This window comes from Phalacrocorax aristotelis, chromosome 6 (genome assembly GCF_949628215.1).
Source record: "Phalacrocorax aristotelis chromosome 6, bGulAri2.1, whole genome shotgun sequence".
Lineage (NCBI taxonomy): Eukaryota > Metazoa > Chordata > Aves > Suliformes > Phalacrocoracidae > Phalacrocorax > Phalacrocorax aristotelis.
Window position 1 is genome coordinate 24,697,552 of NC_134281.1, and position 144,179 is coordinate 24,841,730.

Here is a 144,179-nt window from a genome sequence, read left to right on the forward strand (position 1 = left end):
GAGCATGGTTTAAACCATGTGCGGTAAATAAGGTTGCAGGCACCATACTTGGTTAATGAGGAGAAAACAAAATAGCTAAGTATCATCTTTTCTGTGCCCTTGAGTAGAGCAGGGGTTCCTCTGAAAGGTCCCTGTCTATATACCAGCACTGTTTACACAGGTAATTAAAGATTACAAAATCTTTTATGTGCAATAAGAGGTGTATTAAGTTTGTCCAAGTAGTATTATTCTGGTATTTTCTAACTTTTCAGTGGTTTGGGGTTTTTTTTATAATTTTTAGCATATTTTTATCTGAACTTGTCTGTACATTTTGTAACAGCCTGTCTTCTAGCAAGCTATTATTGGTTTATTTGAATATTTGCATGAATAACAGTGGCAATTGGTGAAAAAGAAGACAAACTACTTTTTTTTCCCTTAACGGATTACCCTCCTTATAAAACCCAATATTGCTCTCTTCACAGTGCAAAACTAACCCAGATTGGAAGCCACCTTACATATAAGCCCAGCTGAATAGCTACAGTACATTTTATTCATTTAAACTGTCCAGACAACTAAACTTTTGGGGAGGCACCTTCTTCATACTGTCAAATGTGTTCAAGCTGAAGGCCAGAGTCATGAGATCAGTCATCACAAATTACTTCTATTCCACTGTAAACGCTCCATTCATTTCATATGATGCCAGCATCCTACTGAGAAGACCACAAAACCTCACAGCATATTTGGACTTGAGGTGAGCTGACAGATATGTCAAGTTACAGATAATTACAAACAAATTACCCAGTAAATACATAGCTCCAGAAGCATAATATTGTGAGTTACTCGGGCTGGGTTTGAAATAAGCTACACATAATATTTACACAGATGGATGCTGTCTCCTGTCAGTGCAATAGGCTTTGGGTTTCACTATGCTTCATCTTCCCCTCTTCCTGGAGTACTTGTACAGAGCTGATTGACTAGCAGTGATGTAGTCAAGGATAGGTACTGTTTATCCCTTTCTAATTTTGGCAGCATTTGGCCTCTCTAGAGACTGTTCCTCCTTCCTGGTGTCTGCCTTGGAATGCTGAGCAGTTTAGCCACTTTGTTAATTATTAGACAAACACATTTTTCTGCTCTTTCTATAAACCAGGATGCAATGGATATCTGGGAGAAAGGAAAGAAGGAAAAGGCGTGAAGGACAGTTCCATGTAAACACAAAACTTTGGGTACCTTCTGTATTTTAGTATCAGATACATAAGCTGTTCGTTCATGAATAAAAAATAAATCCTTACACTTTACAGAAAGCTAAATTTCAGCAGTTTGCAAAGTATATCTGTTTATTTCAACTGTATTACTAAGCGAAGTATGTAATACCCATTTGTAATACCATAGTTGAAATGAAATTAACCTTATTCATTCATTATCAATGTAAGCTAGTGCACTGGGGATTTGCTCTGTTATCAGGCAAAAAGGCAACACAGATGAAAAGTAAATTATGAACTGCAGCAAAATGCAAACACATATGTAAGTACATAACTGGCTATAATCAAGAGTCAGCTATAAATTCAGATCATCTGCCTGAAATAGAATTCCTGGCTTGCAGGGCAGATAAGCACTGTTTTGGGAATGATGTGTTGGCTCCGATTGTCTGTAATGTGTTAAAAGACAGACTTTTAAAAATTTTTCTTCTAAGTAGAGTGTTGCTGCACGCTTCTATGGGAGAACTTATCCTGGGCCGCATATCTCCGGGACACAGGGCTCTACCCACCCTGGGGACAGTGATGCACAGACATCAATATGATGGATACAAAATGTCCGTTTATTTAACTGCGTCACACGCTTATATAGCTCTTGCGCTTCCTGTTCCTGCCACTCCTATGGGGAGGAGTCTATCTTTCCGTCACATCCTGTGATCTTCCGGTCGCCGATCCCTGTCTATTCCCCTACAGTAGAGAAAACATTTTAAAACATCTATTTTCTGCTTGCCAATTCATTACAATCTCCTCTGAAAGAAAAGTAGTTTTAACGGGTTCCGAAGATATCTAGCTTGGCCTTCTAAGGCATCAAAGTTTTTCTTTAACTTTGGTCTCTACCCACACCAACCTAGTGCCAGTGGAAAGGAACCTAGAGTCTATAGCAGGATCCAGGATAACATTTCCAAAATGCCAACATTTTGGTGTTGCAAAATGCATGCAAATGTGAACTCCAGGCAATATATCCACTTCAGGTACACTCATCTTACAAATCTAGGTCAATTTATAGTGAAAGATGCAATTTAAATATAGTAATTCAGAGGGCATGCAGTGTACAAGGATAAGTATATGCATAAATCTGCTGAGGGGCCGAGCACCTGTAATTATAATGATGCATTTTTAAAAATAATTTGGAAAGTCAGTAAAATAATTTGATCCTTTACAGATAGTTTTTGCACTGAAGGAGTATCTTGTGTTCTACTGATTTTTTAAAATTAAATTATGTCTTTTACAAGAAGATCTAGGATTAAAAAAAGAGCACAGTTAAGTGACTGAGATATTGCTTAATATTTGAATTGTCAAGCAAATGGTTTTTGCAAATATAGTACTTGCGCACGCGCATAGAACTGCAATATAACTCATCTGTTTAGTTCCTTGCAAACATGAAAATCAGGCATAAGTTGAAAGGAAAAAAGTCTTTATGGAGCTTTCAGCATTTTTTTTTTTTGTGGAATAGAATTACAGTCCCTAAGGGTAAGCAGATGCAGGATTGGATCTGAAACAAAACTCCATGAAGGTCAAACAGAATGTGTTCGGAACTCACAAAGTACATCTTATTACACAGCTATAGAATAGATAGCATACAGTATTTTTAATTTTAAAATTGGGGATCAAATTTAAAAATTAGGGCTATTCATTATTTATACAGAAAAATCTCATTTGTCTTCTGCTTTTCACCAAGTGCTTTTCATTTTCAAAGGGTCATTTGATTGTAATTAAGCCAAATGTTAGTGAATAATTCACTACCTTTTTCCTTCATCCTGTCCTATTAATGAGTTAGAGCCAAAAGGCTCAAACTTTCAAATAATAACAAATCTTTATTCAAATAATTGGTAATAATCAAAGACTCAAAGCTTTTACAGCAGTCAGTTATGAACAAAGAAGATTCTGTTTGTGAAATGAGAACTAATAAGTGAAAAATTAATTTTTCATCAACTTAAATATTTACAGAAATGTAGGCCTTCATACAACAGGCTACTGGAAATCTCTGTGTAATTTCATTTGATAAACACAGAGCTAAAATTGGCATCCTTGTAATTAATTTACGCTATTGCATAAAAATATGGGGAGAATAATTCACAAAGGGAACTGACATGCTGCAGAATTGCCTTAAATCCCTTTTTTCTTTTTTCCTCCTCCCATGAATTATGTCAGATACCTAGTTATATAAAACAGCATGGCACCTTTGGGGCTCTTATAACCTGAAACGCTTAAAGAATTTTACAAATTTCAAGTAGAACTCTGTGATTGTAAAAGAAGCCAATATTGGGCTATATGGAGATTTTTATAATTTTATTCACGTGTTTCACACAGTTTGTGAGAAAAGCAAGAAAAAATGTTGGTTCGCTGTTAGTAAAGTGAGCAAAATTTTTAAAATTGCATCAAAACCTGTTGACAAATACCTGTCTGTGGCTTCAGTTCTGGGTTACCACCGTAACTACAAAGGACTGTTTGGCAATTCTACTGGAGAAAAAGTTAAAGATTGACATTTCATGCTGGAGCAGAGTTCATCTAACAAAAGTCTTTAGCCTTGTAGGATTACTGTTGCTTAGAGTGTAACTAACCTTGGTTCTAACCTCAGTATGTGTAATGTTAATTACCTGATAAGTTGATCCTCCTGTCTCTTTATCGCCCAATTAGTATGCTTGTTGCTTAACCCCAGCTGGCAACCAAGCCCCACACAGCCACTCGCTCATTCCTCTCAGTGGGACAGGGGAGAGAATCAGAGGAGTAAAAGTCAGAAAACTCATGGGTTAAGACAAAGACAGTTTAGTAGGTAAAGCAAAAGCCACGCACGCAAGCAAAGCAAAACAAAACAAGGAATTCATTTACTCCTTCCCATCGGCAGGCAGGTGTTCAGCCATCTCCAGGAAAGCAGGGCTCCATCACACATAACCATTACTTGGGAAGACAAATGCCATTGCTCTGAACGTCCCCCCCCCCTTCCTTCTTCCCCCAGCTTTATATGTTGAGCATGACGTCATATGGTACGGGACATCCCTTGGGTCAGTTGGGGTCAGCTGTCCTGGCTGTGTCCCCTCCCAATGCCTTGTGCCCCGAGCCTGCTTGCTGGTGGGGTGGGGTGAGGAGCAGAAAAGGCCTTGGCTCTGTGTCAGCACTGCTCAGCAATAATGAAAACATCCCTGTATTATCAATGCTGTTTTAGCACAAATCCAAAACCTAGCTCCATAGTAGTGACTGTGAAAATAATTAACTCTGTCCCACTCAAAACCAGCACACTTGTTATGCAGAGAACTGATCTGAGATATTGAGAACTTACTTGAAAAGAAGCAAAACCAATAAGAAAGCAAATGGGGAAAAAAAGAATGCAAATGTGTCTCCAGGATCCCAAGAGGAAACATTTATGAAGAACACAAAAAAGTGGTGTCATCAAAGATGCCAGCTAGTTAGGAGAAATAAAATGGAAGATTGGTGTTGATTTGCTCAGGGTGATCATAAACAAATAAAAGTACATTGATGATATCTTGTAGAGGGCAGATCTTCTCTTGATAAATTGACAAGTGCATTCAAGAGAATATTACCAAATGGCACTGAGCTTGATTATGAAAAGCAAAGGGAGGCAAGCTGCCTTCACAGACTCCTGCACAACCCAGCATGTATTATAACAATGGGTTTACAGCTTGTGTCAGAAACAAAATAGCCCTAAAGATGGATTTAGGAATTATTAGAGACATGGCCCTGTCTTATCGTATCTCATGTGAGATGGAATGACCCTGCCTTATTTTAAGGTTTAAAACTGGAACTAATATTTCTCCACTGTATTGTGGGTCTTTTCTACACTTTTTTTTTTAATTACAACACCTTATTTAGATTTTGACTGCTGCTGGACATTGAGAAGTTTTTAAGTGTGCTGGGTACTCTCTTGCCCTTAGCAGTAAGTGATAAGTTAGAACAGGAGTGTGCATACAAGCAGTTCAGACTTTTCATTCTAAAGTGCCCTACTCTGCATTTGCCAACGTCTGAATTTCATCAACCATTATGCTGCCAATTTGTCTAGTCCTGTTCCCATGAAGTTCATCACAGCCTTCTCTTACAAAGACACTAAATAATCTTGTCATCTGCAAATCCTGCTGACCTCATTTTTTTGTTCTACTACTCATTTCTGCCTTTCTGGATAATTAATGCATGTATTAAATACTAACTACAGTACAGATCCTTGGGACATACTAAAACTAACACTAACCTCCTACTGAATTGAAAACTGACAGCCTAATAGATTAAATTCTCTCCATAAGAACAACAGTGTTGACAGTGAAAATCAGGATGACTTGTGAAAGGAAAAAAGAAAACACCCCAAACTCCGCAAGTACAAGCACCTGCGGTTTCCACTGACTTTTATGGGACTGGCGAAAAACCAGGCTGCTTAAGGGAAAACCAAAACCAATTAAAAAAAACAGAGGAAATATCACCTCTATATAATCATTTCACTTGCTGTTTACAGAATCATTGAGCCACCAAACAGTACCCCATGAAATTGTTAAAAGTGCCTTGGCTAGAACATCCTTAGAACATCAAAACTTGTGTAGGTATTTGATCCAGAGAGGACAAGGTACAGAATTTATAGCTAATCAAGCCTGAAGTAAAAGGTGAACAAAATCAACTAAACTCATGACTACTGTATCTATAATCACGTTGGCAGTACATGCCTCCTTGTCAAAGTAATTTAGCTTTTTCTAGGTATCAGAAGATTTCTCACATTTCTCTGTCACTTTGATACAGTATCTGTAGCAGACATTTCTGTAAGCAAAAAATATATTTGGAACAAACATCATGAAGCCACACAAAGAAGGGCAGTTTCTTAGTGTTCTGCCACTGTTATAAAAACTAATGTATTAAAACTTAGATGTGTTATAAACATCAGCAGAATGTCTGAAACTATTATACTTCAACATATAAAAAAGTATGTAATTTATACAGCAGCTTTATAATACTCTAATTAGTGTGTTCCAAGTACAAATCCTGTTGTTTGAAGTTTGTACCAAAGAGCTAGACGAATAATACAAAAAATACTAATAAATATTCGCATGCTCTTGAAATGAACCTCCATTCATGAACATTTTGAGATCAAATTTTATTAACACAAATGTTCACAAAAAGCATACAGGTGCAATATGCAGTTACATTATCAACATTTTAATAACCCATATTACTGAGCTAATGGGCCTTTTCATAGGGAGCCATATAGTTCTTTGGGAAATGTGCCTTGTCTTACTAAAGTTTTCAATATGGGTTCTAGCAGATTTCTTTACTTAGAATGCAGGCAGATACAGGTTCCTTATGTGTGATACTGAGAAAATTCTGCTAAAGTTGAAAAAAAATGCCTTTTAAGTCCTATTGGATGCTATCTGCATCATTAGGTACACACTCACATTTAATCATCTAGATAGCTGACTTTAGAAACCAAGACCCAATCTCAAAGATAAATCAGGGGCCTAAACCTAAGTGAACGTCATATACTTCCAGCAGTCATGCCAAATTAGGGCAGCGTTCAGTGTATCCTAATTCTTTCTCCATATATCCACCATGGCAATTTAGATGTTTGTTGTTCAGTGGGACATTGGGCCAGATGGTACAGACAGATTTACTGTACTTAGATTTGTACAGGAGATTTTAGCATGCGCTGTGGCTTTGTGCAGTATTTTCAGGGGCCCAGCAAATGCTAATGCTACTGTCCTGCCTGAACAAAGTCCTAGTCAACCTCCAAATTTTACCCAAATCACATTTCCAGACATGATATAGGCCACCTGCGAACCCCAAACATAGAGTAAACTGGGAAGGTGCTTGGTATGTTAGGCAGGGATATTGCCTGTTAAGAATGGAATTTCTAGCATAATCTGACTTCTTTCATGGGTTTTAGTTGCATGTCTGCAAAATAGGAATAATGGGCAGCTGTGAAAACACATTAATTAAATACCTGTGAAGCACACTGTACCAGTGGTAAAGTGGCAGTGGAAGATGCAGGAAAGAAAGGGCAAAAGTGAAAACGAGGCTTGCATGTAACTAGCATGAGTCTGAGTCAACAGAGAAACAAAAATCAAAAAAGGAGAAATATGTACGCATGTAGACATGGCCACAAGCAGCCAAATTCAGACCTCAGTTTCAAGGCCATGGGGTTTAGCTTGCTATGCCATACTTTACTTGCCTGGGCACAATTTTACTCACGCAAGCTGTGCCTGTGTTGCTGGGACTAGACCTCGATTTGCCAATATTCTGAAAGTATTTTTTAAAAACAAGAGACCTTTAAAATCTCTGTCCAGTGCCTCACTATCTGCAGTGAATTTGTCTCAGTGACACTGTATTTAACTTTGTTACAAATCTGCAGTTGCAAATTCATATTGAAGGTAACTCTTTTGCTTTACAAATGATATCTGTATTCAATGTTGAATATTCCATTCCCCACGGTAACTTGATCAGTAGGTGCCCATCTGGAAAAGTGACCTTGAAAGGAATTAAGGAGACAAAACAGAAATCAGTTCACTTTAGTGCAATGTGTACATGCACTTTAGTATTTTCATACTAAATCCAAAATGCAGCACTATACCAGCTATAGTGAAGAAAATTAACTCTATCCCAGCTAAAATCATGGCAACATATGTTATATCCTTTGGAAGGTCTCATTGTACATGTAATAGAATTTGTATTACGTTTCTTTAAGGTCAGCAAGAGGTGCTGAATTTGTTGTACCTGTATATATATTAGAATAGAAAAAATAGGATTTTTTGAAGAAAATTTGTGATTTTACAGTTGAAATGCACACTATATACTGCCAGTATACATGGAGAAACACAGAAGCCTGACAGTCTTGCTGTGTAGGTACAGAAGTCCTCTAGATCATTGCCAGTGCTGAGATAAGTGAGGTCAGAAGACTACTGCAGGAAGAGAATGGGAAAAATAGAAAAGATCAAATTTTATAAATTGTCCCATGTTGGTGTTTAAAGCATAGAAAATAACAAACCAATTCAGAACAGCGTTAACGTTTAAAAAGACTCAGAATTATTGTACTTGATTGCCCACTTAAAATTTCTGAGGTGTATATACCATAATTTGAAACCCAGTAACCTTGAAAAGATAATTCACTTTCCTTAAACTAAGTCATTAAACATATTCACGTGACTATTTATAAGTTGCAGTAATTATTTTCAAGATTTAGGACTACTGTGTTTTCCTAAATTTCCCTGATGTATTTAAAACAGAAACAAAGCTTGGGATTTTTGTTTGTTTGTCACTTGTCTCTTTCTTGCAGAATCTCATCACTCATGCATCATTCAGTTGTTTGATGAATAGCTCACTAATACGATTTCTATCTGTGTGTAAGGGCATGTGGCAAAAGCACTACTATGTAACAGTTTGAAAAGACAGCTATAAATAATTTAATAACCACAAATTTACATTAGAAAGGTAGATAAACTCTGAAATTAAAACCGCTTATTTTTATCTGATATTACTGTTTCATAATCTCAGTGTAATCAGACTCATCCTGAATAATTTAGTAAGGTCTTGGGGTCCTACACCATCTGGGAAACTCTTGCATACCAAATGGATTTATATGATAGGAACTGAGACTTTTAAAAAAGCTACATTTCTCTTTTGGGACTACATCTTAATTACCTGGTACACATTCAAAAACTCCCAGCGACATCCCTGGCAGATTAGAATATGCAAAGAATGGCAGGTTTGGCCCTTATTTTACTGATTTTCTAAACACAAGTGCTCCTTTCTGAATTATTTAAAGGAAATCAACCTTGATGGAATTTTGAATTTTCCTTCTTTATTACCATTAATTGGCTGCCTTAATTTTAAAATCTAGTAAATTTATGCCTTCTTTTCGCTAAACATCTTCTCTTGGAAGGAAAATACTGGCACGCGTAATCAAAGTGATCAGTTGTATAGATGCTATCAATTCATCATTATCTCTGTAGAAAACTTTTGTAAGGCTGAGAGAATGTTCTCAACAAGTGTATGAAAATACAGAAAGTCTAATACAGTAAATGGAACATAACTATAATAGTAGAGAAAGTGATAAAGAAATACTTGAAAAAGTAACGTTGTTTTATGTGCTCTGTAAGTCTACAATAACTATTTTAAAGTAATGAAGTGTAATGCCCCCTCTTACAATTTGATTTCTATAGGTAGACTGGAGCAGCTGAACAGAGGCATAATGCAGAGGAAGGAACCTACCCCATGTGCTTCTGGCTGCAGGATCAGTGCCTAATTAATGAGTTTTGCCAGTCAAGCTTAACAGCTGTGTACATTTGTGTGCATGTAAGATCTTCCTTTTGATTTTTAAATAACAGATGGTTACAACCACATGCTCAAATACAATGATCTGTGAACTACTAATTCCCATGAGCCTTCTGCTAGTGCGGAGGGACACCAGTCATAATCTTGTTCCACTGTTGACTGGTTTTTAAGTATGTTTTCATATATTGGACTACTTTAAATACTACTTTGACTGATGTGTCTTTGGTGGAGATATTTGGCAAGGCTCCGCATCTCTGAGGACGGAACCAGACAGCAGCCTAAGCAGGAAAAAAGCAGAGCAATGAAAGCCACATAAAACACTTATACATGTAAAGCACTGTACTTTGAGATCCACAATGGGTAAGACAGACACAAAGAGGACAGCTGAAGTATTGTAAGATGAAGCCTGACAAGGAGGAAAGAAACTGACCATCTTTCCCAGGGATTTTTGCCAGATACTGTTTTATTCTTCAGCTTAAACACAGTCAGCATCAGACAAAAAAACGCCCATCGCTGTTACTCTCATCTTAAGTTACTATTCCAGACCACTTTCTTTCTCCAAGTCTAATAACCTGCCCTTTTCATCTCCTACTCAACATGGAGTATGCAGCTCCCCACCTCTTCTGAACCAGAGCTTCATCCCTAGAGGGACAGTCTTTTTATTAGATGTGTTACTATTATTTGTCAGTCACTCTTTAGCCTTCAATCAAATATTATTTGAGAGATTCACGAGTGTGATAGAGCAGAATATTCTTCATTGTTCTACCACGTGAGTCCAGATTCTTCCAGTTTAATGAAACTGTTTTTACAATTAAATTGCACACAATGCATTGAGCTGCTGATGCTACAGAGGTGGCCGTACGCTGTTAACATAAGTACAGACATACCTGCAAGGGTTATGGTTGGAACTGTTTCCAATTAGCTTGACCCAGTACACTTTAAAATAATCTTCTGCATCTCACTGCCATATCATTTTGCTGGAATTTCACCTTCTGAGTTGCAATTACTCAGAGTTGGGTTTTTTGGGGGGGTTGGTTTGTTTGGGGTTTTTTGTTTGTCTTTTTTTCTTTAAAGGAACGTTTTTAAAAATTTTAAATTTTTCAGACATTTTAAAATACGAAATGCCTGGAAAGAAAGTAATGTGTTCCTTGGCCAGATGTTTTTTTAGTAACCTTTTTCTTCCTGAATGAACTCCAGAACATGAGGAGTTCAAAATTTGTCAGAGACTCAGGCCTCAATCCAGGAAAGTACGTATGTATAACACGAATATCAGAGACATGCTTAGTACTCTTATCAAGTTGGTTTAGCCTTCCTGAACATGATGAGTCCTGCAAGTCCTTTTACTTCCAAAAGACAGGAGACACACATCTTGTACACTCCTGAGATCTCAGGGCTGGGGAAGCGTTGAGGCGATTCAAAGGAAGACAGGCAAACTGGCATCATCATCACTGCGCCATTCAAATACTTTATTTTTTTTGAACAAGGGTTTAAAATTATTTCACTGCAAACAGAAGATCACCTCATGATATACTGATATAGATTTTTCCCTAGCTTTATAAAAAATGTTTCAACCAGAAATTGATTTATTTAAAAGATTTAATCCAAGTATGTCTCCTTCCTTCCTTGGGAGTATTCTCAGACCTTCAGATCAACCAAGTGAGTTTGTAACATCTTTCAGTAATTCTTCCCCTTTTATTTTCATATTTAAGTAGAAACATTATCAGCACCTGGTGTTTTGTTATTTACTGTGTGTATTTTGATTGCCTCTTAAATCTCTTTAAAACATAATTCTTCCACAAATGGCTCAGCAGCTTGGAGAATAACCATTTATTTTTTGCCTTTATCCCTCTCACAGTTAAGCAGCCGATTAAAGCACTCCCTCTATCGTTCTATAATTGCATTCTTTGTGACTAAGAAATTTCAATTTTTGTTCTGTATCGGACTTATTCAGATGTACACTGATACGCACGTAAAATTGTCTCATGTTCCTAATACATCTATCCTGCTCCAGTTCTCCACCATGCCAGCTAACCACCCCACTGACTGGAGGTATTTTTATGTTCTTTGCACTGTCATTTTAGTCTGAGAAGGATGTGCTGACTCTATACTCATCTCATCACTGCAGTGTGGAAAAAGAAAGTAGAGCACTGCAGCATCTATGCTAAGCCAAACCATGATTTTAGTAACTTCTCACAGAGCATGCAGCTATACTGCCTGCCTCTAGCCTACTCTTCTCTATCCAAAATAGTCCCTAATGCTAACACAGTGCTGCAATGCATGACTTTCAATTTAAGGAAGCAGAAAATTCACTTCTTAATTTTACTGTGTAACGGAAACTGCTGAGTTGCCCATCAACATCTGCTGCCTTATTCTACTCTTAAAATTTCCTAGCATGCTTTTGAGTTTGGAATGAAAGATGTCGGACATATAATCGCTGTACTTCACTGTCACGTTTCATCAAAAAAGCTTTAAGGTCTTAAGTGCACTTTTCTGTTCCTTATGAAAATCACTCAAGTCTAAGTAGTATTTGAGAACAATAGTAATTTTCCAGTTACATGCTGAATACTCACCCCGATACACTGCTGATGAAAGAAGTAAAGACCTACTGAGACTGCAAAACTTACTTTAAAAGCTAGGAAGTACTGGGATACAGACATTTTCTCACCTCATCAACAGCACAGAACACAAGGTACTCACTGTCTACTTATCTACTCAGTTGTAATTATACTAACTGTAAACACATTGCATTGATTTAATCATGGGCTATTTTATCATATCCCTCCCTAATATCTGAGTCTTTACTGAACTTATCTTCACAGCATGCCTATGAAGGAAGGTTACGGATTGACTGACAGAGAAAGTAAAGAAAAAAAAAACCTTTGTATTTTTGGGAGCAGTTTAAGGTGTAGTGGCTTGATTTGCCAGAGATTTTAATACCATATATCTTTCTGGACCCAGCTACCAGTGACTTAAGTTGCAGCTGTAAAGCTCAGCTCTTCTCTAAATCAGACCACATAACTTCAAGATGTGCATTCAGAAAACGAGTAATATACAAAGATAAGCTGCAGTGAGAAGTGAACTGTCCAGCGGCACGCAGTTCTCTGGGAGAGAAAATGGAATAACCCTGCTGAGGTACTGATAAATAAAACATTAGGTGAGTAAATACTGAAAGAAAACACTCCTAGGTAAATAAAAAGTCCTGTATAAGTTTACTTGCTTAGAATAGATAAAAGTTGGTTAACTTCTGTACTACCTAAATTAGAACTGATTAAACTCTCAGGTGGTGTCCCTGGACAGCATTTGGTCTTCCTGGGCAGCATTCAAATAGCTTAATTCAAAGATGATTATCCCTTTCTTAAAATCCATTGTCTCACTGAATAGGTACCATCCCTTTGTCATAGGTAATGACAGACAGATCCTCCACACAATAACATCATTCACTAAACAGCTTTGATTAATCCCAGGAGCATGACCTTTCCCATGTACCATAAATAGAGAAGGGATCCTACCACTAAACATATGTTGAAATAATTATACATATGAATGCATACTGACAGAAAGGACAAATTAAGATTGCAATACCAGCCTGGCTTTTGACTTACAATATATAACTGTCTTTCAGAGTACTTTAAAGTCTGTTCAAAGTTTCTAAAAAAGCAAATTATTAAATACACAGAAGTTCCATCATACAGAATCATGTTCAACCCTACATAAATCACCAGGTAATTCAAGTCTTCAGCAAAAACATTTGTAACAAAGCAAACTAATCGACTACGAAGTCTAATCACCACCAGGATGTAAAATATGCATTTTGCAATACATTCACAAAATATACGGTTAAAAAAAAAAATAGAATTGAGACTTGTGACTCCTGAATTCCACTTCAGGCTCTGAACACAGTTAAATTATTACAGATCTGTCAGGGCTGGTTAAAACTTCCCTCCTTTGTCTTCTTCTTCCTACATTGTCCTACTTCCCACGCTCTTCCACCATGCTTTTAAGCAATATGCAGGAAAAGGTCAAGCTTGCTGACTAAATCTAGCAACTTACTGTGCTCTTTGGAGGAGCTCCAAGCAGCTCAGACCAAGGCTGCTTGTGGTATTCACCTGGATTGCAGAGTTCAAGTACCACCAAGTTCCTTGTCCCAGCTTCTTCACCTTTTTCTGCACTTTGCCTACAATTTTTGTTCTCTAGGACAAAATGAGTACAGGAAAGTAAGTCTTCTTACTTGAAGGATATAAGGATGCCGAAAATTGGTATTTTTTATAACAAAAGAACTGGTGCTTGGCTTAGCTGTTAGCATCACTGTAAGTACTCTGACATACACACTGAAAGAGTATAGTATGAAATGTAACGCCCATATCCTCGATGAATATTTTTTTAGGGTTTTCTCATCCATAGGATTTAATCCATTTAAGTATGGGCTTTTTTTAATCCACAGGTCCTATTTTTATAAAACAACACCTCACCTCACTCTGCCTTCAAGCAGGGCTTGTGGAAGGTGCTGTCCAGGACAAGGTGAAGGCAGTCTTACACGCCACGGTCTTCACTCCACGTCCTCAGTGGGGTGGAAACGGCACATGCTCCACTCGCGAACGACTCGAGGCCAGCTGCTGAGGCGGCTCCGGTCGGCAACAAGCACCATCTAGGCCACAACCATCAGGTTTACCCCTTCGGCTGGCGCCTGCCGCGACAACTGAAGAAAACCCACCTCCCTCCCCAGCCACTCGAGCTGTCTCCAATACTATGTACCCCGATAGAGGTCTGTTTAGCCGGCAAATTCTGCGGTAGTTTGACTTGGCAGATGTCCCTCGCCCCGACCACTGCGGTCGCTCCCCGCTGTTGGCGCCACTATACACTACCTCCGGGAAGGCGGTGCCGTGGCACTGCGGCCCCGGGGGGCGGAGGGGGCGAGGAGAGGGGCCGGGCCCGCCCGTTTGGGGAAGGCCCGGCCCCTCTCCTCGCCCCCTCCGCCCCCCGGGGCGCCCTGCCCCGCCATTGCCGTCCCTCCGCCTGCGGCGCACTGCCGCCCTTTCCTGCCCCCACCGGCGGCGGTTGCCCGTTAGCGGAGCATGGCTCCCCCCGCGCCTCAGGCGCTGTCTCTCCTCCTCCTCCTTTCCCTCCACCTCATCGCCTCCTCCAAACTTAACATCCCCAAGGTGCTGCTACCCTTCACCCGCGGCACCCGTGTCAACTTCACGCTGGAGGCCAACGACGGTTGCTACCGATGGTGAGTGGAGGTGCCGCCGCCCTTTGTCCGCCGCTTCTCTCCCCCCGCGCCGCCGCCGCCCGGATGCACCTGCGGCCTTTCCTCAGCCCTCGGCGGGAAAACGCGATCCAGCGGGGCCTGATAGCTACCCCCGGAGCCATTCTGAGGGAGCCAGGAGCACCAGGCCTCCCCTTGCTGGTTTTACATTACTCTTCGGGCGTTTTTTTGGGGTGGCCCAGAAGTGTGGGAGCAGAAATTGAGATAATTCCTGAGGTGAAAGGCTGGGCTTTCCAAATTATCACTGTTTTTTTTTTTTTCCTGCAGTGGGTGTTAAACCCGCTGGAGAGGGACTCAGTCTGGAAGCCAGGGTTGAGAAGGCTCTGAGGGGAAGGTTCCTGCTGTGGGGGGACCTTCCCGCCATGGCTGGGCGCCCCGCATGCGCCTTGCACTCCACGCGCCCACGCATGCCCACCCTGCCTGTCCACTCACTCCACGCATGCCCACCATGCCTCCAGACATGCCTTGTGTGCTTGCCCTGCTGCTTTACACAGGCACAGTGCTACCCCACGTGCTTGCCCCGCAGCCCCAGGTGTCTGTTTATAACTCATGCTTATGCTGCTGTTGTAGAAATACCCCTTCCCACCCTGTGGTCAGTAATGAAGGTCTGACAGCTTTGAGTTTGGGGTATGGACATAAAGGAGTCATAGCACATAGCTAAGTTGAGAGCCTCTCAGTGCTGCTGTAAGCATAGGGAACACCCTACGCCCATCGCCTGGGGACAATGAAGTCAAGGTTTAAAAGATTAAAGCTTTTCTAGTTTTCTTTTGGAGGCCTTGGTGCTGAACATGTGGGATATACTCAATAGACTTCTGACTGGGAGTCCCCGTCCCACAAGGGACAAGGGGGGGTGCCTGCAAGCCGAGTTCTGTCGAGCACCAGGGGCTCAATGCAAACACCATGGTGTGTGCAGATTTAGAAACCGTGTCCCAGTTCATTAGTGTTACCAACTGCTTTTTCTTCCTTTAATATACCAGAATTATAATTTGGATCAGTGATGAGCAGGAGGTACCCACCTGAAAAAAAAGTGGCAGTTAAGGTACATTTAGGATGATACTTCCATATGTGCCAGACAGTTGCATGTAGCAGTTTTCTGTTGTTATTTTGTGGCTTACAGTTACTGAAATACATCTTGTGGGGCTACGTTTTCACTCTATAACAATTTATTTGCCTGGTGATTCTACGCTTCTCATCCCTGGGCTGGTTACAAGCCTTTATCTGTGACAACTTACACATTTGAGGGGGTTTACACACAAGAGCAGTAATCAGAGTTTCTCCAAAAGTTGACTGAATGGAAGTTACTAGATGAGGTGCTTGTGGTTGTGTAATTTAATTTTTATATGGACCATTTTAGTGAAAATCTTGCAAGTATGGGCTTTTTCCTTACCCTAATCTTTAAAGGCAACTGAGTCTTTAAAAGGGTTTAGTTTATGTGGTAAAGTACGTAGTACAAAGCCAAAAAACAAACTCATCAAAGCGCTAGTAAAATCTAGGAGATGTCGGTTGTCTTTCCTATTTTGCCAGTGAACTGCTAGGAGGTGCTGGGCTGGCTACATGCTGCATGTTCCAGGCGACACTCAATTGTCAGAAGTATGTAGATCTTTGCAAATCTCACTCCAATCTACAGATGAGAAGAGATAAGATTGTACTCTAGGGAAATACCAAAGTTGGTCCACAAATGTATTTCTAATGAGGGTGATTTGTAGGCACTTCAGAGCATGTTGTATTGGTGCCAGTTGCCAGCAATGGGTTGTATACCTCAGGCATGTAGGCTTCAACATGCTTTTCCATCTTCTCCCTCTGCCCTTCAGGGATCAATTTTGGTTGAGAATTAAGGAAACTATACCAACCTCATACACAGTGTTCATAATTCTCTGTACCGGGGTTGTAAATGTGTACTTATTCACTTCTGCTTTGCAGAAACTGGCAGGATGTGGGTGGCAGAACTCAACTGTGCTTACAAAACCGTCAAAAGGAAGCAGTAGCTGTGTGTGACTGAGCAGAAGCAGTAATGCTCGTTGCAGTGCTCAGAGCTTGTTTGGTAGATTGCATCTGCGTCTCTTTTTCCCTCTACATCCTTGCCCCCTTGAACTGTAGGGAATTAGAAAAATATATACTTTGGAAGGGCAGGTAATGCCACAGTTACTTGCTGACAAGCTTCCTGTACTTTACTGCTAAAGCCATCAGTAATAGCTATTACTGGAAGGAGGCTGTTAAACTGAAGAAGTTAGGAGGTACCAAATGTAGTGACTTCAGAAGTAGTGACTGTTCCTCACCCAGGATTTGTAAAATGATGGGTGAGTTTGCATGCGCAAAAGCAGGGATTTGGAATGGAAATGATAAGATTCAGGTCCTTTGTGTCTGGAGCAGGGACTGAGGTTGTGTAATACGGGTGAGTGCAAGTTTGGAGGTAGTGTATGAAAGCTGTTCTTGTCTTACAGCAGCATCTGCCTTCAAAGGACATCCTTTTAGTATTTGAAGGACTGCATTACTCATCTCAAACATTCAGAATTTATACTTGAGTGTTCAATTTCACAAAAAACCAGTCTATGGCATGTTGTGACCTTATTTCTTTCCAGATTCCCTTTGGGGTTTCAAGCTTACTTCTGAAAGCAGGAGATTTTCAAAGTGGTTGTAGTGGTGTCTGAGAATTCCAGTGATTCAAAGGGAAAAGGTCAAACTTTATTATCATCCCAGCGGATTGGGAGCAACGATAAAGCTACAAGCGTGGCTTTAAAGTATTTTCTGATCTTCAAGATGCACTTGCCTTCTGGAGCCTGGGTTACCTTTAGGTTAAAATTATTTTTTGGTAAAAGCTTTGTTTTTAAAGCATACAGTGTTCCCATCTGTAAATATTGTGTAAGGGATAAAACAGAGTCTGTGCAGATATATTTAGCATTTAAATTACATCTGTATTCATCTTTTAATTACCGTAATCCAGAAATTACACCTGGAAGAACGAAAGCATTCAGAAGCAGAATTCTCTCCTTGAAATCTGCCTTATCGTAATAACATTGCAGGGGGCGGGGGGAACACATAAAACAAACAAAAAATTTTCCCCCAGGGTATACAACACAGTGCAGGGTATTTATATCAGAAATTATCTGTAGCATACAAATATGCCTACATGTCTAATGTTATTTCATATCTTGCAGAATTGAGATACATGGTGAGAAGTAGTGGAAGGTTTAATCTTCAGGAGTTACCTTTGAGAAATAAACTGATTGAATTTGAATCGTTGACCACTGAAGTCAGAAGTTTTGCTATGGAAAGGTTACAGCTATAGGAACCTGTTCAAAGGTGATAATGGCCCTGTACAGTGTTGTTTTTTGCAAATCTAATGAAGGAGAGTTTATTGCCACTTTAAATAAAAGGGTTTATGTGTGCTACTGAAGCTGTCCCTGAGGAGGTTACAGAAAGCTAATTGCCATTGCAAAAGGAGCAGGTGGCAGTGCTGGAGTGAGAGATCTAGTGGTTCCATGGTGCTTCTGCTGCGTAATGCACAGGTACTTCCAGAGAACCTGAAACAGAGCTGCTGTTGCAGTAGTTGGCTGGCAAGGCTCATTTTCCAGCTCCTTATCTTGTCATGTTTCTGATACTGAGTTCTAAACTGGTTGTATTCCTCTATGGGATATATGTGGTGGCTTACTTGTTTTAAAAATGTATATTAAATAGAGTGTTGCTGATCAAGGTATGTTACTTTGCTATAAGACTGACAGTCTCATCTCTGATGACCTGAGGGGTTTGTTGTTGCTGTTTCGTGGATTACCTGTTTTACCAGGGGTCTAAAAACTCCTGTCTTTGACTCTCACTGAAAAATGTTTTGTGTGAGATACTGACTGTTAATTTCCATATTATGAAATGACAAAGGATGGTTGTTATCCCCGGCTACCCTTTACCCCTTTGGTTCTCATCTGCTTTGCATTTCCTACTTATAAGGCTGTTACAGCAGGCAGCAAAATGTAATCCCTCTCTCTGGGAGGTGCCTGCACTGCTGACTGCTGGGTAGACTGGCTGAACTGCAGCGTGTGCTTTCCCAGTGTGGCTTCAAGCCTTGTAGATACCAAAATGAGCTCAAAATTGCATTGAGATATATATCCTTGTGGTAAAGTGAGACAGGCTGTGCCGCTGTTGCTCAGGTCTGCATTACCTGAACCTGTTGGCTCAAAACCAGAGTGGCTAGTGTGAGTCTGCAGCATAGATATTCTGCCAGAGTTGAAGAGGCAGAAGAAATAATGGTGTTTTTTCTCTTAGCTGATGTGTCAACCTGCAGTGCAGGTTTGCTGTTGAAAAGACTTTTTCTGAATCTGAGCATAACCTGCCTGGGAAGGAGGAGAGAAAGAGTAGGGACTGTTGCTAATTTTTGGTAGCTTTTATTGCTGAACACCCATGACATGTTTTATGACTTCTGCTGTCCTTGGGTGTGGGTCTCACCTTAGTAACCGAAGCTTTAAGGGTCTTCACATGTGAGAAGGTGGATAATTTGAAACAATGCAAAATGTAACACTTGTGTTTTGGAAATAAACTGCCATTTTTTAGTTTTATTTTCTAATTTGAAATCAGGCTAAACTAATTTCAGAACAGTTTGTGTAGACCAACCTTTATGGCATTCTCTTAGTTGGAAGTTGAAGGTCACTAGTGTGGCACACCATTTTCCTCCATGCAGCTAGGAAAGGTGCAAAGATAAGCACTTTTGGTAAAATGCTTTTGGCCACCAGTTGATTTGACAAAATATCCAAGTTACAATAGGGCGTCTGGGTTGGATTTTGAGAACAATCATCACTGGTGTAACTCTGCATGCTTTGAAGTTCTTGGGCATGTCATCTGATAACTATTGGAAAAACGCAGGAGCAAAAGCTTCATCCTTGGCTCCTTCTGTGGTGTGTGATGTTTCCATTTGTTTTTAAAGCAGAACTGGATGGAAGATTTTCTTCCTGCTTTTTGTTTTCCCAGTACAATAAGAATAATCCTAGAGAGGAATGACTGAACAATAGAGAGATAATCTGCCACTGTGTCATTAAAAATCCTTAAGAGTTCAGGGAACTCTGCCAGGCTCCCTCTGTGTTTTCTCTGGAATGGATTCAGTTCCCATATCCTTGGTTGTCTGGGAATCTATTTTTTATCACACAACTACAATTGCCTGGATGCTATTCTGGCTCTTGTGTCTCTCTTAATTTTTGTATGTCAACAGTGTTAGACCCAAGAGTAACTAGAAATAAGGTACCTGATGTTCTGGTTAATCCAATCTTACCAAACTCTTGAAAATCTTCACCATCTGGTTTCCCTCTGGCTATCTATCTGCCCATATGCCTGATACAAATTCTAAAAGATTAAATCAGCTGATAGTCATGGTGCATCTCCACAAAGGTGGATTTTTGCTAATTTAGTCAGTTGAGTTTAGTATGAAGAGCTGACAAAATAATATAAAATGTTGAAGCAATAAAAAAAGTATTGCTAGAGTGAGGGAAAGAGTAATATTTGCCTGATATTTAAACAAGCTGATAAATAAGTTGAAGTATTCACATGTGGTATTACAGAACAGTTAATTAAAAAAAATGCAGGCATAGGTTTGGGTGGATCTGTAGATACAATCTTGGCACACGGTTCTGTGTCCAGGAACGGGGGTGAAAGTCATGAATGAAATGGAGATTAGCAAGAGGGCTGGAGGTCTTTATTGTAAGCGTCATTAATTCCTCACCAAGTGGGATTTTATTCTGAGGGAAATAAATATTGGGACTTTTGTTGGCTTCCACCCCTACACACCCCCGTACTTGTCTTTCTAGTGCTTCCTCCCCTGCCTTGTTCTTTCTTATAGATGCTTATGGGATCAAGAGCTAGTGCCAGAAATGCTTCCCATTGCTTCTCAGGATCTAATTTTGACATCTGACAAGCCTAGCTCTCAATATCACACATTGACGTGCTGCCAAAGATCAGCTGTAATTGGAAGATGATATAAATTGCAGTCTTTGGTGTTGTTTTAAAGCAAAAGTTTCTTTTTCTTGACCATTTGGGGCACAGTAGTGATCCCTATGTATATTACAGTAGAGCAGTGCCGCTGTAGTATACAGCCTATTTAATTAGTGCCTTATCCTTTTTGTACTTGACTCTGAATTGGGTGTAGCTGTGAACAGAACGTGCTTTTGATATTGCCGAATGATATTGAAGGGTCATCAAATATTTCATATGTTAGAGTGTAAAAAAACAATAGTCATATAGATTGTTTTTTAATATAAATCAGTAGTAAACCAAGCCTCAGAAACGCCCTACTTCACCTACCAGATATCCTATTGGTAATAAAACTAAAAATGTATTTGTATTTAAAAAAGTAAGAAACTCAGCTGGTATTCTACCTCCTATTTTTGACTACTGTTAGAGGCCAAATAGTATCTAATCTCAGGTTTCCTACTCCAGTGACAATAAAGAGCTAACCAGCATTCAGCTGTAAAAGCTTGAAAGTTCCTTAATGATTGCGGAGCGTATATGAGCTTACAGCTAAAATTTAATGCAGACATTTAGTCTATCTTTGTTCCTTCCTTTTCCTAGTCTGAAAAACATCCTCTAATTAGATTTCGTTTTACAATACCGCTGTTAGTGCAAACTGCAGTGGTTATGTATTACTATACGTATATTATATACATATATGTATATACATATATACATATATTAAAAGAACAAACACAAAACACAGTGAAAACCCTGTTGTGTTGTAAACACAATGAATTTCAGACTCTGAGAATGCAAAAACCTCAAATTAATTAAAAAATATATAATGGCAGAGAATATTAAACAATGTGAAGAACTAGATAATAAAAGTAAAAGTCAATTCCCTACCTATAATGCTTATTTAAAAATGCCTGCATGCATATTAAGTCAGATCTGCATGCTCAGCTTAAAAAGCCTACCAGCCAAGTACAGAAAGCGCCTTACTGGTTGTGAATGCTAACATTGTTTAAAGAAACTTGCTAAATGTTGGGAAACTGTTTCATGGTTGCCTAAGAAGCTACAGAATAACAGGAAAATAACTAATTGTTCACTCTTAAGTTAATCGCTGAATAGCCAAGTTAAATGTACTACTAATAAAGAAATCATGTTATTTTAGAAACAGTATAAACCTTAATATAAAAAAAGCTCATATTTGTGAACATTGCTTCAGTATCTAGAATGTAACAAAGAATTTTCACCTTCTTTTTAGAATAAACTTCTAATTGGTGTTTAAATTGTCCATTGCATACTGCTGTGGGCTGCTTTTTCCTTCATCAGATAAAATACTTTGAAATTTCTGGGTTAGCAGTTGCTACTGTTGTTTCAAAATTCTTTAAAACTCATCTTTGTGTAAGCCAGATATTCTTGGGAGGACACCAATATAAATAATATATTGAATTAATGAATTTCACCCAAGACAAAAATATAATCCTGCTCTGCAGTGTCTAATGAACCTGTACACTGCCCTTAGTACACACAATTAAAGATGTTCTGACCAGGGTTTTGTGCCCTCAGATTGCAAGCTTTTGGGGCCTCATGGTTTGGACAGTATAGTATGATCAAATCCAGACCTGTATGTAGGGAAGCAGAGAGCTGACACAAATGTATTTTTGTTTCCTGTGAAGTTTCTGTGAGAAATACAGTGTTTGCTGTCTTACAGCTGCTTCAAAGCAAAGGGATCTTGGTGTCTTGCACGATTGGATATGTCTTCAGAATTGTGCTTTTCATTGCTTCAGCTTGAAAACAGGATTTGCAATTTTATTCCAGTGACTACAACCAGATTGGTCCATGTTCACCTGGACTGCAACTGTTAACTCTAAGATAACTGAACATATTGTGATTTTTTTTTTTTTTTTTTAATGGATACAATTTTAGTTAACAAGATTTGACTTTCACTGTTCTGGATCGGTTGGTTCTGACAGTAATAGAAGTAGGCAAAAACCTACATATGGGGAGAAGGGGATGTATGATATTGCTGTTTCTTTGAAACTCCTCTCCAGTGCCTTGCTCAGTTAGAAGATTTTTCCCATATATCACAGGTAGGCATTTTTGAACATCTTCCAGAAGAAAAGTCTAAATCAATCCAGCTTCATCGTCTTTACCAGGTTGGGATCTAGTGCCCGGTTTAGATTGCATTTACCAGATAATCACAGAATCTTAGGTTGGAAGGGACCTCGGGGATCATCTAGTCCAACCTTTCTGGGAAGAGCACAGTCTAGACAACATGACCCAGCACCCTGTCCAGACGACTCTTGAAGGTGTCCAATGTGGCTGAGTCAACCACTTCCCTGGGGAGATTATTCCAATGGTTGACTGTCCTCCCTGTGAAAAATTTCCCTCTGATGTCCAATCGGAATCTCCCCAGGAGCAACTTGTGTCCATTCCCCCTTGTCCTCTCCATGTGACTCCTTGTAAAAAGGGAGTCTCCATCTTCTTTGTAGCTACCCCTTAAGTACTGGTACATGGGGACGAGATCCCCTCGAAGCCTCCTTTTCTCAAGGCTGAACAAACCTAGTTCTCCCAGCCTGTCCTCATATGGCAGGCTTCCCAGTCCTCTGATCATCTTGGTGGTCCTTCTCTGGACCCCTTCCAGCCTGTCTACATCCTTTTGTATAGCGGGGACCAGAACTGTACACAGTACTCCAGGTGTGGCCTGACAAGCGCTGAGTAGAGTGGGATAATGACTTCTTTATCTCTGCTGGCAATGCCCTTTTTGATGCAACCCAGCATCCTGTTGGCCTTCTTGGCTGCAGCAGCACACTGTTTGCTCATGTTGAGCCTTCTGTCCACCAGGACCCCCAGGTCCCTTTCCACAGAGCTGCTCTGCAGCCAGGTGGATCCCAGTCTGTACTGCACTCCCGGATTATGTTTTCCCAGGTGCATGACCTTACACTTCTCCTTGTTGAACTTCATAAGGTTCTTGTTGGTCCACTCTTCCAGCCTATCCAGATCTTCCTGCAGAGCAGCTCTCCCTTCTGGAGTGTCTACTTCCCCACTCAACTTGGTGTCATCTGCAAGCTTCATCAGGCTACACTTGATGCCGTTATCCAGATCACTTTTATAAAGATATTGAATAACATTGGGCCCAATATCGATCCCTGGGGGACTCCACTTGTGACAGGTTGTCAGTTTGAGAAAGAGCTATTTATCACCACCCTTTGGGTGCAGCCTGTCAGCCAGTTCCCCACCCAGTGCACAGACCACTTGTCTAGGCCATAACGCATTAATTTCTCCAGGAGGACACTGTGGGTGACCGTATCAAAGGCCTTGGAGAAGTCCAGGTAGACAATGTCCACTGCCCACCCCATGTCAACCAGGCAAGTCACTTTGTCATAGAAGGCCACCAGGTTTGTCAAGCACGATCTGCCTTTAGTGAAGCCATGTTGGCTTTTCCCAGTCACGTGCTTCATTTGGCTTGTGATGGCCCCCAGGAGGATTTATTGCATAACTTTCCCAGGGACTGAAGTAAGGCTGATGGGCCTATAGTTACCCAGGTCCTCCCTCGAGCCTTTCTTGTAGATAGGGGTAACATTTGCCTTCCTCCAGTCCTCTGGGACATCCCCTGTTCTCAATGGCTTCTCGAAGATTATGGAGAGTGGCCTTGCGATGATGTCAGCAAGCTCTCTGAACACCCTCAGGTGGATGGTGTCAGGGCCCATTGATCTGTAGGGATCAAGCTCCTGTAGTAGTTCATATACTAACTCTTCCTTCACTGATGGTGGGTCGGTGTTTGGTTCAATCGGCAATTTTGTTCCCAAAACCTGGGACCCTACAGTGCTGGTAAAGAGAGAGGTGAAGAAGGTGTTGAGGGCCTCTGCCTTTTCTGCATCACTGGTGATTGAGTCTCCTTTTCCGTTTAACAGTGGGCCTATGTTTTCCTTCTTTTTCTGCTTATGGTTGACATGTCTGTAGAACCCTTTCTTGTTATTTTTTATGTCTACAGCCAGTTTCAATTTAAATTGGGCTTTTGCTTTTCTGACTGCGATTCTGCACTCTCTGGCTATGCCCTTGTAGTTCTCAGCGGGTAATCCTCCACTTTTCCATTTCTGGTGTGCTTCCCTTTTGGATTTGAGTAGACCTAGGAGGTCATGGTTGAGCTATGGGGGCCTCTTGCTCCGCTTACTTCCCTTTCCTTTGTAGGGGATAAATTGGCTTTGTGCTTCCGATAGAGAGTTCTTGAAGAATTCCCAGCACTCATTAGCTCCTTTGTATTCCATGAAAGCTTCCCATCGAATCCCTCCCAAATGAGTCCTGAGTGCACTGAAGTTTGCTCTTCTAAAAACCAGAACCCTTGTCTTAGAGCTGACCTTCAGCACACTCAGCAGGATCCCCAACTCCACAATATTGTGATCACTGCAGCCGAGGCTATCACTAACCGAGATACCACAAAGCAGGCTTTCTCAGTTTGTGAATAGCAAGTCCAGCAGCGCCTCCTTCCTGGTTGGCATGTCTTGCATTTGTATTAGGAAACTGTCCTCTATACATTCCAGAAACTTTGTGGATGACATGTGAGCTGCCGTATTGTTCTTCCAGGACATGTCTGGGTAGTTGAAGTCACCCATCAGGACCAGGTTCTGTTGGCCAGAAGCTTGCTCTAGTGCCCCAAGTATCACTTCATCGGCATTGTCATTGTGGTTAGGAGGTCGATAGCAGATGCCCACTGTGAGGTCCTGCTTGGAGATGACCCCTTTTACTTTAACCCAGAGGCTTTTGATAGAGCAGTCGTAATCACCATAGTTAACTTTGATGCATTTGAGGTTTTCCTTAACGTAGAGTGTGACTCCTCCACCTCTTCTACGTTGCCTGTCTTTACGAAAGAGCTTGAAACTGTCCATTGCAATCCCCCAGTCATTTGAGTTGTCCCACCATGTTTCAGTTACTCTCCTATGATGTCATACCCTTCTGAGTGGGCACGGAGCTCTAGTTCCTCCTGTTTGTTACCTAGACTGCGTGCATTCGTGTACATACACTTGAGGTGTTTACTCTTTTGTTTCACATCTTGAGAGACAGCTAAGGAAGCCTTATCACCACGCTGCTTGGCCTGACTTACTCCCCTGTTGGATGTGCTGGTGTGAGCATTTTCTCCACGGATCCCACCCACCAAGTCCTTCAGTTTAAAGCCTGCCTCACCAAATTAGCCAGCCTACTGCTAAAGATTCCCTTACCCCTTTTAGACAGATGGATTCCATCCCTCCCTAGCATGTTGTCGTCATTGAAGAACATCCCATTGTCATAAAAGACAAACCCCTCACGATGGCACCAACCACGTAGCCAGGAGTTGATATACACTATGTGCCTGTTTCTGGCTGCTCCCTTCCCTTGAACTGGCAAAATGGAAGAGGAGATAACTTGGGCGCCAATGTTTTTCAGTTGTTCCCCCAGGGCTTGAAAGTCTTCCTTGATTTTACCCAGGTTGTGGCTCTCAGTGTCGTTCAGGCCTACATGAAATAGTAATAGTGGATAGTAGTCTGTTTTCCTGATGAGTTGTGGCACCCTCTCAGCAACGTCTCAGACCTTGGCTCCTGGGAGGCAGCATACCTATCGTGACTCCCTGTCAGGTCGGCAGATCGGTGCCTCAGTACCCTTCAACAGAGAGTCACCCGCCACGAGCACTCGTCGTTTCTTTTTACGATGTCCACTGTGTGTTGCTGCTACAGTTTCCCCTTGCAGGGGACTTTGCAGACCTTGCTCATGGGTGTCCTTAGTTGTTAAGGCTTCAAATCTGTTTCTGATTGTGATGGTGGAGGGTGCAGGCTGATGTGGAATCCTGCTCCTGTGAGTCACCAGGGTCCACGGTCCCTCATTCTCGGTGGTGTCTGCCACAGGAACATGATTCTGAAACCATCTGTCTATCTCTGCCTCAGCTCCTCTAATACTGTGCAGCCTCTTAACTGTTTCCTGCAGTTTGGCCACCTGACGTAACAGGTCATCAACCTGTGCACACCCCATGCAGGTACTTACCTTTTCGTCAGTAGAGGGGTTGGGGCAGTTGCCGCAACCCACTGCCTGTACTGGTGTGCCCTTTCTTACCAGACTCATCTGGGTGGATGCGTCTGACATCTCAGGGGCTTTCGCTGAACGAACAGTGGTTTTAGCTCTGAGGTGAGTGCCCACCATTTCACCCAAGGCCAAAGCGCTTGCTTGAGCTGTAGACCTACAAGTGGGCTCCGGCATCCCTCCTGCTTGCCCTGCCTGCGTGAACTGACGCGCCACGCCCTTCTGACGCGCCACGCCCTTCTGACGCGCCACGCCCTTCTGACGCGCCACGCCCTTCTGACGCGCCACATCCCTCGTCGCTCACGCTCCCTAGGGGCCGTTTAAATCTCCCACCGTTGCTTCTGGCAACGCCCCACACCGCGTCAGCTGCACGTCAGCCTTGCTTGAGAGAGCTGCCGGCTCCTGACGGGTCCCTCTGCTCACCGTCGGGCTTCTCGGGTACAAGGAACCACTTTGCCTGCCCCGATCTAGCGCTGAGCCATGGGACTTGCCCTTGCTGCCGCTGTGCTCCTCGCTGACTGATGTAGTGTTTTCATCAGAACTGCTGTCATCATCTGGGAGAAGCAATTCCTGCACAGCTTTGTCATCAGTGCTTTCTTTCATTGTTTTAATCCTTCAAAGGACCCTTGTGAAGGAACTTTGACTCAGGGTCTTTGAGCAAACAGTGATGACGCTTAATTCATTAGTGGCTTAAGCAGGGTGCTGGGCTCTGAGCTGGAGTCCAAACAGGCTGCCTTTCTGCTTACTCTGCAGTAAGTCCTGCAGGTTTAGTGTGAGCAAGGAGTTTAGAGCAGCTGTGGCCAAGTTCTCCAAAACGGTTAGTCAGCTGCTCATCCCAGTTTGGAGGGGTGATGTTCTTTAATTGTTTGCAAGAGGTATGGCCTGCTGAAATATTTTCATTGCTTTGAGCACTCTACATCAGGCTTCAGATATATATTATTACTATCTTACCTAATTTCAATAACTTTGAAACTTTTTTTTTTCCTCACCTTGACATTTTTGGCACACAGGAGTGAGAACTGGGCTCGATGGCAATGGTGAGCTTCCCACAAGCTCATTCCTGGAGCAGTTGTCTTAAGAAAAGCCGTACAAGTCAGAGCAGGAAGTAACAGATGCATCAATTTTAGGTCAAAATTCCATGTAGGCTTACATTTCACCAAAGGCTGTTATACAACTTTGCATGTTTTACGCAGTGTTACATACTTCAACTAAACAGACTAAATCCATTCTTTTTTAAAATTTCTTGATTAAAAAATGTTGTGTCTTCCTTGTTCAGAGCCTCTGCCATAGCAAACATACATAATTGTGATGTTCTGTCATCAGGGAATAGTTCCAGTTTTTCCAGAATTTTGTTTCAAACTTGCTTTGAAAATGCTGTTACAAGTGGTGTATGCAGCATTAGCTAAAATTATTTTACCTTTTACTTCAGTATTTCTGTATGTGTTTTCCCTTGTTCCACACCTCTAAGCTAATATATAGTCAGGCCAAAGGCTTTGTAACTTTGTTAAGTAGCTGGGTATAGCTCCGAACTGACTGAATTGCATTCAGCAGTGAACATGCCACAGTCGAGAGAATACTGGTTGTCTGCTTGGGCTCTGGTGGGCCTTTGGTTTGTGCTTTCCCCCTTCCTTGGCCCGCACTTGCTTATGCTGAAGTCCTGGAAGGGCTCTTACAATCTAGCTCTTAAGAAAGTTGGGTCCTGACCATGTAGCATGTCTCATGTAAATTATTTTCGTGGCTTTTAAACCAGACCTTTGATTTCTGTCTAGCAGTAACTTAAACACTGCTAAAAAAAAAAAAAATAACCCTGTAGGTCCTCCACCAGGCCGGAGGTTGCGAGCATAGAGCTGACAGATCAGGATGAGCGCCAGTGTTCACAGAAAGCTGTTGTCCAGGCACGGTCCTCACAGCCCACACGTCTGACAAGTATCATCTTTGCTGAAGATATAAGTAAGTTTTAACTTTTGTAAACACACCACTACTTGTTTATGGCCATCCTGGCATCCTCTAGAATCATAGAATGATTTGGGTTGTAAGGGACCTTTAAAGGCCATTTAGCCCAACCTCCCTGCAATGAGCAGGGCCATCTGCAACTACATCAGGTTGCTCAGAGCCCCGTCCAACCTGACCGTCAATGTTTCCAGGGATGGGACAGCTACCACCTCCCAGGGCAACCTGTGCCGGTGTTTCACCACCCTCAGCATAAAAAAATGTCTTCCTTATATCTACTCTGAATCTACCCTCTTTTAGTTTAAAACCACTACCCCTTGCCCAGTTGCAACAGGCCTTCCTATAGAAACTCTCTCCCCGTCTTTCTTACAAGCCCTCTTTAAGTATCGAGAGGCTGCAAGGAGGTCTCCCCGCAGCCTTCTCTTCTCCAGGATGAAAAACCCCAACTCCCACAAAGAAGAAACAAAGTAGAGATTTAAAAGTGCACAAAACAAGAAATTTCCATTTGTATTCATAGTCATTTGTCATTTTAGAATTTCCACAGGCATGGTTTTTAAGTTCTCTTGGTTAAAGGCCTCAAATAAGTGTTAATGTTATTAATGATACATCTAGGAAAATGTGTAATTTATTTTTTTGTAAATGGGGGGGAGTGGCTTAAAATAATTTTCAGTACATACTTTTTATATAATGCAAATTCAGATGTTTTGCATTTAGAAAGCTGAAAATTGCCTTTGTGTCTGTCATATAATATACCTGTTTAGTATTTATAATGACAGGCAAAAACAGATGGTCAATTAAATCTCTTGCAGTCACTAAATGAAGATGTATATAAGGGTTTATCACCTGTGGGTAAAAGTCATTAAGTTCTATAGGGCATGAAGCATGTCTGACATTTGCACTGTAGAAACTCTTAATATGTACTTGGAGAAAACGTCTGTAACTGTTAGTGTAGATGGAAATAACTTTTTTTTTTTAAAGCTTTATTTAAAGTTCACTGAGGAAGGGAAGTGCTTTTCTTGCTTGCTTAGCCACAATCACCATTTGACCAAGAATTTCTTAGTCAAGGTCATGACCTGGTTTCAGTTCCTTCAGTGTCAGTGTCTTGTGTCATTGACTAAATTTGAGGTGCATTTTGTCTTGTTGCTCTTCATGAGCATGTCCAGTGTTGCTGTTTTCATGTGCTCTTTCTGATGTCTCTTCAAGTGACTGGACAAGTGCTTCGTTGTGATGCTATAGTTGATATAATTCACGACATCCAAATTGTGTCCACAACAAGAGAACTCTATCTTGAAGACTCACCACTGGAGCTAAAAATTCAGGCTTTGGATTCTGAAGGTAAGAGATTTAGTAGTAGGAGAGAAAATATATATTGAAACTCTTAATTGTCTGATATGTGCACTGGTTTTGTCTGCAACACAGTTGAATGTTAGAAGCCCAGCTGAGTAATTTAAAGGGAGTTTGCTGGACAGTACATTTAGTAACCTGTTGTTTTTGTTTAAGTGTAAAGTTGGCATACCAGCTGAATAGGAAAATCAAACACTGCTTGATTTCCAACAACTTTTGCTTGCTTTGTTTCCTTATTTTCCCAGGAAACTTAACTCTAGTGCTAAGGGTATTTTTAAAAGTAAGAATTTAAAATAATTAAAATAAAGGTGTCAGCTCTTAGCAATTCTACCTCCAGATTGGGAGTAAGAATGTAATGCAAAAAGTCCCAACACTTGTCCAGTTGAAATGGCCTATCAGAATTTAACTAAGCTGAGCAAGGCTGCACAGCAATGAGTAGTAGTCTCTTCTTTTTCTATTTATTTTTTCCTCTTTTGAGCTGAAGCTGAGATAGATAAAATGTCCTTTTGCAAAATTCTTTAGACTGAGTCCAGTCAGGCATCCAACAGGATGTTCAGAGATGATGTTGAAGACCAACCACCTATTGCTTGGATTGATATCCCTTAATTATTATAGAAGCACTCACTTTTGGGAGATACCATTCAGGCTCATAAAAGTCAGTGCATTTGGACTGAATGCATAATTATTTAAAAGGAGCAGAAAACTTATGCTTTTCATACTGTCTGTAGCATCAGAAAAAGAACCATGATGCTGGTAAGAATTTCATGCTTTGGTTTCAATAACTGATTTTTGTGCACGTATCAACACTCATACAAACCAAGTAATTTGTAGGACAGCTACTGGGCTGAAAGGAAGTGATATGTTAAGCAGCTATAAAAGGTTGAATTGTTTGTTTTGGGTAGTTAATGAGCCCATACTACAGTTGTTTGTAAACCATGAATGCCAGGTTATATATGGCAATATGTTAATAATGAAAAGTAGTTTTGTTTTCTTACACTATGTGTAATACCAGGCTCTTGGCTTGGCATTTCTACAAACTCTCAAGCATGCTCCGTAGACAAATTTGCCTTGGAAGCCACCCAAGTTAGAGTCTGAACAAGAGAAGTGGTTCAAAACCCAAAAAGAATGTGTAATCTGCATGACTGAAACAAGGTGTTTGTTAGAAGCTGTAGGACTAAACTTCCCAATCTAAGTTTAGGGGATCAGGATACACTCAAAAGCTTTGAAAAACAGTTCCTTTGACCCAAATAACCTTGGGATCCATTCTGGCGAGACCTTTGGACATACTGGACTCTCAGTGGTCTTTCCTGGCACACTTTTAAAAAAAAAAAAAGAAAAAGAAAAATTCAAGAGCAGCAGCAAGTTTACTGAAGGGCGTAATGGCTCAGGAAAAGTCAGATAATCGAATAAAGGACTTCTGAATGCTTTTTTTTACTATTCAGAAGGTGAAAAAAAAAACCAAAATAATTATCCAATTCACTTAATATTGGGAAAAATCTGCTTAGGTTTGCTGAAAACTTGCACAAAGAACGTGTGTGTCAGGCCTGTTATTGCAGCCTGTGCGAGAGAGAGAGAGAGTAGGTGCTTTGTACCAGCCATTGTATTTATACAATATTGCAGTAACATAGCTTTTTGCCTGTCACAACATAAAGTTGTTGAGTAGGCCCTAGGGATGCACCACATGTGATTTGTTCTGGGCTGATGGCGATTAGTGCATCTTACATTGCCAGATTATTGCCTCTGGTATTGGTCAGACCATTCATTAATATTGATTATTCTACTCCTGTGAGTATCGATATATCTTCAGGAATAGTTTCTTTCCTTACTCTTTTCCATATATATATATATTATTTATAAATAATGCAGGTTTTTTACATAAGCTGTATTTTGTAATCAGTTATTAATGCAGATTTCTTTTTGTACATATTTTTAATAAGCCACTCCAAATATAAACTCAATCCCCTAATATTACTTTTCAAAGATTACTAATGCAAGAGAGGAAGATCATCATGGAGATCTTTGCTAAATTAAGTATAGAATGTAGAGGGGGGGGAAAAAAGTAATACTATATATTGTTTTATCTGTTGAACTTTGCTGAAGTTACTTTATTATGATTTAACTAGAGGTGAGTTAAATAAGAGGAAGACTTAAGATGGGAGTTTGCATTTCTTTGGCTATGAGTGTGCAAGGAACACTGGCTTTTTGCCCCAGCCATGGAGCAGAGCATGTCAAGACAGCTCTCCTTGTATTCTGGGGTTTGCTCCAGCCTTGCCAGTGAGAGCTGCTTTTCTGCTGAAGCATCACAGAGGAGCAGCTCAGGGCTGGGTTACAGTGGTGGAGCAGGAGCACAAGTCACAGCCTACATTGACATCAGAGGAGCCAGGGAGTGTAATGTTACAGCTGGCAGGGCAGCTGGTCTGCAGCTCCTGTCACAGCTGTGTGATCCTGCAGGGAAGGACAAAGACATAATACAGTTCATGACAAGCACTGTATTACCTGTCTGCCTCCCTGAGTGCTGCCTCTGATAGGTGTAGCCTGGAGACAGCTGCTGCCCTCCATGCTGTGGAGATAGCTGGTCCTGTCATGAATGAGAGAGACCCTGCATCATCTGGGGAATGCCCATGATAGTTTGTCTTTGATAACCTGACCTTGCCCTCATAGTGAGAGACCCCAGCAGGACCCAGGACATCCAGGTGTGGTGGTGGTTCAGAGGCTGTAAGGATGGTTTCATGCTTTTGTAACCTGTCTGCTGTGGCACTGGCTGCCTCCAGGCATAGGCTTTCCACAGTGCAACAATGTGTGTTTCTTTACTGGCCCTGGTACTTTCCATTGGAGCAAAGCAAAAGAGTGTAATACAGCTTTGCAAAGCTAGAGCATGCATCATTAAAGAAAGTTAGACTGTATGCATGTTAAATAACCAAGTCTCGATCAATTTTGATTAAATTGCCTTGTGTTTTAGAGTTTTGTGCTTAAAATCCTATTTATTTGGGATTTGGAACTAACTGCAGTAAGGTGTATAGAAATGGGAGAAACAACATAGGCTGTGAGTTGCATTATCTTGTCTTAAAATATTTTTATTGCTTAAAAATGTCATAAACCTTTAAGGATAAGAATTTGAGAATAAATTTGCTTTGATTCTTACTTTATTAGTATAGGCATGATGTCAAAGGGAAGAACACAAATTAAACCTTATTTTAAAATATAGTAAATACTGCGCTTTCGGTTCCGTATTTATTTGTCTCAGTGGACACTGCCATTCGCAGCAAGACTCATCTTGAAGATTGTAAAATGTTTCAGATTAGCAGACCATTACACTTAAATGTAATAACAATCTTTGCTTTCAGTCTGTTTATTTAAAAATCCCTCTTTTAGGGATATAATTGATGCCGTAAAAAGCCGAAATCAGGACTCAGTAGTCTGTATGACTGTTAAGCAGGTATTCTTTATTGCAGCGCTGGACGCACAGGGGATCACTCTTCCTAGTCTGTGTGCCTGCACAGGGTTAGTTGCATAACTTATGTAAGCTCTACATACATATTAGTTTCCCAGAGAAAAGATATACATATTCATTACTTTTCTGAGAACTCATTATCATATGCAGATGTCCTTTGTGCATGCCTGTTCGTTTCTCTGGGTGGTCGTCAGGGGTCTCTGGATGAAGGATCTACTCTTCCTCACTGTGTCCACTAGTTAACCTTTGCTTTCATGCAGGCTCAGTTCTGAGATCATGTATATGCTGTCGTTGAGGGGTAGTCTGTTCTAGTTCAGTGTTAGCTCTGCAGTTCCTTATCTTTATGGTTCTGTACATCTGCTTTTCTAAGGTCAAATGTTGTCATTGTAAATTTTTGTTTAGGCACTTCTTGTCCTGAAGCCTTTCTGACTCCCCCAAAGCAACAAATTTTAGTCATAACAGTTCTAGCTCTATAAAGCTCTAGCTCTATAAAGAAATTTCCTACAGGAAAAAGTCATATTTGTGTTCCAGGAAGACTCTATGCTTGTTATTTGTTCTTGTTTTAATCTAATTGTTTGATTTATAGGAAATACTTTCAGCACACTGGCAGGGTTAGTCTTTGACTGGACAATAGTAAAAGACACAGAGGGTGATGGCTTCTCAGATTCCCACAATGCATTACGGTAAGTTCACTTACTTTGTTCTCAGAAGCCTTGTGTACATTAAATTTGACACGTATAAGTATTTCCCCACATCTAGGCAGTTTACTGAACTGATGCCTAAAATAATGCTTATGAATCAATTGTTTCAGTTTTTTTTTTTAAAGTGCTTACTCAACAGCCTGGGTACTGTCATCCCTGTTTAACAACTGGCAGTATTAATGAGCGTCCCAGGTAGTTCTAATCCAGCAACCAGAAATAGATAGATGGAATTGTTGATCTTCTTGAAACACCTGTGCAAAGGAAAGATTTATCAGTAAGACCATTATTTGGGGATTTCAGCAGAGATTTTTTTTTTTTTTAAATTTTATTTTTTCCTCCTATATTTGTCACCAGACCATCTTTGGCCTTTGTTTTGGAGGTGGTTTTTGTGGTTTTTTTGATTGTTTTGGAGTTTTTTGTTTGGGTTTTTTGTTTTTTTAATTTTATTAAGCATGTGCATTATGTAGTTTTACAGTGTTGACTTCATTGTTCTGTTCTTCAGTGGCTTCAAACAGAAATTTGAATTTCCATCCTTATTAAACTAACCCAAATTGAAGGCTATTTAGCAGTACCTTGTATGGGATATTTTTCAAGTTGGGCTCCAAGAGTTTTATCTTTGCACTGACACCAACTGGTGTCAACACACCAGGATCCTGTTACCTAGCAGTATTATGCTAGTATTCATCATATTCGTGATGTTGCTGAACACGAACACTGGCAGAAAAAATGCCTCCCTGATATATGTGAGTTTGACTAGACTGCAAATACATGAAGCATGGGTTTTTCTCATATAACAGTTTACAGACACTGCTCAAGTGTAGCTTTTGTCAAAACTTCCCAAACATATAGTAAGCTTGTAAGATGAAATATTCAAACTCATGCTTCAGTTACTTCAGAAAACAGGTTCCAGCAAAACATAGGTGGATTGTGGGACATAAAATAATGTAGGAAAATATATCTTTGTTTTAAAAACCTGGCTTTATTCATATGATGAATCTATGACTAGAATGTGGAGAAACAAGTTTTTTTTAAATAGCAGAATGGTTAGCAGTTAACTTCCATCCTAAAACCTATATTCCATATACACTGGAAATGGGCTGGGAGCAGAAAACAAGACTCTCTGCTACCAGGTAAACACAAACTCCAATTTTGTAGCCTTAGAGAAACAAACACTCAGCATTACCTGAGGAAAGCCTGTTAAGCCCATAATACACTTGAAGCTGCAGTTGTGAGTGCATGACCCCTAACTACAGTGAGAGCCAGACAGTGTGCTCATTGTTCTGTGGGACTCGTGGTCCAAGTCCTAGTCCATACGGAGCTTTTTGTTTCAGTATAAGTATTTGTTAGGTGATTTTAACCAGAGTAATATTGATATATCCTCTGCTGTTAGCACAGCTATGATAACATAAAAATGTCCTAGTAGTGTTACAGCTTTGCAAAATAAATTATAAACTGTCATAAATATGTTAATAACTGTTTTCAATATGGCTGTATTGATTTTACTGTGAAAGTGCACATGAAGCCAAACAGGTCATGTGCATACAGAAGCTGGCAACCTTTAAAACATGGTCCTCCTTCAATTTCTGTCCTGTTGTTTACCCATTCATGGCAAATTCCTTTCCTTGCTGTTGTCACATCTCATTGAAGTTTCTACCAGTTACTACAAGTATTCTGCTCATAGATTTTTTTTTTCATAGTCATTTATTATATGCATGCTAGCTTCTTCATATAGGTCGAAGTTCTGTTCTGGTTTGTTAAGCAGTTGCTTTTATTAACATAAGCTTAGGGTCTTTCACATCAGTTGTTCCACAATAATCTAAAGAGTTTTTGCAGTCTACACCTAATGTAAAAACCAGAGGGATCATTACAGACAATGTGTGCAGTCTTCTGATATCTCTTTAGAGCCCACAAACAAGCTTCAAACAAATTTATATCAGCCACAGAAATTAGCTGCAAATATCTTCAAGAATGAGTAAAATTTGGATATCTTGTCCCAGGCAGATAGCTTAAATTTGCTTAAAACATAGAAATAGCTGGGAATAGATGGTGGCGGTCTTTTTCTGTGGATTTACAAAAATTGGTTAACAATTTTCTGTTCACTTGTCGGTTCACCTTTCAGTATACTCAAATTCTTAGAATCCACTTATATTCCACCTTCCTATATATCGGAGATGGAAAAAGTTGCCAAGCAAGGAGATACCATTTTGGTGTCTGGAATGAAAACAGGCAGTTCTAAATTAAAAGCAAGAATACAGGAGAGCGTCTATAAGGTAAGAATCTTATAGTATTTTTTTTTACTATTATTATTATTTAGTCTTATAGTCCAATGTGATAGGAGTACTATAAGTTTGCACTGCAGTATTTTTCCTGTTGTGGATAGCAGTCCTGCATCTCTGTCTTTCTGGTTGGACTCTGTAGCCTGTATCATAAAAGATGACAGTGCTACTTTTGGTCACTTTGAAAGGGCTGGAGTTGGATGCAGTTACCTTGGTGCAGTTACCTAACCTGGGACAGTGCACATGCCAGAGGTTGTTTCTAAGCTTAACTGACAAAAGGCTCTGTGGCAGAGGAATACATTTCAAATACTTCCGTTCGATTTTATTATTCCTGATATTCATATTATATATGTAACTAGAATCATGCTGGGTAAGGCATTGGCCCTTTAGCTCTTTTTAAAAATAACCAGCTAGAACACTTTAGGTATCTTTTTTTCTCCAATAAATAAATAGCTAGGAAATTATTGCCATATTGGATACACCTTTATTTCCTGTTGTGCTTGAAATGAGTGTCATATGAATACTCTGGTATTATTTAATTCTACCTCATCAGGTTCTGGTCTCCAAGGAAGGGGCTTTGGGATCAGAATGTCAATGCTACAAGGGTATTAAACTACAGTACTGGCGGTCTTCCCAGCTGTTAGGTAGATCCATGCTGTTTCTTTCTTTGTAAATTGTGGTGGCAGTGTTCTTCGTTTAACTCTGGCAACAGAGTTGTTTTCTCGCTTAACAGAATTTACAAGCACGTGAGAGAGTTTTTAATGGGTTATTGCTTACAGGAACACTTGGCGTTGTGCTGGTATCAACTTAATAGTGCATCTTAAAAAAAATCCTTGTATAAAATGATTGGTTTTTTTCTGAAGTTCATCTCATATCTGTAGCCTGGTTTTGCAGATTTGCATTACTACATGTTGTACTTAATGTTTTTGCTTAAAGCAGAATTGCCTTGAACTATCTAACCCATACCTGTAAAAAGTGTTCTAGAGAAATATTATCTAAGTGTATGTAATACTAGTAACATGGCACAAATAATAGTGCACGTCAAGAATTCTATTTTTTTACAGTTCCATGTTTGATTGTGCTCAATATAGTTACTCTACATTATAGCAGTCTGACTTTTTATTTTTCTTGAATGCTTGTAGCTTTTTTAATTTTCTGGTTTAATATTTATTTTTCTAATTAGTTTTGAGATGATACTATAAGTGAAGTAGAAATAATATTGTTCTGTTTGCAATTTTTCATGGCTTTTTGGTTAGTAGTTCCTTTAAATCTTTCACTGCTGCCAGACTGCACATTTTCAGTGAACATCCCTCAAACAACTGTAATAGAACTTATGCAATTATCTGTTGTATTCGTAATTTAATAGACCTATGAGTTTGATACAGATTCCTCAGTAAAGTTATAAAGGAAGTGTTGTCTGGAGGTACCATGTTTTACAGTAGGGGAAATAAATTTCTAGGTGTTTGAATAGTCACTGTGTATCTGTCTCAAGTTTTTCTGTATTCTCCAGAAAATTGAATGAAAATTATGTCCATACAGACTTGATTTTTTTTTCTTCAGCCTTACACAGTAAGAACAGAGCAGATCTCTCTCTGATTCATTGTCCTTTGCATTTTTCTGTTGTGACAAAATTTGAGGTGATAATAAAGAGCAAATTAAAGCAAATAATATTTTTCACTTATAAGTTATCGCTGCATGGTCTGTTTCAAACAAATGAACTGCTTTAACTGTGGTTGCTTTTTCTTTTTTTTCCCCTCAATCAATAGCATGTACCTCCTGCAGAAGTCAGATTGCTTATTTTGGAAAATATCCTTTTAAATCCAGCATATGACATTTATCTTCTGGTAGGAACATCAATTCAGTACAGAGTTCAGAAAATAAGGCAAGGGAAGATTACAGGTTTGTCCTGAATTGTTTTGGTTTTTGGTTTGGCTTTCTAACTGCTGAGAAGTTTTAAATTGTTTTTAAGCTGTGTTGTTAATGTTTAGTACTATTTTCCTAAACTACACGATGTTTAGTTTTTTCTCTCAAAAAAAATTGTGTCTATAAAGGATATACTCTTGTGATATAATCTTTGAGATTTGATGAAGGTAAGGGTAACTTAGAATGGGAGCTAACACTATCATTTTGGATATACTCATTTATTTCACATTGACTAAGAAACCATGTCTGACTTTCATAGTTAAATCAAATTTAGATTAGCAATTTTTCAAACAGAAAATGCTTTCTTGACAAATTGATTTGCTCCACTTCTACAAGTGTGTGTTAGCTGAGTTTACGTCCATTTAAAGGTGTGGAAGTTTGTAACTGCATCTGTTGCTTGCAAGGAGCCTATAAACTAGATAAATGTTTTACTTGTCTAGTAAACTAGTCTCACTACATCAGCTAGTAGTGCAGAATGGAGCGGCAGAAACTGTCAGTAACTCTTAGAAAGTAATTTGACCACTTTTGAAGCTGGGAAAGGATTAGATGTTAGGTCTAAACAGTGGGATGATATTAGTTGGAAATTGCAGCTTCAAAGAAATGAAAGTTAGGCAAGAAGCTCATATTGTGCGTGTGTTGATAAAATCATACGTACGCTATTTCTACAAGACATTAAAAATACTGATTTAATGTGTGTACTAGGCATCTGTAAAAAATAATCAGCAATAATCAGCAGCATCCAAACACTGACACATTTGCTTTCATTGTTTCATATGTTGTCTTGTTTTCTGTACAGAATTAAGGATGCCATCTGATCAGTATGAACTGCAGCTACAGAACAACGTACTAGGTCCTGACGGAGATCTGTCTTGGCCAGTTGCCAAGTTGGACCAGGCAACATCAGTTGTAACAGCACTGCAGCAGGGACAGACTAACCTCATACTTGGGCACAAGAGTATCCTTCTTAGGTGATGCTTCTCCATCTGGATCTTCGTGGCAGGAGACAAACTTTCCACGCTTTGCAACACAAAAAGATAAAATTACCCATATTTGAATCAGTAGTCTTGAAAATCAGGAGTATTTGATGGAGCCGTAGGAAGTAGCATTGCTGTGAATTCAGTCTCAACAGAGCTCCCTGATGCCTTGAAACGTTCTAAGAAATTAGGTTGTCAAAAGATCAATTAAATCATGTCTGTACCCTCACTCAATGTGGAAATGTGACGGAGCTTTATTTAATTTCAGTATTTAGAGCATTATATTCCCTAGTGGAATTTCTCTAAAGTGCTTGCTGTCTTTCAGGATAGTGAGGATGACGTTTATTTTCAGTGTGCAATTAGCTTTAAATACTCAAAGAGGCACAAGGAGCCCCAAGAACAAGCTGATCTTTACTTGACTTCTGTTAAAACTTTTCTGTTCCTTTACTGAGACTTCAGGTATTCGCATGCAAGGGGTTTCCAGACTACCAAACAGCACTATCTATGTTGTAAATCCTGGGTACTTAGGTTGGTACTGGCTGCAGTTTTCCTGATCACTTAATATAATTTTTGTCTTGTTTTTGTGTTGGTGTTTTTCTGTGTGTATATGCACGCTTCCATTTCTCATGTTACTTTTCATAGAAAAGTAATTTTGTTCATTAAAGTAGCTCAATGTGAAATAGGTTTAGGGGTAAATATTTATTTTCTTTCATCTCTCTATTCAGCAACAATGAAGGTGCATCTTCAGTGTGGGCACCAGAAGCAAAATGCTTATATCCATTATATAAAGAGGCCGTTGATTTGTGCTGTTCAATATTTCCTGTTTTGTAGGGTTTACAGTTCATCCAGGTGACAGATGGGTCCTAGAAACAGGCAGACTTTATGAAATTACAATTGAAGTGTATGATAAATCAAGCAATAAGGTGTATTTATCTGATGTAAGTGGAATGTTGATATACTTCTGAGTGTCTGTCTCCTAAATCCTGCCTTTCTTTGAAATTAGTTGAGCGGTTTCATATTTACACTGAGTTAGGACATTTCATTTTTTCGCTTTATTTTGTTGTTTTGTTTATTTTTTAAATAAAGCACTCTGGGTGAGTGCTCTCTGCCCATTGGAGTATAAGTGCTGCAGTAAAAAAACTGGAAGAAGTTGGACAACGCACTTCAAATATGTAGCATACGCATTGCACTGGAAATTGCAAACCAGTGTAACTCCTGGAGAGCAATACTAATACTGTACTTTATCTCATCAATTCCCCCAAAATATAATATTGCTTTTCAGAATATTGAGTTTCTGTGAGTGTTACTTTATTTGCACTTACTTGCTTCCTGAGATATAGATCTGAGTTTCAGCTAGATCTCAGAAGAAATGTGCTATTGGGGCAGTATATTTGTATGTTCTTCCCCTTTTGTGTTTAAGAATGACAAAATCAAGAAATTACTGTAAAATATGAATTATGTAGTAGTAGTAGTATAAATATTGGTACTTTTCGTGTTAAATTACATGTTGCTGATAATTTTAAAAACTAAATATTTTCTGTGGAGTTAATGCTGTATCTAAAAGATATATGATCTTGTTGAAAGACTGAAAATTTTGTAGGGAAAAGTTCTTACTCAGTTGCAGCTAATTTTCTTTGAACTGTTATTAAACAATTGTTTTCTCATTGATTTCTTGCTAATATGTTTATGTCTGTCTGTACAGTATTAATGTCAGCTACCTGTGGCAATATCTATTTAATGTTTTGATTTTAGAATATCAGAATTAATACAAAGCTCTCCAAAGAATATTTTGAGGTGCTGAAGTCATCTCTGAATGGATCATATCATTATGTGAAAGCAATAAAGAAGGGTCAGACCATTATTGATGCTGCACTGACATCAATAGTAGATCAGGTATGTTTTTGTAATAATTATTCTGCTTTATTGCTAGGCCTAAAAATTATCTGCTTGTGCAATAGTGACTTAATAGTGACATAGTAAAAGGAAACCTAAGAATTATGTGTGTCTAAGCCATCTTTGCTTAAACAGATTAAGAACCAAATTCTAAAATCCTTCAGGAAGACTGTCAATTAAGTAAACAGAGGATTTGCTTAAAATAAAGACTGTGGGACTTTGCTACTGAGTGTGTGGCAAACACCTGTTAAACTAGTGGTGCACAGCACTGATTTTTTTTTTCATGGCAGATACTTATGTGAGCACATATCGTATCCTTGTGCTGGTGCAAAGGTCTTCTCACATTCTCTGAGTGAATTTTACAATTTATTATGGTAGGATCGTCAGTGTCATACCCTGGCCTTGTTCTGCATTCAGTTACATTTGGAAAGTTTTCTGTCATTTGGTAAGTGATGTTAAATGCTGGAATGAAAATCTGCCAAATATATCAGCCTGCAAATTTCTTCAAATTAATATTCATTAACTTTCTGCTAGTTGGGCAGGCTGCTGAATGTATGGCTAACTAGGGCACGTGGTGTGAAAGTGATTTGCTTTTGCTTGAAACTTGGAAAATTTCAACACTTCAACCCATTTGCTGTGAAATTGGTTTAGTGTTTCCTTGAGTAGGATTTAGTAGATCCTTGTATATGGTAAGCCATGTTCATTCTTTGTGTCAGAGAGGTACTCTTCAATGAAATGGCAACTGAGAGCTGTTAAAGTTTTCCTTCAGAACTCCAGTAAGAAGCAGGATATTGTGCCAGAAGGTTATGGCATTACAATTACAGCAAAGTTGTAAAGGCCAGTATTTTGGGATGGATCATGGAATGGGTCTTTTAGGCTGAGTTTCGTCTTCACCTGCTACAGAGTAGAATGAGCAAAGAGTAAATGCAGGTGTGGAGTTACCAAATTAGTTCTCTAGATGGGGTTTCAAAAACTACAAGTTTTTGAAGGTGCGTATTTCGTATTGCTGTTTGCCTTTTAAATTAATGTGGGCACCTGTATCTCCATAGTAATATTACTTATTTAATACAATAGCACACCTTGCTGTGATGAGCTGACTATTTGCTCACAAGTAACACTATTTATAAGTGACCCTAAATAGTTGCTTTCCTTTCTCTCTGAGATATTTTCAACAACTTGTCTATACATAAGGACAAAACATTATTCCTAGGAAGTACTATGGTGTCGTTTATAATACTGTGCTGTTGCTTTTTGTAGGATGGAGGTGTTCATACGTTACCAGTTCCAGTGCGAAACCAGCAAGATGTTGAAATATATGTTCCCATAGTTCTTTCACCCAGCATTTTGACTTTTCCTTGGCAGCCAAAAGTAGGGGTCTACCAGTACACCTTACAGGTACGCCAATGAAGTATCTAAATACAGGAACTATTGCTCAAGTGGGCACAGTAAGGCCTGTAACAACTTATATAGAATTGACTTTGGATACTTTGGGCACAGTGATAACCAAAACTTTATTTGGAGGAATCTTGTTGGATGTTAGTTGCAGGACTTAATGTGTAGTTAGTTTAAAAAAGCACAAAAAACCTCAACAAACATAAAAACCCTACTGACTTTTACATCTTGGCTTTCACTCACTTCCTCTTTCCTTCATGTATACGCTGCACACGTACACACAGAGTGGTTTGAAATTACATAAAACATCCTAGGTACAAAGCTTAATAGTAATAATTTGCTGCTGCAATTTACTGTAAAGAGGTGGAAGTATGGGAGTATGAATCGGCCTGCGAGGTGACTGCAAAAAGGGTGTGACAAGATCAATGAGCAGCACCCTATCAACCTTTGGTATCAGTATCCTTCACTCCCCACGCATCTCATGTGTAAAAAATGATAGGGAGAGAAAGGCCACAGTTTAATTTACAGTATGCCCTTCTAGAGGGACTTTTTTCCTACATTTCTTATGTGTGTCTTCACTCCCATGCTGCTTGCATACACTTCATGAATCAAATGGCTTGTCTTCCAGTATCCGGAGTATAGTCAAACTGGAGAAAAGAACATTGTGCATCCCCAGCCTAGACTCTCACCCCAGTACAACAATATCCAGAATCTGCACTCAAGTGTTTCATGCACAGTTCCTACCTCTGCCTTTTAACACGAAGTAGTGCTAAGTTTTGGGTATGTCTTTGGGTAAACAGTGTACAAAAAGACGCAGCAGGACACATGTCTGAAGTAAACAAATCAATCTCATAGTGACAAAATTGTATTTTCTAGTGTAAGTCTGAATTTAATGCCACTGAGTTTAGTGCTGTCATCTGTACTTTTAATTTCTGCGGGATTAGAGTTTGGTTTAGTTCACGCTATACCCAACCACATCAGCAGAGTGTAGTAAAAATTCTTAGTACAAATACACATTGTCAGTACTTCATCATATCTTCTGCTAGAGTTTTCCCATTAAGGGAAAGTAAATGTGGTTTTCTGTTTCACACCTCTTTCACAGTTCTATACTTGTCTCACCTTATCTTGCATATATCATCAAATATCTCACTAGAGGACATTCTTTTATGTTACTCCAATAATCTGCATCAGTATTTGTACTTTACTGTGATTTATTTTTCATTAAAAACATAAAAACTTGTTTTCTCCCAACATGTACATCAGTTTGCATTTGTTGTAACAGAACATTTTCCCAATCTGCCCATTCAACAATGCTAGTTGTTTACAGTAGCACACAGCTTGACTGTTGTTCCTGCCTGTAGATTAGTGTTTGCCTCCTACTCAGTAGTTTTTGAGTCAGGCTGTTTTAGATTGGTGAATACGCTTCTTATGAAAATAAATTGAAAGGGAATTTTGGATCTAGCCAAGTTCTATTTATAGCTCAACTCTTTCCAGCTGGTATTGGAATGACTTTTAAGTTTTACTTTGTCAGTTGTCTGGTTTTGTGTTGGATGCTTTGTTCATATTTGTGCTAATAAAATGGTCTCTGTTGCAAGTAAAAAAAGAAAAAAAAAAAACAAAGGGATGTTTTCTTCCTTCCAAGCATTAGAGAAGTGAAGTGCTATCTTCATGAAGTTAAGTACGTGGAGGTTATTTTGCGTAGTGAGGGCATCACTGTCACTAGTAACAGTTTGTGGAGGTCAGCTAACAGTCTATGGATAATGATTAGACTGAAATAGAAGCTGTTTCACCCTTTCTCTCCTCAGTGCAGACTGATTGTTAGAGAGAAAAATGTAGTAATGCATCTGGTTTGTATGGCAACAAGATGTGACTCCACAGAATTATTAAGAATTGGATATTTTTATTTTATGTTTTTCTACTCATTTCTCTGATTTAATTGAAAATATCTTTACAGAACATTCTGAACTTTTACATTCTTTAAATGTTTCTTGCAACATCCCATGCATCTCCTTCTGTCACACACTGTTACCTATTTAACCATTTGTTTTTGTCCGGAGCCCTTTCTGTAATCGGATTGTGCACATGTCCGTGGGAAGGGAAAAGGGAAATGACTGTTCTTTTGATTATTCCCTCCACAACCCCCCTGGTAAAATTTATTAGCTAAGCTCCTGCATAATTTAGATTTGTTTATTTTCCACACTGTCCTTCTAGACAGGATTTATCATCTTGGTTCATTTTTCCTTTAATTATGAAACCTATTAGAGGAAATGCTGAGGAAGTTAAAGAAATTAAAATACACATAAACAAAAAAATTGCTCCAGTGTTCACACTTGTTTTACTCTGGAACTCTGAAATTTATTTTGGAGTGTAAACGTCTTTTTTTTTTGTTTGGTGTTTTTTTTTACTTGTTTTAGTAATGCATTACTCTCAGTGTACCTTTCTGCACAGTATTTGTCTCAACAGACACTTCTTACAGCTCACAATAAACGTGTTTAAAACCTATACATTTTACAGCATTGTAATGATTATTTTTCTTCAGTAACCAGTATTACACAGCTAGGAGGACAGTACTCCGCTTGTGTTGGCAAAATATTTTTTGGCGCTTCACTCTATAAAGTAAGAACCTGCAGCAGTTACTACCCTGCCCTGACTGCCAGGTGCTCATACAGTGGGTATAATAATTTGTCTCTATTGATGTGGATAGTAGTATCAAGTAACTAGTTCTTACCCTTCTGTAGAATAATTCCACACACTTTTGTGAAACAGTCCTTAAAGAGCTCGAACTCTAGGAAGAGGGTGGGGGGTTTTTTGTTTGTTTGTTTGGTGTTTTTGTTTTGTTTTGTTTTTTTAATGGGAATCTGCATCATAAACCTTGAGCTTATAAGTTTGGCAGTTACTGACTCCTTCTTTAAAAGCCATTGTGGGAGTGTAGCCTGTACATTCCACAGACCCTCATAGTGCTTGTGGCAAGAGTGGGCAGTTTCCATAGGTGCCTATCGCTTATTCCATGACTGAGCTGTTGCTGGAGCAGCATGTTTGCTCAATGGCTGCAGGTAGATATGCTGATTTTCAGCATAAAAATAAAGAAGTAATGCCAAGAAGAGATTGACTATTTTTTTCTTTTTTTTTCCCCTCTTGCCTCATTCCCTCCCTGCCTCCCATCTTCTTTTCTCTTCCCTTTAGATCCCTTAAAAATTCCCATTGAAAGAAGCTAGTAGGTACAGTGTCAGGTTAGCAGCCCTGAGACCCAAAATTAGCGGTTTGGCTGTCAACAGCAGAGAAACAGTGGGAGTTTTCAGAAGTATGATAATCCCCTGTGCCAGGCCTCTGGTGTGATGATTTGTAAAATGCTCTGCTGACTCTACACACTATCAATCACTGGGAGTTGTGAGCATCAGACATCTGCAGCTGTGAGAGAGATACTTGGATTAGCAGCACTGGTGAGCACATAGAATATGTGCAGGAAGAAAGCTGAAATTAAAATGAATGCAGGGTAGTAATCGTCTCATCCCTTACTTCACCTTGCTTATTTGAAAGTTCTGAAGTGTTATTTTATTTTTGTATTTCCTCAATAACAGCATTGTCATTGCTCAGTGTGTCCGTGGTTTTCATGCATGATATTCAAAGGCTTGACAGTTAAGAAACATGAAAGCTATATGCTTTATAAAGTATTTGAAAGATTTTTCTCTCTGTATTCTAGGCACACGGTGGAAGCGGAAATTTCAGCTGGTCCTATTCTAACCAGGCAGTTGCTACAGTGACAGTCAAAGGAGTAATGACAACTGGAAGTGATATTGGCGTCAGTGTTATTCAGGCAATTGATGTTCAGAATCCATTGCATTATGGAGAAATGAAGGTAAAACTCTTTATTTTACCCTGGTCGCTCTTGAATACAGCTTTTGGAAACAACGAAGAAGCTGAGAATGCCACAGGCATTTCCCTTTCCAAGATGTTCCCAAGAGAGGTTTCCCTGCCTGCCCTGTGGCAGGTTAAGTGATCTGTTTCAGAATTTGTGCTTCTGGAGATTCAAGCTCTCTTCACCGCATTAACTTGACTCCCATTTTTACCCCTTCCTGATTTCCTTGGCAAGTCTTTTTCCTTTTTGAAAGTTTTGAGAAGAAGGAAGTAGTAATCTACTACTGGCCTAGCCACCTAAGCAGACAAGCCAAGCTAAAAATGCATTCTGCAGGGTAAGAGGTGGGTATTTTCCCTCAATATAAAAGGATGACATATATGATCAAGATGCACGAGGAAATTCCTGTCTGGAGAAGGGGCTGAAATAAGTGCAGTGCCACATAATGAATCCAGATACCAAAAAAAAATCTTTTAGGAAAGTTAGGAGAAAATGGCAATGAAAAATGTACTTCCCAAGAGGGATTTTGCCGTCTTTGTGCAAATGATACCCTGTTCTTAAGTACCTTGGTCAGGAAGATCAGTGTGTAGTATTGAGTCAAGAAAATACAGAAACAGTATACGTAATGGCCCCACAGGAAAGAGTGTGCAAAGACAAGTGAAGAAGTTGCTCTGGTTAACACTGTAAATCTACAATCCTAAATATTTTTTCTAGAATGTTATTGATTTGGAAATATGTCCTTGTGTTCTCTGGACACAAATAATTTTCCTTAATGAAACTGTGTCAGTGCTTACTCTCTCTGTCAAGCTGTTAACTTCCAGACCTGTAACATGGTAGAATAGAAGCTAAAAGTAAGTAGTACTGTGGTGTATATTCTCTACTGTGAAGTAGTACTACTCTGCTACCTTCACAAATTCAAGCATTTTAATCTATGCTTTAACTCTGTGCCTTTTGAAAAGAACTAAGCATTGGAATGGAAACCTGACAGAGAAGAGGAAACTTGCTCCTGATCTCAGAAAAACTAAGAGATGGTGTGCTGAGCACGTGTGACTAAGCTGGAATCCAGAGGCTGTGTTTATCTAACTGTATGGTCATAAATGAAATAGGTTTGTTTATGCCAAGCAGATGCTATTGAGGCTGACAGACAACCTCCATCTGGCTAAGGCTTTATAAAGGTGATGGTCTTTTTTTCTGAGGGAGCACAGAAGTTGATTTAGGAAGCACGTCTTACAAGCCCTGGGGCAGTGCACCTTCCTTCCAGGGTACATGCCAGTAATTTAGCAGCTGGTGGGGAACAAGCTGATTGCATCAAATATGCCTATATTAGCTATACCATAAGTTTTAAGTATTCCCGTGTACAGCACTGCCGTAATTGTTCTACTGTACTTCTGTTGCACCAAAGTCCCTTTTGACAAAAGTGTTAAAAATGTGTTTGGTCAAGACTGCCAAGTCTGTCCCATAATGAAGAGAGAGCAGATATTTTTTTTTTCCCTCCAAAATACCTGTGTTTTGGGAAAGATTTCTAACGAAATTTTACTTGAACAGCTGCATCTACTAATGCTGGGTTTTTTTGAGGGGCAAATTAGCTTGGGTATTTTGCTCAAATTATTTATGTCAATTCTACAAAATGGATTTAAGAAGTATTAAACTTTATGCTTAAAATAATGACTTAAATCCTTAAAATAATGACACAAATTAAGATTTGTGCAGAATTTAGTTTACAGACTTGCTCTGAAATTATTCTCTGGACAATCCAGGATGCTGCTTTTTAGCAGTACAAGAGTTACCAGCAAGGGGTACAGGAATGAAGAGTTTTCAGTTAAAACTTCTTATCCTCAAACACAAGTCAAGGCCTGAAGACAGAAAAAATACTTCTGTCCATGTGAGCTTTCAGAGCAGTGTATTGCACAATCTGAATAGGTTATTTTTGAATGCGTTTGTTCTTGTGTTAGGAATTGCATTCGTCATAAAATAACTCTGAAGTCTTCTATTTACTGACCTCACTTAGCAGGTTTTAGGAATAGTTAACGATGTTCCACAAGGATTACAGTTTTAACTCTGTACCACATGGTTCAATATTCTATCCTGAAGCCATTTGCAGACGCTTAGGAAGTTAAGATATTGCAAATGAAAAGCTTTGATCATAGGGATTGTTATGAAATATGTAGTCAGTCAGTGGTGGATTCTTTCACATTAATGGAAAAAGTAGCAAATCAGAATAACAACACAGTTAAAGCCTGTTCATCAACATATGAGCTGTAATAGCATGCAAGATATATTTCTGCCAGTCTTATTTCTGAAAGTAATCCTTTTGATTTGAAAAGTATCCCTCACAGAAAGATTACTTGTTGAAGCAGGAGGTTGTTAGATTAGGCAGTAGATATTTGTTTGCTTATTTTAAATTTCTGACATATTAGTGTGGGGAAATGTTGAGCCCTGGACACTTTTAAAGATGTTTTGCCAACAGAAATGCAAGAAAGAAAGAAAGGGGGGGAAAAGCCATTGAGGAAACGTTTCAGTTATTAGTTTCCTCACCTTCTGCACACCTGCTGCTGTGAGTGATGGAGGCTGGGGAGCATTGCTAACTATATCAGGTCTAGCTCAAATATTTATGCTGTGAAAATCAAGGTTGGATACTAAATCTGTCCCAGTTGGTGACAGTACCTCCTGGAGATATTGGGCAACCTAATTCACACTTTAAAATCAACACAACCAGAGAGAGAAGTAGCAGTAAAAGGATCACCAAGCTAATGTGAACTTGGATTGTTATAGGAAAAGAGCACTAAAATAGTAGCAAGCTTTTCCTGGCCCTTTCTGATACCTTTCTGCTGCAGGGAAACACAAAAGCAATGTAGAATCTGAGAAGAATTGTTTCCAGCCATCAGAGGGAAGTCAGCAGCTGGGAGAATATACAGCAGGGCTAATTAAAATAAGGAGAGCTTATTGAAGCCTATTTTTCTTTTCTTTTATCTTCTTTTTTTTCCTGGTACCTTTTTGTGGGGTGTGTTCATACACCTCTGTCCTGTGTTTCTTTCCTCCTTCAGGTGTACGTAACTGAACCTAGTGGGATGGAGTTCACACCATGTCAAGTTGAAGCACGTGTTGGCCAAATATTGGAGCTGCCCTTGAGGATTAATGGCCTAACAAATGTTGAAACAGGCGAGACAGTCCCACTGAGTGACTGCTCACACTTTGATCTAGTTGTGGAAGTAGAAAACCGTGGTGTGTTCAGGCCACTTCAAGGTGATTTGACCCCCTCCCTGTTTTGAAAATTAAATTAAGATGTTAGTAAGTCACACATCTTTAAATGACTGTATCACTTGCTGCGTACAGTATTCCCACAGAGGTGCTTAACTTCAGAGGTGAGGATCAGAGTAGTTTTATTTTGAGGATGTATTTACTTTTTTGTGCAGAACTTCCTTTTGGTATTTTTGATGTTTTGGGGGACTCTGAAAGCATTTTGGCAAGTATTTTCGTGGATAATGTATAGTCTCCCATATGTCTTTCTAGTGATTTGGTATTTTTAATATGCTTCTGTAACAAAGCTGATGGGTTTTCTCATAAGAGGGGTCTACATGTACTGTGTTTTGAGGTAGCATTGGAAGACTTGGAAGAACACTAAGATTAATAACTGCTTTGCCCGAATTGTCCGGCAGTACTTTCAGTTCTATAAAGACACTGTTCATTGTTTGTTCACAAGGGGCTAATAGGATCAGCTGCTTAAATTTTGCCAAAGCTCTGTCACTGTTAAGCTCGTTGCTTTAAGAAATGCTTCGTATCAGGTTTATTAAGAGTATGGAGTATGCATGTCATTTTTAAAGATTGCCATTGACGTTGCTGGGCTAAGTGGATGCTGAGCAACGTGCTTGTTTCTGTCTCTAATGAATTCAGTACGTTACTTAAATGTACCATGAATTTTTTTTCAAGTATCTCTTGTATGGAGCCTCTTTCCTTTGCTATTAAGCCAGTAAACCCAGTCTGCATTGTACCATCTGTTTGCCTGAGAGGCAGCTATTTTAAATGTCACTATGTAGCATGCTGCTGTACTGTTTGGGAGGGGTCTGTTTTTTCTTTTTTTGAAACAAACTCCAAAATGTCATCTAAGTAAGCAGAGAAATTTCATGAAAATACCTTTCCTTTAGCTAGAGGAATGATGTATTGCCTACAGTTCAGGTTGGTCTGTGCAGGGAAGCTTCTCATTTGTGCTTAATTACAAGCCAGTTTCATTTTAGAACAGCAAGATTAAATATTCAATAAGAGTTAGAAGTTATATTGGTATGTACCAGAGTAAAGACTCATATCCTATTTAGGACAGTATGAGAATAAAGAAGTTTGTGAGACATGGATACTTTGGTAAGTGTTGGGTTTGAGATGAAAGACAGTAGTGAACATTTTTACCCGTTTGTTTGGAGAACACATCTCTATCTACTTCTGATGGAAATGCTTTTGTCAGGAAAAGCTGTGTTGAACTTGCATTAAAATGCCTGGGCATTTCTCTCCAAATATTTATTTATATATTTTTAATTTGTGTGACAGGAAGGCTTAAGCCAACTGCTGATTTTTGTAGTGGAGTGAGAGTGAAAGCTGAAACTCAAGGATACACAGCACTTGTTGTTAGTTACACCCATGGTCATGTCCACCTCAGTGCTAGCATCACCATTGCTGCTTATCTACCGTTAAAAGTAAGTCTGTTTTCACTGTTCCTGAAGCAATCCATCACTTAAAATGTCTTCAAATAATAAATACCAATTTGATATTATGTAATGAGTATGTTTAAAAAAAATTGGGTGGGTGGTTAATTCACAGGAAAAAATTTATGGGCTCTTTTGGGGAATTGTGCTTTAACCCTTTCTCTGTGGAGCATATATATAGTACAGTTTGCCTACATGGACATTGCAAGCCAATTGTAGAGGAGTGAGTAGTGCACTAGTGAACTAATAGACTGTTGCAGCTTCTAAAGTGGGAAGTGAATTTGCCCATTTTTTAGGCTTTTGGCAAAAGAATCACAGCTGCTGTCATCTGAAGAAATACACAGGACAGTAATACGAGTCAACCCTCATCTGAGTGAGGATGTCTGTCTTGCTTTGCACAGCACCCTTGAATAACTAGTAAATTACTTTTCAGCAGACTCTAGATGGGTGGGAAATTGTGAGAGTCAAATTTTTGTTTCTTGGCTGTCCATTATAACTCAGTAACAGTTAGCTTAATAAGGGGGCTGTCACAATTCTGTGACAATAATGGCAGATGGGAGTAGACCTAGCTTATAATTTCTGCTTTCACAGTATTTAAACTGATTTTTGCAAGCAGGCAAAGCTGGCTTGCCTGTATGGCAGTGAAAATATGCTCTTTTTCCCTACAAATGGGAGAAACATATTCCACTGTTGAACAGTTTGCTAAAGAAAGCAGGAAGAGCAAACCTGAGTGTAGGGTCTATACATGGAAATACGAAGCAGTATGCTTATGTTACCCTCATCTTCAGAGACCTGGTACTGAATCTGAAAAGCTGACCATAGCTTTTCCCCTCCATATATGGAACAAAAGTTTGTGCAAATCTTACAAATTCGTGACTGTAATGATGATTCTACTTTTTAAATATGACTTTCTGTCAAATATCTTAAATAGCTAAGTATAATTATTTGAAGATGCTGGGACATCCTAAGCAGACTGTAAGCTTTCTATTATTGGCAGCAATGTAAGAGAGAGGCGTAGTCCCTTTAATTAAGAATTTTTCCTATGTATGGTATCATTCACATTTATATTGGCAAAGCCCCTTGAGGTGTTGTAATACTGCTTTTCAAATATCAAGTTGAATGATTCTAGGGTACTTAACAGGGCCAATACATGGTGGCAAGGAGGATAGTTTAAATGCACTTAAAAAAAATATCTGTGCTTAGATATCTTAGGAAAGAACTTTTTCTTTGAAGTGCAGAACAATGATTTCCACATTTTTCCCCACCTTTCTGTAGAATGAAATATTTACGATACCCAGAAATGGAAGGCAGAAGGCAGAATTTTTCTGTCAGATATCTATTTAAAAAAAAAAAAAAAACAAACCCCAAGAAAAAACCCGGACACGTAAAAAGTAAGAGAAAGATAAACAGGAGTCAAAGGACAGGCAGACACTTGAGACTAAATCTTGCAGTTGTCCAATGGGTTTTTACCTTTATACTACAAATATAACCAGGGAGTAAATGGGAGGAACATTCATGCCAACCCTTGCCTTCTCTCTCTTCCAACCAAAATGCACCTATGGAAAGAGTTGAACCATTCTTTATGTTAGCTGCTATTTCTTTTCTGCTAAACACCTAAGCAATTTGATGATGTGGAACACAAGCTACAAATGGTTATTGCGTATTAAAATGTCAGGTTAATTTCTGTGATGACAAACAGCACAGGCTGTCCCAGTGATGCACATCAATGTAGGATTTGTTTTAGAGGTTTGAAGTAGAACTTGTGTAGGAGAATAATTACATGCACAGAACTGTGCTGTAGAGAGCACTGTCAAGTGAACGTAAAATTTGACATTATTTCATTCATTTAACATACTGCTATTTAAAAAATGTAGAATATTATCTCTCTGAAGAGTATATTAATGGTCTTTCTCTTGCTGTAATTCTTCATGAAAGAGATGTGATTAGAGCGTAGTTAAAACTTCTCTTTGGATCTGTGGGTTCCATTGAATATAATCCAACTGGACAGAATTCTTGTAGGTGATGCTAATTATTTTGGTACAACTCTGTTCTTAAGTAACCATGCTTACAAAGCATCGTGTGGGAAAAATCATAGCCTAATCAAAGTAACAAAGATAGCTTTTCTATTAAGAAGGAAGTTTCTTTTTCAAAGTACAACCAAACTATGTATAAATAGAATAATTAATTTGTAATTAATTAATTCATTACAGACTATCGATCCTCCATCCGTTGCTTTAGTGACTTTGGGTTCCTCTAAAGATATGGTATTTGAAGGAGGACCTAGACCGTGGGTACAAGAACCTTCAAAGTTCTTCAGGAACATCACTGCTGAGGATGCAGAAAGTATTGGTCTGTCTTTATTTGGACCTCCCGCATCTCGAAATAACATCCAGCATTGGGTTAGAGTGTCTTGCAAAAGCCTGGGAGAGCAAGTAAGTGCCAGAAGGTATTTGTATGGCCCTCTGCCAAACACTGAGCTAACGTAACTGAGAACAGGCTTCAGACAGATTTATGATACCATATACCTTTTATATAACAAGTAGTTTTTATAATAAGCCAGTAAAGAACTTGAGTAAGTGTATTGTTTACGCATTGTGTTGCTGGTACAGGTTTTAGACTAAGCATTTCATAACACTATGTTATAAAGTGGTTTATGATGGGTTTATTGCAGTATAAAGCCAAGTCACAGAAACCTTATGTTGCAGAATGCATTTAAAAGATACTAGTAAGCACAGCTTCAGTTTGCATAAATAGGAACATTGCAGAAAGTTACTACAGTAAACTGACTCTTCTGTCTGCCCTGCTCCTCTTAACCAAGTTACCTTTCAGCGTAATTTTGTTTATTGAAACAAATGACAGCTGTATGAATTTACTGCTCTGATATTTGTGCAGTCTTTGTGATAGTGGCTGTAGTAATTTCCCACCTGGTCTTGTTTTTTTCCAACATGCAGAAGTGATTTATCCTGCTTTACTCACCCTGGCCAGTCTATAAAGCATTTAGCTTTGTTTAATGTTTTTCTCCTGTAATTCTGCAAGGCCTAAGCATTTTGATGTGGCTGCCAAATTGTTTAACTGATTTCCTCAGTGGACACTGTACAACATGTAGCTATTTCTGTAACTGCAAATTCAGAAAGGAGAAACATTTTTTGTTGTTGTTGTTGTTGTTGTCTATGGCTGTGCATGCACTGGCTGGCTGTCCTCAGTGTTGTCCAGAACAGATTGCGTCTGTATGGCTCTGGCTAGCATCATTGCATGGGTGGATAAGGCAAATAACCTCAGCTTGCTGCGACAGCCTTCTCTGTGTTTACATCCACTTCATTTTGTTGAGGGCTAAAAAAGGAATGTAAAGTAAAACATAAGATGTTTTTAAACACACTGGAGTGACTATAAATATTGCCTTTGGGCTTTTTCCTTCTCATTCTGCAAGAAAAACACCTGCCCTGTTAGCTTTTTAAGTTACAAAAGATTTGTTGTTTGAATCGAGTTTGATAGTAATGAACATGAATACATAAGAGAAGTTCCCAAGAATAGTACTCTGATAATGGTATAGAACTGTTCTTGAAATACGTACCTCCTTTTACATCTTCCTGTGTCTTAATGGTGCTGTAAACCCCCAAGAATTATATTTTTGCTTGTTCATTCTGACATCAGAGTGTAATTGAGCTCTGTGAAATAGAATATGCCTGAACGCAGTAGTCCCTTTCCTCACTTGCCTGTTTTCATAATTGCACAGGTTATTGCTTTAACAGTTGGAAACAACCCCACAATCACCAACCCTTTTCCAGCAGTTGAGCCTGCTGTTGTGAAGTTCATCTGTGCTGTCCCTTCACGACTCACTTTGACTCCTGTTTATGGAAGTCCTCAGCTTGATCTCTCCTGCCCTTTGCTGCAACAAAACAAGCAAGTGGTAAGTCTGAGAAAAGTGACAGGAAAAGAACATGTTCTTAAAATCAGTGTTTGGACTTCCACGTACAAAACAAAGCATCTGACTTGCTGCAAGAGTAGCAGTAACTCTAGTGTTGTGGGAAACACTGGTAACATCGTCTGTTTCTGCAGAGAGCAGTCTGAATGTGTTTCCTACAATGATCTTTCAAAGGGGCTTATAAAGGGACCTACCAGAAAATAGGAGTATATGTAAAAGCATTTAGGTTGTGGCTTCTCACAAAAGTGTCACTGTGAAGGAAGCTTTCTGACTTGTCTTGAGATGAACTTGCTTTTTATTAAAAAAAAAGAAAAAAAGGCAGGGGAAAGGGGGAATAAATGTTTCCAGCAGCTGTTTCTAAGGAAAGTGCTCTTTCCCTGTGCCACTTCATTCTAGTAACTATTGCACTGAGTATATAGACATATTTTAGCATACATGTATAATTACATGAGTGTACATTTTTGTGTGTTTTATTCGTAAAGACACACACTGCCAACATGAGTAAGTACTATGTAAGTATATAGAGTGAGTATTGTTCAGTGACATCAAATGTATTCAGCTTTGCAAATCTGAGTCACAGTAAATGGACAACGCATATTTATAGATTATCAAGCATAAAGAACTCTTTCTTCTATGTCTTAATGAGTGCTGTCACATGTTTTCTGCTGAGTAAACTCCTATTTTGTCATGTTAATATTACCAGGCAGATATAAAAGTCATCCTACTTTGATAAAGCTGCCATGTGTATTGAGTTGATGAATCATTTTATGTAACTATTATGTAATAACAAGATGAGAAGGAGATTTTTGCATATTGTAAGTCTCTTCAGGGTTCACCTGTTTTTCGAGCTCTGCTGTGTCAGACTACATCAGTACACTGCTGTCACGTTGCATTTAGCAAGATGAACGCTAGAATTTTGAGCTATGCCTTCTGAAAAATAGCAGTATTTTTCATTATTTGAATTCCAAAGACAACATAGTTGAGCTGTGCAGTTCGATTTTTGTTCTAAGGTAATTCAGGCTAAAACCCCCCTAAAAAACCTTTGCAGCTGAAGTACAACTTAATGACTTTGCATTAATGGCTCATTTTAATGAACATTACTCACTTAATGAGTGTTATAATAAATCTCATGGAACTTGGCATACTTTTTTTTTCTTCTAATGATTAAAAAAATCCTCTTGCATCTGTTAAGTTTAAACTATTCATTCTCTTTCAGGTTCCTGTTTCAAATTATCGCAATCCAGTATTGGATTTGGCTGCGTATGACCAACAGGGCAGTAAATTTGATAACTTCAGTTCTCTTAATGTTATCTGGGAATCAACAAAAGTGTCCTTAGCTAATATTGAGCCTGATATGCCAATGGAGCTGACTCTGAAAGAAGACGGAAATGGTCAAAAGAAAATGCATGGTATGAATTAGTTTAAATTAGCATGTCATTATTTGAACAAGGTAAGGGTTAAATCTATTTGGTAATGTCTGATCTTGATTAAAGAAATTACTGTAATCTGCAGTCACATTTCAGTTTACCCTCAACATGCATTTTAGGTGTGCGTTATTTAAAAAGAAAGAAAAAGAAAAAAAATAGAACGAAACCCAATGTCTAGAACCTGTTCTGAGAGAGAAAATCCTTGTCTGTTTAGAGTGATAGTGGAAGAGATTAGCAGTTTACATTTCATCTTTTTCTTCTCCATAATCAGGTTTTATTTGACTTTTTGTTTGATTCTAGGCTTACAAACTGTTCTAGTTCATCATGAGTCTGGTACAACTGCCATCTCTGCAACTGCAACAGGATACCAGCAATCCCATCTCAAGGCAGCCAAAGTAAAAATACCGGTACTTAGGCTTCTGGGGTTTTATTGCTCTTTTCCTGTGATACTTAATGTATAGTGTTCCTATGTATTTATTTCCTTGGTGCGTGGTAATGTAAAAATAAGGCACCTCCGCAGCTGATCCTGAAGACAGATTCATACCACAATGTTTTTATCATGTTCATAGCTTTTCCTGCTTTCTACTGCACTGCATGCTGCTATTGTATCCAATATATCCCATTCTGTTTGTTGGGGTTTTTTTAACCATCTGGGCAAGGGGATTACAAAGAATTGTTTCAGTTGGTTTTGTTTCAATTTACGTTTTTTAATGAATTGGTAAATCTCTGCTGCTTGTCCTTCACTAAAGCAATGATGTGTTTAGTACAGCTGTCACTTAAGAAAGCAAATGTGTTATTTCCACTACAAAAATGGGTAGAAAGGTTCTGCATGAGCAAAGCAAAAGCTGGCTCATATCCTCATATGATGTAAAATCTAGGCTCTGACTAATACTACTTTTTTTTCCTTTGGTCTCACATTGGTCTTACAGAAGCGAAAGTCTACTCATTTGTACAGTGCCAGCCATAAGCCTAGGCTCTAATTTTACAAGTCATTAGCCACTCCCTGAAATACTTTAGTTTGTAGATACTCAGCATAGGGAAGAACAACAGCAAAAAGTAGTCATAATGAACAAAGGAGGAAGATGTAAACAGATGGCAATTTTTCTGTTTGTGTCACTTTTGGGTTTTTTGCTGAATATAAAGGCAGGTTTCAGCCTGTGGAACAACCTGACATGCGTAGTAACTAACTCTTAAAATATCCTGCTTTGCTAAATTGAAATTCTGTTTAATTTTGTTAAGGAAGATTTAAGTGGGTTTTGACTATATGCAGTTCTGAATCATGTACCATGAATGGTACAACCATGAGTTGAGACAAAGAGTAAAACACGGAGCTAGAGGTCACAGTATTTTTACTTCAAAGCAGGTAACAGATGGGCACTAGTAATGTGAAATACCCTATGCCCCAGATTTCTTTCAGTATGTCCAAGGTTTGGCATCTAGATAGTAAATTTCTTTGGAAGATGATCTGTATTGCCAGTTGGTTCTTGTCTTTTCAGTGAGGTTTCTAGTTTGCTGTTTCTAGTCTGGATGCATGGTGTACCTGCATTCCAACTGAATAATTTGACTGTAACTTAGACAAAATTACTAGATTAGAGACACAGATACTTTGCCATCTTTTGGTGGCAAGCCATTTTGTTCTGTATCATTTTTTTCTCAAGAAATTTGAGTTGTCATAAGAACACTTGGTGTTCTGCAATCATTTTCTAATTCACTGTGCTCCGCTTTATTAAACCATTATATAATATTCTTTCTTACATTTAGAGATAACTGGAAAAGTGAGTTCTGTAAACTTTGCCTCGACTTGAGAGAAGTTTATTGTGTATCAGTGTGGGATACACACATGTAAAATGGCACTGGAGTTCTCTTAAGTTCTAGTCTCTGTGTTTAAGCTTGGAAGGAATCTTTTTGATAGTTGAGGAGTAGTTTTAGAGTCCACTTCTGCTACAGTTACATACGTTTGTGTGTTGTTTCTTTAAATTAGGTAATTTGTCTGCTTTTCTGAAATACATTAGAAATGGACTGCTATATTCTGCTTTCAGACCTGTCCATACTTATACTTCTTTCTTACAAACAAAAACTCAAAAAATTTAATAGGTGATATATTAAGATGTCTGGATCATTGTTCCATGTTTAAGTGGAGCATCCTATTATGTCATTAGGGAAAGATCACATCCTTTCTACATCAAGGAAATAATTCTACTAATTAGGTGAAATAGCTACATAGTACTAACTTCCTCTAAAAAAACATTTTTCCTGTCTAAGCTAATGTTATTATGAGTGAATGATTAAACTTGCATCTGGTCCAGTTTATGTACTGGACATCCTAAAAAAATTATCTTGAAGTAGAAGAAAACATTCTGTTGCTATGCTTTATCATTTTGCATGAACTTTTAGCATGTCTCTGAGTTAATATGCTCTCTGTGTATATCAGACTTGCTTAAGTGATCCTGCTACATCTTTAATGTGTAGGCCTTTGTCTTGGTCAGAGATGCAGAATACAACGGTATGTCCTGTATATTACCTTACTTGTAGAAGAGATCTAGCAGCCGAGCCAATTGAGCTGATCTTGTGGACATTCTATTAACCTAAACTTCTCCAGCTCTGGCTCTTTGTTCATCTGCTTTAAGCGTTCTTCCCTGCATATACAAGAAGCTTGCACTCTTTTCTGACTCTTAGTGTTTCCTCTAACAGCTAGAATTGTATCTTTCAGTATGAACCTCTTCTACCAGTGTCTGCCAGTATTGAACTGATACTAGTGGAAGATGTAAAAGTGAGCCCTTCTGACGTCTCCATTTACAATCACCCGGATGTACAGGCAAGGCATTATTCCTCTACTTTTTAACTGCAGGGAGGAAAACATAAAAAATTATATATGTACAGATACCAGTTTTAGCAATGTACTAGAAAGATACAATCTAATTTGGATGCTTTCTGGTTTTGCAGGCAGAACTTTTCATCAAAGAAGGTTCTGGATATTTTTTCATTAATACCAGTGTTGCAAATGTTGTAAGAGTGGCTCATGAGGAAACTCAGGGTATTGCTTTGGTGAGTAAAGTATTTTGTTATTTTAAGCCTTTCTGAATCTGAATACCATTCTGCAGTTTCATCGCTGGTGGTCGTTTTCCAGTTCACATGGATAGAGAGGCAATAACTGAGTCTTGGATATGTCTGCCTGTCACAGTCAAGCTTCAGGCAGGGGATTTTGCACTAGCAATTTCAGGTATAGTTTTAGGTATAGGAAATTGTTTCACTATAGTTGTGATGTGTATGTATAACCTGTACAAGATAAAAGCTGGTACCAGGTTGTTCTTTATCCATTACACTATTGCAGTAAAATGTTCCTGATTTCATAAAAACAGAATGAAAAATAATGTGACAGAATTATTCAGAAGTGTTATACAAAATATTAATTGGTTTCTAGAGTAATATTGGAATATTTTTGTTGCCGGCCAGTACTTCTGAAACCTTAAAATTCTTCTTCCAGTGCTGTTTCAGGATATTTTGCTATCACAGTATTTCATCCTGGTTTTGTGAATAAATATCTATTAAATAGTTGATCTCTGATCTCCCTATTAAGTTTTTACTCCACTTTTCCACTAGAAGATGCAACTAAGTTATGTTTGACTACGTCCAGGCCCAGAGTATGAGATACATTCTGCGGTGAACAACAATAAACTATGTATCTATGTTGTAGCTTTCATTAGGCAAGAATTCAAAGTGACACAAGTTGTTTTAAAGAGTAGTCTTTACAAATTTATAATTTACAGGTTTATCTTGTAATAAATAATAGTGGTAAAGTTGTGAAATAATGATGTTTTTATTTTCATTGTTGAGAATATGGAAAGTATTGGTGAGATATTTTGGTTGTCTCTAACTGGTGAAAGTGTAAGGCAGGGATATTTTCCAACTGAGTCAGCTGGGTAGAGAGGTGGAGGAAAAACTAGGAGAGATGATCTTATTTTTGTACATCCTATGCTGTTTCAGCTCTTAACACTTTTTCAGTCAGCTCTCCCTCATGGGTTTAGCAGTGCTTCAACTGATGTACACAAGGTAATTTCAGAAGAGAGCAGTGAACTTAAGTAGTGGAGCTGTGCCAGCAAGGTAAACTTTGTGAAGTACAAAAAGAGATTTATTTTAACTATCTGTCAGATTAAAGGAGAGAAAACTCCACTTTTTAACACATTTTTAAAACATTTTAAAAAACCCCAACCACAAAACCCACATTTTAAGAAGTTTGTTAGTTCTGCATGTTTTGATTGAGTTAAATCCCAATATTGCCTGTGGATTTTTCTCTCTATGGAAGCCAGAAGAATGGTCTGTGTAGAAAATCAGCAAATCCTAGTCCGTGCCAGGATGATGCCATGGCAGGTGTCAGTGCAGACAAGTTGATACAGGATGGTTTGATAGTAAACTGTTATGAGAAAGTAAATTCAAGTTATCTAGAGCAGTTATTCTCAGACTTTTTACTGGGACTGCCAAGGATAAATTCTATACCTCTTACCCTCTTTGACACAGCAGCTTTTCTGGACATGAGTAGTAACATGGGAGAAGAATGGATAGTGGTAGCAGGGAAATACACTGTATACTGGGGAGCTACCGGACACCTAGTAGATGAGAACAGAAGAGGTAGCTGGGACAGGAAGAGTTTTTGTAAGTTGTAGCAGCCCTGCTTTCGCTTTTGGCCCTCTCTGCTCTGGTAGCTTCTTTTCTCTGGTCTCTCAGCCCAAACTGAGCTCCGCTGTATCTTCCTCCCCATGGCTGTGCTGGCTGTCTCCTCCTGGCCACTTTGGGAACTGCTGCTGTTCTGAAAGCTGACAATTATTAAAGCTTTATATTCCTTTCTATTTTGAGGCAAAAGTAAGAGTGGTGCCCTCAAAGAACAAATGTCAGCTCTTTCCACTTCTCTTACCACAAACTCCTGTAGTGCTGCAAGTAATGCTTATGAATTATATTAAATCCATTTGAACTGGGAGGCCTGGCTGTCCATCACCCCTTGTTTCAGTGAGTTCATTTTCATAAGCACAAACCAGGACACCAACCACCTGTGCTGTCTCTCGCCAAAGTGAAGGCACCTGTGAAGGTGAAGAGGACAGTTGGGAACACCCCTGAGGTGTGTGACAAGGTCAGGCAAATTGCAAGAGAATTGCAAAGATGTGATGCAAGGTGTGGATGCATGTCCTTGAGAAAGTGTGTGGCGACAACTTTGGGATTGGTGTCTCATGCTTAGAGCTTGTATTTGTGAGCAGAAGTCTCTTTTTCTTTATTGTTTGATTCTCACTGTATACTGAGAAGTGTAACATGTACGTTCTTTGTATTAAAAAAATTAATAAAATAATAATAATAGTTGCATCAAAGAAATACCTGATTTGGCAATTGTCCTCTTACTTGGAAAGATCTACCACCAGATTTTGACTATTCATTCAGATTAAAAGCAATAACTGTAAAGTATGAGTCTTGTAGGAAGCAATACCAGTGCTTTATAAGCAGAGTCTCTGTACTTGTTTTTTTTTTCTTATCCTTTTTTTCACTCCACTGAGAAAAGTTTAATTGCTCTGAACGATTTGTTGTGGGTTTTTTGTCCTGATGGCAGAAGGAGAATAACAGAATGCCAGACTGCTTCTAGATGAAGGTACATTAATTCAGTTGCTGCCCAGAGGCCATTTGCACCACCTCAGTAGTATGATCCATTTTACATATATTTTACAGCTTTATTTTTACTTTAGTGAAAGAATTATCTGTGTCAAAGGCTTGCAGACTTCTGCATCCAACTACCTCTGCCCTGAAAGTGATATAAATTTTATCCTATGAATGAGAGAAAAATGAAAAGACAATTTTCTTTTGGTATTGCAGGTGCATCCTCTGCTTCCAGGATCAGTGACTGTAATGATTCATGACTTGTGTTTGGCTTTCCCTGCACCAGCTAAAGCTGAAATTTATGTATCTGATATACAGGAACTGTATGCCCGAGTTGTTGACAAGGTTAGTGGCTTTCAAACCAGCATTATTAGCTGATCCAGGTTGCCCTGATTCCTTGTGCTGATCATGAACACAAAGACGAGACACATACAAGATGACATGATATAGTGGTGAGGGCCCCCTGCTGCAGCTGTATGACCTTAGAGAAACAGTTTGATCTCCCTGTGTTCATGTTTCTCCCAATTTTATCTTTTTAGGTTATAAGCCTTTCAGAGTATCAAGTGTCTCTTACTTTATGTTCTATGTGGCAGCAATCTCAACTTTTGCATTTACACAGCAATGTTAATTCATAATTTATATGAACATACTAATTTACATTTCCTGTTGTTCTAAGTGCATGAGAGCAATTCTTTTAGGAGTAGGTTTTGCCCCAAGGTCATTTTCCATATGTCATATTTTAAAAATGAACAACAAAAAATGTACAACTCATTTTACTTGCCAACGTGGGTGCATCTTATACAAAATAGGCATTGATATTTCTGGATGTTTTAATTATGCCCTTGCCAGCTGAAAGACCTGAATTAATTTATTTAATCTGATGCTAACCGTAGTTAGCAGGGTTATTCTTTAAAATCAGTGCTAATCTAACCTTTGGGCTTTATCTTTGATACCCTACTTAAAGTGTAATATAAATTAAACTGAAAACATTTATGCTAATAAGTAAGACTAGTTTAAATGAAAAATGACTGTACGTGACTGTGTTTCAGGTGGAGATTGGAAAAACAGTTAAAGCTTATGTCAGAGTTCTGGATAACTCTAAGAATCCTTTTCTGGCTAAATACTTTGCTGTCATGGACCTAAAACTAAGGGCAGCATCTCAGATTGTTTCACTTGTGTAAGTTAATGGAAATTCTTTTTTATTAATCTGAAAGTGTTTATGGGCAGAATAAGCAAAAAATGAGTAAAGATATTGGCTTGGAGGCATGGTGGTGTACAACAGCTGAGGTTTTATTTACTTTATTTTTATAAAGTTTTAATTGCCTGTTAGATGCCTTTTAAAATAGTTGTCAGGAAAATTGCATAAACTAACTGTCTAAATCTTGTTGACTGATGAATGAGACTGTATTCATACACTATAATATTTCATGGACCCTTATGCATCTTGGAAGCAGTGACTTGGCAATTAACATCAGGTGAAGAAATCTGTTTTTGAAATATCTGATCTTATCAAACTCATTCTGTCTGTTATTTAACCTTATAGAAACAGGTAGGCTAAATCATCCTATTGCCTTGAAGCTCCTTATTTTCCAAGCTCTAAACGCAATGATTAAAATCACAGAAAAAAAGTTCTTGGACTGTTGATTTTTAGTGTTGAGATAATCAGTATAATTAATTCCTCTTTGTATGGGGAAGCATGTTGCTAGTGGGTTCCCTGGCAGAGTCTTGGTCTGTACCAACTAAGACTCTGGCTTCGTTTTCATTTCAGATATTTCATTTTAAGATAAAACACAGGCTGCAAAGAGCCATTTCATGATGTTACATGTAGAAATGTGATAGCTAATTTTGCTTAAGACATAGTCACTTAGTCATCCTTATGATAAAACTGCTATGCGCTACATAAATCCTTTGCATTTGTTACTCATGTAATTTATTCAATGAACTTCTCTAATGTGTTTCTTTGCTACAGCCCACTCAGTGAAGCTCTTGATGACCATACTGCTGCTTTTCTAGTGCATGGTGTGGCCATTGGTCAGACTAGTCTTATGGCAACCGTTGCTGACAAAAGAGGACAAAGAATTGACTCTGCTCCACAACAGATTGAAGTAAATAATTTCATATAAAATATATGCATAAACAAAATCTATGATAGCACAGGGACAGTATAGTTAATTTATAGTATAGTAGTTAATTTGGCAGAATGATATGTCACTTCAGTGAGAAAAACTACTTTTTCTGTCCAGAAGTTACCCAAATGCTAGTCTGTTTCAGATTTCATACTGGTTTTGAACTGCAAGTGATGAGTTAAGTTTCTGCATGTTCAATTTACTGTAATTAAGCAAGTGAAGACCTAGTTTTGCACTTGAATGTATTGCTTTGTGGCATAATCTATCTGACTGAAATAGCATGAACACAAATATTCGTATTTCTATTTTCAGGTCTTTCCCCCATTTAGACTACTGCCAAGGAAAGTGTCCTTAATTATTGGAGCCATGGTTCAGGTACGGTATCTTCTTATATATTTTCTTTCTTTTGTAATTTCTGTTTTAAAATAAATGCATGTAACTTATTTTTCAGGAATAGATATTCAACTTAGCAATTTAGCTGCATTCACACTGAATACTTCTAATAAGAATAGGATAAAAGATGGCCCTTTCCCTGTACAGCTTATCATTTAAGGTATAATCAAATTAATGACAGCTGGTTTTCAGTAATGTAAATGGCAGTAAAATACATTTACACTAATAAGAATAGTTTCATTCCTGAGCCACCTTCCATTTTACTGTATTGCTGGATCAAAGGTAACTGACACTCAAGGGAGTGTCAGTTTTTTCAATATTAAATACCAGCACAGCATTAATAAATCTGTCATCTCCATGAAATTAAGGATAGCGGACAAGTTTGGCAAACTGAAACACAGAGCAGAGCTGTACCATGTGTGGTGAAGAGAAAGTGAGGTCAATTTTTCTGAAACTTTCTTGGCTGGATCTAGCATCGGCCTGTCACATTCTACAAAGCACACATTCCACTTTTGTGCTTAGCTCACACTGGATTTCCCAGTCTGACATCATGCAGTGAGCAGGAGAGATGTGCTCTGAGGTGCCCTGGGAAGGTTCAGACAGCCTTTTCTTACAGAAGACATTTCGGTGCTCAGCAGGGAAGGGGTGCACCCTGTAACATTAACCAGAACAAGTATCTGATGAGTAAATTTTAGTTGTTCTGTGTGCTGTTAATTATAGATCACGTCAGAAGGAGGCCCTCAACCTCAATCCAACATAATTTTCTCCATCAGCGATGAGAAGATTGCATCAGTGAACAGCACTGGACTTGTCAGAGGAGTGGCAGTTGGGAATGGAACAGTAACAGGAGTTGTGCAAGCTGTTGATGCAGAGACAGGGAAGCTTGTTGTGGTGTCTCAGGTAATGTTTTATGGTAGTGTTTGGGACTGAAAGAGGCTCTCATAGATTTGGCTCAAAAGGGGCAAATAGTCTTTTTGCATTAGTAATATTGTGTACTTTCCTGGTTTCCTTAAGGAGATGAAAAATCAGTGTTCCTTACTGCCTGGCCTGTGAACTTAAGCAGTTGCTGACAGAGGTGATACTTTCAACAGATAGCCAAATCTTGCTGTACCTTAAAACAAAGCTCTACTGGTAACACAGGGAGGCTTTATGAACAGTCTGTTTGATATCTTTAGAATTGGTAAGTGAATCTAGAAAAGGCCTTTCTAAAAGAGCAGAGGGTTGTCTTTGCTTGCATCTCCTTACAGTTTAGCAGCATCTTATGTCAGTAGAAGTCAGAAGGTAACTGGTGCCTAAGAAACCCATTGTCTCTTAAGCTGTAGGCAGGCTGTATAGAAAGCTATCATCCTGTGCTGTGGTCTGAATCCCATCTATGAAGTTCAAGCAAAGAATCCCTCATATTCCATCAGAATTTGTGTCCATATAATTTCCCACTAGCTGAGCGTGAGAGAGCTGATGAGCAGGCCTATAAGGGAACGCAAGTCCCTGGGACTTGCATGAGATTCAGGACAACAGAACTTGGGTCAAATTTTACAGCTCTTCATCTGAGGTCAAGGCAGGACAGCTGCTGCACACCACAAAGCTCTGCTGCTTGAAAGATGTTGCCCCAGGCCAAGAGGAGACAAATTAATTTAAAAAAAAGAAAATCTATTTCTGTGCTTTGCGATGCGGGGGCAACAGTCTGCCCTGATGCTGTGGCAGGAAGCAGAATGAATTTGAAAGCTAAATCTCCTGCCCACTGAGGTCCAGGTCTGACCTTTCCTCCCCACTATACGGTAGGAATAAAATCTGTCAAGAATGTTAGGATATGTGAAGAGGAGACATCAGAGTATCACCCATATCATCCTTTTATTCTTGATGGTCCCATTTGCTGCTTACCATTCTCATTTCCTTCTAATTCTCTCAATGGCTTACTTTACCTTCTGGGATTATTCATCCCTCTTCTCCTAGGGGCCCTGATGATCTAGTCCCCTGCCATCAGTCACCTCTCAGCTCCTTCATTCATGTTGTCAGTAATTTCACGCAGAGGTTTTTTTTTGTTGGCTTTTCTTTTTTTTTAGTTTAGTCGGCATTTTTAAATGCCTATCAATTTACAAAGTTAATGCTTTTGTAGATTTTTTTTACAGTCCTACTGAATTATGTCCATCTGTACTTTCTATGATGTCACATGCAAATTACATGGCAATCACGATTAGATAACGGCAAAATAGCAGATAGATCCTGAAAGTGAAATCTAGTTGATATTTGTCAAGTGCTTACAATATCTTCCTTTCTTCCTTTTTAGGACAAAGTGGAAGTTGAAGTAGTACAGCTGACAGCTGTTAGAATTCGTGCACCTATTACACGAATGAAAACTGGTACACAGGTTAGTTGATTTGTGATCAGATTTTATTGCCTTAAAATTTTGACATGCAAGCTGTGACCATTTTGATTAGGTCATCTGGTAGTACCTCTCCAGCTCTCAGAGTGGTCACCTGCTCTGAGGGGTACCACTGCTGCTGCAGAAATGAATGTGCTGTCAGTGGAGAAGCTCCAGAGCTGAACATATTAAAACAGAAATCAGGACAAGTTTACCTTGTACACCAGACTGATTTTCAGAAATTCAGGTCCTGCTGAAGAAGCATAATTTAATCTTCATTCTGTTTGCAGTGGAGACTTTCTTCCTTTGTATGTTAAAAATCTACAGTATGTCTGCTGTATCCAGGACAACAGATATTATTCAAATTATATTTTCATAAGTCTATTTTTTAAGAGTCTGTATTCCCTAGTTACTCTTTCCAAAATGGCTAGTGATTCTAGCTCATTGGTCCCACATGAATGAGTTGCTTTGAAGATTAAAAATAAAAACCTGAAAAACTGTTTTGTTTTCATATGGTATGTTGTCTTAATTTGGAGAGTTGGAATGGGAAGGTTGATGTTCGGAGCAGAGTTAATCAGGGAGATCATCTAGACAAAGATCTAGAAAACTTAAAAAGAGTGTATGGCTTCACTAAGATGAAGTGGTTTGATGCTACAAATGTGACAAATGACTTATGAACTCATCTTTTCTGATGGAGAACTGATAGAGCATGTAGCAAATGAGAATAAACCAAAATTTACTTTTTACAAGTTAGTGTTTGAGTCTTCTGCGTGATACATCCTTGCAACACATACAGCAGCCAAACCATTTTCTTCATAAGAAATACCATCTCTTGATCAATGAATTTTAAGTTTAATTATATTTACTCTGTGCAGGTTTGGTTAACATCCTAGAATTACCTAAGAAAGTTGGTTGCTCTCTTTCTAGATGCCAGTTTATGTCATGGGCATCACCAGTAGTCAGACTCCTTTTTCATTTGGCAATGCAGTACCGGGGTTAACGTTCCACTGGTCTGTCACAAAGAGGGATATTCTGGATATCAAGACAAGACACAGTGAGGTAAATTTTGTGTGTGTATGTGTACTTGCATGTACGTGTATCTTGGGAAGAGGAAACTGCCACATAATGAGAATTGAGAAAATATTGTTGCTTCTGCTTACTCAAAATCAAAAGAGCGATTGTCAGCACTAGGTGTGGTCTTTCCTCTGTATCAATGTCAGTTCTTTCCATGAGTAATATTTTAATCACTTTTTCCTCTCTAAGGCTTCTTTTCAGCTTCCTGCAAAATATAACTTTGCAGTGGATGCTTATGGCAGAGTAAAAGGAAGAACAGGCCTGAAAGTTGTTGTTAAGGTCCTTGATCCAGCAGCCAACCAGTTTTACAACATGGCAAGAGAACTGTCCGATGAAATCCAAATTCAGGTATGATGATGTTTCTCACAGTTAATATTTTAATATCTATTTCAGAGCTGAAATAAAGTCTGTTTTCGAAGTCAGGAATTTTAAATGCAAAGGAGTAGTTCCAGCTTCGGTTTATCTTTGAGCCCTTAATCTTGTATGTAAAATGTTCTGCTCTTTGGAAACCTCCAAGGTCCCCAAGTGTTGATGAGGTTTACACTGAACAGTCACACACTGATGTGATGCCTGAATGAAATTCAGGAGTTAGTTTTTGTTGTAAGCCACGTGAAATTCGAGGTGACTTTTGTCTTGTGGATAAGTGGTGTTAGAGCTGAAAAAGAGCTTTGCTGCTGTAGTTCTACTCTGCACTATAATAATTCTTATTTATAGTGCTCATCGTACGTGTCTATTCAGGTGTGTTCATTAGGATCAGGAATTGGCTTCTGAAATTAATGTCCTAGTTGTTCCCACTTACCATGCTTTGGGGAGCAGTTTCAACATATGTGAACTGGATTCCTTTGGGTGGAACATAGCTGGAAAATGTGCTTGAGGAGTGCATCTCATGGGCATTCAGCTCATGGGCTCAGACTTGGGGTAGTCTAAAGTAACTTGGGTGAATGAGGGGTCTCCAACACCATTTCACTCGACAAATCTGCTTCTTCTTTTATACTGCTTCATAGGATAGCACTAGCCGTAGAAATTAATGCTCTTCCAGAGTAATTTGTAGAAGATCCTGCCTATCCCATCCTCAAATATTCATGTTTAATTTTTTTTTTTACCATCTATATTATACAAGGTTAAAAAAAAAAGGTGTGTTATAGTTCTATTTGTTTTTATTTTTGTTTTGTTTTGAATGTGGAATAAGTGGAAGTAAATCACTTGTTGCACACAACGGTAGGCTAAAATGTCTGTTATTTCCAGGTGTTTGAAAAACTTCATCTAGTCACTCCAGAAGTAGAAGCAGAGCAGATTTTAATGTCACCAAATTCCTTTATTAAACTTCAGACGAACAGGTTAGTGATCAGTTTTCATACTGTGATACGTGTCAACAGTTTATCAAAACCATAAAGCAATTCTGTTTGAAGTAAGCTGTTTCAACCTTTTTAAAAGGATATCATAGTAGATCCATATAATACATGACTTACCTGCTGATTAATAGTATCTTATCTGTACTCTTGGGCTCTCTCAAATCTTGTATTAGATTGTAGCTAGAAAATTAATTAAATATTTGGAACTTTTAGATTCTTAATTTAAAAGATACTGGGCCAGTTAAAGCAGTAGCCTGCTTCCACTAGAGTTGGTTTGGTTTTTTTTATGGGCGATCAAGGCTTTATGGCATATATTTCTCTATATTTCTTACACAGAGGCTATGACTAGATTTTGAGATTAAAATGTCCTTTCCAAATGAGAAGTCCTTTTTTTCATAATCTGTTTTTAAAGACTGACATTTCAGACTCTCTTCAGGCTTGAAATTTGGTTTTCCTAGCATAAGAATGTGCAGATTTGGACAATAGGACATATGCTGAGGGCACAGCTTTAGATGCATTTACTTTTTAAGGGGAGGGAACTGTAAATTTCACTGGAGCTCCAGTGACCGTGGTCATTCAACATCTGCTTTTGAAACAGTCATATAGGAGCCCTGTCATTTGTAGTCATTTACTAATGTTTCACTATCTCTTCTGAGCAGTTTTTCTGATTAATTAGTCATTAAGTTGCTAGATATGAGGCCATACATTTCTTTGTCCCATTATCTTTACTATCCAATGTTGGAGTCCTTATGCCTGAACTCAACCACCAAAACCAATTACGCTATTGCCAAGAAAAGGGCAACTAAAATCCAGCTTTAATAACTTTTTTTTCCTAGGGTAAAGTAGAGTATTTCTATCTCAACGGAGGAGCTTGAGAGGAAAAAAAAAATATTTACAGATCTTTTAGAATGTGTGATAGGTGATACTTCAAAGTAGCTAATGTCTCAGAATGCCCACTAATTACAGTTTATGTGTTTGCTCACTTTATTAATACGCAAATACCATGGTGAGAGTTATTCCAAAAATTAACCTTGTGTACAAAACCATTTCCAGGAAACTAAGATCCACTTAATCAAGCCCCTCTGGCTTTATCTCCAACACTGGCATTGGCCCTGGCAGACTAATCTCCCTCTAAGTATTGCTTACAGAAAATTATGGCAGAAGCTGTTTGTTGTAGCCTTAGCCATTATTATTTGAAATCAAGTTTACATCAGTGAATGATGACTCTGTGGGACACTAGATGGAAACTAGATTTCAATACATGCCTAAACCCAGATAAGACTTCTTCCAAGTGACCTTGAACCAGAACTTGAAGTTTTCTTTCTTAGATTAGAACACCAGCTTTTCAGCTTTTATTGCAGGCACATGGAAAAAACACACACCAAATAGCAGTCTTTTAGATTTGCATAATATATTGGTGTAAATACAGTTTTACTCATTGAAGGGGGTCCCTTGTTTTTTTTTTTTTTTCCTCTGTTTTGTTTCTTTGTTTTCTTAAGGGACCAAGTGGCTTCACTGAGCTACCGTGTCCTGGATGGACCAGATAAAGTTCCTGTTGTAAAAATTGATGAGAGAGGTTTCCTTAACTCTGGGTCTTTGATAGGATCATCAACAATTGAAGTGATTTCACAGGAACCATTTGGGATCAACCAGACCATTGTAGCTGCTGTTAAGGTAGTATTCTCTATATATATCTATATTCTATATATAGTCTATATATATATATCTATTCTATATATCTATATAGAATATATAGATATATTTACATATATTTTCATATATTTATATAAATATATTCATAATATATAAATATATGGTTTTTAGTATATAACTACGTATAGTATTCTCTATATATATCTCTTTCCTTGCAGTTTTCTGTTAGAAGTATGTCTTAACTGCTGTAACAGGGATGGTTAACTGCACATTTTGAAATTCACTTCTGAAAAATGTGAAGTATAGGAATTAATAGTCAGTTCTGAGCTTTGAAAAAAGTTTAGTATACTAAACTAGGTGGATAGACATTAAATCCTAGAAAATTCTTAAATTTGGTACATTTTACAAAAAGACTTTTGCGTGCATGTGCCCTAAAAACTTTTTTTAAAAAAAAGTTTACCCTAAAAGCCTCATAGAAGGCTGATAATTACAGAAGGTCAAATAAAAAAGGTGGTATGTCATAAACATGCATTTTGCAGTGTGTGGAAAAAGGTAAATGTCATCTGGAGTAATTAATATAAATGCAGCATCGGTTGTAAGGTACCTAAGTGATACCTAGATTTTCAAGATATTAGAGACGTAACTGTACAGTGCTTAAAAATATAATTTTCTCTGATGTTTCCCAGCAGTTCAGCTTTTACATATCATGCGAATCCCTGCATGAGAGAGGCTATCTTACCAAACATAATAATTTAGCTGCTGTTGCCTGTACTTGGTGAGCTGGCAAGGAACATGTCCAAGGCTGCCCTATGTGCCTGAGCCACACTGAGGTGTGGATGCTTCAGGGAAGGACAAATCTGTAGCAGAACTCAGCAGTTTGTTTCCAGGCTAATGAAACATTTTTTTTATCAAAACTTCATCTGTTGATTGAATGCTGTTACGTGAAGTCAGATGTATCTTACTGGTTGGGCACTTAGGACATAAGGGAACATCTGTCCTTCATTTCTCGTCAAAAGTCCTTGTGCCAAGAACTTTCTACATCCGGCGACATGAGCCTTGAGATACCCACTGCTCCACTTCTTCTCATCCCTTTTTACTCTGTCAGCCTCTTTCCTATGCCCCAGCTAAAGGAGAAAGACATACAATTGAGTGCTGACTGCAAATTATTTGTAAGTTTTATTATAATCACTGTGAAGTGGTTTGGGGTTTTTTATTTGAATTTTGTTTTTTACCATAATGTTCAGCTTTGTCTGTAGGACAGCATGTAGGTCTGTCCTCCCGGGTGAAGAATGAAAAAAGAAACGGTAGCTTAGTTTCACTAACACCACTCCTGCTGCTAGGTGTTGACACTGAATTTCTACAGCTCTGTTATAGATGACCTCGTTTCTTCCCTTCACGGCTGGATCCAGCGAGTGAAAGACATCTAATGAGTTTGGGGTTGGCTCAAATGACATTTAGTCAGCATATAGTGGTACTGAAGTTAAATTCTCCCTTCGTGCATTCTTTCCGTACACAGTTATGATATCACAGAACTGTGGAGTCAGTGCACTGTGATATTAAGCTTGTGAGCTCTTTGTAGTAGCAGCCATCTCAGTTCAACCTCTTGTACAATTGATTTGTTTTCCTCTGCTTATTGGGACTGTACTACTTCTATGGAAATAATATTTTTCAACCTCACAGTAGCCCTGTGGGGTAATACAGTGCTGCCTTCATTTTATGGATCAAGAACTGAGAGTTTGAGTGGTTTTGCTGAAGGTCATGTAGAAAAACTTGTGAGAGAGCAGGAGGTGAGCTTGACTCTGTTGTGTCATTCGAAGGCAGAGTTCTCTCCTTCACACCATCCTTCTTTTCATAATTTCTTGTTTTGCCTGTTTACAGCTGTACACCATTAAGAACCAAACTGCTGCAGTAGCATCACTTAACAGACCTTCAACTTTGTTTGAAAAAAGACTATCTTATATAAGCCAAGGAGGACAGTGGAAGTGACAGCATGCTTAGCATGGAAGCAAGCTAAGAACTTGCCTGTACCAGCTGTACTCAATGGAATATTGGTTTTTTAAATAAAAAATACTTTAAAAACTGAGATGCTTTAACAGTAAATAGCTATTTTCATCAATATTAAGTTTAGCAATTTGTCCTTTGTGGGACAGTTTCTGAGATTTCAAATTAAAGCAAGCTTGAAAATCTGTCAGGGAAATGGCATTTTTATTAGCTTATAACCTCAGCTAGTTGGGCAGATTACTATATGCACTGATACTTTAACTGATTATATTAGCCTGTGGAGTGGACAGTTGTATATACTGATATTCTAGCCACTTTTTTTCATTTCAGACTAGCCAGAGCTGCTATTTGCTTGAGGCCAAATTTGTCCTTTCCTTTCTAAGTTCTGACATGTACATTTTCAGATTGCAGAGTTTTACATTTTAGCTGAGCCTCTTAGGTCAGAAAAAAGGGATTTTCCTACAAGATAAGTTTGAGGGCTCCTTTTAAAATAGTTTTCTTTATATACTTGAGGGGTTTTGCTTTCTCTATCCTTTCATTATTTATTTTCCAATAGCTGTAACAGAAAGAACAGATGGAGTTAATTTGTTGGGTAATTTTGATAGTTAACCTGGATAAGTTAATTGGGAATAGTAATATGTTATTTAAAAAAATATGGTTTTAAAGTCTTTGTCTTCAGACAAAGTTGGAGTGTTACTGCAAAAATGTGGGAGTGTGCCCATATGGATAATCTAGCAGACTTTTCTAAAGAATCTGGAGCAGAAGTCCTTAACTTCTGTCTTGGTTGAGGAAAGGCAATGAGGCAACAAACTGCAGCCTGCTGACCAGTTAGGATTTGTCAGATGCCAGTTTTGATTGCTTTTGTCTGTTGCATTTCACTTGTATCAGCCAATGCCTCAAGGGACGGCCTGGCAGCAGTAACAAGGCAAGTGTGCCCAATGATGGATCAGAAAAACCGCACCAGCGCACACCTCCAGAGGAAAGAAAGACTGTGGGTGTTGTGCCTTCCCACCTCTGGGAGCCCTGTTGTCAGACCACTGTGAGCCTGTCTGAGGGGCAGCAGTTTGTAGCATCTATGATGTTATTTGACAGGGGTCACTAGGGAACAGCTCTGCAGCTATTGCTCATGTTTCCTCTGCTGGGTAAACCTTGGCTCAAACAGAGAAACTGTTTGAAGTTTGAAAAAAACTGTTAGAAACTGCCTGTATCATCTTGCCTTTCTACCTGGTGCAAGGAAACAGGGGAGGCAGTGACCATTTCTTCCCCTTACTCACACATACTTTGCAAGTTATTCCTGTTCTAGTAACTGGAGAATGAATTACACTTCTTATTTCAAGAATTACTGGGAGGGAAGTCTAGGGGCAACTTGTTCTCTTTGTATATTTGCATAATAAGAACTGGTTTAGATTACTATTTTTATAGAGGCACTGAAAAAAATTTGATTTTGCTTTTCACTGCTGGTGTTTTTACAGGTCTACCCCATCTCATATCTAAGAATCTCCATGAGTCCTATTCTGCACACGCAAAACAAAGAGGCATTATTGGCTCTCCCCCTGGGTGTGACATTGACTTTTACAGTCCATTTTCATGATAACTCTGGAGATACTTTTCATTCGCATAATTCTGTGCTCAACTTTGCAACAAACAGGTGGGTATCATGGGTGTTGATTACAGAGAACAAAAAAGGCCAAATACACATAGCCCAGCCACAGCAAGGAACAAAGATTGTTCCAAAGATATCAAATGAAGATATAGCTTGAACTGGGATTAGCAAAGAAAGGATTTAATCTCTGTGGTCTTTAGAGGCACCTTAGCAAAAAGAAGAGTTCGTTAGCAATTCGTATTCTCTAGCAAATGGAAAGTTTCCCAGATAAGCATGATTCCTAGTGGGGCCTGCTGGGGTACATTTCTGCTTTAAGTGACTCTGAATCATCAGATTGTATACATCAGTGGCCTATATAAACAATTGATCTTACTAGCATTTGCCTCATCTTGTCTCTTTTCTCCTAGTGCTTTGTTACACTGACTCGCTTAAGTCTCACATAAGATGGTGAACATTCTGGATCAGGGACTGTGTCTTCAGATATGCTTGTACAGCCTTTGCACAGCAAAGTCAGGCCTCAAAAGGCCTTTTGCTCTCTGCCTCGAAGCATGATAAATATTATAAAACAGCCTTCTTTGGTCACCAGTAAAAAATCACTAATTCCAATTATTTGGATATAGTGATTGTTTTTTTGATCTCTTGATCAATGACAATTGATCTCTTTCATTCACCTCTTTGATGTCTGTTGTTATAGATAACAATACTATATCATAGCTTGTTTTCTGCAGAGCACCTTGCAGTTTTGACGCAGTGATTGTGTTTAAAAGGAAAAAAAAAAGAGGGGTTGAATTCAAGATTTTTCTCTTTCTCCTACCTAAATGATCTCCAGAAATTTCTGTAGCATACAGAGATCCCTGAGTTAACACTGCCTTAGCTTCCAAAATAGATGTGACACAGCTGCTTCATCACAGGACTAGTTATCAGCCCCAGAGAGAGAAGTGCTGCTCATTAACCTCAGGTGCAGCCCTGTGGTGACCCAGCTCTACTCCTGTCAAGACCTTCACTGTCTCTGCGTGGTGCTGCCAGGGTGGCAGTCTTTGTGCCAGGCGCACTTCTAAGTGTGCGTTATGTCACTTCATTTTAGACCGCTGAATTTTGGTAAATATCAGAACTTGGAATCAAATGGGATTTAGGTTTGTAAAGCTGTGGCTGGAAAGCTGCATATTGGTGTTGAAATTTCTTTGGTTCTTAACTCCCTGAGAAAAGGGAGGAGAGACAGCTTACCTCATTCTAAAGTTCTAAAATTTTAAAATTGGGAAGTAGTTCTCATACATAATTATGACCTCAATATTCCCTCACCATAACGATGTGAGAACTGAAATTTGCCTCAGTAGCACCTAAATTAATTTTTTGTATTTTCCTTATTTTGTCAGACTTCATTAGAAGATAAGCATCACTGAAAACAAGAAGTCAACCATCTAAAGAGTTCAATACCTACTATTTGCTGTAGAGATAATGACATTGGCAAACTTGCCTTAACATAAAAGCATTTCTTTTTATCTGTAGAGATGACTTTGTACAGATTGGGAAAGGAGCCACAAACAACACATTTGTAATCCGGACTGTAAATGTAGGTTTAACCTTGCTTAAAGTCTGGGATGCAGAACACAGTGGAATTGCAGACTATGTCCCACTTCCTGTGCAACATGCCATTTTTCCTGAGCTCACAGATGTGGTGGTAGGTGATGTCCTCTGTTTGAGTACTTCACCAATAAACCAGGAAGGTAAGTGGCACTTCAGTCACTGTGTTTCTGCAGCTAAACAATTTGACATCAGTGTGACTCTTTCTTATTCTCGGGAAAACTAAATGCATTATTTATTATGTTTGTTCAGAAGCAAATGTCACTGTTCTTGTTAATGATAAAAATAGGTTTGATCAACTCACGTAATTTTAATTGTACCATGCAATATGTCGTTTGTATTGAATTCATGAGTATCAGGCTTCAGACATTTCCATTCTGTTAACTTGTAAGGCTTGTTCTTTATGGGAATCATGCAGAATCAGGACTGTCTAACTTCACTCACTGTATTTTATTCTTAGTATTAATGGGCTTTTGTCAGAGTAACTGCAAGTCAGTTTGGTGTTGGGCTGCCAGCTTTTCACTGCAAGAGGTCCTAGAATCTAGTTTCTGTGAATTGGGAAGTGTGTATACTCATGCTGCCTGTGCAGTGGGGTACATACCTACAGACACCAATGTGATAATGAAATGCTTCAGTTAGCCTAATTTGTTAAACAGTGTCCCAATGGTATGTCTTCTCAGGCCTGCCAGGCATATGGAGCTCCTCATTAAGTAGCGTTCTTCAGGTCGACTCCAAGACTGGTGTAGCAGTGGCAAGGGATTCTGGTGTTGTCACTGTCTATTATGAGATTCCCGGCTTACTTAAAACCTACAGAGAGGTGAGGCGCTGTTAAATCCCACAAGAACTGCTGAAGTTTGTTTGCTTTGGGTGCTTTTTCACCCAAAATGCATTCTAAGATTTTTTTGTTGTTATAAATATTTAGAATGTTCTTTTTAAAGGAAAACTTATTAGAAATGCAAATGGCTGGAAAATATTTGGTATGTGTCCAAACACATCATGGTTTTCCTTAATCATGTCTGTTAAGGAGAATAATTTAGCATAATAGTTTCTATTTCTATTTTTAGCCTATACTGTTCTTATATTGTACATTTTGATTGCTTTGCTTGGCTAAGTTATTTCCAGATGCTAAGCAATTTTTGAGTATGGCTGCTTTTAGGAATTAGGTTTCACTGCAGGATGAGATGCCAGCAAGAACTTCCTGAAGTGTTGTACCATATTACTAGGCATCACTGATCAGAACTATTCTATTAAATTATTTTGTTTATCTGCAGTGCAGTTGTACTGTTGACACAATTCACTGTATCAGCTAACGTAGGCACTAGATACTCTTTTAAAGTTAAAGTTAGACATAGAATTTTATGCCTGTTAACTTATGGGTGTTGGGTGGAAAGAAATAATGATTTTACTAGCTTCAATTGCCTTGAAAAGCAGTTCCTAAAATTAGAGAAATGTAGGATTTCTCAACGCAAAACACAACCTCTTGGAATCTTCTGCTACACACACAAGGATATGTGCATTTTACAATCAATCCAGTCTGGTTTTATCTTCATTTTTATTTGATAAACAGGTTTTGGTAACAATGTACTTCATGTTTTTTTCAGATATTGATTAATATACCTCAGAGGACTACAGCAATGCATGTAAGTGGAGTGAAAACAAACTTACAAGGAGTTGCAGCCTCCAAAGTGATAGTTTCAATTGGGGAAAAAAATAAAAATTTGAAAGGTATGATGAAAAAAATCTTTATGCTAATTGTTTATGGCATGTTTGTATATTCATGATAGGTGGTTTTGGTTTGTGTGTCTTTGTTTTTTTTTAAGGGTCTGTGAAGCTGTTTTAGCAAGATCTCTGTGAACCTCTAGTGCCTTTCTGGAATCCCAGGAGCTCTAGAAGAATCTTAGGGCCATGTTACAGAACTTGGAGGGTGTTCTGGGGCACTATTAAGATTTCAAAACTAATAAAATCAGTAGATAATAGAAGTGTCATTTTTTTATCATAGCAAAAAAACAGTTTATAGGCAATCAGCTAGTTGATTGCTTACTGCCTCCTGGAGGGTACTATTTTTTCTTACTGAGCATGTTTAAAGTAAACATCCTTAAATAGTTTACAGAAATTATCAGCAATTAGAATCAATACAAATATTAAGCATCATATTGTGTCCTCTACCTAATAAGCTGTATTCTGTTTGATTATGGTTCCTTTTAGGTTTTAGCTTAACTCTTAGCGCTTGTTCAAGTAGAATTTTATTGTGCCCTATGTAAATGATTAGCCTACCAAAAAAACATCTTGCCAGATACTAAATATATGATCCTGGGACTCTCAATTTATAAGTTATTCAACAGACACATCTGAGCTAAAAATTCTCTCTAGTTCGTTCTTTCCTATAAATAAATTATTCATGTAAAAAAAAAACAACCCAAAACATATAAAATTTTCATGTGGTATCGCTGTAGTATTAGACCTGAGATAGGACAGCTGTCTCTGATCTCCAGCTACTTTAAGATCATCGTAACCTTGTGAAACTATATCAGAAGGTGGCAGAATAACCTGATATTTCAAGCCATAGTTTTTCTTTTAATTAATTAAAAACTAATTAGTTAGAATTTTCTAATTAATTAGAGATTAAATTTTTTTCTTCCCCTTAGGGGAGTGCTTGCCTGCTCAGATTGAAGCCATTGCTGAATTACAACCACAGTCCATTATCAATTGCCATCTAGATTTTAACAATGATGCATTTGACTTCCCAGCACATGATATTTTTATAACAGAACCTGGATTTGATGCCGTTTCAGGTAAGATGAGACAAGATGCCACACTCCAAGTGACACTTTGAATTCTGCTGTGGTTTAGTCCAAAAGCCCTTTGACCTAGCAGATTTCCTTCTGAAGCCTCTGAGCTTGGCTGTGTAGGATCTCGGGCATCAGTGAGTTGTTAACACATACTCTCCTTGTTTTAACTCTAGGGTTTTCTGCATGTGACAAAGACATTTGTTTTCAGAGAAATCCAGTAATCAGTGGCAGCCCATTTCATGTGGTTTTCAGAATTGCAGTAGTAAGTCAGGAAGAAACTCAGAACCATTATTTTACTTGGGGCAGGGGAGGGTATGGAACCAAACTTTAGCATGTTTTTTGACCACAAATTTAGGTCCTAATTTTGCAAATTACTACTCATATATTTGTAGGTATGTAGATGGTCCAACAGTATCTTGAGACAGAAGTGATGGTATTGCAAAATGTAGACATAATACACCGGTGTCACACACTTTATAGAGGTAATAGCTGCCATCTTTTACTCCAGCTGAACTGTACAAAAAGGAGATCGACTTGTGTGTAACTTCATTTAGGAAAGAATATCAGATCCTGTATTTGTTAAACTATGGAAGCAAAACACTTCCTTCTTCAGCTGCTACAAATGAGCACTCAGGTAACAGATATTCCAAAATGGGGTGTATCTGCAGCTGTAAACGTCCAGTGGCTCTTTTAGGTGTTTACTTGCCATACCTCAGTGCCTTTAACATATACTTAAATGCAGTGGAAATTAAGACTAGGGATAAGAGAAGCAATCATGAGTTCTAATGTCTGTGTACTAAGGATCTTTAGATTTCACCTGATTATGTTCTACAGAGTCAAATATTCTTTGTGTTTGATGTTGGCCTTTTAAAAGCCCTGCCACTGTAGTTATTGTAGGATAACTAATCTCAGTGATTAAAATGAGGAAAATAGTGTAAATGTGAAAATCTCGTGAAAGGAATACATTTTGTATTCTTTGTAGTCTGCAATTTAAGCATTTCTGGAATTTATCATGCTTTCAAACTTTCTTCCACAGTCTGAGTGCTGTAATTTCTTTTGAAAGGTAGAATTCATATGTATTCCCAGAACAACACGAATTGGGACTTAAAAGGAGGGGAAATTACTAGATACTGTGAAAATGGAAATAAAATTGTGAAAGTCTACAACATGTGTTAGTTTCATAACTATAACATTACTTTGGAGGGAACGAAAAGACCATGGAAATAAAATTAATTATCTGTTAGATTAGACCCTGTACCCATTGTGTAAAACACTATCGTACCTTGCATAATAGTGGCTGCCTCTGTTACTTTGTTAGAGAAAGAAAATAAGGGGAAAACATGTACCTACCAAGTTCTGCTTGTTACTTATGCTTTGTGTCTTCCACACTGTGGGAATTTTTTACTACCTTTATCACTAATATTAGACAAATAGGTCCCATAAGAGATTAGAAACACGGTGAATATCTAACCTTTAAAGAAGCTTTTATAAATAATAAACCATATCTCCATAGAATTGATGATGATGATGGTAATAGATTAAAATTTAACATTAGGTGAAGAGAATATGAAATAAGATGTTAAATTTTGTTTTCAGTAAAACCTGTCTATCAATATTAGCATGTTATATTCAAAGTGGAATTGAGTCCACTGGCACATTAAAATAAAATGTGACTAGAAACTGCCATGTTAGTGGTTTTATCATGATGTTTAGTTTGGGACAAGAAATATTTTTGTTGTTTCAGTACTGGGATTGTGACGCTTGGACCAGCGGACACACTATCCCATTCACATACACGCTCCCAATCTGGCTGTTTGTTGAATTGTACCACCTTTTATATTTCTTCTCTAAACATGTCACAGAAACCTCACTCTGCATGGAGGAAAAAAAACATAAAGATGAGCAATTAACAGACAAACTGCTTGTGTTTCTATAGGACATTACACCTGTTCCATCACAATGCACAGGCTTACTGACAAGCAGCTGAAGCACCTCAGTATGAGTAAAACTGCACTCAGAGTTACAGCTTCAATCCAAGGCAGCCACTTCTCTGGGGAGCAGATCAGCACTGAGGTGCCATTCAATCCTGGCTTTTATGCTGACCAAACGGAAATGCTTTTAAGTAACCATTACACAAGCTCTGATGTGAAAATATTTGGTGCCACTGAAATTCTTGATACCCTGGAGGTAAGTCTATTGCCAGAAAGTATCACAACACAGTTGAAAGCATTTTGAACTGCTACATGCAACTTTCTAACCAAAGGCACTTTGTGCCACCTTTTCCATGTCAAGATTGTTCCTGAGATGATTTGGAAATACTCATCTTGGAATGTATTGCTCCTCAGTTTTTGCTTTTGTTTTGGGGTAGTAGAAATATGTCAGGCTTACCTGTGTGCTAGCTGGGATGAGTTAACCAGCTCACAGGTGGGGAAGCAGAGAATCTGCCTGATTGCTAACTTACTTGTTTGACTGCCCATGATTCATGTAGCACAGTCAATGATTTGACTTGCCTGCATGGGGTTAGCCCAGACTCACAGAAACAGCAGTCAATAGGGGAAACTTAACAATTAATAAGGCTGAAGTGAGGCAGGTGTCACTGTAAAGTTAAAACCAAGTCCAACTCCTGCTGAGGGGTGAATTGCGCTCTCTTTCTGTGCAATAACATATTTCTGACATATGGTTTGGAAGATGGATATATGCTGTGCTTTCTCTAACAGTCTATTTCAAGTTGTTTTTTCCCTCGGCAGGTGAAATGTGGGTCACCAACAGTGAAGGCGTTTGAGAAAGAGAAATCCTATGGGCTGCCTAGTTACGTAGTCTACACCGTTAGTCTGTCTGATCCAAGAGTTTCAAGCCAGGGAATCGTATCGACCACTCTAACCATCTCTAGTCCCATGACTGACCAGTCTATCACTATCCCAGTGACAGTGATTTACTTGACTGACAAAACCAGTGCACCAGTGAGACGTAAGTTTATCTCTAGACTTCATATGCCAGAATAAACCTCAGACTTCCATTAATGCTCATGAGGTTATAAAACTTGGTGTGTTAAAATCTGAGCTGGCAGCTAATGTTATCAGTGACATGTAAGCTGCTCACTGTGACCAGAAGATTTGAATACAGTTGCTCATTATGACTGAAGTTGAATGTATTTTGCTTTTGGGTCAGCCCAAGATACTCTGTTGAAGTTAGCATAAATATCCCAGTGCTAAAGTGTCTGAAAGTAATTTTTTTGCTCTGCTTTTATTTACTCTCAAGCTTGTTTTGTTATTTTGAAAACAGATTAGCATTTTTAGGGCTGAGAAAGTAAAGAACATTGCTTAAGATGTATATCAATGTCTTAAGCTGTTATTGGCGAATTTTGAAGACTGCATTGGAAATAGTCATTAGAATCAAAGTCCTATTATCTAAGTGGATTACACTTACTTGCTATAAATAAAAAACTTTCAGTTCATTTCACTTAAGCAATTTCAGTTTGAGTTAAGAACTGTTAACTCTTAAAGGAGATCAGAGAAGATGCTCTTTTAACTCAATATTCTCTCCTCTTAATCAACTCTGCAGATGGAGCCAGTCTATTCCAGCACTTTCTTGATTCTTATCAAGTGATGTTCTTCACGCTTTTTGCACTATTAGCAGGGACAGCTGTTATGATTATAGGTAAGAGAATGAAAGATTGCAGTATTTTTTCCATAACTTCTTACAATACATTAGCTGTCAGATATAAAGGAATAATTTCTGTGTGAAATGATGGTGATGTTTTTTGCTTTTGTTTGTTTTTTACATTGTCTTACAGCCTATCATGCAGTTTTCTCACCAAAAGAACAGCACAGTCATCCAGCATTTACCCCAAGGACAACTCCTCAACACAGCCATAACAGTAAGCAGCTGTTACCCAGTTATTGATGAATTAATTGATTAGTCTAGCTAGAACCATAGAATACCAAGTTTGAAGGGACCTCAGGGATCATCTGGTCCAACCTTTCTTGGCAAAAGCATGGTCTAGACAGGATGGGCCAGCACCCTCTCCAGCGCATCTTAAAAGCATCCCATTTTGGGCAATCCACCACTTCCCTGGGGATATTATTCCAATGGCTGGTTGTTCTCATTGTGAAAAATACTCCTCTGTGTCCAACTGGAATCTCCCCAAGGGTAACTTGTATCTCTTACCCCTCGTATTTTCCATGTGACTCCTTGTAAAAAGGGAGTCTTCATCTTCGGAGCCACCCTTTAAATACTGGAACACAGCAATAAGGTCTCCCCTAAGCCTACTTTTCTCAAGGCTGAACAAACCCAGTTCTCTCAGCCTTTCCTCATACGTCAGGCTTCCAAGTTCTTTGATCATCTTGGTGGCCCTTCTCTGGACCCTCTCAGGCCTCTCCAGGGACCAAAACTGAACACAGCATTCCAGGTGTGGCCTGACAAGCACTGAGTAGAGTGGGATAATGACTTCTTTACCTCTGTTGGTGATGCCCTTGTTGATGCAACCGAGCATCCTGTTGGCTTTCTTCACTGTCGCAGCACGCTGTTCACTCATACAGAGCTTGTTGTCCACCAGGACCCCTGGGTCCCTTTCCACAGAGCTGCTCCCCAGCCAGGTAGATCCCAGCCTGTGCTGCACTCCTGGGTTACGTTTTCCCAGGTGCAAGACCTTATACTTCCCCTTGTTGAATTTCACAAGGTTCTTGTTAGCCCACTATTCCAGCCTATCCAGCTTTTCCTGCAGAGTGGCTCTCCCTTCCAAAGTGTCCACTTCCCCACTGAGATTGCTATCATCAGCAACCTTCATAAGAGTACACTTGATTCCATCACCCAGATCGCTTATGAAGGTATTAAACAGTGTTGGGCCCAGTATCAATCCCTGGGGAGCGCACTTGTGACAGGCTGCCAATTTGAAAAGGAGCTATTTACCACCAGTCTCTGGGTGTGGCCCATCAGACAGTTCCCCACCCACCACACAGACCACTTGTCTAGACCGTAATGCAGCAGTTTCTCTAGGAGGAGGCTGTGGGAATGAAATGCATATGAAAAGCCTTGGAGAAATCCAGGTAGACACTGTCCACCTCTTGCCCCACATCAACTGATTAGGTTACTACTTTGTTGTAGAAAGTGATCAGGTTTGTCAAGCACAATTTACCCTTGGTGAATCTGTGCTGGCTTTTCCCAATCATGTGCTTTATTTGACTTGTGAAAGCTCCCAGGAGGATTTGTTCCATAACTTTCACAGGGACTGAAGTGAGGCTGATGGGCCTATAATTTCCTGGATCCTCCTTTAAGCCCTTCTTGTAGGTGGGGGTGATGTTAGCCTTCTTCCAGTCTTCTGGGACATCCCCCAGTCTCTACAACTTCTTAAAGATTATGGGGAGTGGCCTCCCAATGGTGTCAGTGAGCTCTCTTAAGACCCTCAGGTGGGTATTGTCAAGGCCCATCAATTTGTAGGGGTCAGGCTTCTGTAACAGTTCACATACTAACTTTTCCTTCACTGACAATGGGTCTGTGTATCAGTCTGGATTTTTGTTCCGAAGGCCTGGGGGCCAACAGTGCTGGTACAGACAGAGGTGAAGAAAGTGTTGAGAACCTCTGCCTTTCCAACATTGTTGGTGACTAATTCACCTCTCCTGTTTAACAGTGGGCCAATATTTTCCTTCTGTTTCTGCTTATTATTTACATACCTGAAGAATTCTTTCTTGTAGTTTTTGACATCTCTGGCCAGTTTCAATTTGAGCTGAGCTTTTGCTGTTCTAGCATCCTCTCTGCACATCCTGGTAATGCCATTGTAGTTCTCAGTGGGTATTTGTCTGCTTTTACTCTGGTACGCTTCTCTTTTGGTTTTGGGCAGACTCAGAAGCTTGCAGTTAAGCCAAGGGGGTCTCTTGCCCAGCCTACTTCCTTTACTTTAAAGGGGATGAACTGTTTTTGTGTTTCCAGGAGGGTGTTCTTGAAAAACTGCCAGTGCTCACTAGCTCCTTTATCCTCCATGTAATCTTCCTGCGGAATCCCTCCCAACTGATGTTCTCTAAAATCTAAAACCTTTGTCTTAATACTAAGCTTCAGCATGCTCAGCAGGATCCCAAACTCCACAATAATTGTGATCACTGCAGCCAAGGCTATCACTAACCCAGATATTACAAAGCAGGTTTTCTTGTGTTTGAATTCAATGTAGGGAGGTATGACTATGAGAGATCCTGCATACTGAATTACATTACAACAAGCATTGTGCCAGTTCCTAGGAAATTTGTTGCCCATCCTCCTGCTCCAGTCCCCAACCTTCCCTTTACCCATTGCTAGTTCTTTTGAAACTCTTGGCCAGCTTCAGCCACATTGGTCACAGGGAATGGGTTAAAAGTGCAAGAATTCATGCAAATCACCAGAAGGGTAGAGGAGAGAGATGCACAATTTTGCTCCTGCTGAGGGAAAGTAAAGCAGAGCTCAGATGCTGATACAATGTGCTTGGCACCAGCTGGCTGGTTAGTCAGTTCATGCGACATTGCTTAGCTGCAGCCTGTGCTGCATCTCTTGTGCTGTCCCGTGCTGTGAGTAACGTGAGCTGGGACTACTGTAAGAGACAGGGAAGGATAACTGTTAGGGGGCAAAGCACACAAGTCTATAGAAGACTTAGTTGTGTGGCACAGTGAACAGTTTTTTCCTTCACGGCTTTTGATATCGCAGTCGTGTTTTATCTGTATTTTCTGACATCATACTTATTCCCTACTTTACCTATTTTCAGTGGTGCAGAATCAAACTCTTTCAGAAATATGCAAAGAATACTCATTCACTTGGGGGACTTGTAATCAACAGTCGCTATTGAAACAAAATTCACATTATTATAGACATATTTAAATTATGGTGAGCTGCAGTCCTGTTTGTAAAAACACATGCCTGATGCTTCAGATAAAATAAGGCAAATTCAAACTGAAAGTTATTGGCTGAGGTTAAATGTGTTGTGCCCCCCTCAGAAGACGTAATCAGTTCTGTAATTAAAGTCCTTAATAGGAAGACGTGGAAAATTTTGATACTTATGTCTTTTCAACTGGCAATAAGCTAAAGGGGTTATTTCACTTTGAATGCATCATTAGATTTGCTTGCCAGGTGTTCCAGCAGATGATAAACAGCAGTTATTTGTTTCTTTTTTTCTCCTACCATTCCTGAGTATGACTGGGTTTTTTTCTCCTTTTCCCCTGTGTTTCAGGTTTCTCTGTATCACCTGCACTTTCCTTCACTCCTCAGTCCTCAAGCAGGAAAACAAGCCCATCGTCGATGCTCTGGAGCACTGATTATGGTTCACGTTAGAGACAGCAGGACTCATCTTCATGCCCTAGGGCTGGAAAATAAATTTTAAAAACCAATAATTGGTGCCTCTAAAAATAGCAAATTTAAGAAGTCTCACAGTTTTGGTACAATTCATCTCTTGAATATAACTAGCTTCAATTTTTTTTTTAATATGTAGAGCTCTGAAATTTTTTTATGTCAGTACTTCAGTTCTCTAAAACTTTTTTTGTCTGCTGTTTTATGCTTATTTGACAAGGATGACTAGACAAACAGGAGTGTTTATGCTAAGCTAGCTTTCTTGCACTCTTCAAGCAACTAGAAGTTATGTCGAAGTGATAGTGATAAAAGTTTTTTTATTTACTTTTTGTAAAAATTAACTTTCTTTTCAAATAACTTTTTTTAAAAAGGGAAATAGAAAAAAAACAGGTCAAATATGAGCCAAAAATATGAAGGATTGTATATTTCAAAGAACAGATTTCTTACTTTGAGTTCCAAAGACTCAGGAATGTACTGCACTGATAAGTGTTCTTATATTTAGCCTTACAATGTGATTCATCACCATAATTTGCTGTTTTAACATTAGGAATGCTGGAACAACTGTGAATAATTTGAGGGTTTTTTACAACAAAAAGCCAGAAAAACAAAGCTATCTTCATGTGGCTTCCTCTGGATACAAATGCAGTATTCCTTTCTTGTTACTGTAAGCACCTTTTTTGGACTGGGAATGTGAAAGCATGTGCCTTCTAAGAGGACCTTTCTTCTGGTAGTAAATATTTTTAATTGAAGGCAATTCTCTTACCTGTGTTCTGATATAAACATAATAATATTTACGTAGATTATTTCACAAATAGAAGTACCTCAATAGAAACTGAGCCTCCTTTTATTACCACTAGGCACCTGATGCACTGGAAAGTAAGTGGCTCATTTCACGCTTAGAGTGAGTGACCTTTTCAGATGTATTCATGTACAAACTGATATAGCCACACCCAAAATCTTCATTTTAAACTATACAGTCAGATATTACTGGTATGACCAGACTTCAGAATACTTGTACCATAACATTCTATAGTAAGTGCTCATTTTTAAGTCTGTAAAATGCAATCTAGCATTTAATTCCATAAGTATTAATGTGGGGTTTTTTTGGCTGACTTTTTTTGGTTTTTTTTTTTCTCTTAACTGGCTAAGACACACAGATGTAAAATGCACAATTCCAGGTACATCAGAAAGTAGTCTGCTAAACCAGGTGATTGATTACTGTGTGCTCAGACGTATTTTGCTTTCTAAAAAAGATGGCAGTGAGGTAAGCTGACATTAACTTTTTTCCACAATAACAGATGAGAAGAAAAACTTGTTTCCAATTCTTAGTCCTAAAATACTTCCCTGAGAACAGAAAAAAAAGTATCTCAGTTGGAATCCTTTATTTTGAGGATTATAATCATAAGCACAGTAATTTATAATCCATAAGCAGTGTTTTATAGCTATCCGATAAGGGCTTTGTTTATATATAACAAGTATCACAGTTATAATTGTGAATAATCTGGATGTCTGAACTCTCCTAAGGACCATAATGAAAGTGATCACTATTGTTTTAATTCAAAGAGCAAAATATTCAATGCAAAATATATTGTGTGCAGAAATATGCAGGCAAATAGAGGAATGGAATGCAGGCAAGGTTTATGGCATACACTTTTGGTTTCGCACAGTATTACAAAAAAGCAACATTGTTACATGTTATTACATTGAGTCTTCTCCAAAACTAGCCAATAAATTGTAGAAGTTGTGCCTTACTAGTACTACTTAAAATTGATAATTTGGATGTAAATAATCATTTGTATCAGTATTATTTAATAAAGCTTTGTAAGATTCCTTTATTACACTGTTGATGAACTTTCTTGTATTTGGCTATTCAGAATTTAGCACTAGACTATATTATTAGTACTTCTCCTACAGCCCCTCAGTATTTACAGTCACGATTTTACACTCATAATTTTTACTTTTGTTGCCAATGTAATGTTTTTTTAATATTTGGACAATTTTCCATCTAGTATTTGTTGTCAGGGCCTTTTCCCAGTTTTCACAAAGCATCTTGAATTGCTGCTGAAGTCAGTGGTGGTTGAAGAAGCAGCTCTTTATTTTCCAGGGTTTTTTTCAAACTTCCCACTTTCTTCATTTGGGTTTTTAAGGAAAGACTTCATCTTTCTCCACTTCCTTTCAGAGAGAAATGAAAGGGTTAGGAGTATCTCAGTGCCACTGTGATAAACATTTCAGAAATACTTACAGGAAAGGTTTTATTCTTTTATTCCTTCTCTTTCCTATTCAGCCTAGCAGTCTGGCACTGAATGTCCTGAAAAATGAACTGCTCCATGTGGTGGGAGTACTTTGGCAAGTCCGCACTGTTCATTTCACCTCTTTAGGCAAGTAGTTAGAGTCTCCTGGCGTGCATCTTCATGAACTGTGATTTGCCACAAGCTAGAGCTAGAGGGGAGTTAAAAGGGGAAAAAAAAAAAAAAAAGTATGAAATAAGAAGCCAGTAAGGTTCAGGTGCCAACTTGCTGCAAGCAGTAATGAGGCTTTTGCCTTTAGGACCTTGAGTGGTCTGTTGGGTGACTGCTGTGTGGGTGGGATTTGGGGATATACACTTTTCTGAGCATGTTGCTGCCAATGTAAAGATCAGGTTTTTTTATTTATTTAAAAATTACTAAAATGAGGTTTGGGGGTTTTGCGTTTAACGCTGAGTTTTTCCTCTGTTCACTTACTACTTGTTCCTGAGTGGTTGCTCCCCTGAGTGGGAGAAGGGCTGCTGGGAATGTATGTGTGTTACGTGTGTTCTGTGAGTTGAATTGTCTTTAAGTTTATCAGGTAACAAAACAATCAGTGCTTCCCTCAGACCCAAACCTTGGTCCCTTCACATTCAGCAGGAGCTTTGCCTTTCCTCCTCGGTAGAAGCAGGATTTAGTGCATGCCACCAGTGGCAAGTTCATCACATCATGTTGGTTCTTGGACAAAAAGGTTTTCTTTTTAATGGGCTGACTGGAGTTTCATAAGCTATGAAAGAAGCAAACCCAATCTGTGAGTAGTGAAATCACTGAGCAAATGGCTTAGACTGTCCTTGCAGCCTTGGGTTTCCTGTCTCCAAATACTCAGCCAGGAGGATTCTGTAGCAGAAACTGCATGTTACTTAAAGTGCCTGTGTTAGATACTGTGGGATCTGCTGAGGAAAGAGGCTTCCCTTTCACAACTGCAAATACTTATGTGGGAAGCCCAATTCCAATACTTTTTTCCCTCAAAATGGAAGCAAACACTGAAAATGAGGTGGTCACTTGGCACAGCTGCTCCTGCTGCAGAGAGGGCAGGAGCTCAGTAGGCCCCAAGGATGGCTGTGGGGATAACAGCTTTACTCCATGCATTGCTTTGCTTTAGTTTATCAAATAATCACTGCTGTAATTTATAACAAAGTTTAGACTTTACTTTGTATTTTATGTACTTCTGTATAAATGGGTTTTCTGTAATAGAATAGTTTATATGTTGCTTGCATTGGGCCACCGCTGTGTCAAGACGAGGGCTGGGCCAGATGCAGCATGGCAGCCCAGGCCACCCTCTGTAGTGGGCCTCCAGGCACTCAGCCCCGCATCCTCTCATCCTCCTCCTGAGCAGCAAATTGTCTCTTCAGTTAAGTGGTTTAAAAGCCGCTGAGAGCCTTTTCGCTGCCACCAGAGTGCGCTCCCACCAAAGTGCGGCTCTGGGTCATTTGCATCTGGTTACAGCTAGTCACGGCCTGCTGGGGCCTGGCCTACGCTGAGAAGAGTCAGCCGCAGAGCCTGGGTGGCAACAGGGCTGACAGGGCAAAATAATATTAGTTGTATAGAACATTCCCCCACTGCATTTTAACTTCTGTTTCTTTTTTTTAAAAGTTTGGGTGCTGTGGAAATCTTACCATGTACTTTTTTTAATCCATGTGAGCTATGTGAACTTGGAGTGTTGCAAACTTGAAACGTATCTAAAGGGTACGGTCATGTTCAGTAATAAGCATCCACAAGGATTAGTAAAGAGGAGGAAATTTTATCTTTAAATAAAATATTGTGAAATTCCAGTCAAGTTGTGGCACCTGCGTGGAAGGAGGGGGTTCATCCCTGAATGGTAAGGAGGTGTCATGCTAACAAAACAGGCAGCGTTGGCTGAATATGGCTGGCAGATGTTCAGGTACTTGGAAGGAGGGAAGCATTAGGGAAACATTTTTATTTTTATTATTAACTGAAGCATACAAAATACTGAATAATAATATATTATCTGAAATGTAACAGAAAAAATAAAAGTACTTATTAGAACTACAGAGTCCTATTACTGTTTCTGAAATAACTTTCTCTACTAATTAAAGTTAGCCCCAGGTCTCCTGTGTGTCTCTGAGGCAAAACTATTGAATGAAAATCTGTGTCAATCTCATGCTTGTTGGTAAAGTGGCTTAGATTGCTCCCCTAGTTGCTGTCATCAGATCAGAATTAATGGGAGGATGCTGACTTGTGGCAGCGGACATAAAGTCCTCATGAAAATGGAATTAGTTATAACCTGCCTAGTTCCCTGGTGTGGTTACTGTGAACTGATGGGGGGGGCAAGGAGGAAAGTGGTGTCTTCCACAAGTGTGAACAGAAGTTTTGTTGAAGCAGTCTCCAGAAACTGAGTGTGGGTGCACGGATCTACGCACAAGGGCTGAGTGCTGCGACAACACAAGGCACGGATGGTACCTCTGTGGGGTTAGGGCTAAAGAGCCTGTTTTCTGTTCTAGGTTGTCTTGCTGCATCCAGAAAAATCCACAACAGTTGTTTAACAGCCACGTTGCAAGGAATTATTTAATTAGATTAGCCAGACTAGGTTAATGTTAGTCTTCAAGCCAATCTACTCTCTAACATCTCTAACAGCATAATCATTATCTCCCCATCTTCCCCCTCAAAAAGCAAGGCAGATAATGAATAAAACATTGAACCAACCTTTTCAGTTAAGAGTTCTTTCTGATTAGGAGCCAGGATTATTGTGTGGTGCTTAAGGAGGTTTTACTTGTGACATGTTTGCTGATTTTTTTGTTCTTTATACAAAGAATATAAATTTTACATGTGTTAATCCAGCCTCTTTGCTAATCACTGCATTTACAAGATAAAGCATCCTTCTTTTCCCTATTTGGTTGCTGAGATATGCATTCGTAAGGTAACTACATGGCAGTCATTCATGAACGTTGTCTGAGGATTTCTTAGTACAGGACTTTCCAAGAAGTATGGGGCCTTCTCCTTCCAGTTTCCCTAGTTAGAGTTAGAGCTGGAGGAGAGAAAAGTCCAGTCAAGGCATGTTGCTCTCGTCTCAGGCAGGGGGGTCTCGTAAGAGAAAGCAGCCAGGTAGTATCCACTGAAATTGTCTTTAGTGCCGTAGGTAAAATCAGCGTATACAGATATGTTTTGGCAATTTCCATAGCCAGTTTTGTTAATATATATACACATTTATCAGAAAACTCTGGCCTACCATTGTATTTGTAAGAAGCCCAGCACAAATTGGGTTCACGAATGAACACCAGGGAAAAAGTCTTCAGGGAAAAAAAAAATTAAAAGTAAATCTTGAAGGTAAAGTCTTGCTTTGTGTTGTTTTGAGGAAGCAGTAACAGCACAGGAGTACAGGCTGCCTTCTACAATACCAGTGCAACAGCCAGGTGTTAGTAGCTACCCATAGGCACTTAACCCTAGAAGTTTAATTGTCAGCTGTAACATTAAGTGAGCCGGTTGCACATTGATATAGTGTTTGGAGAACTATGTCTCTGAGTGAATAAATTGTTGCTACATACTTGCGTGTAAACCCCTGCCCGCTGGGTCTAGGCTGCTGGCTTAGATCTGCATGACACTAGTACATAGGTATGGCCTGCAGCTTGTGCTGCCGGAGGGCACGCAACAATTCACTTCTACAGAAACAGGAAGGGCTGTGTAGCAGAGCATGTGTACCTCTGTTTTTCCTAAACACCTTCACCTTTCTTTGCAGGATGTCTCCAGAGACCTGCTGCCAGCGGTATACCTTCTGTGTATAATTGTCTATTCAAGAGAGACTTTGAAACTTTGTTGTTCAACAACATTTTTCCCGGCCATTTCTGTAACATGCTGCTTGCACCTACATTATGCCGTGCCTCATCATTTCCCTGTAATTGTGATGAAACACCCTGATGTAGGAAATCTCTTGAAGAAGTCCTGGATATAGGGTTTGGTTGACAGGCAAGGTATGTGCTCTGAAATTAATTCCTTTTTTAAAATGTTTTTTCCTGGTAAGGCAAGTAGAATTTTTATTCGTGTATTTCGCTTTATGTACCTTAATCTGTATAGTATTGGTGATATGGTTAAAACCATTCCTTTTCAGCTCTTTCTTCGTTGTCTCAGTTATAAGCTTAAGGTCATAGCTGGCCTTAAAATGCAGTCTGATCTCTACAACACAGGCCCTCTAACTTCCTCTCATAAGAAATACATCAACTTTTACTAAATGCCTTTTTTTCCAGCTTAAGTAATAGTTATCTGATTTAAGGTCTTCAGGTGACATTAAATCTTCTATATGTTGTTTTATTGGCAAAATTAAAAAACTTATGCTGTTAGTTTTAATGAATCTGAGTTCACTTTTCAGCTGTTAACTTCAATGAAACAACTTCTGTGTAAATTAGGCACAAGATTCGGTGATAGAGTTTCTCAAGTTCTCTTGAAGCTTGCAAAATTAAAACAAGAATGGGAAACTAATTATTCTTCTTGATTCATATTTATCATAATTGTATTTGGGCTGTGAATTTAACAACAGTAAGCCATGTTCCATATTGTCCTTCATACCACTTGTCCTTTCTGTCTTCAGAGCTATTTTTATCACAGGTACTGTGTTTACCACTGCAGGTGGCCTGCTCCAGAGTATTTTGTATTAATAAACTATTTCCTGCAATTTATAATGTCTTCACAATTCAGCACAGCATCTAGTCTCTCTGTTTGGCATGCTGTCTCCATACCAAAGCTTTGGGGTCTGTTTTGCCGTAATTACTAAACAGATTGCAAGATGCAGTTGCTTTTTTCCATTTAGCGGACATTGTGTACATGTTTGTAATTCAGCCAATCATTTTTTTTTTCCTGAGTTCTCTGTTCTTAGTTGCCATGTTGTTTTAAAGTGCTGTTTCCCTTCTGCTTAGTCCAAAGGACTCTCTTATGCCTCTTACTTTTGCATTTAGCATAAATAAGTTTATTTTCAAGCCATTGTGCTTATGGATATGTCAGTGTCATTGTTGTGACCTTTTATTCATATTTTTAATCCCTTTTTTCATAAGGGAATGGTTACTTAGTGAGCAAATATGAGGCAATGTGAAGCTGTAGTCCCAAACATTCACCTTTTGTGTTAGAACTCTATTACTGCCAGGATTTATTCACATTCTGACAACCATCTTCCAGTGCAGACAGCGAAAAAAATCTTAAGCATCTTAATTTTACATAGCTTTATTTCTAAATATAAACTGCACCAATCCAGATGTTCCAGTGGCTACAGTAGTTGCACGGTACCTGTATGTATCTCTGCATTCAGAACATTTTAATGGCAAACTTCAATATTGAATGAGGGAGAGGCTGATTTGCTTTTGCCGGTTGTCTTTTCATGGCAAGCCTCCAAGTAAGTGGCTGCTTTGCACACACCAGGTATCTTGATATTAATCCAAAGAAAGGCCAGGTATTGTGAGATGCATTTCTTCTGCACCATCCTTCACAAAGGAAAAGAGAGACCTCAACAGAGTCACTGGAAATTTTGTTTTCATTTGTACAAGGGAGCTCACCCAACCCTTGTAGTACAGCTGGTGTTCAGCTTCTGCTACAGTGCACTCGGACTGAGTCTGTTTTGAAACCTGACCTGGAATATCCATGTGTGGAATGGGATTATGGACAGCACTATGACTTTTAATTTCACTGATACTGTACAGTGCTTTGGATTTTCTAGGGAAAGCGGCAGAAGGAATAAAGGAAATATCAAATGGGTTGAAAGTAGCAGAAACAATACAGGCAGAAAAAAATCTATAAAGTTAGCATAGCTGCTTGAATTCTGTTATTTCTTTCCTTCAAGGCTGAATTTTGGCCTATGAAGGGAAGGAGGGGTGAGTTAAGAAACATTGAAACACATTAAGAGGAAATGTAATGAACTATCAAATTAAGGAAATTATTCTCCCTGAACATAAGAATAGATCAGAAGCAATAAGTTTGATGGATTTAAAGGAGAAAAGGGTACAGCAAGAAGGAAAATAATTCTCTGAATGTTGCTTTTGGCAGAGAATCCATATGAAAAAACATAGCATGTGGCCTAGATGTAGAGTTCAGTGGTGAGGTCTGAACTGCAGCAGTTTCACAAGGAACATCACAATGTGGAAGATGTTTGAGCCAAGGAGCAGTTCATTTGCTTTCTAAAGCCTCTGATCAATGGCAACATAGGATCAACTGACAATGCCTAGAAAACATGTGGCAATGAATCCTACTAGGATCTATCTTTCCCTTTTACCCAGGAAAGGTCAGGATCACTCCATCTGCATTCCTGAAGATCAAAGAATAAAGACGATGCTGACTTGTGTTTTTTCATCCTTCAGAAGTGATGTGCCTCTCCTAGGGAATGATGGCTGTTCATCTGTAAGAGATACGTACAGAGTCAGAATCTTCTAGGAACAGGTAATATTAACCTGAGTTGCAAACATTCTTCTCTAATGTTAGGGAGTCCCTGTTTCGGCATCTTTTGGATCTTGTCATCATGGATGTTCTGATAGATAAGGACAAGGGTACGTAAGAAAGAGCTTCCAGAGAGTTTTGTTGGTTTTTGTTTTTTGAAACTTTAACGACTCTTAACAGCAGATAATTAGTCCTCCAGAGTGATCCACTGAGGGGGAAGGGAGGAGGCAAAAGGGAGGTAGAATAGTATAGAATTTTTGAGCACAGGGAAATACCGTTTAATAAAAGGATGCTCCAGTGATGATGACAGCACTGAAGGTAAATGGGCACTAGCCAGACAACACTGAGGCCTGTCTGGGATAGTAATCAGAGGAGATCATCAGGATGCAACAGCTTCTTTACATGAAAGCAAGTCAGCTGGGCTTTCAGGAACTGTACTTACAGGACTTCTAGAATCACTAGGCATATCTGCAATAACAAAACAATTAAATGCTGTAGTATATACAGTAGTACAGAAATTTATATCTTTTTGTGTGTGGAATGTTCTGCTTTCATCACGGGGAAAAAAAAACGGGGGGAGGAGGGCAGGGTAGGGCAGGGAAGAGAAAGGCCAGAGGGACTGCCTAAGCTATCAGGAAACAAAAAGCTTCACAGCATTCTCTGATCCAGGAAATATTCCATTCCCAGTTGTGGAAGCTAATTCCCACCTAGGGACATCCTTTCACATTTTGGATGTGAAAGTACCATATAACCTTACTGGAGAGGCAGACCAGAAATCACTGCAAACAGAGGACTTAAGTCTTTGGCTGTAACAATATCCCTAGTAATTAATTTTAGGCCAACACTTGTTAAAAGCTTTCAGTGACCACCTTTAAAAAAATAATAAACAGAATTGTCTAGATAAAAATCTGATGACTGAAATACACTTTACTGATAAACAATCTCTGAAGTTCTGGACGAATTTAAAATAATTGTTCTGTATCAAATGTATTTATCTTTGAAAGAGACAAGAGGTGGGAGATGCTTTTATCTCTTGTGGCATATGCTTTACTTAAAAAATAGAATTCTGAGAACCTGTTAAGTAGTAAGAAACTGCCCTTAGTAACAAAATAATGAAAATTGTCATAGTTTACCCAAAAAGAAGGGAAAAAACTCATTTTCTAAAGTAGTAGCCTGTAATTTGACAGCATGAGTCACTTGTGTTATTATGAGTGAATCATAAGTAGGAAAGGCACTAAAACAGTTATTTTTCGAAACGTATTAAGGTGACAAATAAACTACCTCTCACAAAATGTTGCTAATAAGGCAACAATCCATTGGACAGTCTGGGGCAAAGTTTATTTGAGTTATTTAACAAATTTACTCATTAGAAGTGCTATTTTTATGAACTTTATTTACTATTTTAAAAATTGGTGGTAAAGGATGTTTTCAGTCTTTTTTCTGTAAAAGCCAGTTAGCCTGCTGGACATTGGATCAAACCTATAATCAGAAAAATACTAAGAAGCCTTGAGTTTCAGTATTACAATCCTGCTTCTACTAACAGAGATCCACACTTGAACTTTTCTGCTGTGTTGTCATGATCCACTGTTGGGTTGAACAGTTTGGCAGAGATTAAACCCCCTTGCTTTCCAACCGACCTCAGATAATTCTGGGAGGTTGGGGGCGGCTGGGCTTAACTTCTGATTAACTCCAATGTGTTATCATGACTAGGTTCCTTTTACCTTCTCAGAAACAGAATTAAGACTCAAAACGGAGTCAAGTGCCAACTCTCTTTATTTGGCCAGAAATAGATACAGGAGAGAAAAGCAAAGAGAGAAAAAAAAAAAAAAAAGATGAAAAAGGGAACGAGAAGGAGGGAGAGAGTGGGACCGTTGTAATAGCTATCACCACAGATCTGCGGCAGTCCATCTGGTCCGGGAGGGGAGTCTGGGTGTCCAATGCATCTTTGAAGCTGGTGGAGGGGGAGATGTTCCAGAACATGCCCCCTGTCGTCTCTGCTGGTTTCCCCGTTTATAAGGTTGCTCTCTTGCATAGTCAGTAACTGTTCTACATACCCCTGCCTCCCACTTGGCGGTGGGGCGCATGCCCGGTACTGTCGCTAGAAGGTGCTTGAAAGTTCTGGAGGGTCCATGGGCCCCCCCATATGTTGCCATTCGGCCTTGGGCCCAGGCGTATGCGTGGAGGGAGGACGAGTACTCCGAGATAACTGGGCACACATTCCTGCCGGGTTGACCTTGGTGATTAAACTGTTCCATTCAGCTGACGTAGTGAAGTGAGTAGTAGTGAAACTTGCCTGCCAACAATGTTGAGACAAGTTTCTAGTCCCTGACACATGCAGAGTTTGATTCAAGTCACTGTGAGTGCAAACATAGCTATTAAAGATAATTCAGTCTCATTACTTCGTGATTGTTCCTACACATATTTGATCTTTACCCTGATGTGGGGATAAATTGAATCTGAGGGAACTTCAGAATAACAGTAGTGATATTTCTAGCCCAGTTCCCTAAGTAGAAGAGGCATTCTCAGCTACACTGTCCCTGTGCCTGTGCTTCCACTCACTGTTTTAATTTTGAGCCTGATCCCAACTAATTTAGATAATAGAATGGGTATCTAAAGGATAATTAAGTTGACATGGGTTTTGCAAAACTTAATCCCTGTGGAAAGAAAATTTTACAGTTCTATTTTTAGTGTTGTGTAAGCTCATCTTTTGTTAGCTTCTAGATAACCCACAAAGACACAGGCCTGTACAAATGCCTGTTTTCTATGAAAATCTTTAGTGAGAGTTTGCAGTCCTCCATGAGGATCAAATCTATAGGAAAGCAGGTACCAACAGAGTTTCTCTTCATCCCAAATAGAGAAGATAGGATTTGATTATAATCTAGCCTGTGAACAGAAAAAGACAGTGGAACATAGTAGCAATAGCTACCATGCAACTTATAAATAGCCTCAGTTGTGGAAAACTGGAGATTTAATGAGACAAAGCTTCATAAATGGTACAAATTAAGTAAGTAAAGAATAAAGCCAGTAATTTATATCTTACAATTGTTCTGCATCACTGAATGGACTTCATTGTTACTTGGAGTGTTTACTGATTATTAACAATGAAATCTGCAAGAATGGCAGGGGCAAAACAAATATCAAGTGGAAAAGAATCAACTTGAACAAAAGAAGTTGGAGAACAAAAAGGAATGAAGTAAATTGAAAGCAAGTTTAGGCTAGAGGAGAAAAAGAGCAATTCTTTGTGGAAACTAACATGATGTTACACGGAAAAAATATTTTTAATTGGTCTTGCTACTTAGCAATGAATAACAAAAGATAGCACTTATCCTGCATTTCTGAACTTGTGAGCTTTTGAGCTCCATAGTTTTTGTATATCCTCTCATACACACACATGTAAATTTCTTTGAAATTTCAATGAATTTTCTTTGGTTTTCTATTACTAAAACAGTAAATCAGTACACTCCCCTCATGCTGCACTTGAAGAAAAGTCATTTGCAAGCTCTCTCCTAAGGATTTTGCATGGTGGAAGCTGCATGGCTGTGATCGATAAACTTTTTAAGAAACCAAGAGATTCAAGTACTATATCAACCTTTATTACAGATTTCCAGGCTAGAGCATATCCCATCGCTCAATTTCATGCTATTCTTTTAGTCCACCACTTGCCGGATGTTTCCTGTTTCTGTGTTTGCACACTACCTAGCAATGCAGAAGGAAGGAGGGCAAATGGGCTGGTCCCTGACAAGGCCTGCGTTTGCTCTCATGATACCAGTGGCCTTATAATTTCATTGGTTGCTTCTGATATTCTCAGTGTCCTTCAAAATTCACACATTCATCTAACTTCCATTTGATTGTAAACATTTGATTTTGTATTCTCTTCTGAAGAATGTTTTGAAATAATTAAGTTGGATTATGTTTTGGTTCGTTATTCAGTGTCTCTTTATATTGCATGTGTATAGAAAAATTATTTGTCAAAGACATTAGGGAAATGGTACAGTTCTATTGGTTTTCTTTCATCGTTACATACTGTGCAGCAACAGCAGGTTGGCCTTAATGTGTAAAACACTTGTCTACCAGCTAAATGACTAATGATGCATTCTAAAGAGCTTTAGATCCAGCTATTTTGGCTGAACCAGGGGAATTATCACAGGCAAGGTGTGATTTTTCTTTTCTTTGCATTCTGGATGACAGCAGAAAATTTGGAAATGGCTGTCAGCCCCCATAAACAAAGGAGCTAGGATGTGCGTCTGACCACAGTGAGGTAAAAGTTAACAGTTTAAGCTGTGACTGACTAGGTAAGTTCCCTAGCAAATACTGACTGTTGTCATTGTAGATGGGTATGTGTACAAACCTCCTTACCTTTCATCTGCAAAAAAGATTGCCATCTATGTATAGTACTAGAATTCAAAATGTGATGTGAAGGACTGAATGTACATTATTATCTCCACATAATTTTCTCTTCACAACTCTCTGTCTTTCAATGTGACTTTACTAGTCATCTTTGGATTTGAAGCTCATGGCCAGATCCTGGTGGTCATTTGGGGTTTCGTTCATTTGCTAGATTGATATTTTATTTTATGCTGGTTTAAGATTGGCCAATAGAAATAAATAGCCTTCAATTCTAGCACAGTAAGTATCTCTTAGGGAGAAAAAAGAAATCTCATGTCCTGAGCATCTGATTTATATAACCCAGCTAGTTTATTCTCACTGTTTCTTGCATGAGAGGAAAATTAATAAAGTTATCAAACAAAGAAATACTTTCAGCAAGCACCCAAACATTTAAGGCTAAATATCCTCCTTGGAATGCCAGGATTTGATTCCAAATAAGCAGCTGAACTGAAGGATTATTTTGATAGCATTGTACAAATATTGGTCTACTGGAGATGTTTAAAGGTCAACTAGAGTGTTTTGTGTGTTGGGGTTTTTTTTGTTCGTTTTGGGTTGGGGGTTTTTTGGTTGATATTTAGTTCTGGGCATGCTGCCTTCATAGAGCATGCACTGTAACATGCTGGAACTCTCATAATCTGTGTTACACTAGTTATTACTATTACCATTTGTTGTGGTTTAGCCCAGGCCATCAACTCAGCCCCACACAGCCGCTTGCTTACTCCCCCACCAGCGGAATGGGGGAGAGAATCAGAAGGGTAAAAGTGAGAAAGCTCGTGGGTTGAGATAAGCACAGTTTAATAATAACAAAATTTAATAATAACAATAATAATGCAATGAAATAATAATAATGCAATGAAATAATAATAATGCAATGAAAAGGAAAATAACGAGAGAGTTGAAACCTGGGAGGGGGTGAAGGGGGAATGAACAACCCAAACAAACAGCACGTGATGCAGCCGCTGACCGCCAACCGACCCAACACTGCCAGTCCCCAAGCCGCAATTGCCCCCCTGCGTGCCAACTGCCCCAGTTAATGTATTGGTCATGGTGTCACATGGTATGGAATGAACATCCCATTGGCCAGTTGGGGTCAGCTGTCTTGGCTGTGGCCCCGCCCCTCCCAGCCTCTTGCCCACGTGGCAGAGCATGGGAAGCTGGAAAGGTCCCTGACTATTGTAGGCACTACTTAGCAACACTGAGCCCTACTTAACAAGAACTAAAGCATCAATGTGCCAACAGCACTATACCAGCCACAGTGAAGATAATTAACTCTATCCCAGCCAAAACCAGCACATTCTCCACCCCTTATTCCATACCATTTATGCCATACCCAGGTCCCACACTTGGGGGATTTTTAGTGGCTGACAGTTTAGTTCTGGGCATGCTGCCTTCATAAAGCATGAGCTATAACATGCTGGAACTTTCATAATCTGTATGTTACACCAGTTATTATCATTACCATAGTTTCCATATTCCTCCCCTACTACAAAAATGTGAATGTGTGGTTTGTTTGGTTTTTTTGCCTCTCTGATAAGAGATTCCACCTCCTTCTTCAGCAGGAAGAGAGTGACGAATGGAGATATTGAAGAAGTAGATAGTAGTTGATACCACTTTAAAATTACTTAATTGTATTATTAATAATTTACACAGAGCTGTGGGTGTGGTGGGAGGGAGATGTAGTTTAGGCATAAAACACGATACAGCAATTTCATTTTTCTTCCAGCCTTACTGAGTATGCTCTTAAAAGCAGCCAGGTATAGGTCATGCTTTTGTTTGATTTTTGAGTTTAGGATTGCAGTAGCATAGTACAAAATTAAGAACAAGGTAAATGTAGCATCATGCATGGTGCTGAGTTCTAAGGTTGCAGAACACTCTAGATTAAAACAAATAGTCTTTGTGCCCTCCACTGTGCAAAACAATGCCTTGCATATCCAAACATTTTCCTCACATTCTTCAGTTGAAAATGTGGCAGATACAGATACTATTCAAAGGGGAAAATAGTCATGCAAAACTTAGGATTTTTTTTCTGCTAGGCTCAAATATTCCCCCTGTATCACAAGCCACCAAGATCTATATATGAATGCAAATTTTTCTTTTTTTTTTTCCCCCTCCAAGAAAATACCAGAGTTCCATGGACATAAAGCTCACATTTTATTTGTCTTAGTAATGGTTCTATTGCGGAGTGCAGGAATCCCATCACCTAAGCTCCCATTCATGGGAGCACTGGCAAAGGAACTACACTTAGCCTGTGGAATAATGCTGCTCACATTTGCACCTGCAAATCTCAGTAAGTGCAAACTATATAAAAATAAAATTCTTCCTCTGCCTTTTCATTTTGGTTATGAGAACAGCAATAAGTAAATGTGGTACACAAATCTCAAAGTTCAGAGTCCATAAAAGAGCCTGTGCTCTCCTAGTGCTCATTCTGTTGAGAGTACTACATTGCTTCGTGGGCAGAGAAATGACAGTTTACTGATATTTTTACGTCTAGTTTTTGTTAAACTAGTATGAGGCAAGCATTTTAAGTAGATTTTGGTATAGCATCGGTCTTTCCCTATTACCAACGCACCTCATGCAACCTGACTAAGCAGTTTGTACGGAACGGATTGAATGTCATCAACTTACTGACAGGGTACGAAGAACTTTTGATTGCTTCCCATTCCAACGTGTCATTCATTACACATGAACAGCATATTCTGCAATAGAAATTATTTTATTGGTTGTAGCCAGATTAGCATGTAGCATGGTGTTGGTGTTGCCCTGATCAAATTCCATGATTTCTCACCAAAAGAAGTTGTTTTTCTGCATGGTGGGTTCTTAGGAGTAACACGTAGCAATCCAACTTAGATCATGAAAATAGGAAAACTGGCCTGTGCAACTTGCTTGATCTTCTTGGGGCTTTTTTGTAATGTGTAAGTGGAACTATAAATCAAATAACTATAAATCAAATGTTTCCTAGTTTGAGTTCCTTACAGAATGTATATACAGAATATACAGAATGTATACAGAATATATATATTGTTTAAGGACAAAGACTAAAGAATGATATCACATTGAACATTAACATTATAATTAACAAGGTTACTTGATGTTTAAAAATAATGTTTAAGTATTATATAGTTCAAATGTAGTTAACAATTCTGTTGTTACGCAGGAAGTGGAATTTAATACCACTCACTTTATTGCATCTATGTAGGCTCCAGAAGTTGTTGTTGGTGGTGGTAATAAATAGGTATTAAATTACAATATCCTCTATATTAAAATGAACAGAAATGCCATTTCTGTATGAAAATGATTGATGACTTACATTTACTGACTATTAAAAAAATACCTTCTTGGAATTGTGTGTTCTCATTTTTTAAGATTCAGATCTTTTTGTAATTGTAGGAATATGATCTCCATCTTAAGATTTGTCCTTCCAATATTCTCTCTCTGGAATTTTTTTCAGCACTTTATTTTTTAGTGGAACGTGCGTTTGCAAGTAATATTCCTGTGAAAAGCACGCAGCACTTTCAGTCCTCCTTAATACAATATATTTTGCACCTAGGAAAAAGTTCTAATAAACAGACAGGCGTTTCATTTCTCATGCCTGCTGAAGTAATTAAGCACAACTAAACCCTGTTAAGAATAAGACCTGTTTTGAGATGGGGAGGGGAAATAGAAGGCTTAGAGATTTACCATCCAAGGCAGGTATGTTGTTTAATGTTTATATGGTTGAGGTGCATGGTGAAAACATAGGAAGGTATTTCACGATAGCATTATTGTGATTAAAACAGTGAAGGAAACAACAGTGAAAAATATGTGTGAAATCACATGGAGTACTCCTTTGGAGATGCAATCTACTCTGAAGTAACTTGGCGTATCTTCTGCCCCTTCTTACTGAAGGTCCTGTTTCCCATGGTATTCTGCATCAGTCAATCTGTTTTGAAACATAACATTAGACAAGTAAGGTGGGTTTTTTCTGGCCTTACTTGGAATTAAGTGTTTCACTACAGTTTGCCTTTCCTCTTACCATTCCACAGTGAGCCTCTCTGAAAGAACTGTTCTGTCTCATGCTAACAGCAATGGGCAGTGAGGTTTGCTGCTGGGTTTTTATTTTTTAATATCAAAACATTTATATTAGATGTCATTAGTAATAGAGGTTTAATCCTTTCCTGCAAATCAATCCTTCAATTTTAGTGTGAAAGTTGTGCATTGTAAAACAGAAAGACAGAAAGCCTCTTTTTTTTTTTTTTTTTTTTAAGGTTGTATAATGCTAAATGTTTTTTGGAACAATTGTTAGCAATATACATACTTAAAATCAATGCTGAGGCTTATGGCTTATATGTAATTATAGCTCATATGAGCCATAATTAGGTCCCTAATAAATGAGATTAATTTATAGCACATAATTTGAAGTACAACATTTTCCTTAATTTCTTAAATTTTATTTTCAACATTGTTAAAATAACAATCCTAGCCAAGAAGATGAATTTCATGTTCTGTGTCATCTAATCTTATTTCATGCATCAGGTAAAAGAAGACCCTACCATAACATTGCCATAAAACTATTTTACTTTGTCATAAAATTATCCAAGCTTGTTATAATTCTGAGGTGATTATTACTATGTAATGAAGTCTCTGATAATGTTTCTGTCCTGGGTTCAAGGGAAAGACCATGTGCCAAGAAGGAATATATTCTCCACTAATAAGGTCAGATGAGATTAAACAAGCTACTTCCTGGTATTAAAATAAGTTTACACCTTCATTCTGAAATCAGTTAAAATGTCTGTGTTCTCATTTATATTGTTAAGTACATCTTGTCTACTACATTGCTTTTATCTAAAATATTATTTCAAACTACTTACAACTGCCAGTTATGTAGAATAAAATCCTGTATGTTGTCTCCAGTTCCTCTCCAAGTAATGTTAATAGTGTACAATCTGTACAAATCAGTCTTTGTCTCCCTGGCACAAAGCTGGTGAGTTCCCTGTCAGTCTGAGGTCTTCACCTTCACTCAGCTGGTACTGCTGTCATCACCATTCCAGACCATATCCACTCTGGGCAATGGTCACCACAAACTGTGGTGCAAGTGTTGCGTAGCTGTTCCTCACCTTTTTTTCATTATCTGACTTGGCAAATCATGGTTTCGTTTTCTAGGTAGTGATGGTGTAAATCACTCCCTCTGGTTCATAATATTCTTCACTTTCAGCCTAATTATTTTCAGTTGCTATTTAGGAACAGGTCTTACTTACCTTATTTGTGTCCTTGAATCAGTGAATTACCCAACATACACATTTGGGTATGTGCTGGTAACAGCCATCCTTAACGCAGTACTTAGAGCGATCCTTTTTTCCTGAGCTGGCAGAAAGTATAAATATAGCTGCAATGCAACAACTTACCAAGAAATAGGGTTGACATAAGAGAAACTATTGTTCCTCAAGACACATTAAAAGTATACGGTGAAAATATATCAGGTGTCTTCCAATTAGTATTTCCCATGGTGCATTAGAAGCAGAAGAATCCTAGTTCCAGTGGTGAGTCACAGAAGTAGATATGTGTAGAAAGCACTGGACAGATAAATTTTCCTCCTAAATCAGGCATGTGGGAAGTGGAGGGCAAGGAGAGGCAGTGTGTTTGGGTATTTGGAAAATACACTAAGCCAGAATTTTGAACGTAACTATGGAATATCGTGTATTTGGAATCTATGAACTTTAGATATATAACTTAGATAAAAATTTTGCTATTTCAGGAAACATTTAATGTGAATTATTTCCCTTCAAAACTAAACTGTGCAGGGTTTTTTTACCTGTTATACCTGTGTCTGGCCTCCTACCTGAAATCAACATCTTTGTATATGCAAATACGCATCCATTTGTGCATTGCTCTTAATATGTCTGTCAGCAGCACTCTTCCCTCTAACTTAGCCTGTGAGCTGATCTAATGATATACGAACACTTGATTCCCAATTGTGTAAGTTCGGGACTTCCTGGCAAATAACATTTCATTTGCATAATAATACTCTTACAGACCAAGAATGATGGCTTCACATTCTTCAGACTTATTCAAATATCTCTGCAACCTTGTTCAACAACTACATCTTGTCATATAGATACCAATAAATGAGCTTAACATTTTGCTAAATGAAACTTTCTGTATGATTCAGCTGTTGTCTTTCTGCTGATTCACCCAGTGAGTGTAAGTGTAGTTATTTTTATATAGTTAGACAGAGTACTGCAAAGTACACATATTTTCATGGAATCTGTCAAATATAATCTCAAAGTCATTAAATGTGCTCTGCGACAAAGCAGACAGAATTATAGAGCAGGATGCCTTTTGAGAACACTATTGTAAATGTGTCAGAATTCATTCTTGCTTTTTCATGTAGGCTTGTCTTTGAATAGCATCCTGCTGTTATGATTAGCAATTGCTATTGTGAATAAAATCTCTTTGGTTTCAGCAATAAAATAAACCAGTTTATATATAGAACCCACTGTTGAACAGGACCTTAAATATTTGTTTCCCACTCTTCTCGCCAAACAATCATCAAGGTGAAGCTTTTCTTCTAATAAAATAATTCCAGCAGTAAAGGCCAGGTCTTCAGGCAGCCATGGTTTTAGAAACAGAAGTCAGCAACAGAAAGTAAGCTATTAATGTTACTCATCTAAATAAAATGTCATTAAAATACCATGAGTTCAAAATTATGTAACTGTGTCTTACCGTTATGAGCTTTGTGGTGATCCCAGTGGCAACCAGCATAAACCACTATTTCAGGCTACTTGGAAACTCCATAGTAAGTAGCTCTATTTGATGTGTTACAAATGCACCACCTGCTGTGTTTTCACATAAGTTTCAGTTTTGGCATTTTTAAAAACAGTAGTCGCAACTTTGAAGTTTTGGTATTGGTAGACCACTCAGAAAAAAAACCAGTTTCTTTGTAGGATTTGGTAAACCTTTATATAAAACTTGAATGTCTAGTTGTACAGTTCATATTTTTGCAAATGAAATTCAGCAAGAGAAAGCAAAGCTTTTTGCTTACCATATGAAGACTTGGAATAGTTCCAGTTAAAGACTAACAAGCCAAAATTTAGAAATGGTTAGAATTAATCTTTGATGAGCTGGGGAAGAAACATTCTCTTAAAGAGAGTTCTTAAAGAACTGTTGTTTAGGTAAAAGTAGTATATGAGAAAGCAAAAACCTTTGAAATTAAAATAAATTCACAGCTTCTTAGAAACAGCCTCATAGGCACAGTAGAGGAGGTATTGAGCAATGCATTAAAATTAAATATAGAAAAGTAGAAGACAGCTTTTACCTCATAAGTAGGTTTGCATAACATAGTGAGACTAGCAAAGGAAATAATGTTAACAGTCTTCATCTTCCATTTTTATGAGAGCCTGGATGTGTGGAATAAAACTCTGGAATGATACAGCAAAGAGGGAAAAGAACGTTTCCTCTAAGTAGTTTAACATAAAAATTGGAACTCGTCTTAAATTCTGGGTCATCTTCCATTCAGGTGAACATGGTGTATCTTTGTGTGAGCCAAGAGCATTTGTTTTGCTGATGGAATTTGACCATAAAGTTTCTTTGACACAAAGTCACATGTATGGCACTATTTAGGTGTGCTTCAGGAGTTCTCTTAAGTTATCGTTATACATTTCTCTCATTCTATCTGCATGAATAGATAGGAGTGTACTAAGTCTGCTATTAATTTTTTAGTTTGTTTCATTCCAGATAAATAAAATATTTAAAGTGAATTTTTTTTCCAGCACCTGCAGCTGCTCAGAAACACAGTATATACAGCTGAATTCAAGCAATAAGAATTGCTAATTTAAAATATTTTCAGTGCCGATGAGCTTTAGGAATTTTGTTGTTCTCTGAAAACAGATAATTTCTACGTCGCTGTTCTTTGAATACTTCAGCTTCTGTGTTAATATTGTAAAGGTGTACTTGTATCTCTTCGGAGTGACTAAATAATCAGCTATTTATATGAATTCATTCGTCATCTTGATTAGCCTGTTGCTCAGGCTTCTATTTCAACATACTTTTCAGTTGCCTTAATGTCTGTACTTCCAGATAAGCTCTTGGCATGTATTTTTTGGTCACACTTCTAAACTTTTAGCAGCAATTTTCCAGTGTTTCTTTTGCATTTTGGAATTTGAATGTTACAGTCCAGAACTAACAAACCACATCTAGAAATGTGTAATTTCTTTGTAAATGATGGAATTATGGGAAGTGTCATATCTAGAGTAGCTGATAAACTTGTGGCTCCAACAGAAGGAGTATGCCGCTCCCACAGAGACTGGATCCTGTGGTTTTGTGACTCTACAACTGCTCATACACAAACACTGCTGAATAACAGTTTTAATCTTTTTATAATCAGCATGTCTTGATTAGTATGACTATGCAAATCTGTGGATACATTTGGTGACTAAAGTTTCATTGTATGGATTTGCATGTGCAAAAAGACAAGTTCGTTCCTGGCATAGTGAGTGGTGCCTTGATTGCCTGCAGCTGCTGAATTTGCATGTGCCTTGGATCGTGGTCACTTGTGAAAATGCAGAAGCATTTCTTCAAAGTTCATAAATAGTTTCTAATTTTCCATTTAATGGAAAATTATTTGAACATGAAACCATGAGAACTCATTTAACAAGTGTCCAAAGCAGGCTAAGACCCATGTCTTAGACATTAAGCACGTTTCGTTTGCCTCTGTTAGCTATTGACTTGTCTTCACTTGGCTTACCAAGCTTGTAAAAGAGTATATGTTGAAGTATTCCTTTGATGAAGTTTGCAGAACGGTGCCCCCAAGAGGAACAACTAGATTTAACCCATGTTCCATCATGGAACTCGTTCTTTTTCCCTTCTTTATCAGTATGTTACCCTTACAGACCATCATTTCACTACTCTTTTACATTATTATTTGCGCTCCCCATAATGTAAACTTTAACATTTTTATATTCTGTATATTACATTGTATGAAGCATTAAAACCTATAAAACTTTTCAGCTGAGGACTTTTGTTTGGATTTTTGTATGGAGAAGAAAGAAGAAGAAAGGAGGGAAAGAGTGGTTGTTTCCAGAGCCCACAACACTATTTTAGTGCTCAATATAGAACTGTAATGTATTTTGAGCTCTCTTGTTGAGAATTCATGCGTGATCAGAATTGTTAACCTCATCTCATCGTTGGGAAGGTTGAAGTACACAGAGAAATGATTTTCCCAAGGATCCTTTCAGACCAGTGGCAGAGCTAAAAATAAAACCTGTGTTTGAGCTGAGTTCATTGCTCAGTCTACGACACTACCACACTGAAGAGAAAGAGTGTAAATGGAAAATACTAACATAGAGTTAGTAGTCATACCGTGATGTAGTCTGTGATACACAGCTCTTTTCAACTCCCAGAGATACATTGCTAGCTTTCCATAGAAAATAGTTTGCCTACAATGTTAAAAGACTAAAGTTATTAAGGAAACTTGTTGCAAGTCAATGGTCAATAAACCAGCATCTGTTTTAAACTTTAAAATAACGACTGCTTCTTTCTGGAACATCTGAACATTTGAGTACACTTCCAAGAATCAGTCAAAATTCCCCTTTCCTAATGATTAGTTGTGTGTGAGATGAGCAATGTAGGGCTCAGAAAGAGAAGAAACATGCTGAGTTTTGAAAATCTGCACTGACAAGCATGTGAGTATATCACTGCTAAGAGTCTTGCAGATCAAGAATTATTTACCGCGGCTCAGCCAGGCACACTTAGTAAGGCAATGCCATAAGTCCAACGCTGGTGTTTCTGAAGCTGACTTTTTGGAGTTGAATGTGGAAGTTGGTGCTTTATACAAAAGGATGTTCTTATTTGCATTGCATTTAGAAGTATTTTACTTTTAATATAATACAGTTCATTACCCACGTAAATGGGAATCTGATTCCACTGTGTACATTGCATCAGCAGCATTATGTATTTCAAATGAAAATATGTTTCTTGATCTGATGTATGACAGTCTTGCCCAATTATATTTAAATATTGAGCTATTTAAGTATCAAAATTTGTTATATGGGATAAACTCCTTGTATGTGTGTTTACTTTCTGCTTTCTTCTTCTCCATTTACTTAGATTTTTCCAGTGAGGAGGGGGAAAAAAAAAAGAGAAACTGAAAATCTTGTGCCCAATTCATCAAAGAACTTAAATGTGTGTCTAAAATTATGCCTAGTTAATTAGCTCCATTTAAAGTTTTTCTACTCAAATGCATAAACTTTTTAGCATACTGCAGTTATATAGTAGATCGGGGCTTTGAGAAGAAAGATATATCCATATAGAAATTATTTAACGGCATAAAATTTCAGACTGTAATTCAAAAGCCTCCTGCTATGTTCAAAGCCCAAACAACAATTTCTTTTTTTCAAATAATTACTTGGTATGTACATATTCCTGAAGGACTTTGAGATGTTTAAAAGAGCAGAAAATTGCTATCTGGTGGACAAAAGGGGGAAAGCATGATGAAATTTTACTATTGTTATTTTTTGAAATGTAGGCAGTTATAACTAGACAGGAATAAAGCAATATAATTAAGTAATGAGAGGAACAGACCTACTCAAAGCTTGGTGTGTAGCTAGTACTAACGTCATTATCGAAAACATAGTATTTGTTCTGTTAGATTTAGGCAGTAAAAATTTATTTAAATGGTAGTCTTTTTATAATTTTATTCTTACTGTAAGCAGTCAATGAAGTGGCACTGCTTGGTTATGAGGTGGTGGTCAAGTTCCTAAAGTTGGCAGTGATCTGCAAAGTGGGTCTGTAGCAGTTTCCTGGACTTGCACAGTATATGCAAGAGTTTGCCGCTAGTGCTGTCTCTCTAATGGTCCTGGAATATGCCATCTAGACAGTAAAGATTCTAGTGCAGACTCTGCAAGAGTATTCCCTCCCAATTTAATATTATTGTTTGTACCATAATGCATTCAGGTTGTGCGTGTGTGTCTGTGTATACACATGCATCAGGAGAGTGAGGGAGCCTTCCAGATGGAGATTACTTCAGGCCACTGTATGGCCCAAAAAATCAAAACAAGCACTTACAGTTACATAAGAGTTTTTTGACCTAACATTGTTTCATTGTTGCAGTGATCTAGAAAGGATGAGGTGTGTGGATTTTTATGTTTTCACTGTGGATTTTTTTTCCCCTTTTGGATGAAAGGACAACACTAGAGCAGTAAAAAGCGACAGAAAATTTCTAAGAATGGTAACAACATAAAGACTTCAGCTGCACTTTCTGCAGAATAAAGTGTCTGCCTAGAGGGGAGAAAAAGAATTAAAATGAATCCAAACTATCTGGTCGGTTACGTTTAATGCTATTAATAAATCTAATGAGGATGTAATTGGAGTGTTTTCCCCAATTTAGTTTATTAAAAAGAGGAGATATAGGTAAACTCCTATGTTTATTTAGCTATTTAGGTATTTAAAATGAAGTAGTCAGGATGACTCTATGTACAGCCTGTTTCACAAGTTAAGTGCGCAGGCTGGTGCTGGAAGTGCACAGATTTCCCATCAGAGTGAAGGTGACAGCGGGAAGGAGTAGGAGGAAGGGTTACAGAAGTTTGGCTGTGAATTTACTGCTGAGAAAGACAGTGTTTACTATCGGATAATGATCCCATGTTAGTTATCCTTCAGTAAAATTCTTGTGGGGGTTAATCTGAATGGAAATGAAGACATTCTTCTCAGAACAGGGCAAACGTGTAGCATTATTCAAGATCGGTTATTGATATTCCACCTGAACTATCTGCCAAATAAGTAAAAGCTGCTTGATTATATGTTCCCCTTACAAAACGCAGCATCACCTCCACATCATGCTACTTTCTTGGATGTGATGTTGTGGAAAGGTGTATCTGTACTGTCCCACACTGGCCTACATGAATTTATCAACTTGGGTGTCAGCATTATGTTCCAATAACTGATACATATATGTCTGTGGGACACCTGGATCTGACCCAATGTGACACAAAATTATATCCTTAGAACTCTTGTAATTCTTGATGACAAATACCTAACAGAAATCTGGATGTCTGACTGGGCAGCATACATGTGTCAAGTGTGACACAGTGTGACACATCCGATTTCTTATTATCCTACTCACATATAAATCTGTGTCATATAAAGCAATTTGCAGGCAGCAGAGAACATTGTGGAAACATATGAGTAAAACTATGAGCTCTAAAGTAGGATTTTTCCCTGCAGACACTGTGAACAGTTCTAACCTGGAATTGTTTCCATTGTTAACCTTGAAAATAATTCCGACAGTGGGGAGAGGTGCTGAAAAAGACCCTGGCAGAAATTATTTTCTTCCTACATGGACATTGTAAATACATGTGCACAGACAAAGTAACCTTAAATGAAGGGTAAAATTCTGGCTTATTGTAAGTCAGTGATAAAACTTGCAGGTTGGAATTTCACAAAATAAGCCTTTAGAGCATTGTGTAGAAATTATATTATGAAGAAAACATTCAAAAAATATTTTAAAAATTTAAAAAGTTGATGAAAAGTGTTGTAAAATAAATGCTGAACCCTGAGATATGAAATAGTTAAATATCCCATTTCTATAAGTGTTTTTAGAAGTCAGTCCTAGACTGTAGGAATATAGGCCATGTCCTCTATTCTAGAAGGCATGGTATTACTGTGTATGGGATTTGGCAAATTGATGAGATGTAAGACTACATCATAGCAAGTAAAGAACTGAATCCTTGTACGTGTCGATGGAGGTATTGCAACAAAATCTTAGACTGTAAAGCATAGATGTTTGATGATTCTACCCTGTTCCCCCATATGGTGATAGGGTAGCTGGGGTCCTCATTAGAAAGAGGGAAGCACTGGTGTTAACCAGCTTTATTCACAGGCATCATCTGAATAATAGCTAGAGATAACTTTTCTTTAGGTGGCACAGCCTTTTGGCAATCTACAAGACGATTTCCTGCCCCCTCCCTGCCTCTTCAGTTAGGTTAGCAAGATAGCAACCAAATTAATATTTTGTAAATAATATTACCTGCAGAGTTGTTGAACTGCAATTTAACTCCATCATTTTTTGCTCTGCTGGCAAATTTACAAGCCCGATGGGGATAACTTGCTTTAGCTTTTTGGCAAGTTATTTGTAATAAGGACATTTCACTGCATGCCATTCAAACACACAATGACAATCACCAGTGTAGGGAAGCATTCATTGTTGCTGTGGTGTGACCCATGACAACAAAAATCTGGTGCTTGTGTTAATCAGCCTTGCATATTACGCAGAAAGTATCCCTTGCTTCTTCCTGATTATGTTCAGATCAGCTGTATAAACACACAAGAAACAAATCATCCTAATTACAAGGTATTTAGAAAGCTAGTAAGATTGGTATTTGTTGTTTTTTGAACTTTAGAATTATTCTGATAATCAGTATATTGTGTCTTTTTTAAGGTTAGAGAAAGTTGAGACTCTGCAGATGCATCTGGAGTGCAATACCTAGCCCACATAGTGCCAGCGCCCTTAGTGAGATTTGGTGTACTCTACTAAATGCTTTGAAACCTAGTGAAGAGCACTATAAAAGAACCAGGTGGTGTTTATTGCATGAGGGTGAGGCACGGAAACAAACTCTATAACTCACGGAGAGTTATAAAGCAGGTATGTTTATTGCAGTGCTGGGTGCAAGGGGGATCGCTCCTCTTAACTTGCACACTGCAAGTCATGATGGACAAAGCTTATATTGCTCAGTTATATACAGATGCATTAGATCTCCTGGAACTATTTATAATACTTGCATCTTTATTACCCATGCATTTAAGTCCCTTCTTCCACATATGGTCATGAGTTGGCCCATCCAGTAATCTTGTCCAGTGTATTGCAAGATGTGTTGGTTTCAGCTGGTGTTCTGACCCTTATCTACATGGAGATATCCTTAGTTCCTTTGGTCTTGGTTTCAATAGCAACTGGTGCCTGCTGCTAGGTTGTTTGCATCCCCCCAGGATGTTCCCCATCAGGCTTGGGAAGATTACATCCTTGAGTGCATTCTTGCCTGAGATCCCTTACAACAGTGGCAGTCTGAGGCTGTTGCCTGTTTGTCCTGGGTGCTTCTGAGTAGAATCTCAGGGATCATGGGGTGGTTTCCAGACAGGAGTTTGGTAGTTCTGCAGTGTCCTTTTAACTTTGTTTAGGCACTTCTTGTCCTGAAGCCCCTCTGACTCCCCCAAAGCAACAAGTTTCAGTCATCATGCAGGCTGTTCCTGTTATCTTACAGCCCATGGCTACCTCATTATCCTGGCTAAGTTTTGGCTCAGGCCCCAACATTTGTTGAGCTACACTAGATTGCATTAGTAACATTTAACTATTTATTCCCTGAATAAAGGGCTCTATTTATATGATATCTTTTCATTACATTTGAGGAAGGATTTGAGTCCTCTTCAGAATGTTAAAGCCAAAGTATGTGTCAGCAGTCCCTGATCTTCACAGTGCTGCTACATCAAGTTCTTATTTTGAATGGCCTTTCCTCTGCTTATTTAGGTTTAAACTAATACAACCTTCATTATTTTTCTGCGTTGATTTGCATTTATCTTCCTTTTCATGAACCATGAATTTCTGCTAGGGGTTCCAGAATGATAATTTTAGATAATCTACGTTAGACTGTTCTTGGTAGATGTTTTATTTCAACTTATTCTTAAAATCTCCAGAGAAGGAGTGTCTGCAGTCTCTGTTGCTTACCCATTTGCTAGAGAACTCTGAAGGCAGCATATCTAGATGCTGCTAATGGCTTAAATCATAGCCTTTAGTTTGAAGGGTGACTCCCAGATGTTGCTTCACAAGTGGTGCTCTTGCTTGCTCAGGCATAAGACACCATGTAGTGCATGCAGTGAGTCAGAATTCACTGGGCATGCTATGAGCTCAAGTAGGTAGTAGCACATATGTCCCAGATTCCCTTGAATCTTAAAGTATCCCTACCTCTGCTTATGTCATGGTTAGACAGGTGGGGAAGAGTGGTGGGGTTTTCTGGTTTAGGGGTGGGTTGCCTAGTATTCCACTCCCATTTTCTCTTCTACAATTTAAAGCTGACTTCTTGTCATGTAGAACAACCAATATTGTCTTTACTACAATGCCTGGAAGACTGACTTTTTTGTTCTTCTCTCTTCTAGCATAAACAAACTTATTTCCTTTGGTTAAGATCCTAAGCAATGCATGTTTTCTAACACATTTATCTCTCCCTCTCTAATCTTTACTTACTTTCAAAGCATGCAGCCAAAAAACATATACAGCACTCCAAATGATGTCTTACCTCCACAAAGTAAACACTGAATAATTACTTCCTATTTCTTTTGTATGGATCTTCTCTTAACACAGTCTACCATCAGATGCTTTACTCTGAGCTGCCAGAAACTCCATATATATTTTTCCCCACAGTAGTCTGTGAACATTTACTCATAATCTGGTATTTCCCATTTGCAATATTTTCCATTCTTCTGTGGAGAATTCCTCAGCAATGTGGAACTGCCAATCCCTGAGCCTTGTTCCTGTGCTCTGTTCTACAACTATGCTCACACAGCTCAGGTAGAGGCTTAAAGAGCTGCTTTTTCTTTCTGTGTACCACCCTCATTCTTTGCTCTAATTTTGTTAATTAAATGGCAGTACATTTATTAACCTGGAACTAGTACCTGCTTTGATTAGAAAACAGAACTGTGGATTTGTTTCAGTGAGTTTCTTCTTTCCCTGCAGACTGCAGTTCAAAGCGCTACAACAATGATAAACCCTCCACATATTCAAATTCTTGCAGAATGTGTCCCCTGCTATATTAGTGAAAAGAGTGAAGGAAATAAATGTATTTAGCTGAGAGCCAGTCTCCTAACAGTTTGTTCTTATCTGTCCCTGTAGTTTCCCTTTTGTTCAGTTTAAAACAGCCATAGATTGGAAACAAAGCTAATGAGTAGAGCTGGAGATGCTTACTTTATAACACTCTGCTGTTATTTCAGCAGCCTATTTCTCCAGTGTGACCTGGAAACACAGAGTAATTTGCTTCCTTTATAGCACTATAACTCTGGAGTTACAGCTCTGAGATACAAGACCCAAACACAGGAATTCTTTTCTGCTTTGTATTTGGACGCATAATCAAAATAAAACTAAGCAAAAACCAAACAACCAAACAACCAAATAAAAACAGAACAAAGAGAGCTAAAGGCCTTGTTAGAAAAGCTGCAGGAAGATGGGAAACAAAGAGAAGAACAACTGCAAACCTGGCCCAAAACTGTGACACACAAGTTTTCCATGTCTGTTTTTCAATATTAATAGACAATATATATGTAGGATATGAATGTATATACATATATATGATTATATGTATAAACATATACATGTTTGTCACATCTCTTGTGGTCTAGGACTAGAAGGTACCCCTGGGGTCACTGAACCAACAATATTCCATATAGTACCTTTTCAGAAGGGAACATAAAGCAAATGTAAGGACTGTAAGAAAGGAATTGCCAGTTGTTGTAACAAAGAGATATTATTCCCGTAACTTAATTAACTATAAAATACTACTTCTTAGGGTTTGAGTGTTTCTTTATATCAAGACAATACCAGTAATAATTCTTACTGCATGTATGTACGTATTTTTATTTCTTTAAAGTTCTCTAATCACGTAAGTCATGAAATCATAGCAAGTCTAGAAACAACAGTGTTAATGCTAAGGGATCTTTCTGGGATAGAAAAACTCTAGAAGATAATACAGGGCTACAGATACTGTCTACTTCTTTTGATATCAAAAAGAACAATAGCTAAGTGACATTGCTTGGGTGCTTAAAGTAATCAGCAGTCTGTTGGATGACTTTTATTTCCACAGGCTTAAAAAACCACGTTTTATAATATAATCTCAAAGATAGCAATGCTATCTGATTTTTCTTCTCTTATTTGAGGAGGAAAATGAAATTTCTGGGGGGATCTAGAAGAAGACATGTTTACATATTAAATATGGAACTGAGAGCCAAATCCCAGATCTGCTCCTTTTTTCCATGAACTTCCAGAACGATATGTGGCCAGCTGCAAAATGGTTAAGATTTTGGCAGTATTTAGAATAGGAATTAAAGTTTTCGGTTACATATTCCTTTTCTTTTTTCTCTTCTCCCTTCCCTTTTTTTTCCTTTCCCTTTTCTTCTTTGTTTCTGAGATTTGGTAAAGGTAAAAGGAATCGTCTCAACAGTAAGAAAACCAAGGAGAGTTGAGTTCTGAATTGCTTCTTTTAATGTCCTGTTATTAATGTTGTTGCCTTCTCAGAATTTCCATTGTGTTGGATTTCTTTTTTTTTCTATTCTTGCAGTGCATCCCTTCTATTTTCTGTTGCCACTGAAGCGCTTTGTTCACAGTTCTAACTTCCACCCTTCAGAAATCTCCCTTTATATTATAATTTTATTGTAGTTAATAACAGTGTATTACTGACATTTTCTTAACAGCAACGTCTTGACTTGTCACATAAAAAAAACAATGACCGAAAATCCTGGATGCCCCCTTCTTTCAGGTACAATAAGCATAAACACTGGTCATATACTGAGACATTTCATATAAATTATTAAACCTTCATGGCTCTTACCTTTCTGTTTTTAGAGCAGACTTTTTGTGAGCTTTGTAACCAAGGGCCTGGAATTTGTTTTTATAGTTGAGATTTCAAAAATTAAAAAGCCATACTTTCTTGCTCACTGTGCCCTCTGTAAGTAAAATAAAACAGTTTTTCTGAGCTAGAAGTGGGTTTCATGTTCTGATATGCACTCTGATATTGAATATATATTTATATAGAATAATATATATATTGCATACACATACAAAAATATTTTGTAATCCATACTTATGTATGTTTCAGTAAAGAACATTAACCAATTGGCCTGAATTATCTGTAGTCCTGTGCATAGTTGCTGGACTTCTAATTCCATTCTCACAGAAATCAATAGAAATGCTTTCATTGATTCAGATCTAGTTATTTTAAATGGAAGGATAATCCTGTCCATGCTCATTTGCAGATGTTTACCCAGACATTTCCTTAACATAGCTCTGTGGAGTCTTATATTTCCTGTGTTTTGATTTTGGGTGTAAATGTTGCATTCTTAGGTTTTGATTACATTTTTTGTGGGTGTCAGAGCTGTGGAAGTTTCTTACTGATCTCACCTTCCTAATGATAAACATTGGAAGGAAATCAAAACAGCACTATATCTTTTGAAAGGTATGGCTTGCCTCGATAGCAGCATGTCAAAGAATGTCAAGAATATAAAGATTACCACACTGTTCTTTTTGCATATCAAACAACTTACTATGAAATGAATAGCCAAAAGTAATTTAAATAAAATTGTTCAATACAGCAGTTAAGACAGAAAGGATTGAGAGGAAGGGAAATCCATTCTGACTGGTAGAATCCTCCTTAATGAAAATTGCCAATTCACATTCAGCAAGTAGACAGCTGCGAATATTTAAGACATTAAATCTTACCAGCTGTTAATCACTCTTCAGCTGGCACTCATTGCCTGTGGAGTAGATAAGGCTGGCAAAATATAGTATGTGCCTTGGCTTCAGAAACTTGCAGGCTGAACTCTTCAAGCAGATTAACTGTTGTCAGTGGTTGAATGAATATTTGGTATGTAGATGAGCGTGCCTTCTAATATGTTGGGAGAAATCAGCACTAGCAAAAGAGCAGGGCTCAGTAGTACCTTAAAGTGCTGCAGCAATATCAGTTAAAACTGATTTCTGGATTGGCTTTTTTTTTTAAATGAAAGCGACTATGTCTAAACTGGGAGGCTGGGGCTGCAGTCCCAAGAATGGTGGTGTTCTCCTGCCATCCTCACTCCCATGGGGAGCTGGGGGTGCCACACAAGTGGCAAGTGCACATTATTTTTCACTTCCACCCTTGCTATAAATAAGTTGAAAATCAATGCTGGATGCCAGAAGGGAGCTTCTGTGTTCTTTGGCTATTTAATTTATTTTGGGCTTAAAATTCAACACAGCACTCCATGGAGACTCTTACTTACTACTTTTTTATTTAATTCCATATTTCTTAGTTTTCTTTAGAAGCAGAAGTAAAGAGATAGGGCATCACCCCATCCCCCACCCACCAAAAAAAAAGGTCATTTTGAGTATTGGATCTCAAATGAGAGTCAGTCATACACTGAAGAAAAGGTAAGGAAATGGTCAAGTAGTATTTCAAAAGCAAGGGCCAAAATCCACAGGTGTTGCAAATGTCTTCAAACTCTTTCAATGAAGCTGTGCCTCTTGCTAGCGCATAATCTGTTTCCTTTCACAGCAGACTGACTTCACATACAGAGTGAGCTTAATGTTCATGCTGATTAACAAACTGTACTAGGAAATGTCCATATTTGCTTTGCATCCTTCCTAAATTCAGTGAGGCCTTTAATATAGCCCTATAGCACAGAAGAATAGAAGATATGCTTTCCAAAAGTACCAAACAGGATCTTGAGCCAATGATCAGTTTTTTCAAATTACTTACTCCTACCAGAAGTAACCAATCCCAAAGAGAAACCATCAGTGAGTGTAGGTTCATGGCAGTGAAACCAAGGTGGCAAGCAGGATTCTTTCAAACTACTGTAAGCAGAAATAGAATAACTAAGAAGGGTTAAATTGTTCTGCCTTCAAATGGGAGTTTTTGTAAAAGTTTTAATAAAACAAGTTTACTGTGAGACACTCTAGTTCTTTAGGCACTGAGTCTTCAAGAGCAAATTGAAGAAAAGATTTGTGTTAAAAAGGAGAAAATACAGAGAAGGCTATATTAGAGGGAAGTAGAGCATATAGCCTTTCTGACCTGCTCTGCAGTCCTGCTAACATCAGAAGGTCCAAAGACACTTGACAATGATAGTATAAACTATAAATATTCTACCTGCTTCACTGAGTATTCTAACACTATAATTCCTGTCCTGGGCTGCTCAAGTGCTAGTTGCTTCAGAAAATAGGAGTCAGTAGCAAACACCAGTCACTTGCCAAAAAACATCCTGAAAAGGGTAGAAGCAAATTGTAAAAAGGAAGACAAAACAGGGACCTAAATATTAACAACCATTGTCTCTGTTTTTTCATGTCTGTGACTATGACACCTGATTTGCAGTTTAGGAACTTTGCCATGATGACAAAAGTCTGCCTGTAATGAGGAAGCGTTCAGAATTTTTCATATGTTGTTCTCTGCTGATACAACTGACAGTTGGCCGTGCTGCTCTGTTATTGTAAAAAGCCAAGACTGAAAGATGAAATTATGCCAGTTCCTCTTTTTGTTTTCTGTTAGTTTTTCCCCCCCCTGCGAGTGCTGTACTAAGCTCATTTTAAGCTATCTTTTGTATTGTATTAAAAATATGACGGCATTGTGGATATTATCCTAAATACCTGCTTCTGAGCACCAGAATTCAGTATAGTCATGTTTTATGTAGAAAAGATCCAAAGCGTTTTACAAACCGGGAAGCTGGCCCCAAATCCTCAATCACATGAGCATTCGGTGTGGAACCTGCTCTTCTCTATTCCCTGAGACTTGCGCTGTGTGGCCCACTTGCTAGGGCACGTCTTCCTTCAAAGGAATCCCTTCACTATGCCTAACAAAAACTGTCTACAGTACAGAGAACAGCCAGCCGCACGGCAGGCTAATTCATGAGACTGTGGATTTGACAGAGAAAGGAGATTAAGTTGGGCTGAAGTTTCTGTTTGTATTGAATGAGAACAAACGTGTTCACGAAGGATGTACTTACACCCTATAAGAAAATTAAACTGTATTTAAAAGATGCCATTTTTATGCTACTTGGCTTGCCTCAGAGTGAGATTTTCAACCACAGAATGATTCAGTACCTTCCTATTATTGTGGGCCAAGTAGAAAACTCTCAGTTTCAGAGAGTTTGCCCCTGGTTTTTTATGCTGCTTCTGTGCAAATAACACTGCTCTGCTTTCAAACAGCTGCATATCGGTGCATTCCTATGAGGAAGAAGTCAAGCAAAGGAGCCAGGAGACCCACAAGGATGAGCAAAGAGCTTCTAGAGAAACTCAAATAGAAAAGGGAGGCTTACAGTATGTGGAAAAAGGGACTGGCCACTTGGGAGGAATATAGGAACATTATCAGGGTATGCAGAGATGCAACGAGGAAGGCCAAGACCCACTTGGAACTAAGTTTAGCAAGGGGTGTCAAGGATAACAAGAAGGGCTTCTTCAAATACATCAGCAGTAAAAGGAAGACTGGGGAAACTGTGGGCCTGCTGCTGAATGAGGTGGGGGCCCTGGTGACAAAGGATGCAGAGGTGGTGGATTTACTGAATGCCTTCTTTGCTTCAGTCTTTACTGCTAAGGCTGGCCTTCAGGAATCTCAGCCCCCAGAGGAGAGAGAGAAAATCTGGAGAAAGGAGGACTTCCCCTTGGTTGAGGAGGATTGGGTTAGAGATCATTTAGGCAAACTAGATCCTTGCAAATCCATGGGCCTGACAGAATGCGCCCGTGAGTGTTGAGGGAGATAGCTGATGTTCTTGCCAAGCCACTCTCCATCATCTTTGAAAGGTCATGGAGGACAGGAGAGGTGCCTGACAACTGGAGGAAAGCAAACGTCACTCCAATATTCAAAAAGGGCAAGAAAGAGGACCTGGGAAACTATAGGCCAGTCAGCCTCACCTCCATCCCCAGAAAGGCGATGGAGCAGTTCATCCTGGAGGTCATCTCCAGACACGTAGAGGACAAGAAGGTTACCAGTAGTTAACACAGAATCAGCAAGGGAAGATCATGCTTGACCAACCTGATAGCCTTCTATGGCGGTGTGACTGGCTGGGTCGACAAAGGGAGAGCAGTGGATGCTGTCTACCTCTACTTCAGCAAGGTGTTTGACACTGTCTCCCATAACATCCTCAATAAGCAAGCTAAGGAAGCATGGGTTAGATGAAAGGACAGTGATGTGCATTGAGAACGCACTGAATGGAAGAGCTCGGAGGGTTGTGATCAACACAGCAGAGTCTGGATGGAGGCATGTCACTAGTGGCATTCCCCAGGGGTCCAGTCCTGTTCAACATATTCATCAATGACCTGGATGTTGGGATAGAGTGTAACCTCAGCAAGTTTGCTGGTGATACTAAGCTGTGAGGAGTGGCTGTGCTACCATCCAACAAGACCTGGATAGGCTGGAGATCTAGGCAAGGGGAACCTTATGAAATTCAATAGGAGCAAGTGTAGGGTCCTGCCCCTGAGGAGGAAAAACCCCATGCACCAGTACAGGTTGGGGGTTGACCTGCTGGAAAGCAGCTGTGCTGAGAAGGACCTGGGAGTGCTGGTGGACAGCAAGCTAATCCTGAGCTAGCACTGTGTCCTTGTGGCCAAGAAGGCCAACGGTATCCTGGGGTGCATTCAAAGGAGTGTGGCCAGCAGATCTAGGGAGGTTATCCTCCCCCTCTCCTCTGCCCTAGTGAGACCACATCAGGAGTACTGCATCCACTTCTGGGCCCCCCAGTTCAAGAAGGCCAGGGAACTGCTTGAGCAAGTCCAGCGGAGCGCTACCAAGGTGATCAGGGGACTGGAGCATCTCTCTTATGGGGAAAGGCTGAGACACCTGGGTTTGTTCAGCCTGGAGAAGACAAGACTGAGGGGGGATTACATCAATGCTTACAAATATCTGAAGGATGGGTGTCAGGATGATGAGGCCAGACTCTTTTCAGTGGTGCCCAATGACAGGACAACAGGCAATGAGCACAAGTTGGAACAGAGGAAGTTCCACCTAAACATGAGAAAAAACCTCTTTACTGTGAGGGTGACAGAGCAGTGGAACAGGCTGTCCAGACGTTGTGTGGTCTCCTTCCCTGGAGACATTCAAAACCCATCTGGATGCAGTCCTGTACCCGCTGCTCTAGGTGTGCCTGCTCAAGCAGGGGGGTTGGACAAGATGTTCTCCAGAGGTCCCTTCCAATCCCTACCATTCTGTGATTCATATGCCGATACTAGTTCAGATTTGAGGCAAATATTGAAGTGCTGTAGAGGAAAATATACATTCTATGCATATGCTATGTATTGGCCCTTTGTGGAAGTTGTGGCAAGGTAGACAGAGACTTAGTATTTTGGAGGTCAAACTGCAGAAATATTTTTTCAGAGCTATACTGAGAATTACCTCTCCAACCACTACAGCCTTAAGAATTTTTTAGAACTGTTCATACTGTTGATATAGTACTATATCAAGTGATTGTAGAAGTGGAAGATATGAAACAGGGATTTCAAACAATGTTGCTTCATCTTTCAAATTTAGTTTTTGCTGAGGCTACAATGCCTATAACCAGTCTGCATTGCACTGATGAGATTGTTAGTTTTGATAGAGTGGTGTCAGGGGAAAATAGTTTTTTTAAAAAATGCTGTAAATAACAACTGGAACTACAAATGGATCCAGGCATTGTGATACTCAGTGTTGCTCTGTCAAACTCCTATTTGTCTTCACAAACCAAAATGTTAGCAGTTCTCTTTCTGGTATGGGGACAGCTGTGCCTCAGTAAATAGCATGGTGAGTGGGAGATGTCTCAGCTAAACAACAGGACATGGCAATGATGTAAAATCCTGCCTATCACTAGGATTTAGTGTCAAAATTTTCTGTCTATCCTGGTTTCACAGGCCTTCCCCTCTCAAAAAAGAAAGAGGCCTAATTATAATGCAATAGGCAGTAGAGAGCTAGGAAATTGATAGGAAAATTCAGGCTGAAAGGGGCCTCAGCAGGCCATCTAGTCGAAGATAGAGAAAACATAACCTTTCTGGACAACCTCTTCCAATCCTTGACTGTCCTCATGGTGAGGAGGTTTTTTCTTATGTCTAGTCTGAGCCTCTCTTGCTTTAGCTCATGCCTGTTGCCTGTTGTCTTCTCACCAAGCACTGCTGTGAAGAGTCTGGCTCCATCTTCTTGATAACCTCCTCACAGGTATTGGAAAGCTGCTCTTAAATTCCCCAAATCCAATCTCCTTCAGGCTGACCAAGTCCACTTCACTCGGCCTCTCATTATAAGGGGAAGTGCCTCAACTCCCACCCTCCTGATTTGGCCCCCTGCTTAACTCACTCCCATTTTGAATGTCCTTTCTGTATTGTGAAGCCCCAGACTGGAGGCATTGTTCTAGATATGGTCTAATGAATGGTGAGTAGAGGTGAATAATCACTTCCTTCTGTCTACTGGGTTTGCTCCTGTCAGTACAGCCCAGGATGCTGTCCTCTGCTGCCAGGGCATGTTGCTGCCCCCCATTCAGCTGTTCAACTGAACATCTAGGGCCTTTTCTGCAGAGCTGTTCCCCAGCCTGTTGGTCCCCAACCTGTATTTTTCAGGGGGTTCTTCCTTCCCTGATGCAGGACTTCATATTTTTAATGAGTAAATTTTGTAAAGTTCCTAAAGCTCATTATTTCACCCTGTCTAGATTCTTATGAATGATAATCCTGTCCTTGAGCATATCAGTAGATTTTCCCCTATTTGGTGTCATCTGCAAACCTGATGGGAAAGCACCCCATCAGTTCTCTCACATCTTGATAAAAATGTTAAACATGACAGATGTTAACACAGACCCCTGAGGAACTCCACTTGTGATACATCTCCAGGTAGCATATGACTGGTTAACCACTGGCTTAGCCTGATCATACAAACAGTTTCTTATTCACCTAGTTGTCTGCCCATCCGGTCCTTGTTATCCCAACTTGGAAACAACAATATTGTGGGTGACAGTGTGGAAAGCCTTGCTAAAGTCAAGGTAAATGACATCTACTGTTCTTCTCTTGTCCATTAAATACTTATTAAATAAAAAATGGTAATGATTTTACAGAATTTTAATTTTATTGTTTGTAATTACAGATATTTCAATGAATCACTGTCAGCTCCTGACAAGCAGGTTTTGGCTACATTTGTCAGTGGGCACCAACCAAAGAAAGGGAGAAAGTCAATAGAAAAAAAAAGGGAGTAATTTCAAAGATGATAATTTAGAATATTATGAACCATAGCATGAGTAATACTGCCACAAAGCTCACACTTAGGACTTGATTAGAGAGATTCTGAGAGGCAGGAAGTCTATTTTGAGACAAACTTTGTTTTTTTGCTCTATCATCTGTTCATAGAAATATCACTCTTCCATAAAGCAACTCAACAAGTTCAATGAGCTGAAGAAGAGGATGATGTTGAATCACTGGTGTTAGGATCAGGCCAGTGACTTGGATTCGGGTCTCTGCTTCAAGGACCAATTTAAACAGCTATTGGATATAATGCAATACTCAGTTTTTGTGACTTGTCCAATACACATTTGAGTTCTACAGTACTGTCAGATTAAGATATTCCTGGGTCTGCAGTGGAAGCAAGAATTTTGACAGACTGTTACTGTCAAAAAGCGAAAGAATAGTTGCCTGGGCAAGGCAAAGTTTGAGAATCATGGTCTTGGAATTAGGCATTTAAATGAAGCCTAAACTCTTTTTTTTGTTGTTTGTCTTTTTTTTTGTTTGTTTTGTTCTGTTTTGTTTTTTAATTCCTGCAGCTGTCATTTGCTTGGACTTTTCCCAGGGATGGGAGAAAAAGCAGAACCTTGACAAGAAATTACAGTGGAGAATCTGGATCTATAGGAGCTGTGTAATTGTATATTGCCTAGTGGAGCCTACAGAAAATTAAGCTGTATTAAGAGAATATAGGCAGAAACTCTGCTGTCTTGTGTTTTGACTCATTATGGAAAAAGAAAGAGAGCAGGATGGAAATGAGAGACCAAAAAGCCTTGCCTGACACTTCCAACGTTGACCTTAAGCACACCTTTGAGCACTGATATCTGTTCTCTTTTTCCACACTGAGTTTTGATCAGGTAGCAGCTCTGCTTGCGTTGTCTAACACAATATATTACAAATGAAAAACAAGCTACCTTGTCATGTGGCCTTATGGCTACTTGTTAATGTTCAATTCTAATTAGTTAATTTCTAATTTTTACCTAACTTTAATACAGTCTTCACACTACCATGTAAAGTGCTTTGCCTATTCTTTTCTCTGATAACTGCTTCACAGTTCTTAAATATGCAACTATGAAACAGCGAACAGAGAACCCTCATAAGTCCTATCAGCAATTAATCAACTTATACAACAATAAGCCATAGCTGTTGCAATTCCATAGAAAAATACCTTCAAGTCTTTATTTTAATAACAGTATAGGAATCTGTTCTGTTCAGGATGTACAAGCATAGATTAATTTAGTATCAATGATTATATAGGAAACAGAGGATAGCCTAACTATTTTAAAATTCAGGATGTTGTTAAAAAGAGGAAAAAGAAAGTCCCCCCTCTCTTTGGAGTTTTTATTTCATGAGGTGGGAGGACAACTGTGTAAATACAGATTTGATTTTACACAGATTTGATTTTACACAGACTTTCTAGTCAAGTGTTTTATGTTAAACTGAAATGCATTTAATAACTTCAGGTATACAAGGGAATTTAGAATTTAAAAGAGAAAATAATTTAACAGGATTTTGCCACTAGAGGCCATAAAAAGTGCAAAGCTTAATGGTATGAGAAAAAAGGTCTTCACGTCCTGATCAAACCACATTCCAGTCTGTTTTCTGTTCTCCATGGGGCATCATCACTTTTACTGTGATCTGCCAAGGTTATTTTGCTCTTCATTACCCTTTGTGATAAAAATATTACACTATTCTTGTATATGCAAAGTTTTTGATAAATGTTCTATGATTGTTTGGTGCACAAAGAATGAAGAATTAAAGTTTCAGTCCTAAAAGTTGCAGATAGTGACACCTGGCATTTTTACCAAAGGAAATGGGCTGATGTACTACTATTAGGATCCATCCTTTAGCATGGATCATGCTTGTTAATGTCATAATCCATTATAAAAATTTTTCTAAAGAGAGGCATGTTGAATTGTTTTACCACTGTAAATCTCAAAATATGAAGACTTGCTCTGCCCTTCCTGACCCCAGTTTGAGTGGGGTGATTTTTTTGCTTTGCATTCAGTTTGATGACAAACTGTAACCAGTGTATAATGATAGTAGGTTTTATACCATACTTGCCTCAGCCCATTGCAATACAATGATAATATTATTTACTTCCACTTCTTCCACTATTGCTTATTTTCAAGTCCTAATTTAACTGTTCACTGTATTCTGTTCAAGAGGAATTAAAATTCAAAATATCTGAAGCAAACTAGTGGACTCGTACCACAAGTGGTCAGGAATCATGAATTAAAAAACCATAATAGAATCATTAACAGCAGGCTAAGCACACTGGATAATTAAAACCTTTTTTTTTTAAATCAGTATGTTCTTGAGGAGGTTCTCCTTGTCTGCAAAAGCAGGGAGATTAGCCTATGTGGAGGCTAATAAGAATGATGCATTTGACTAAGTGAATTTTTTTATTTGCATTCTTACATGAATAAAGATTGGATAACATAAGTAACTGGTGGTAAAAATGTATTCTGAGCCATCTTCTTGCTTTTCTACTGTAATTCATTAAATAATGTAATAAATAAATGTTGGATGGCCTTCACCTCTGCAAACTGGCTCGATTCACCTTCTCCTTCAGCAGTTTCTGCGACTTGTCATATAGGAGTTCATACAGCAGCCTTCTACCTCCGGTGCTTCCCCACAAGACGACAGGATCCATCAGTGAATGGGGCATATTGCTTCTCATTTTCTGGCAGTTTGTTATAGAGTGGGGCTTCTTTAGCATGTGTCACCTCCTCCTCTGGTGATAATCCAAAGCCTTTGCCTTCTGGCCAGTCCATAATCACTTCCAAGATTTCTGGGCGACTGGGGTTTCATACTTGAGCCTGCTGGGTGATCAGTGCAACCCATTTACTCCAAGTAGCATCAGTTGCATGGTGAGTAGACGGGATGTTTCCTTTGAACATCCAGCCCAGCACTGGCAGTCGGGGTGCCAGGAGCAACTGCGCTTCAGTACCAACCACTTGTGAAGCAGCTCAAACCCCTTCATATGCTGCCAATATCTCTTTTTCAGTTGGAGTATAGCAGGCTTCAGACCCTTTGTATCCCTGACTCCAAAACCCTAGGGGTCGACCTCGGGTCTCCCCTGGCGCTTTCTGCCAGAGGCTCCAGGTAGGGCCATTCTCCCCAGCGGCAGTATAGAGCACATTTTTAACATCTTGTCCTGCCCAAACTGGCCCAAGGGCCCGAGGGCATGAACTATCTCCTGTTTAATTTGTTCAAAGGCCTGTTGTTGCTCAGGGCCCCATTTGAAATCATTCTTCTTCCAGGTGACTTGATAGAGAGGGCTTACGATCAGACTGTAATTTGGAATATGCATTCTCCAAAAACCCACAACGCCCAAGAAAGCTTGTGTTTCCTTTTTGCTAGTTGGTGGAGACATGGCTGTTATTTTGTTGATCACATCCATTGGAATCTGATGACAACCATCTTGCCATTTTGTTTCTAAGAACTGGATCTCTTCTGCAGGTCCCTTAACTTTACTTTGTTTTATGGCAAAACCAGCCTTCAGAAGGATTTGGACTATTTTCTTCCCTTTCTCAAAAATTTCTTCTGCTGTGTTGCCCCACATGATGATGTCATCAATGTATTGTAGGTGTTTGGGAGCTCCACCCTGTTCCAAAGCATTATGTATCAGTCCATGGCAAATGGTAGGACTGTGTTTCTACCCCTGGGGCAGGCAATTCCTGGTGTACTGGATACCCTTCCAAGTAAAAGCAAACTGTGGCCTGCACTCTGCTGCCAGAGGGATTGAGAAGAATGCATTAGCAATATCAGTTGTGGCATACCACTTGGCCGCCTTTGACTCCAGTTTGTATTGAAGTTCTAGCACGTCTGGCACAGCAGCACTCAACGGTGGAGTGACTTCATTCAGGCCACAACAGTCTACTGTTAGCCTCCACTCTCCGTTAGATTTCCATACTGGCCATACGGGACTGTTAAAGGGTGAGTGGGTCTTACTGATCACTCCTTGGCTCTCCAGTCAATGAATGAGATCATGAATGGGAATCAGGGAGTCTTGGTTGGTACAATATTGCCGCTGGGCCACTGTTGTGGGCAATCAGCACCTGTAAATCTTTGACCTTCATCAACCCCACAACAGAAGAGTCCTTCAAGAGGCCAGGCACGGTAGACAGCTGTTTAATTTCCTCCGTCTCCAAGGCAGCTCCTCCAAAAGCCCACTTGTACCCTTTTGGATCCTTAAAATACCCTCTCCTGAGACAGTCTATGCCAAGGATGCACGGAGCCTCTGGGCCGGTCACAATGGGGTGCTTTTGCCACTCATTCTCAGTTAGGCTCACTTCGGCCTCCAGTACAGTTAGCTCTTGGGATCCCCCTGTCACTCCAGCAATGCTGATGGGTTCTGCCCCTACCCTATATAGTTTAATGGTATTAGGGTGCACTGTGCACCGGTGTCCACTAAAGCTTTATACGCCTGTGGGTCAGATGTGCCAGGCCATCGGATCCACACAGTCCAGTAAACCTGGTTATCCCTTTCCTCCACCTGGCTGGAGGCAGGGCCCCTCTATTCGTGATCACAGTATTCGTCACTCACTTCCTGTAAATATGAATCGCAAGTATCTCTATTAAGATCAGAAAGAAAATCAGCACTTCTGCTCCTCTGTCTGGGGAACTGCTTACTGGAAACTGGAGCAGCAGCTCTCCTGGTGAAACTCCCCTGAGTGGTTGTTTTCTCTTGCAGCTCACATACCTGTGCCTCTAGGGTCAAGGTAGGTTTTCCATCCCACTTCTTCATGTCGTCTCCATGGTCACACAGGTAAAACCATAGGGTGCCCTGTCATGTGTATCCTTTCTCTTGAGCAAAGGGATGCTTACTCCTAATGGCCGAGATACTGGTCTGTAATGGTGGGGAGTAGGACATATCTCCTTTGAGTTGCTGGAACTCCCAGGACAGTTTCTCAACAGCAATGAGCAAGGAAGAGAGATTTGCTTCATACTCCAGGAGTTTATCAATCAACTCTGCCACTGTTGGTGTCTCGTCATCTTTCCAGGACATCGCTGCCAATGAGTTCCCATGCATTGATGGTGCTCTCTGTACGAACTTCCACCACATGGGTTGTGTGCACTTGGCTTCATCTGGATCTTTGGATGACTGTTGATCGTCCAGGTCACCATAAATCACCTCAAGCACGGCTAGTTCCCTCAGGTACTGGATACCTTTCTCCATGGTCATCCAATTTCCTAGGCGAAATACAACATCATCTTTGAAGGGGTACCTTTCTCTCACACCTGACAGGAGTTGACTGCAGCGGCTGAGGGCTTGTGTTCTTTTTCCAATTTCTTTATCAATGCCCCCTTCCCTAGAGAGGGATCCCAGTTGTTTGGCTTCCTTCCTCTCTAATTCCAGACTACTGGCCCCATTATCCCAGCATCGGAGCAGCCAGGTGATAATGTACTCTTCTGAATGACGGCCGAAATCTTTTCGTATATCCTGCAACTTACTCAAGGATAGGGATCGGGTAGTTTCTGTTTCTTGTACATATTCTTCCTCTTCCTCCTCCTCCTCTTGTGATGGCCCTGGTTCTTCATAATCTCTTTCTAAACGAGTTGACTTTCTCTTCCAAGATTTCTTCTTGAGTATAGGGGTGACAGATACTGGCATGGGTTGGTCGTCTGATTTAGCTGCAATGCCTGTCACTGGCGTTTGAGTAGCTGCAGTGTCTGTCGTGGGGGTTGGAGTGGCTGCAGTGCTTGTCGCTTTCCTTGTCTTTGTCTTTTTAGATCTAGAGGCCTTCTTTTCCCCTTGGGGGTACTGAATAGTGTTAAGTAGGGCTCGATAGGCGTGGGCCAGGCCCCAGCACATTGCAGTGATTTGTATCTCTCTGGAATTTCCTGGGTGATAACACACTTCCTCCAAATATTCTACTAATTTTTCAGGATTCTGCACTTGTTCAGGAATGAAGTCCCATGACACTGGGGGTGCCCACCATCTTAGGCGTTTGCCCATACTATCCCACATACCCTGATATCGAGCCTTGGGGCAGATCTCTGGTTGATATTCTTAAACTGCTTATTAACCTTAGACAGAACTGACACCGTCTGCCAAAGCAATACCAGCAGGTGTATCTTAACTATCCAAGGATGTTCAAGATACTGAAAAGTTGTTGTAATGAAGGAGGAGACATTATAGAAGATGGTAGCTAAGGTGCCATTCTGTATTTCCTCCATAAAAAACCTCTCAGAGGAGGAGGTATAATTGCTAATTGTCTCTATGAGGTGGTAGCCGAAGTACAGTAATGGCTTCCATGCAAGACCTAAATAACCGATAACGGTCAAGGCCAGTGTTTTAATAGCAAATCTCCTAGGCAAAACATCTCCAGTCACTGCAGAGCACAGCAAACTACAAAAACCAACAACAATTTTTAACGTGTACTTTACAATCAGCGTGGTATAGACTGGAAAACTAATATTGAGAACAGATGAATCAATTCTGTGACCAGCAACTGTTGTTATCTCAAACCTTTCATGCCCCACGTTGGGCACCAAAATGGACTGTTGTGGTTCAGCCTCAGTCGGCCACTAAACACCACACAGCCGCTCGCTCACTTCCCCCCACCCCTGTGGGACAGGGGAGAGAATCAGAAGAGTAAAAGAACTTGTGGATTGACATAAGCACAGTTTAATAATTACAATTAAAAATAATATTTATTATTATTATTGTTATTACAATAATTATAATATAATAAAATGGAAAAGGAAAAAAACAGAAACACAAACAATACAACTGCTCACCACTCGCCAACCAACACTGCCCGTCCCTGAGCCACAATTGCTGCTTCCCTCCCCCGGCCAGCTCCTCCCAGTTAACATCCTGGGCATGACATTACATGATATGGAATAACCCTTTGGCTGGTTTGAATCCGCTCTCTTAGCTGTGCCCCCTCCCCTCCCGGCTTCTTGTGCACCCGGCAGAGCATGGGAAGCTAGAAATGTCCTTGACTAGTACAAGCACTACCCAGCAACAACCAAAACATTTGTGTGTTATCTCAACATTGTTTTCATGCTAAGTTCAAAGCACAGCACTATGCCAGCTGCAGTGAAGAAAATTAACTCTATCCCAGCTAAAACCATGACAGAAGGCATCTGCTTTATATTCTAAGAATGAAGTTTCCAAACTCTGTTCAGAAAGTGGTGGAAACTAAGGGTACTTTTATGAAGTAATAATTAGCTTTTGTAGAGCACTTTCTGTCAAAGAATTTACAATTTCTCAGAAAAAAAAATTAGCCAGGGAAATGAAGCATGTCAGAATTCTCAGTCAATGAATGACAAATTCAAAGCATCCATTAGCATGTAATAGATGAGAGTAGGACTGCAGATGATTATACATACACTGATAATGTGTTAAAATGATCTTTTAACTATTATACTTGACTGTTCAAGCATATTTTATTAATCCTTTATAAACCAGGAATGAAATGGATCCTTCTTTACTACCTCTTCAAGGTATCCCAGTTCTTTAAAGTATCCTTGGATTTCTGAAGTGCCTATCGCTGCTATTGGTAATCCTTTCATCTGCCTGAGAGAAGATCTGAATGCTGGCTAGTGTTCATGTGCTAGAGGGCCACATATATTGAGAGACAGCTCAGAAAAAGGGTTCTGTTTTTGTACTTTTGAAAGCCTTTCCAAATTAGTTTCTGATGCAGTGATGAATGATATTCTCAGTATTTTTCTGCATTAAAAAAATCGGTTGTCAGTTTTTCATGATCCTGTATGTGAACCATATAAAGACAGGTACAAAACACAGCATATTGTTTCCACAAAATGACAGTGATGGAAATAGAAAGAAGATTGCTTTTCTTATTGCATCAAAGCATCCTCAGTGTTTGCAGCTTCTTGACCCAAACGAAAGGATTTGACATTACTTTCCTACCCACCCTCCCCTCCAAGGTTTCCATACTCTTTAACTGTGTTTTTTTGATGTTGCAATAATGTTCTCTGCCATATTTCTTTCTAGAGGGCATCACTCTGTCTTTTTAGTTTTATTTGAGCTTATTGCAGTTCTCTTTGACAGAAAGTCTTCATTTTGTGCTGTTTGTACAGCACATTGCACAGTGAGATCTGGTCTGCAGGAGGATTCCTAGGCACATGGTAATATAATAAGGAAAAATAACTGGGAGTAATGGTGTCTGAACTGAATAAAGATAGCTGCCACTGCCCAGTTGCCGGTATCTTTGCCACTATCCTGGGATAAGACCTAAGGACTCATGCTTAGCAAACAGGTGAGCAAGCATTAGTCCACAAAGGCATGAAGTCAGCAGCACATACAACTAGGAAGACATCTATGAAATGCTGCTCATAAATGCAAACAGATCTTTGAAAGGTTATTTCAAGGCTTTCAGAGTAGGAAGAAATATACTGGGATGACAGGTGTAACAGATGCTTTACTGCAAGTACAAACTGGGGCAGCACTGAACATGTGTAAGAAAGCTCCACTGGCATAAATAATTTCCCACCATACCTCTGTATAACTTCACCTTCTTCATACTGCTCTGTTCTTTCATGCAACATATTACTGCATCTAAGTCAGGGCAAGTCAGGAGAGAGAAGTACCTTTGCTCCAGAATGGAAAAAACAGATTTGTTCTACAAGTTTTGTCACCTGGAAAAAATTGGCAGGTTTTTTTGATAACAAATAATACTTAGAGCAACAGAAAATATGCCAACCATGGCAGAGACTGTAAGTTATTACTAACATGGGCAGTTTGTCAGTGACAAGTTATGGAAAGAATTAAACACAACTACTGTGACCCACCACATATGAACTCAAAACTTGATAGACATCTAAAACCCACCTAATTAATAAAGATTGAAAGTGATGTATTAAAAACAGTAACAATAAAAAATTATTCATTCCAGGCCTTATTCTACTTCAGGGCACGAGAGAATGAACCAGAATGGACCAGGTGTGAACAACTCAGGGATATCGCTTCTGTATTTTGTATAAATATTTCACAGTGCTTGTCAATACATAGTTTTATGTCATTCGAGCTATGTTTTCTTTGTATATAATGAAGAGTAATGGATACCAGATAACATGTTTGTGGAAAGGAAGCTTACGAAATGAGAAGAGCAAAAGATATTTTTCATTAAGAATTCCATTCCTGAAGAGCATAGTTAAACTCAGGGAATGGGAATGGCTAAATGCAGAGAAACAGCTCTGTTGCTAGTGTGCTGTTTAGACAAAACCCTTTATTTCACAAAACACTTTTCTTATGAAAGTGAAGTACAGTTTCTGTGAGAGTGCTAGGAAACTTGCACCAGGATTAAGGTAGAGCATCCAAAATCTTGACCCATAGCATCAATAACAAAAATGCAAATTTTTAAATACGTTGACCATGAGTTGTGCTTCACGGAGAACACGGACTGAATGCTATTTGTTGTTCTCAGGTGCAAATTACTTTTTAGTTGTAACCGTTCCATAATGGTTATGACTGGAACAGAGAGTCCTGGGAAATATTGGCCATGACCATAAGGGATATGTCATCAAACATGAAAGAGAGTACCCAAACTTAAAGGGAGTGGGAGTAAAGTAATAAAGGTGTCACAGTTAAAGAATTTTAGAAGAACATGTTGGGAACATTGTTCCCTATTTCCATTTGTCCTTGCTGATCCTCCCTACAAGTGGTAGGAGACTAATTTGCCTTTACCCATTGCCATCTATCCAACCAGCTTCAAGCCTATAATTGTGGTTTCAGTAAACATGTATTTGCACATGTTGTTCTACTTATCTGTTGTTGCTACTGAATATGATTATGCTGCATTTTAATAAAATTTCAGTAAGAGGTGCATCTAATTTCTTGCTGTGGAAGAAGGAGCCTCTGATACAGAGGAAGGAAAATAATGTGTATACTGGAAAGAAAAGCTGCAGCAGCATTACTTTTTGGTGCTTTGGTCAGTAAGGTTTAGCACGGGTACCACTGCTAATTTCTTGACTCTGCTTTGCACCCAATAGAGGAGTTGTCTGATTATTGGTGTTTAAAACATAGCATTGATATCAGAATGTAGATGCTGCATTAGAGCCATTTATCATGAATCACTAGACAGTTCTTTAAGTTGGAAAGAACTTGAAATTAATACTTACTTTGGCTTTATCTGGAAGTGTAATGTGTTTCATTCTTTCCCAGTCCCTGACCAGGTGGTCAGTAATTACACTAATGTTGTTATCTCCATCATTAAAGAATGTCTCATCTAACTAATATTATTAATTTATATGCATCTGATATAATTTGTGCTTTCAGGGCTTTTTATGATCATATATATGGTTTTGTCTTTCCTTGGAGTCTTCCTGACTCCTTAGACGTAATGTGTTTCTTGGTAGGCAAAATGCCATTTTTATCGTCAGGCTTAAATTGTTTCACAGTTTTTTAACAACAATGGCAAGTTATAATTCTAACCAACAATGCAAGTCTGTACAGTTCTGAACTTTCCACTGCTCTCCGCTAGCAAAAGTGAGGCCATTCTAGCTGTTAAATATCACAGTGCATTACACAGTGCTCCCAATCGTCCACTTTAGGCATATAAGCAAGCTGTGGTTTTCCTATAATCTGTTCCAAGCTTTCTTGGAATCTTCATATTCTTGAGATTTTTTTTTAATAAAGGAATTTTACAATAGGCAGCTTGTTATTAAACTACTATTATACTGTTAAACTAGCTACACAAATCTATTTTGCTTTCACTTGAGTTTTCATGGATTTCTTGTCTTGCCAATTTGTGACATGTTTGAGTTTGATGATGACACTTATGAACTTGTCCCCTTTTGTCCAAGAGTTTTTCCTTTGTAGCTATCCAAGATTTTTGAGAGTGCTGAAATGTGAGATTGAAATTCAAATTACCTCAATGCCTTTTTTAGCCCCTGTAAGTATTAATTAGGTTTCTTAATAATCTTTTCAGTAATTAGGCATTTCATAGATTGGGGAAATAGGTATTTCAAAAAGTTTGTTTATACCATACAGTTTGTTGAGATAGAAGTTTCTTTCTTCATAGGAATTTAATTTTTATTGAAGTCATTAAAACCATTACATTTTGATTGAAAAAGTTATGTCTATGCATTTCTGTTCTGAAATGTTATCACCATGTCTCATGGGAATTACAGATCATGCCCCTCATTTGCCTGTTCTCCCATAGGGGCTGTCTACCCTTTGGGTACCAGGAGACACTGTCACACTGTGATCCCAATGCCCTTTCTTTTAAGTTGATTACTATAAACAATGCTCATATCCATTAAAAATTCCCCTTATTCCAGCCTGTTTCTTTATATAGTAAAGCTATGTAGTCAAAATGCTATGATATAGCTCCATTTCCATGGCAGCCAGCATGTTCCCTGTCTTGATTATTATTTATATATTACTTTTAGAAAAGTGTGTTACAGCTGAGCAAATACTTTCCAGGTTCAACTTCTACAATCACACATGTAACATTTTATTCTCGCAGACTGTGGTTTGAGTATATTCAGCATTGTTCTACAAACCGACTGTATTTATTCTAAGTAGAAATTGTTTCTTCCAGTAAATCTCATGTTTTTCAACTGAAAGGAGGCACAAACATTTTGGTCTCAACAGTGAAATTCTCTTGCTTTCTGGGCTTTCATTTCTGTGAAGAGTTGCGCTAGTAAATAAGACTGTTCATTCAGATTCAAGTAGTCCTTTTCAGAGATCTCAGTAGAAGATTGTCTCAAGGGCCATGAGTGACTCCCTTAAGTCTACTACACTTAGATGGTGCTACAGGACCAAAGATTAAGGAATCAGGGTTATGCTTCTGAAAGACCAAAGAGCTAGATCAGGATTTTACAGAATACAGTTATCTAACTCAGTCTTCAGTAGAGCAGGGATCTTCTCAAGTATCACCCAGGAAAGAAGTAAAAACAAAAATCAGGGAAAATTAAATATCAAATATGGATCACTGAAAACAATAGGGAAGGGGAAGAATCCAAGATCTTATTGAGGTGTCTGATTCTGAATTAAACAATTTTAGAATTAAATATCTAAATGTTGAACAATGAAGTAGGGTTTGGTGATATGCACATTTCTTTATTTCATGCATATTGTACACATAATAAGGCACCTTGACTTAAGCAATATATGTAGGCTGCTGCTTTTGTTGCAAGTGTTGATCTTGTGAATATTTGAGTTTCCTATCCCACTTCTGGTAAATATAAATTTATGCATCTGTCAACAAACAACATTTATATGGTGGGAACATATGAGTATATAATACTTCCTACCGTCAATATTTTGCTAGTTTTAGATCCATGAAAATGAGCAAAAATACTTATAATTAAAAAGCTGTTATGGACGAACACAACTTTTCATACTGCTCTATGAAAGAAATATATTTTTTAAGGCAGTATGCCTGCTTGACATCTTTTCTGTGCTTTTGAATGGACCTAAAAGACCAAATCATAAATCTTGTGGCATGTACCAATGTTGATCTGAGAACAGTGTTTTATACCTCTTATGGTATTTTATTATTATTTTTTCACACTAGTAGTATGATTCCAAAGATCCGGCTGTTATGTGGTTGTTCTACATGAGAAAGTAGCAAATCTAATTTTTATTGAAAATAAATGATAGCACAGGAGTGAAAATATCGCCAGCAGGAAGTTTTGGATTTGTTTGTTCCAAAACTAAATATGTCAAATGAAATCTGCTGAATTGTGAAGAACCAGTTAGAACTTTAAATTCAATATCTCAGAAATTCCTCACAGCAGGAAAGAATACTACCGGTAGCACTAATATTAATCTGCAATGTTATGCAGTGTGTATTTATATTCACAGCTAAAGAGAAGTCAGACTTAAAATAGCATTACTGTTAATTATTCCTTTTTTCACCCTTTGTGTTCCCCATCCTTCTTCAATTCTGATATCTCTCACTGCCTACTTTCTCTTTGAGCTATAGCTGAAGAATTGTGGTAGATGCTGTTTGATGCATTTCAAATATTGGTTCTCATAGGCTTTGAAAATACTCTGTCCTGAATTCAGGAGGGCTGAGCACTAGCACCTTCATTTATACTTCTTGGGTCAAGCAGGTGTTTAGAAAAAATTGGTACCTTTTGAGAACTCATCAGCTAAATTTCTGGCCAAGGTGAACAGAAAGAAATTGAGAAGTCATTAAGAATCAGAATATAGAGACTTTCATCTGCAATGATTTGTGATAGAAGAGACCCACCCCATATCTGTTTCACACCAGAGACTTAAATACAGTGTGCTCACATCCCATATAAGCACTCTTAATATCATACATGCAGTTCTCAAGTGATTATCTGTCTTTCACTATGAGAATTTAGATAAATGTTTATTGTATAATGAAATATCCACAGTTTTCACTGGAACAGAGGGACTACATTTAGACATAAATATGCTATACTTATGGCTATGTGCAAGATCCTGATTCAACTCAGTGTAAATTAAAGTTGAATCTTTTTTCTTTGAAAAGAATGACCCAAATTCCGTGGCATTCCTTAGGAATGCCCCCTTTCCCTCCCACTCCATTCACCATTCACCCAGCTTCATCCTGTTGTGAAAAAGGAAAATGTTTAGGATCAGGGGAAAAGTCATGGATTTGGAGCCAGGGTAGGGGGGACATTTGCCATCAACTCTATGTGAAATTCAGGTAGGAACTGCATAAATAAAAAGTTTACATGACCTTTGGGGAAAGCCAAGACCAGCAATCCGTGAACAGGGCAGCAAGTATAGTACCATAGATCTGGTATGTTTTCAGAATTTCTAATCATGTCTTTGTCCAAACAGTTTTTATGAAAAACTTTTATGTGGAGCCCCCCCGAGATGAATGAAGTAGATTAAGTTACCCAGGAACTTCATTATTCTGCATCAGGGAGCATGGCAGAGTTTGGCATTAAAGCAGCTGTGGAGACATCATGAAGAAGTGACCCTACCAGATGATCTCTAGTTAGCTATAACTTCTATGTCTCCAAATGCCCCACCCCAGAAAGGAAATAATAATTTTATTCATTTACTCATCATTCAGGAAGCTGTGGGGACTTGAACCCAGGCGCTCTGATCTCAGAACATCCTTCCTCTCCAGATCCTGTAGCTCAAATGTGGTGCCAAAGATAGGGAAGAAATCAAAATTCCATCTTCTTCTTTAAAAAAAAAAAACAGGAAAAGTGAGCTTCTCTATGTCATACTGCGTGTTTCTTGTCTTGCTGGAGAGTGAATTAGTTTTTCTGTGTTGTTTTACTTTACCTCTTCATATTACAACTGGAAGTCCTGGAAAGGCTGACCTAAATCTAGAGAGAAAGAACTAATAAACACATGGTTTTACTTTTAACAGATATGAGTAGTTTCACTGTTTCATGGGATGCTGATAGCCTTTCAGTGGAAAATGTATGCTTTGACAGTCTGAATGTCATTTATCTTCATACGAAACCTGGGATGAATTTCCAAAACACTTTTAGTTTATGATAACACATATTTTATTTTACTTCCTTCCATTGTTACATAGAAAATGTCACCTGATTAGTGGCTACAAAACACCATTAAATTTCTAAAATAGAATTTTTACTATGCACAAGTGGAAAAAAAAAGCTTTATGAGTTGCCATATGTTGGAAATACTAATTTTACATACGTTCATATTCATCATATAAATTGCAGTGAAACTGCAAAATATGCATTGTTCCCTTTAGCCATGAAGTGTACTTTTACTAGTGGTGTTTAGGATCAGAAATCACCAAGTGTTCTTTCAGTTTCTTGCTTTGATAGCTGAAGAGTTTTAAACAAACGAATAATAAACATTGACTAATTAATTAATTCAATTGTAATTAATTAAGAGAACACTACTATATTTAAAAAAAAAAACCAAAACCAAATATCTGAATTCTCAGCATTTTAATTGCCACTGAGATGATTATGATGACCCAGACGCTTTAAACTTCTGAGGATAGAGCAGTAGGGTATTCTTTAAAAACATTTCCCATTTGCTGTGTGGAGTAGTTGCTTCAGAACTGCAGAAAAATTTGTCAGAAAAAAAACAACCAAACAAAAAAAGAGTATAAATGAATATGTATAAATGGCTTTCTAATGAAAAGAAATTACATAATGTCTCATCCATCCTCAGTTCTTGGGTGTAACAGAAAACTTCCTACATTTGCAGTGCTCAAAACTTTTTTTAGTTATCTTACTTTTTTTCAGCCAAGCATAAATCTGGGATGACACACGAAAATAAAGTGTACAAGCAACCTGGAAGCCAGGCACTCTCTACTCTAACAGTTTTGACATTTTGACTGAAATGGACTGCAGAACCAGTATATGTCACTATCTTCGCAAAGGAAGTTGGTTTTGGCAGCAGCCTTTTAACTATGGGGAGGCTGGTGATGATATTCTGCTCTTGAATAGGAAAAAACATACAGAATCAGTAGGTCAAATTGCCACACTTCTGTTAAAAGGAAGGTTATATAAATATTCCTGTTACAGCATTTCCACTGGACACCTCTGTAATGAGGAAACAAAGCTAGCTTTACAGTTAATAGATTAAAAGAGCTAAGAAAACAATAGCAGCTCTAACATCTGACTGTGATAAACGAAAAGAAATATGAACTCCAATCACTGAGTCCTGTCTCAAGCAAAATTCTTTTTGAAGCTATGGGCATTGGTGTCTGGTAAAAATGGATAATTGTAATGCCAGGTCCAATAGCACTTGTTATATTATCTATGACACTAAATCCCTGACAAATACTTAATGGGATTAAATCTGTCTTCTGCTCTAGATTTATATAGCACTCTAAGGGCATAAACTTTATTAAAGCTCCATGTAATAGATATTTGAATACTGACTAGAAAATCTCATTTTAAAACATCACATCAGTTTTACACTCCCTATTCCCATTTGATCATCACTTCCAAAATATGTTCCCGCTAATTTAATATTTTTATTCACTTCCCTTAGCTTCAGCAACTCCATACTCACATTCAAATCACATGGTTTATACAGACCTTTACAGAAATTATTCTATGCCTAGCAAGGAGCTGTACTTCCTTAATAACTGGTAAAATCAATGAGACATGACATATTCAGTGTAAAAGGGGGACTCTGTTTCTTACAGGCTTATATTCATACTCCTCTCTCTGTGTATGAGTTTATGTATGGGTAAGTATGCATACAGATTTTCCTGTAAAAATCAGAAAAAAGAAAGAAAACTTTTCTGCTTTCGTCAGCAAAACACAGTATTCATTTACAAAAAGACACATACTTCCCTTCTCTTAATTTTGTTCTACAAAATTAATACATGCATTTATTATGATTCTTGTCTAACTGCAACCAGGCAAGGCATCTTTTCTCCCTTAGGCCACTCTGTAACCAATTGTACTTTGCAGGGTACAATACGATTGCATGGCCTTTTGCAAACAGATGTTAACTTCTCTGCCCATGCTTCAAGCCAAAACGAAACAAATGAGCTCAGATGTAAATATTCAACAGGTACTTTAGAACTTGGGGGCCAAATTCACAGTCATGCAATATTTGAGCAAACATGCATGGTAAAATCCATCTATAATTAATTGATTTACTGGATCAAAACTTAAGTGCTGTTTTGAACAGTCCACAGTTATGTGGCAGAGCATGGGAAGCTGGAAAAGTCCTTGACTAGTATAGGCACTGCTTAGGGACACTTACCTGCTACTTAACAACAACTAAAATATCAGTGTGCCATCAGCACTATTCTCATACCAAACCCAAAACACACTATACCAGCTACAGTGAAGAAAATTAACTCTATCCCAGCCAAAACCAGCACAACTGTGCACTCATCTTCTGTAAACCATTAATAACCTTTGCACTATTTTCACGTCTGAACTAGAAGAGAGGGTAACTTTTCCTTTCTTCCACACAACCCTCTCTCAGCTCCTTTGAAGTATCTTGTCATGCTTACCTGTAGATAAATTCTTGCTGGTACTCTTTTAATGGATAGGACTTGTACCATCCCTGTAGATAGTATAAGTGTCACTGAAATCGGGAATAAACCTCGTAACACCAATGTAGTGTTAAAAGGCAGGCATTCTTTATTTACGGCGCCGGATGCACAGGGGATCGCTCCTCCTAACATGCATCTGGTCAGATCTAATTGGGCCGGTTAAGTACACGCTCTATGTACATATTCATTAGTTTTCCAATAAAATATATACATATTCATCATATGCAAATGTTATTTGCGCACGCCTGTTGGTGTACCCGGCTGGCCGTCAGGGGGTCTCTGGATGAAGGACATACTCTTCCTCACTGTGTCCACTAGTTAACCCTTGCTTTTGCACAAACTCAGTTCTGAGATTACTATTCCTGAGGGATGGTCTGTTCTGGTTTAGTGTTTGCTCTGCAGTTCCTTATCTTTATGGTTCTGTACATCTGCTTTTCTTAAGGTCATCGTAACTTTGTTTAGGTGCTTCTTATCTTGAGGCCTTTCTGACTCCCCCAAAGCAACAAGTTTTAGTCATCATGCAGGCTGTTCCTGTTAAGGTTACCTCATTATCCTGGCTTTTTACTCTGGGCCCCAGCATTTGTTGAGCTACACTAGATTGCATTAGTAACGCCCAATCATTTATTCCCTGAATCATTGCTACCTAAAAAATGAGGCTTTAATCCTTAAAACAGAGGTTTGGACCCTAAAAGCGAGGGTTTGGGATCTAAAAATTAGGCTTTGAGCCTTAAAAGAGGGGTTCTGACAGAAACACATTGTCTGTTGTTTCATTCACATTAATGATTAACTAATGACTAAAATACAGATCAAAGAATACACTGATTGTCCCCAGACTTAATGTTCAGTTGGATAGGATAGCAGCATCCATGATTGGTTAACTTCATCACCCTTGTTACATAAGCATAGTAAAAACTTCAATGATTTCACTGAAATATGGCCATATAGGAAACCACTATATCAGTACTATATAATCACTATAACTACTTACATCAACAGATGAATATGACATTGCCATCTCTTTCCATGGTTGATAGCATCATTTTTTTAATATAAATGCAGAGCATAATAAACAAATAATTTAAATGCATGAGCTTCAAATGCACTGGGCTTCACAACATTTGTAATAATGCTGTCAAACCACCTGCTAAACTATTTTATGAACCATGAGAACATTTTAATCTGTTGGCATTTCTTTTTACTAGGACAGTATTACTGCTGGCTGAAATAGAGGTACATTAGCTGAGTATCTTTGTGATGTATAAATTATGGCATCTGTCCTGTAAATAGAAGTTTGCATTATACGTTGATGAATGAACTTGTGTGCATTTAATTTAAATGAATTATCAGAATTTTTTGAAAATTAATATCTACTTTCTAGTAAATTTCCATTATGTTAAATTACATTTTAAAAAGCATATTACATGAGTAATGTTAGTGTGTATCGATTCATAAAATTAGCATTTCCTGTCACAATGGAGCCGTTGAAAACATCAACTGAAAAAACATAGATTGTTTAAGATTTACTGCTTTGTTGAAATTCTAAGAAAGGCTGTTTAGGTGAAAACATCTTTTATCTTACTGTATTTAATTACTTTCAGAATGGTGCAGTTTTTTCCCTACTACTGCACATGAAGAGTACATATTCCCACCCTAAGACATTAACTGCTTACAGCAGGTAGAGGAACTATGCTGCAGAAAGTCAAGGTTTCATGCTTTTAAAAAGGTATAAGAGCTCTTGATATATATGTTTCAAAACAAGAATTAAAGGCTAATTTAAAATACACTTGCAATTACTATGGGCATAGCAATTCATCCATAGAGTGCATATTGAGGGTGGAGGGTAAGGTCAGCTTTTAAACTATTTATAGCAGAACTGAGAAACAGTACTTTAGCCTATTAGTTGAAAGGCAGTTTATAAAGGCAGTTGCTGCTTATGGACCAACAACTGCAGCCCGAAGTCAAGCGAAAAGACTGATAGTATATTAATTTAATACTGATATAAGTATATACATGGCTTGAAGCAACTGCTTCATGACAAGCTCACTGACTCTTTTGGGATCAACAGCTTCAGGGTCTGAAGTTACAAAACCACAATGTTGTATTAAAAACAAGTTCTGTTTCATTACAGTAAAGATCAGCATTGTTTTGTGAGGGTTTGAAGATTTTAAGATACTGAAGATAAACGGAGGCAGCAGAAGGGAAAACACCTTAGATCCTCAGACTTTAATCAGTCTTAAATGTGCTCCAGAGGTATCTAAACAGATGTGGTTGTTAAGCTCTCTGTATCAACAGTTCTGCTTAGCAGTTAAAATACTCTCAGGGAACTACTTCATAGTTAATTGATGTGGTGTCCCTCCTAATAGTAGATGAGAGCTGGAAAAGAATAGAACAACAGCAAATGTGAGTTCTTTACTCAGGTGCTGAAAGGAGACAGCTCCTTAGTTCCCTGCTTTCAGACTTCAGGAATATGTTTAGGCTGCCCATGTCTCCACGCCAGGTTTGCTCAAGTTCTAACCCAGACTCTGTGGCACATGTAGCCTTGGGCTCTTGGAGTGCTCACCAAAAACCTTCCCAAGTGCTTCAGTGGTTACTGCTAAAGAAACGCAGTGGCAATTATTTGTCTATAAGCTCCAGAGCACAGTGTATAGACACAAGAATCCCAATTTTGGGCTTGTGTCTGAATGGGAAATGAACAAAGATGGTACAGTCAGTGAATTCTTTCCAGAAGGATAGGTTCATGCCTCAGTGACTTGGTAGGATTTCAGATCTGAAGCTCCCAATTCTTACCTGGGGAAAGCTTTCAAAACTTACAAGTTTCTGGAGAAAATCTCAGTGGACTGTGCTGGAGTCTCCTTGTGTTGTCCTAATACTTGTATCTTATTCTTTTCTCTGGCATGG

General features: G+C 38.7%; 1 protein-coding gene and 1 long non-coding RNA gene across 3 annotated transcripts; one reads left to right on the forward strand and one right to left on the reverse strand.

The window, feature by feature from the left end:
• Positions 1 to 6,302: 6,302 nt before the first annotated feature.
• LOC142058818 (uncharacterized) lies at positions 6,303 to 14,388 on the reverse strand. 2 transcript variants are annotated; one of them, XR_012661123.1, is made up of 4 exons: positions 14,244 to 14,388; positions 13,961 to 14,136; positions 13,542 to 13,681; positions 6,303 to 7,688 (listed from the first exon to the last, which is right to left on the reverse strand). It is a non-coding gene; the product is annotated as an uncharacterized LOC142058818 (long non-coding RNA). The 2 variants fall into 2 exon arrangements; XR_012661122.1 differs by lacking the exon at positions 13,542 to 13,681.
• Positions 14,389 to 14,464: 76 nt separating this feature from the next.
• On the forward strand, positions 14,465 to 88,235 carry NUP210 (nucleoporin 210). Its single transcript, XM_075096690.1, has 40 exons — positions 14,465 to 14,721; positions 28,550 to 28,686; positions 29,890 to 30,021; positions 34,068 to 34,164; positions 36,302 to 36,452; positions 38,225 to 38,357; positions 39,178 to 39,336; positions 39,815 to 39,883; positions 40,187 to 40,293; positions 41,108 to 41,248; positions 42,506 to 42,643; positions 46,341 to 46,496; positions 49,538 to 49,736; positions 51,030 to 51,175; positions 53,395 to 53,616; positions 54,918 to 55,091; positions 56,323 to 56,515; positions 56,834 to 56,940; positions 59,244 to 59,348; positions 59,477 to 59,578; positions 62,384 to 62,512; positions 63,217 to 63,344; positions 64,137 to 64,272; positions 64,606 to 64,668; positions 65,407 to 65,586; positions 66,971 to 67,051; positions 67,973 to 68,104; positions 68,309 to 68,467; positions 69,365 to 69,456; positions 70,971 to 71,145; positions 74,598 to 74,773; positions 76,235 to 76,452; positions 76,990 to 77,126; positions 77,911 to 78,034; positions 78,955 to 79,101; positions 81,035 to 81,285; positions 81,846 to 82,065; positions 82,660 to 82,755; positions 82,892 to 82,975; positions 86,285 to 88,235. Exons 1-40 carry the CDS (start codon positions 14,564 to 14,566, stop codon positions 86,383 to 86,385), a joined length of 5,655 nt encoding a protein of 1,884 aa, XP_074952791.1. The 5' UTR covers positions 14,465 to 14,563; the 3' UTR covers positions 86,386 to 88,235.
• The last annotated feature ends 55,944 nt before the right edge of the window (positions 88,236 to 144,179 follow it).

What these genes read in the sequence shown, in the direction of transcription:
- NUP210 (XM_075096690.1), top strand. Translation starts at nt 14,564, where the DNA reads ATGGCTCCCCCCGCGCCTCAGGCGCTGTCTCTCCTCCTCCTCCTTTCC. An exon ending in TGCATTATGGAGAAATGAAG is followed by an intron (nt 46,497 to 49,537) that starts GTAAAACTCTTT and finishes TTCCTCCTTCAG; the next exon opens with GTGTACGTAACTGAACCTAG. An exon ending in TCAAGACAAGACACAGTGAG is followed by an intron (nt 68,105 to 68,308) that starts GTAAATTTTGTG and finishes TTCCTCTCTAAG; the next exon opens with GCTTCTTTTCAGCTTCCTGC.